The sequence below is a fragment of the Ursus americanus genome, chromosome 28 (genome assembly GCF_024610735.1).
Source record: "Ursus americanus isolate L20-20 chromosome 28, mUrsAme1.1.p, whole genome shotgun sequence".
Lineage (NCBI taxonomy): Eukaryota > Metazoa > Chordata > Mammalia > Carnivora > Ursidae > Ursus > Ursus americanus.
In genome coordinates this window covers 30,737,321-30,853,622 of record NC_142154.1, presented here as the reverse complement: position 1 = coordinate 30,853,622, position 116,302 = coordinate 30,737,321, and the positions used below count along the sequence as shown (strand labels likewise).

Here is a 116,302-nt window from a genome sequence, read left to right as displayed (position 1 = left end):
ATAAGGAAGCATAACCTGAGTGTCCCAACAGCTTGGGGAAAAGATGCCTGCTTTAGATAGGAAATGAGTTTGTATCCAAAAATCCTGCAGCTGGTTTGGAGCATTGTAAAGGTCACAGCTGCAAATATCAAAGAATGGGCTTAATGAAGAGTGATGGTGTTCTACATGCCTTTGAAGAATTAATTTTTACCTTTTTTTTTTTTTTACTAGCTTGCAATAGAGTAGGTTAATTATTGTACCGTCTGTTCATGTTAAATCATATTAGGACAAGTCAGTGCCTTACGATGGTCAAATGGTTGCCCACTAACCAATGGAAATAAACTGTTGTTTCAGCAAAATTGCTCCACAGATTCTAAATGCTATTTCTTTGGGACACTCAATTGTGTGTCCTTTAAGATAAATTCTATAAACAAGGGCCTAGTCATGAACAGATGCTGAGGAGAACAAATTGGATAGGCCAGTAAAGGTTTGGAGACAGATGTTCCCGGAATAGGAATCCTCCACTTGCTTTTATTTTAAACTGATACATAGAAATCAATATATCATAAAATGCATACATCTTACATGCTAAGTTTGATGTTTTGACAACTATACACCTGTGTGATAACAACCCAAAAGAAGATACAGAACATTACCATTAACCCAGACAGTTCTCTTGTGCATTTTTGAATAATCTCTGCTCCCATTTCTACTCCAATGACTATTTGCTAGTTTTTATTATTAAAGATTTATTTTGCCTGCTTTTGGACTTTATAGTGGAATAATATGTATTTTTTGCATCTCTTCTTTCACTTAAAATGCTTTTAAAGAGTCAACAATACTGTACGTTTTGGTAAATTATTCTTTATTGCTAAGTTGTAGTTCATTCTATAAATATACCACAATTTGTTTATCCATTCTCCTATTGATGGACTTTTAGGTAATTTCCAGCTTGGGGCAATTATAAATAAGGCTGCTATGTATATTCTTCTGTAAATTTTAAATTTTGTTTTGTGGATACATGTTTTCATTTCTCTTGGATAAATGCCCAAGAGTAGAAAATTACTGAGTGACATGGTAAGTGTATGTTTAACTTTTTAAGAAACTGCCTTCCTATTTTTCAAAGTGGTTTACCATTTTGTGTTCCCATCAGTGATATACGAGAGTTCTAGTTGCTCCATATCTTTGTCCACATTTACTGTTGTTAGTGTTTTTTTTTAATTAACCATTTTAGTCAGTATGAAATAACTCTGATTTTAATTTACATTACATTTCCCTTATAATTAATGATGTTGAGAACTTTTCATATGCTTACCTTACATTTGTATATCTTTCATGAAGTGTGATGATTTTTCTATGAATTCTGGATATGAGTCCTTTAATGGATCTATGTGCTGTGATTTTTGTGGTGTTTGGTTGTAGACAGTGGGTTATCTATTCACTTTCTTATTGGGATATTTTGATGAGCAGGAATTTTTATTTTGATAGAGTCTATCTGATCAATTTTTTCTTTTATAGTTTTACGACCTCCAGGTCACAAAGTACATATTTTCTTCTAGAAGTTTTACGGTTTGGGGTTTTACGTTGACGTGGATCACAGACGGTCTGTGATCCATCTCAGTGGTTTTAGGCTCTACATCTTTGGTTTGGAGTTTTACATTTAGGTACATGATCCATCTCAAATTAACTTTTATGTTCAAAATGAGGTTTATTTCAGCATGGATATCCAGTTTCAGCAGCATTTGTTTTAAAAGATTTTTCTTCACCCATTAGATTGACTTGGCATCTTGGTTGAAAATCAGCTGACTGTGTGGTTATTTCTAGACTCTATTCTTTAATCTGAAGAACTTCTTTCAGCATTTCTTGTAGTTTCTCTGGAGGTGAATTATCTCAGCTTTTATCTGTTATAGGATATTTTTATTTTATTTTTGTTTTTGAGTGGTATTTAATTGGAGGTGAGGTGGGGTTGTTGCCCCCCCCCCATAGAATTCTATGTTGACTTTTTCTTTCTTCTTTCAGTACTTTAAAGAAGTCATTTATTTATCCTCAGGTCTCACTTGTTTCTGGTCAGAAGTCGTCCTTCATTTTTATTTTTTTATCTGTGCATAATGTAGGTTCACTCCCCCACTGCCCTCATGCTTACATCATTACATCTGCTCTTTACCTTTGATCTTCAGCACAATGACTAGAGATGTATGGAGTTTACCTCATCTCTTGGATCTGTGTCCATGTTTTTCACTAATATTGGATATTTCTTGTCCATTATCTCTTCAAATATTTCTCTTGTTCCACACTCTCTCACCGCTCTTCTCCTGGGACTCCAGCCACACATATATTTGATGATTTGATATTATTCTACAGATCTCAGATAATCTTCCCCACATTCTTTTCTCTTACTGTTCTCAGTTTGGATAGTTTCCCTTTAGCTGTCCTCAAGTTCCCAATATGCTTTCCTGTTAACTCCATCTAATGAATTTTTTGTTTCTGTTATTGTATTTTTCTTTTTTTTTTAAATAAACTTTTCTTTTTAAAGTAAACTCTACATCCAATGTGGGGCTTGAACTCACGATCCTGAGATCAAGAGTCGCATGCTTCACTGACTGAGCCAGACAGGCGCCCCTGATATTGTATTTTTCATTTGTAGCATTTCATTATGTTTATATAGTTAACATGTGTCTGCTAAAATTTCCCATTTCTTTATGAATGTTGTCCACATTTCCACTAGATTTTTTTTTAGCATTTTCATCATAGCTATTTAAAAAAACCCTATTGATTCCAGTATTTGGCCTCCACCAGATTTTTTAGCATTTTAATCAGAGTTATTTTAAAGATCCTGATAATTCAGCATCTAGGTTTTCTCTAGTTCCCGCTTCTATTGAACATTTCCTCTGTTACCATGGATCTCATTTTCTTGCTTTTGCACATGCCTTTGATTTGATTGTATGCTGGACATTTTGCACAAAAAACAAGAGAAACTGAAGGAAATATTACTTACCTTCAAAATGAGGCATACCCCTTTTTCTTTCAACCAACTTGAGTAATGGCTCAGTTAACCTAGGTCTGGGCTTTATTGTGGCTTTAGTTTAATTCAGTTCACCATTAGCTTTAAATGTTTTGAAGGCAGAATCAGCACTTTCCCTTCAGTAAGTCCTGGGTTTGGGATATTTGCATGATTCCAGAGATCTGACTTAGCTTCATAGCCAAGTCATCAATCAATCTTTGGAAATGTGAGAGATCTCAATGCAGACAAACGGACTGTAGCTGCCAGGTTCTTTTGGTCACTGGCATGACTACAGGACAAAACCTGTAGCTGTCAGGTTCTTTTGGTCACCGGAATGGAGCATGAGGAGGTATTTCTCTCCGTTCCTGTATATGCCCTACCCTAGTCTTTTAAGGAGTAATGCCCACAGTGCATTGGGGATGGATCTCTCAGCTCTCCTGCTCCACTCTTAACTTTCAAGAATGCCTCTGATGGATTTCTCAGTGTTCTTCCTTTGCTCCCTCATTTTTAAAGCATATCTTGCACTTGGGAGAGGCTCCATTTACCTCAAAGGCAGGACTGATCTGTCTCAACTCTTCTTCTATTATCTCCCGGCTCCTACTTTTCATCTATTATCTCCCCATTCTTGGTTAAGATCCAAGAGATAAGATTGGTGGATGGGTTCAGGCTTTCTCTGTGGATTTGGGTCCTCTTGATGCTAATGTCATGCCTGTCTCTATGGGCCTGTTAAAATTTTGTTAAATTTCAGCTGGTTTCTCTTTATTCCCCTATGGTGGATACCTCTTCCCAGCATAGTTCAGCCAGGAATATGAGCAGCCATGGGTCTTTCTCTCCTATGAAGGACTTAGCACTTTCTGGAGGTTGGTTCATTTATGTTTATGTCCTTATCTTTCTGATGGGTTTTAAAAGATTTTTGATCTTCTAGCTAATCTGTCCTTTGCTTTGTTTGCTAGGATGGGAGCTATACCTCTTGTGATTTTCAACATCCAATCAGAAGTGAATTCCAGGAATGAGAATTTTCAAAGTGGTTTTATTTACATATTTTATTAACTAGTTATAAAATTAAAAATAAATGGATAATAAAAAGTCAAATTTTGGGGCACTTGGGTGGCTCAGTCGGTTAAGCGTCTGCCTTCAGCTCAGGTCATGATCCTGGAGTCCTGGGATTGAACGCCTCATTGGGCTCCCTCTGCCCTTCACCCTGCTCGTGCTCTGTCTCTCTTGCTCTCTTTCAAATAAATAAATAAAATCTTTTTTAAAAAGTCAAATTTTATTCAATGGTAAACAATGAAAAATAAGTCATCTTCCCATTCTATTTCCCATAGCCCTCTTTACTTCCTGTACAGAGACAAAAATTATTACCAGTTTCTTACAATTTCTTCTCAAAATTCTATTTACAAAATATGATTATCCCACCACCTTATTTTTTTAAGAAACAGGAGCATACTATATGTTTTACGCTTTACTTTTTTTCATGTAATTATTTCACCATCTTGAAATCTTTTACAGGCTATAATACGTGTTAGTATGGATGAACTTTGGTTTACATAAACAATCCCTGGTGATTTGAGTTGTTGCCAGTATTTTTTCTCACAATGCAACGTATATTCCTTTGCTCACATTCACTGTTGAGTATATCTGTAGTATCAGGAATGGGTATATTTAAAATGCTTCGTGAAGGCTCCTGGAGCTTCACATTATTTTATAGTGTTTAACTAGGTGTTGGCTGGCCCTTAGGAGTTGGTGGTATGGGTTTTGGGAGGACCAGTACCACAGAAGAGGCATAAGGTGCTGTGCTAGAGAGTTGCCTAGCAGGTGGCGTCAGAACAAAGCTGGCTGTTAGTCCCTGTCAGTGTAGCTTTCTTCCCTTCCTCCCTCCCTCCCATCCTCTTTTCTTTTCTCTTTGGGGGGTGTAACTCTTTCTTTATGTATATATTGGGGATGTTAAAAGTTACTGATGTGTAATTCCTCTCCTGCAACCTCAAGTCCTACCATGGGGGAGAAAAAGATGAAAATCATTTTGTCTGGAATGCCTTAACCAGCTGTAAGATTGAAATGATCCTGATAAGTAAAATTACATCCAAGGAGGATTTCTAAGGGAAATGAAGACTCATTAGTTATATAAGAATCAGTGTCTATGTGATTCTGGGATCTTCCTGTGAAGATGTTATGTTTTTTGAGGAATTTGTTCCTAATTACCTATCTAATTAAAGCACATTAAACTTAGTTATTGCAATTTGAGAAACCAACATGCTTTCTCATGAAAAAGGCCCATTCACAGAAAGTGCTCCATCTTTCTCCTAAGATCTGGGATCCAAGGAGAGATATATAAACATATGATAGTAACAACTTCTATTTATTTAAAACATAGGCCTAAAGAATGTCATGTAGTCCTCACAGGACCCCTTTCAGGGAGATTTTATACATTGGAAAGTGTGCTTATGAGCTTTCCACCAACATCTGCTTCCCTAAGACTCCCCATCTCAGTAACTGACTGTACTATACATCCATTTGCTTTCAATGTTAGAAACCTGATATCTATCCCTCCTTCTCTCATTCTCCATATCCAATTCTACAGCACAGGAAATTTGTTTTACCTCTTAACATCCTTGAGAATCCATTCACTCTAGTCCAAGCGAACTATTTCATTGTCTTTTGTTTGCAGTATCCTTCAGTCTCTCCTAGGTTATCAATTCTTGTCCCCCTCTTGATTCATTTTCCACTCATTAGCTAACATGAACTCTTTATTTTTTTTAAGTTTATCATTTTTTGAGTGTCTCTACACTCAATGTGGGGCTCAAACTCATGACCCCAAGATCAAGAGTCACATGCTCTTCTGAGCCAGCCAGATGCACCTAACATGAACTCTTTAAGTCTGACCATGTCACTCTTTGCTCAGAACTCTCTTAAGTGCCTTCCCAGTGCCCTTAGAATAAAATCCTTCACATGAGTTCTGTGGATCTGCACCACTAGTCTTTCCTACCTCTCCACCTCTTGCAACCAACTTCCTTCCCCTTCCTTCTTTTCAGCCACACTGGTCTTTTTGTGCTGCAGACTGGCCAAACTTCTTCCATCCTCAGGGCCTTTGCACAAACTCTTCCTTTGCCTTAGGATTCTCCCCAGGCCTGCCCACTTCCTCATCCCTGTTCCCCAAGCTAATGCCTTATCCCCTAGATTTCATTTAAAAAAATCTCTTACCCATGGAAACTTCTCTGTCCAAACAAGTCTATATTGGGTCTCCCTATTATTTGCTCTTTCTACTCCATATTTCTCCTTATTAGCATTTACCACTCTTCTAATTATACAGTTATGTAGTTCTTTTCATTTAATTTTATTTTCTCTAATTGGAATAGGTAATACATCCACTTGGTAAAAAATTCAAATTGTACACAGGTAAGAAGTCTCTTCTCTTCCCTGTCCCTCTAATACCCAGTTTTTCTCCTTACTAGTAACCACTTTTAGCATTTTGAATATCCTTCCAGAGATATTTTGAGTAGACAAGCAATTATGTACATAATATTCCTCTTCATTTTTTGCCTTCTATTAACACAGATACTATATACATTTTTTCTGCACTTTGTTTTTGTCAGTTAATAATGTATCTTGACAATTCTTCTATGTCAATATGTAAATAGTTGCCTCTTTTCGTGTACCAGATAATATGGGCTTACCATAAATTTTTAACCTCAATTATTAGGCATTGAGGTTGTTTTCAGGCTTTGGTTATTACAAACAATGCTGCATTGAATAACTTTGTATGTAATGTCATTTCCCGCAAATATACCTGTAGAATAAATTCCTAGAATTGAAATAAGGGAATTAAAGGTTATATGCATTTTAAATTTTAGTAGTTATTGCCAAACTGCTCTCACTGGAGGTTGTATCAATTCACATTCCCACTAGCACAGATGAAAAATGCATGTTTCCTCACAACTATATGTTAGTGAAATTTTTTTTCTTTGCCATGTAAGAGGTGGAAAGTATCTCTTGGAAACTTTAATTTGCATGTTTTTTTTCCTTGCAAAGTTATACTTTCATGTTTAACAGCCATTTGTATTTATTTAGTGTACTGTTTCTTCATAAATTTTGCTTATGTTATTAATGTCTGATTTCCTCTCTCTACTTTAAGGTTGGTGCTGTGGGTGCAGGGATCTTGTTAGTTTTGTTCATTACATACTAGAATGAATGAAGCTCCAGAAATGACTGGCTCATGTCATGCAGTAGTCAAGTTCACGACTCACGTTTGACTCCAAAGCCCATATGTATTTCCATGATCACTCACGGGAAAAACTAAACTTTTAACTCACCACACTAGGGGCAGATGGGTAATGTAAAGCGGCTTAAGTGTATCAGGAAGTGGATTGTGGCAAAATGGCGAAAACTATGTACAGTTGCAGCGGTTTTTCACATCTGTTTTACTGACATTTGGGAGTGGAAGCCCATTGTCAAATCTTTACATGCCCCGAGGCCGGGTTTCTGGCTTTCTTGTGAAATCTCCTGGTTTTTAAATATTTCCCATCAAAACAAGACTGCCCTCACACGCAGCCCACGGGCAGCAGATTTGCAAATTCTGGCGTAGAGAGTGGGAGTCTGGTGAGGCGAATACCCCAGACAGTGACAGCTAAGCAACGAGGAGGTTTTGGGAAAGTCGAGAACGGGGTTCTCTACCCTAGGGCTTGGGGGCCAGGACTACCGGAAGGACTGAAATAAACGCAAAGTGGCGGGAGGACTGGGCGGCCTTCCCAGCTGTGTCTGGCCATTCCAGCCGGCGCGGTCGCGAGTTTCTCCAGCAGCGCCCAAGACAACGTCGTGGGGGCGGTCAGGGGTTGCCCGGGAGGAAGAGAACTGCCTACGTATTCCTTCACCCGCCCATCTGCGTCAAACCGTCCGTGAAGCAGGATCCAACCTTTCCAGCTTTCCTGAAGACGCCCCCAAGTGAAGCGTTCGGCCCCAGGATCTCTTTAGTTCCCGTCTCAGGCCCCTCCCAGCTTCCTCAGTTCCACGACTTCCGTTTGCCTGGTCGTCTGGGAAACAGCCAACTTCCGGCCGCGAAGCGGTGGGCGGAGCCAAGATGGCTGAGGAGAGACTCGCGACGGTGAGCGCCGAGATTCTCCTACTGTCCCAGCTGCCCGGCGGGACAGGGCCGCCCCGGGCGGAGCAGAGAGGCTAGGCAGGCTTGTGGGCGGACTGTGTCCTACGCAGCTGGCCTTGGGGAAGTGCGGAGCCGGGTCTGGAGCCTCTCGGGGTGCGCGGGGCGACAGGGCCCCGCTCCTGGGAGGTGGTCCGCCTGGGCAAGGCTGACTTCTTTGCAGCGCGGGGCCTGTGCTGGGACTGTGGTCCCTCTTGGGGTGCGCTGGACGGAAAAGGGAGATTTTCATCAGAAACGGCTCTTTTGCTAGTCCCATCTTTTTTGTCTCGCGAGGTTTGGAAAGGAAGCACTACCGTCTGTGCAGAGACCGTTTGTGTTAATCCCCAGGATTAGGAATTGAATATGACAAAGCCTGGAAACTTTGAGCGTCACTGCCTTCTGCCGGTGGGTCGGGACCATGTTTTCTCTGTTGTAGTTTAGTTTAGGAAAGTGCTGTTTTGCGATTCAGCTGAAGCCTGAGTTAGGTATTAATTAAACTCCACAGAGCTGCCCGGATGAATTCGGGTTGACCCAGTGGTAGTTATTTGTAAAGTGTATATTTGTAATTAGATCTAATTTCTGCAAAGTTCTAAATGTGAAACCTTGTCTACTTTGTTTTACTGTTGGGTTTCAAAGCATATTCTGCTCATTTGTTAGAATGACTTCAGTTGTTTATTTGGAATGTATTGCCCTATGAAAAACGCCCTGGGAAACCTAGGAGACAAAATAGCGGTTTTTGGCTGTTTTACAGCTTAGTTTTGGCCGTTAAGGAGCAAGGCCAATGGTAATCTGTCAGGGGGGTTTGTTTTCTATTCTCTTTTCATATCCAGAGAAGTCAAATTATTTTTGGTGTAATCACACAACTCTGAATACAGGGAAGGAGACCCAAAGCAAAGACTTTTGTTAAGCTACAAGTTAAAAAAAAAAATTAAATAGCATGATTTGTGTTACTGGGTTTTAGATATTAGAAACACATCAAAGAAAATACTTCACCTACGTAAATTTAAGGTACACCGGTAACACAATGCTATAAATACTATAAATATTCTCTAGTGCTCATTGCAGGTAGAGATAGGTGTTCATAAATAAATGTGAACTTGATTTTTATGGTGGCAGAATTGTCCTGTACTTTTGAATCAAATAGTGTTTTAAAGAGAATGGCTGTTTTGTTTCAATATGACTTTAGCACTTGAGCCTGAAGTTAACTGATTATTTTCATTATTGTCAAGTTTATTGCTAACAGTGCTGTATTTGTAGTAATTTCATCTTTTCACTTTACCGCTACAGGGAGATTTGAATTTCTGCCCTTTTTGGAAGTGATCTGGTATATTGTAATAAAATTAAAAAGGCCCAACAGTCTCGTTCACTCAATCAACAGACTGGTATCCCACTGAAATAAAAGCAAAATATAAGCGTGTAGTACAAGGGTATTCATTGCAGTATTGTTTATAGTGGCAAAATGCTGGAAACAAGGTGAATACGCATTAATAGGGTAATAGATGACATCTGGTACTTCCATTCTGAGGATTATTATGTAGCCATTAAAAAGTGTTAGAACTATTTATGTTGATGTGGATGGTATTACATTTTTAAAAAGCTAGTTGTGGAGTGGAGTGTTAAGCAAAACTGAGTAGTCTTTAAAGATCTTACTGGCTTTATTCAGTGGTTTATGAATCAGGCAGCATTCATTCTACCAGCCAGGAGCTCTGAAGTGCTGTACAAAATGGAAGGCTTTCATAGGCAGAAAGGAGTGGGAACAGGGAAGTTATACTAGACAAAAAGGTTGCTTATTGCAAGGTCACTTTCCTTTAGGTGATGCCAGGTGTCTCTCGGGCATATTACCTCACTAATACTTATTGGGTGATTTTTTTTTTAATTGAGATTTTTTTTTTTAAAGGTTTTATTTATTTGAAACAGAGAGAGAGAGAAGTGCAGGCAGAGGGAGAGGGAGAAGCAGGCTCCCAGCTGAGCAGGGAGCCCAATTTGGGGCTCAATCCCAGGATCCTGGGATCATGACCTGAGCTGAAGGCAGACGCTTAACTGCTGGGTCCAGCCAGGTGCCCCCTGATTGGGTGATTTCTGATTGACTGGTTTAAGATTCTGTTCCTGGGAGAGGTAGAAAGTATAATTCATTCAGTCTTGGTTTGTTGACATGAGACTTACCATAAACAACACCATTTTGGGCCTTTTTTCCTTTTTTTCTTCTTTTAAGTAGGCTCCACACCCAGCCTGGAGCTCAACGTGGGGCTTGAACACGTGACCCTGAGATCAAGACCTGAGAAGAGATCAAGAGTTGGATGCTTAACTGAGCCACTGCGGCGCTCCCCTTTTTTGCTTTTTAATGAGTATATTGTGTGATCTTAATTTTGTGGCATAAAAGCACATAGATCGGTAGATATGGGTATATAGATGTGGAGGAGAGAAGAGTAAAAGACTTGAAACTGAGAGAATTTTGAACAAATGCATAAATAAAAATAAAGGCTTTGAGGCCAGGAGACATCCTACTAAAATGGAATAAACCTAGTCTAATGTGGGACACACAGAAATTCTAAACTACCAAGGGCTATTACCAGTTAGTTCCTTCAGAAAACTGGGGACTGATATTTATATTTTATTTAAGAATATATAAGAAATGATTTAGAGATCTTAAAAATAAAAGCAAATAATACTGCTTTCTATGATTTATACTTAGAAATTTTTTTGTAACTCCCTAATTCCCATTATTCAATGTATTTGTATATATACCTATTTTTCTTACTGTAAATTTAAACCTTGCAGAACGGAAAACAAAGATTACTATTGTATTGGCTCAGATATAGTCCTAGCACATATCAAATATTACATGAATATTTGTTAGATGAATAAATGATCACAGAACTACATAAAAATGAGGAAAGAACCAGAAGGACGTAATGAATTCTACATACATCCCAGCTATAAATGAGATCAAGTGGGCTAATAGAATCCTTTCTGTCTCAAAATGTTCTAAAAGACTTTTTGAAAAAGAGACTCTCTAAAAAATTATAATTTATTTTAATTCACCTTTATGCAGAAAGGTTGCTGACTCATGAAGATGCTTTTTGAGCCCTTAAGATTTTTATTTATCTATATTCTTAAGTAATCTCTATGCCCATGTGGGGCTGGAACTCAGAACCCCAAGATCAAGAGTTGCATGCTTTGCTGACTGAGCCAGCCAGGCAACCTAAGCCTTTAAGGTTCTTAATATGTTCCCCAAAGTTTAAGATTAAAGTACCCCAGTTAGGGATACTTGGGTGGCTCAGTTGGTTAAGCGTCTGACTCTTGATTTCGGCTCAAGTCATGATCTCAGGGTTGTGGGATCGAGCCCTGCCTTGGACATGGAGTCTGCTTGAGATTCTCTCTCCCTCTACCCCCACTCGTGTGTGTGCTCTCTATTTTTTTTCTTTAAAGGTTTTATTTATTTATTTGACAGAGAAAGCAAAAGAGCACAAGCAGTAGCGGGAGAGGGAGAAGCAGGCTGCTAAGCCACCCAGTCGCCCCCGTGCTCTCTCTAAATAAATAAAATCTTTAAAAAAAATCCCAGTTAGATAAAAAATAGAGTTCTTTAGCATTTTAAAAACAGCTTTGTTGAGGTATAATACACATACCATAAAATTCACCCATTTTAAGTGTACAGTTTGATCGATTTTAGTAAATTTATATACTTGCACAACTAGTAAAATACTGCCACAATCCACTTAACTCCATCACTCCAAAAAGTTCTCTTGGGTCCATTTGCAAGCAACTACTCTTTACTCCTAACCCCAGCTGCCACTGATCTGCTTTCTGTCTCCATAGCTTTGCCTTCTCTACAATTTCATGTAATCACACAATATGTAGTCTTATGTGTCTGAATTTCACTTAGCGTGTTTTTTAGGTTGATTTATATTGTACATAGAAGTACTTTGTTCCTTTTTATTTCTAAGCAGTGTTCCATTGTATGAGTATATACATTTTGTTAATCCACCAATTGATGGACATTAAGACTGTTTTCCTGTTTTTGGCTATTACGAATAATGTTGCTGTGAATCTTTGCATGGATATATTTTTATTTATCAGGGAGTGAAATTGCTGGGTTGTATGGTAAGTGTATGTTAATAAAAAAACAAAACTGCCAAACTTTTTTTTTTTTTTAGGATTTTATTTATTGATTTATTTTAGAGATAGAGTGAGTGGGAGGAGGAGCAGAGGGAGAGGGACAGGCAGACTCCGAGCTAAGCGTGGAGCCTGATAGGGGGCTCGATCTGGCGATCCTGACCTCAGGGCCCTGAAATCACGAACTGAGCAGAAATCAAGAGTTGGAAGCTTAACTGGCCGAGCCACCCAGGCACCCCATGCCAAACTTTTCTAAAGTGGCTATATACCATTTTACATTCCCACAAGCAGTCTGTGAGGGTTTCAGCTTTCCACATCCTTGCCTTGTTAGTTCTTCATATTGTCAGTCTTTTAATATTAATCTCATTCTAGTGTATGTATAGTGGTTATTGTGGTTTTAATTTATATTTATATATTTATATTTATATTTAATTTATATTTAATTTATATTTCCCCAATGGATAATGGTATTGGGTATCTTTTTATGTGCTTATTCATCCATTTCTCTTGGGTGAAGTATCTTTACAGATTTTTTACCCATTTTAAAATGGGTTGTTTTAGTGAGATTTCTGTATTTGTTAAGTCAAGATAATAAAATAGCTAATAGTACAAGTATGTATTCTGTTTTATTTTGAGGATTTTTTTTTGTTATGAAGTATATCTTAGCTCTAAAAGAATGAATAAAAGGTTATAGGCAAGTTTTAAAGAACAGTATAATGGAAACTTGTGTTTCTACTTCACAGGTTAAGAAATGGGTCATTAACAATAACTTTGAATCCTCCTAAATGTCTCTTCCCTTACTGCATTTTCCTCTCCCATCAGAAGTATATCTTTCATCAGTTTTATGTTAATTATTCTTTTGCTCTTACTTACAGTTTTGCCATATTTAATACCTCTAGATAACATATTGGTTTTAAGAAATTGTTTATTCATTTTTCAATGCTGTGTATTATCCCATTAAAGGAAAATACTATAATTAATTTACCCATTCTAATAGACAGAGATCTGAGTTCTGATTTCTCCAGCTTTAATGAGGTACAGTTGACAAAGCTATAAGATATTTAAAGTATACAGTGTGATCATTTGATACACATCGTGAAAGGATTCCCACCAAGTTACTAACAACACATCCATCACTGCACGTATATACCTTTTTTTTTTTCGTGAGAACATCTAAGTTCCACTGTTTTAGCAATTATTCAATACAGTGTTATCAACTAGAGTCACCTTAGGCCTTATTCATCTTACAGCTAAAAGTTTGTACCCTTTTACCAATGTCTTCCCATTTCCCCTACCTCCCACCCTGGCAATCATTTTTGTACTCTTTGAGCCTGTAAGTTCAACTTTATTTTTTCCTTCTGATTTTTAGTTTTTTTTTTTTTTTTAGTAAATTTTTAAAATTTACTTTAAATAAAAGTAAGCTCTATGCCCAACATGGGGCTTGAACTCATGACCTTGAGGTCAAGAGTCACATACTGTACTGACTGAACCAGCCAGGAGCCCCTTATTTTTAGTTATTGAAAATAATGTTATTGTGAGCAGGGCCAGGGTAAGGCAAGTGAGGTGCTTAAGGTGCAAAATGTAAGGAGTAAGAATGTCTCAAGCCTGTGAACATTCTTATATATGTCTCTTAATCTAAGAGTTTTTCCAGGGTATTCCTAGAAATGGATTGTTGATACATGGAGTAGGTATATCTTCAACTGCATTACTTATGGGAAACTCTGAGGTGGTTTTAGCAGTTCATGCTTCTACCATCAGTTCCTATTGCTTACATCCTTGATATTGTCATAGCTTTAAATTCTGTCAATATGGTTGATAGGAAATGAAGTCTTAATGTGATTTTAACTGACATTTACCTGATTATTAATGAGGTGGAGCAGCAGTGGTTGTCTCTTTTCCTTTTCTGTGCAATGCCTGGTTCATATGTTTTGCTTCTTTCTTTCTTTCTTTCTTTCTTTCTTTCTTTCTTTCTTTCTTTCTTTCTTTCTTAAGAATTTTTACTTATTTATTTGAGAGAGAGCATAGTGAGCAAGAGAACACAAGTAGGAGGGAGGGGCAGAGGGAGAGGGAGAAGCAGGTTCCCTGCTGAGGAAGGGGCCTGGTAGGGGGCCCATCCCAGGACATGACCTGAGCCTGAAGGCAGACGCTTAACTGACTAAGCCACCCAGGAGCCTCATGTTTTGCTTATTTTTCTATTTTGCTGTTTTTCTTACTGTTCTCTTTTTACTGTTTGTTTTGTAGTTAGTTATAGTTTCTTTCTTTTTTTTTTTTTTAAGATTTTATTTATTTATTTGACAGAGACAGCCAGCGAGAGAGGGAACACAAGCAGGGGGAGTGGGAGAGGAAGAAGCAGGCTCCCAGTGGAAGAGCCCGACATGGGGCTCGATCCCAGAACGCTGGGATCACGCCCTGAGCCGAAGGCAAACGCTTAAGACTGCGCCACTCAGGCACCCCTGTAGTTATAGTTTCTGGCTGTTAATCCTTTATCTTTTTTTTTTTTTTTTGGTTTTGTATTGCAAATATCTTCTCTTAGTTTTCTATCTTCACTTCCTTTTTGGGAACAGCAGTTCTTAATTTAATGTCGTTGAATATTTAGATATTTTCTCAATTGGTTTGTACTTTTATATCTTACTGAAGTAATCCTTCTCTATCCTATATTTTTTTCTAAAGGTTTTTAAATTTACCTTGTTCATTTTAGTCTTTGATCTATCTTAATTCATTTTCCTGATAAAATGCTTTTTTTTTTTTTAAAGATTATATTTATTTGTTTGACAGAGAGAGACAGCAAGAAAGGGAACACTATCAGGAAGAGGGGCAGAGGGAGAGGAAGAAGCAGGCTCCCTGCTGAGCTGGGAGCCCGATGTGGGGTTTGGTCCCAGGACCCCAGGATCATGATGTGAGCCGAAGGCAGATGCTTAATGACTGAGCCACCCAGGCACCCCAAAAAGCTTTTTCTCTTGAAGCCTGTTTTGTTTAATGTTAATATTGCTACCTTAGTTATCTTTTTGTTTCCTGGTTTATCTTTTTCCATCTTTTACTTTGCTTTTCTTTGCCTGTTTTAGATGTCTGTATATAAATAGCATAGATCTAGATTTTTAAAAAGATCCATCCTGATAATTTAACTGGAGAATTTCATTCCTTTCTCCTTCTTTTCTTGCTTTTTTTCCCCTGAGTTTCTCTTTTTTCTCTCTCTCCTCTTCTCATTTCATTACTTGTTATATACTCCATTCTTTAGTCTTCCTTTAGTGAGTACACAGTTTTCTTTTTATAATACATATTCAACTGAAAGTTCAAATTTAAAACTCAGTAATGGAAGGGATTATCAAATGTTTTATTACCCATTGTCTTCTGCCAGTTCATGCTACTGTTGTTCAGTTTTGTAGTTTTTATGTTTCTCAACACCACAAATTATACTTCTATTTGTTTTATTCAGTCAGTGAATATTTAGAATACTTCCATATTTTGCCAATTCCTTTGCTCATTTCACTCCTTCATTCTGGGGTTCTTTTCCTTTTTCCTAATGTATATCCTTTAAAAGTTTATTTAAACAAAACAATTTTTTAAAGATTTTTTTTTAAAAGTAATCTCTACACCCAACATGGGGCTTGGACTTAAAACCCTGAGATCAAGAGTTGTATGCTCTTCCGACTGAGCCAGCCAGGTGCCCTGAAAGTTAGTTTTGATAGATGTAAGAGTTTAGATCTGAGGTTGGCAAACTATTTTTGTAAAGGGCCAGTAATAAATATTTTGGGCTCTGTGGTCCTGTGTCTGTCGTAAGTAACTCAACCATGCAGTTGAAGTGTGGAAGCAACCATAGACAGTAAATAAACGTGTGTGTGTGACTATGTTCTGATAAAATTTTATTTTAGATACTTAAATTTGAATTTTATGTAATTTTCAGGTGTTACAAAATTTTAAAAAATGTAAAAACTTTTATGAAAAATGTAAAAACAGGGGTGCCTCGGTGGCTCAATCGGCTGAGCGTCTGACTCTTGGCTTTGGCTCAGGTCATGATCTCATGGTCCTGGGGTTGAGCCCTGCATCAGGCTCTCCACTCAGTGTGAAGTCTACCTGCCCCTGCTCGCACAAGTGCTCCCTCCCCTCTCCCAATAAATAAATAAATAAACTAACAAATAAATAAATAAATAAATAAAATCTTTTTAAAAAATGTAAAAAACATTCTTGTTGGCCATATAAAAATGGGCAGGATTTGTTTGACCTGCAGTCCATAGTTTGCTGACATTGTGTTAGATTAACTTTCATTTTACTTGGCACCTGAGACATGGGAGTGATTTTTCTTACAATGTCTTTATGGGTTATTATTTCCCATTTTTAATTGTTGAGAAGTCAGCTGTCAGTCTAAGTGTCCTTTCTGTATAGCTTATCTGGTGATACTTTTCTTCTTGGTTGCTTTTAAGAACTTATTGTCTCTGGTGCAGGTCCTTGTGATGTATGCTAGTATGGATTTATTTCCATTTAACCTGGTCAGGATTGGTTGAGCATTCGGAATCTAAAGATTAGTGTCTCTCATTACTTCTGGAAATTTTCAGCCATTATTTTTGCTTATATCTTACCATATCATATGTAACATAGGAAGTAGTTATAAGACAAATCCATTTGAAGATTTTCTGCAAAGTTACAGTATAAGATAGTATTTTTTATATTCAGTAATGTCCCTTAAAAAAAAAAAAACCAAACTCCCTTCTAGTGGTGCCTGGATGACTCAGTTGGTTAAGTGGCCAGCTCTTGATTTCAGCTTAGGTCATGATCTCAGGGTCCTGGGATCAAGCCCCACATCAGGCTCCGTGCTCAGCAGGGAATCTGCATGAGGATTCTCTCTTCGTCTCCATCTGTTCCTCCCCCTGCTCATACTCTCTCTCTCTCTAAATTAAATAAATAAATCTTAAAAAAAAAACCACTCCTGGAATTGAGTGCTAGGTAATTTCTGTATAGATGACCTCATAAACTTCTTTTTATCAAAGTTACTACTTTCTTGGTTTGGGTGCTAAGATGTATAGTATTAAGTATAATACTAATATGTAGTGTCTTAAGAGCTTTGTACATTTATTTGTGCACATTTTATGCATTATAATTATATATTACACAGGGTGTCTGGGTGGCTCAGTTGGTTAAGTGTCTGACTCTTGGTTTCCACTTGGGTCATGATCTTGGAGTCATGGTATCAACCCCCACGCAGGCTCCTCACTCTGTCTAGAGTCTGCTTGAGAGCCCCTCTCCTTCGCCCTCCCCCCACCCATGCCCCCCCCAAATAAATAAAATCTTAAAAAATATATATATAATTATATATTACACATAAGTATATATTGTAAATATGCATTATACATTATTAATAGTTTGGATAGCAAAAGTTGACTTGACATTTGCTTTTTAAACCATATTATATTAAAAAATGGTTTTTAATTTTTCTTTGTGCCTGTACATAGTTATGGATTAATCGCATGATTGGAGAGCTAGTGGTTATGGTTGTTTGAATGCCTTTTTAAGTTAGCAAGATTTATGGTGATGCTTTAACATAGACTAATTTCTTTTCAGAGGACTCCGTTTCCTGCTTCTGTTGAATCTCAGAAACCCCGGCTGAAAAAAGGTTGGTACGCAATTTCATTCTTTGTTCTATATGCATTAGAGCTTTTAAAAACGTGAGTTTTGGAGAAAAGCAATAATAGTCTAAATATTGCTCCATACCTAGCTTTTATTTTATGGCGTTGTTAGATATTTTGGGATTGATTTTGCCTGTAAATATGTTTAAATGGGGCTTTATTATTACGTAAGTGTGTATTTTCTACTTGCAGAAAAAACACTGTGAAGTTCCCATTGTACATATCAGGCCTCGCATAATCTCATATCTATGTTAAGTAAGTGCAAGGTTTTATGAAAATTGAGTCTGTGAGGACTAGGTAAGGGCATATACTATGAAAAGCTGCATTTAAAGGTCTGATAGAGCTATGTTCTATTTTATTTAGAGAAATAACTTATAAAGTCTTAGGAAGGCTTGCATCAGATTGTAGTTTACTACATTGGATATTCTTTTTTTTTTTTTTTTTTTAATAATGATTTTTTATTATATTATGTTAGTCACCATACAGTATACATTGGATATTCTGTCAGTGTCTAATAAACATGTCTGATTCCTAACAAACTTAACACCCTAACTTTTTATTTAGCAGAAGAGACCATCTATTTTATTATTTACCCATTTATTTATTATTTTCCAGATGAGGAAACCAAGGCTGAGGGGAAGGGGCATGACTTGCTCAGGGTCATGCATATGTCTGCATTATGAGTTATGGTTAATAGGCAATACATCCTTTTGCAGCATGTGTTTTCCTGTTGTCTGCTAAGATTTTTAAATTTCATTTTGCCAATAAATTGTTTAGCCTACTTGGGGCATTTCTGTTCCTCTTTGAAATTATAATACAAGTTGTTGGAAAATATGATTGCCTTCAGAATTTGTTTTCAAAGAGTTTTTCAGGAATACATCTTCATTGAAAGAGCATTACGTCTATAACGTAGATTATTTGTGAAGCTTAGGTGTTTCTTCTAGTATCTGACATAGTTGCTAATATTTCTTACATCATTTCTGGACATGAGAACCATCTTGCTGTGATGTCTGTCACTTCGTTTATTCGCCGGGGTGATTTGGCTAGTTAGGTGGGGCTAGTGGGTATTATGATTGTCGCTCCAGTGTTCTTTCCATGCTTCCTCCAGAGTCAAACTCCATGGTTGGACTGACTCTCAGTCTAGGAGAGCTGTAATTAGTATATACCAATCAAAAATTGGCACGTGCCCAATTCAGGCTAATGAGATACAAAGCTGATAGCTATGGGGCAAAGGGTCACATTTGACACGTTATGCTATAAGAAGTAACAGTGCTGTAGTGCCCTTTCCAATCCTTTCTTCCCACCTTCTGATTTGTGTGATTAAACTTTAGTTTTCCCTGTTCCTCAATCCCTCATACATGAGTACTTACCCATTTCCAGGACCAATGATAGGTATCGGGGGAAATATAAAGATTAATAGGGCATGGATTCTGCCCTCAGGAATTGACAGTCTTCAGGGCATATAAGATATAAGCAAATTATTGAAGTGTAGTATGTGCCTTCCAGTTTTTTCAACTCTTTTCATATGAAATGTCTAGAACTCTTTTGTCATTATTGCTGTGGTTTTCTGGTGAAATTCATTGTTCCCCTTGGAAGTATAGAGTTCAGGACTAAACAGAGTATTTCAGGTGTCAACAAGGCCAAGTGGAATGTCTGGAAGGTAAAAATCTCATCAGGATCTTTTATTTTTTTTAGTCCGGTGTAAAGTTGCATTGCCTTTTGGTGAACGATTTTACACATTTGCAGTACCACTATATTTTACAGTTCCAGCTGTATCATTCACGTAGAATACAATGACTACGATGTAGATGATACCTTTGGAGTTGTGCAAGGTAGTGACATAGGCACCTAAAATATCGAGGGTATAACCTCTTATCCTGCCCTTAATTTCTGGGTTCCACAGCCCAAGATTTTCTCTGTCAATATGGTGAATTACATTGATTGAATTTTTGGAATGTTGTACCAACCTTTGAATTCTGGGATAAACCCCACATGGTCATGATGTATTAACCTTTTTATATGTTACTAGATTCAATTTGCTAATTTTTGTTAAGGATTTTTGCTTCTGTTCATGAGGGTCTATAGTTATTATAGTTATTATTATTCTTTTTTTTTGCAATGCTTTTGTCTTTTTTTGGTATCAGGTTATGCTGGCCTTAAAATAAGTTGGGAGTTATTCCCTCTTCTCTTCCTGGAAGATTTTGTATAGAATTGGTATTATGTCTTTCTTAAATGTTTGTTAGAGTGTGACAGTGAAGCAGCGTAGGTCTGGATCTCTCTTTGTTGGAAGGCATTTGAGTACAAACTCAATTTCTTTAATAGATATGGGGCTATTCAGATGATACATATTTCCTTAGGGAGAGCTTTGGTAATGTTTTTCTTTCAAAGGAATTTGTCCATTTCATCTCAGTTATCAAATTTATTGACATGAAGGTCATGATACTCGTGTATTTTCCTTTTAATGTCTGTAGGATGTATAGTGATATTCCCTCTGTTCCTGATTTTGATGATTTATGTCTACTGTCGTTTTTTTTTTTCCTTGATCAGCCTGGCTAGAGGTTTATCCATTTTATTGATCTTTTCAGAGAACCCACTTTTGATGTTATTTTTTTTCTCTCTTTTCTGTTTCAATTTCATTGATTTCTGCTCGTATCTAGTATTGTGTTTAATTTGCAGTTTCATTTTTCTTTTTGCAGTCCTTAAGGTAGAAACTTAGATCTTTGGTTTGATATCTTTCTTCTTTTCTGTTATAAGCATTTAGTACTTTACATTGCCCGCTAAACACTGTTTAACTTGTTCATGTAAGTTTCAAATGTTATGTTTTAACTTTTATACAATGCTGAATATTTTAAAATTTCCTTTGTGTTCCCCTTTAACCCTTGTACAATTAAGAAAGGTATTGATTAATTTCCCCATCTATAGGAATTTTTCCAGATTTTTTTTTTTGTTATTGGTTTCTAGTTTAATTCTACTTACGGTTAGAGAACATACTTTATATGGTTTGTTTTATGGCCCAGAATGTGGTCTGTGTTGGTGAATATTCCATGTGCCTTAAAAAGAATATGTATTGTCCTGTTGGATGGAATAATCTATAAATGTCGGTTAGGTCAAGTTGTTTGATAATGTTGTTTATCTATGTACTTATTGATACAGATATTAATATCCTTACCAAGAAGATACTGATATCCTTAATGAGAGAAGAGTGTTGAAGTATGCACATGTAATTATGGGTTTGTCTGTTTCTACTTAAAGATCTATCAGTTTTTACTTTGTATCTTTTGAATATGTGTTGTTGGATGCATAGACATTTAGGATTGTTTGACTTCTTGATGAATTGACTCTTTTATCATTAGGTAATATCCCTCTTCTCTTCCTGATACTATTCCTTATTTGAAGTCAGCTTTGTCTGATGATAATAGAGCTGTTCCAGTTTTGCTTAGATTAGTGTTTGTATGATAATGTATAATTTACCTACAATCAAATTCACCCCTTTTTTAAAGTATAAAGTTCTGGGAGTTTTGACAAATGAAAATAGTCATGTAACCACCACTACCACCACAATCAAGATATAGAACAGCTTAATCAGCCTCAAAAATTCACCTTGACTTTGTAGTAAACCCAGTTGCTGGCAATCATTGATTTTTTTTCTTCCTATAGTTTTGTCTCTTTGAAAATATCATTTATTTATTTGTTTGTTTGTTTTTAAAGATTTTATTTATTTGCTTGAGAGCGTGTGAGCAAGAGTGAGTATAGAAGCAGGGGGATTGGCAGGCAGAGGGAGAGGGAGAACCAGGCTCCACAGGGAGCCGGATGCGGAGCTTGATCCCAGGACCCTGAGATCATGACCTGAGCCAAAAGCACTGCATGGAGCCCTGGGTGTTATACACAAACAATGAATCATGAACACTACATCAAAAACTAATGATGTACTGTATGGTGACTAACATATAATAAAATAAAAAGCAGCCACTTAACCAACTGAACCACCCAGGTGCTCCGAGAATATAATTTAAATGAAGCATAACATCATATAACCTTTTGAGTGGCTTTTTTCGCCTAGTGTAATGTTTTTGAGATTTATCCATGTTGTTGTGTGTTTGAGTTTCTTTTTATTGATGAGTAGTATTCATTTGTATCGGTATACTGCAGTTCATTCATCCATCCATTCACCAAAGGACATTTGGGTTTTTGGCTATTACAAATACAGCTGCTATGTAAACATTTGCCTAGAAGGTTTTGTGTGAACATATTTTTATTTCGTCTGTGAAGTGTCTTGGAATGGCATCACTGGATGGTATTGTGAGTATATGTTTAGTTTTATTGGAAATTGCCAAAGTGTTTTCCAAAGTAGTTAAACCATTTTATATTTCCTTCTACAAAGTATGAATGTTCCTTTTAACTCATAAATGATTTGGGAAATAGTCTCTCCTTTTTAATTTTCTGGAGAAGTTTGTGGAGAATTGAATAATTTCATCCTTAAGTATTTGTTGTAATGTTTCTGTGAAGCCATCTGGGCCTGGAGTTTTCTTTGTAGAAATGTTTTCAGAAACACATTCAATTTATTTAATAGAGATAAGGCTAAACAGGTTACTTAGTTCTTCTTTTTTTTTTTTTTTTTTTTAAAGATTTTTTTTTATTTATTTGACAGAGATAGAGACAGCCAGCGAGAGAGGGAACACAAGCAGGGGGAGTGGGAGAGGAAGAAGCAGGCTCATAGCGGAGGAGACTGATGTGGGGCTTGATCCCATAACGCCGGGATCACGCCCTGAGCCGAAGGCAGACGCTTAACCGCTGTGCCACCCAGGCGCCCCTACTTAGTTCTTCTTAATTGAGCTTTGGTACTTTATTTCTTTCAAGGAATCTTTTTAATTTCATCTAAATTGTCTAGTTTACTGGCCTGAAGTTCACAGTTTTTCTTAACAGATATTAAAAATACCATGAAAAATACCATGAAGCCTCTATAATTAAAACAGTATATTACTGGTACACGATTAGAAGATAAACCAGCGGAGGAGCGCCTGGGTGGCACAGTCGGTTGAGCAACCAACTCTTGATTTCAGCTCAGGTCCTGGTCTCAGGGTCGAGAGATCCAGTCCCATGTGGGTTCCATGCTCAGTGCAAGCCTGTGCTTGTCCTTCTCCCTCTGCCCCTCCATCTGCTTGCATGCACTCTCTCTCTCAAAGGAATAAATGAATTTTCTTTTTGAATAAATAAATCTTAAAAAAAAAAAAGTAAGTAAGAGAAGCTGTGGAAAAAAACCAGGAAGCCCAGAAATAGACTCAAGTACATTTGGCAATTTATTTATTTATTTTTTTAAAAAGATTTTCTTTATTTGAGAGAGAGAGAGAGAGAGAGAGCACAAGCAGGGGGAGTGGCAGAGGGAGAGAGGGAAGCAGGCTCCCAGCTGGAGCCCAACTCGGGACTCAGTCCTAGGACCCTGGGATCATGACCTGAGCCAAAGGCAGATGCTTAGCCGACTGAGCCACCCAGGTGACCCTACATTTGGGAGTTTAGTATATGATAAAGTATATGGTGTCTCAAATTACTGGAGCAAAGATGTATTTTTTAAATAAATGGTGCTGGGACAACTGAATAGCCATTTTGATAAAGAAAAAATTAGATGTATACTTCACACCATACACAAGAATAAACTCCAGATGGGTCAGAGATCTAATCTAAACGTAAAATACCTAACCATGCAAGTACTAAAAGAAGGTATTGCCAGAGGCAATACAAGATTGATAAATATTACCTCATAAAAATATTACCTCATAATTTCTTTTTTGCTTGGCAAAAGGCACAATAAGGAAAGACAAAGAGGAATAATATAGTGGGTGAATATATTTGCAACATATATCACATATAAGTGGCTAATATCCCTAATATATAAAGAACTCTTAAAAATTTGGGGTGGGGGGCGCCTGGGTGGCACAGTCATTAAGTGTCTGCCTTCGGCTCAGGGCGTGATCCTGGCATTCCGGGATCGAGCCCCACATCAGGCTCCTCCACTGGAAGCCTGCCTCTTCCTCTCCCACTCCCCCTGCTTGTGTTCTCTCTTGCTGGCTGTCTGTCTCTGTCAAATAAATAAATAAAAAAAACTCTTTAAAAAAAAAAATTGGGGGTGGGGGAAGAAAGACCAAAAACTCAATTGAAAAATGGATAAAACACAGTCACAATTTACACACATACACACACACACACACTGTAAGAATGACCTTTGGGCACATGAAAAATATGTTCAACCTGACTCAGAGTAAGAGAAATTAAAATTAAATCCATACTAAGGTACCATTTCTCACCTATTAGGATAGCTAAAATTATAAAGTGTGAGTACACATCCAGTTTGTGAGGCTGTGGGAAACAGGCACTGTCTTACATTGCTGGTGAGAGTCTCAATTGTTACGGCTATTATGGAAGGGAATTTGGCAATATCTAATAAAACTCTATGATCACATTTCTAGGACTTTACTCTGAAGATAATGTCTCTGACAATAAACAAAGACTTATTAACTCTTATTCTTTGCACCACTGTGATTGTAAAATATTGGAAACTTAAATGCCTGTAATGTGAAGAGTGTTCGAGTAAACTGTAGTCTAGCCACATAATATAGAGTACTATGCCGCTTTTAAAAATAATAAGATTAATGTGATTTGATATAGAGTGATTTCGAAGATAAATCATTTGTCTTAAAAAAACAGTACAAATGAGTAGTTGCCGTATGCTACATTTTTATAAGAAGGAAGGGGAAATAAAAAATATGCATGTGCTTATTTTCACAAAAAAGAAACACCAGAAGGATGTATCAGAAACAAATGAGATTGGCTGTCTACAGGGCCTTGTATGGAAATGCCGTGGAAATGATGTGGGGGGTATGACACTTCTTTAGGTATGTCTTTCTGTGTAGTTCCGACTTTTGGAATCATTTATTATTTCAATAAAAATTGGGAAAACAAAAGTCTTAAAAATAAAATGCTAGCAGAAGCAAATATACTATGGTTTATTAGAGTTAAGTTTTCTTACTGTTGGAGAAGGGAGTTACATAATATAGAAAGAGGAGAGGTGAGATTAAACCCTAATAGATTGGATTGGAATTGGAGGTATCAGTATTGAAGGCATGGCTTTTAATATAGATACAGAGTTACAGAATATGTTTTTTCCCCTGCTTCTGTCCACTGAGAAGGGTTAGCAGCAGTGACACCCTAGTAACCATGAGCATGGTTAGTGCCCAGATCTTAGTTTCTATGTAGTGTTCTCCAGTAAAAGGAACCAGGGTTCCTTAGAGAAATGCCTAATTCCTTGAGTAATGCTAGGAGAGTACAAGGTGAACCTGGGATATCTTGTGCCAGAAAGTAAAGAATGGCTTACAGAGTGATGGAAGTTTGTCATAAAGACACAGAAGTGGGTTTGAAGGGTTTTCTCTGGCCATTGGCCAGTTCTGGAGTGATTTAAGCCTCCAATGATATAGCAATGGATTATAACACATGGAATAAAATAAGAATACACCAGTGCATACTGATAGAAGTATACTAATAAGGAAAAGCTCTTTCTTATAAAATAGAATGATAACTAGTAAGGGTAGAATGAATGATAGAAAATTACCATTTGGCAACCATCATAGCAATAATTGATTCATGCAAGACTCCTCAATGGATGCTAAACGAGTAGGTAAAAGTTTGATGGGAAACAGGATATTTACATAAGCCTCTAAATATCTCTCCATAAGATAACATTTTAATTATAAAGTAGTAATAACTTCATAGTGGAAACATTTTCCAGACACTACCTCGACCAAGTGATATAAGTTAAATATCACGGTAATGGAGCAAATCAGTATCCTATGCTTCCTAAATCACTGTATGGTATTCTTGCCAAAATTAACACCTTCAATCTAATCTTGAAGAAATACTAGATGAGCCCAAATTGAGAGGTAGTCTACAAAATAACTAGCCTGCATTAAAAAGAAAAGTGTCAAGGTCATGGAAGGCAAAAATTAAAGAAGACTAAAGAGACATGACAGCTAACTGTAACATATAGTCCTAGATTTGATTTTAGAGCAGAAAAACATGTTTTTTTTTTTTTTAAGTTTATTTATTTTTAGTAATCTCTACACCCAGTGTGGGTTTTTGAACTCACAACCCTGAGCTCAGGAGTCACATGCTCTTCAACTGAGCCAGCCAGGTGCCCCCAGAAAAACATCTTTTAAAATATTTTAAAATTACAGGTGCCTGGGTGGCACAGTCAGTTAAGCACCCAACTCTTGGTTTCGGCTTAGGTCGTGATCTCAGGTTTGTCAGATCGAGCTTCGCGTAGGGCTTTGTGCTCAGTGCGGAGTCAGCTTAAGATTCTCTCCCCCTCTGCCCCTCCCCCCTGCTTTCTCTCTCTCAAAAGTAAATAAATAAATCTTAAAAAAAATATAGAGTTCAATGGTTTTGGTATATTACATTATTATTTTTTAAATTGTAGTAAAAAATATATAATCTAAAATTTAACCAATTTAAGCATACAATCCAGTGGCATTAGTTACATTTACAATGTTGTGCAACCATTGCCACTATCTATTTCCAAAACTTTTATCCCAAACAGAAACTCTGTACCCATTAAGCAATAATTTTCTGTTGTACCTTACCCCCTAGTCCCTAGTAACTTCTCTTCTCCTTTCTGTCTCTATGGAATTTGCCTATTCTAGATATTTGATATACTCAGAGTCATACAATATTTGTCTTTTTGTATCTGGCTTATTACATTTAGCATAATGTTTTAAAGGTTCATCTATGCTGCAACATGTACAGAATTCATTCTTTTTTAAGGCTGAATGATATTCCATTGTATGTGTATCTCACATTTTGTTTATGCATTCATCTGTTAATGGACACGTGTAGTTTCCAACTTCAGGCTGTGTGAGTAATGCTGCAGTGAACATTGGTGCACAAATTTCTGTTTGAGACGCTGCTTTCATTCCTTTTGTGTAGATCCAGGATTGGAATTGCTGGATCGTACGGTAATTCTATGTTTAGTTTTTTGAGGAAATGCCAAACTGTCTTCTACAGCAGCTGCATGTGCAAAGGCTCCAATTCCTCCACATCCTTGCCAACACTGTTATTTTCTGCTGCTGCTTTTTTTTAAAAAAAATAGCTGTCCTAGTAGGTGTGAAGTGGTATCTCATTGTGGTTGCCATTTACATTTCCGTAACGATGAAGGGTATTGGGCATCTCTTCTCGTGTTCTTATTGGCCGTTTGTATATGTTTTTTGTAGAACTGTCTATTCAAATGCTTTACCCATTTCTACATTGGGTTGTCTTTTTGTTGTTGAGGTTAGGCCTATTTTAATAGTGATCGATTCATGTCTTTTTTTTTTTTTTTTCCTTTAAGAGATGTATGCTTCAGTTATTTCAGGATTTTATTTAAAATTTTGATTCTAAGAACCTTATAGAGTACCATTTAGTTAAAAAAAAGCCAACATTCTTTTCTCTCTCTTTAGTCTGAAGAGAAAGATTTAAAGGAATTGAGAGTCTAGTCTTGATTTAATTTTGGAAGTAAAGTTTTGGCTAAGCATTACCCTCTTTTTCCTCTTGTCTTAAGTAACATGTAGAACTAGACTGATGAGTAAGTTGTTTATATTTAAAAATTTCCAAGGCAGCCTTGTATATGCAGGAGAAATATGCAGGTATGAATTGACATAATAACTTCTGAGTAGAAGTTTTTCAGTAAGTATTAGGAACTGTAAAAGTTCATATTATTTAACTTAGTACTTCCCGTTCTAAGAATCTATCCTAATAAAGTATCCTCAACACATAAATGATTTTTTTCTTAAGCAAAGATATTCATTACGGAATTATTAATAGTAGTTTATTGGAAACAATCTACATATTCAGCAGTAAAACAAGGCTAAGTGATCATTCATTCATGCAAGTAAATACTGCGTAGCTATTTAAAATAATGGTTATTTTTTAAAAGCAGGATTTAAAATTGTCTTCAGATATTTTTCTTAAAATGCACATATGAAAAGATTAGGAAGAAATATGGTAAATTGATAACCATGATTATCTGTGAGTAGTGTGAACATGTGAGGTTTTAATTTTTTGTTGTTGTTCCTTTCTATATATTTAAAACTTCTATAGTAGGATGTATTTTTCTAAGTTCATATATATATATATATATATTTTTTTTTTTTTTTTTTAAGTAAGCTCTGTACCCAACATGGGTCTTGAACTCATGATCCCAAGATCAAGAGTTGCATGCTCTACCAGCTGAGCGAGCCACGCACCCCCTAGATTTTATTTTTAAACTGCCTAAATATTTTAAATACATCAGGCATATATGAATCTATTCTTATCCTAAAAAGTTTGAACAAGTTCAAGAAAGCTAAAATACTCATTAAATCATCATCCAGTCCAGAGTTAATCCTTGTTACCAGTTAATGTGCTTTATTTAGACATTTATATGTATGTGTATATATGTATACAATATAAATATATAGTTTACTGCTGTGTAGGTGTTTTATATAAATGGTAACTGTCCTATTTTTTGCTAGGTTGGTATGTCTTGGAGGGCTTTCCATGTCACTAGGTCAAAATCACTTCATTATTTTTGAATATACTAGTCCATACTGTAGGTATATTATAGTTTCTTCTCCTTTTCGAAACATTTGTTTCTAATTTTTCACTTTTTGGTATATTGGACATCTGGAAAGAAAAGTATGCACATTTAAAATTTAATAACTCTTTTTTTTTTTTTTAGATTTTATTTTTATTTATTTGAAGAGATAGAGACAGCCAGCAAGAGAGGGAACACAAGCAGGGGGAGTGGGAGAGGAAGAAGCAGGCTCATAGCGGAGGAGCCTGATGTGGGGCTCGATCCCATAACGCCAGGACCACGCCCTGAGCCGAAGGCAGACGCTTAACAACTGCGCCACCCAGGCACCCCAAAATTTTAATAATTCTGCCAAGTTACTCTCCAAAATGGCCATTTATATTTTTACTATTAATATGGCATACCTACAGCATCTCTCTCTCTCTTTTTTTTTTTTTGTTGATGTCCACAAAATAATAGCAGTAAGCAGCGTGGAATACAGAATTGTAAGATGGGTCTGTTCATCTTCTTCAGACCTTGTTTTACATAAGTTGCTTTCAGAAGTAAATAACAGAAAATCCAAGTTAAAGTGGCTTAAATAATAAGGAATTTTTTCGGCTAATATAAGAAGAAGTCTAGAATTAGATTGGGCTCTAGGGTTGGTCAGGCAATTCAACGATACATGAAGCCCTAAGTTCTTTCTGCCTTTCCACTTTGCTATGCAGTGCCTGCTTTTTCCTGAATTAAAGCTGCCAGTAGCATTTGGCATCCATTTTTCCAATGCCAGAGATACGGTCTGGCTTCCGATGGTTCTCTTTTAAAAATAAGGAAGGCCCCCCCCCCCCCCCCCCCCGAACCTCTTAGGAATTCTCTTTTCATTGGATCATTCATAGGCCTGCCAGTCATGGGCAAGGGAGATAGGATTACCATTGATTAGTTTAATTTAATCAACTGATAGGGAGTGAATTTTGAGGAGTCAGGGTGATCATTGCTGGTTGCAGAGCACAGACAGAGAAGTAAGTGGTTTATGGATACACAAATGAGGATGCACAGGAGGCTGTCAGTCTGTCCTCCCTCTGGCACAGTGTTGTTTTCGGAATCACTAGCACTGAGCTTTCTTCTGTTTCTGTCATCATCTTCGTCGTCTGTTTTTCTCTTTGTGTTTATTCTGACTCTTTGCTTGTAGTGCTGCTCCTGATTACTTTTACTTTCCTTTGCCTTTTATGATAAAAACATTTTAAATAGTGTAAATATCTGAATCACACATTTTATATTGTACAGGTTTGTAAAAAGATTGACTCTGAAGAATAGAATATCAGAAAGTAGTTTGTTTTGTGTAAAAGCTGGTTTAATATTACTCAGTACTTTCTCTTGAATTCTGATGTCAAATTGGGCTTCCAGTTAAGGTGGTGCAGTAAACTCAAGTTTTGGTCACTCCTGCTCCAGATACAGAGCAATAATGAATAAAATGTGAGTAGAAAAAATACACACAGCCAATTTGAAGGAAATTGTCTTTAGGCAAATAGACTGTTAGAGAAGAAGGAAAGGATAATGATTTTATTTTAAAATTTTATTTTATTTATTTTTATTTTAAAATAAAATCAGAAAAATCAACATAAGTTCATCATAGAATTAGAAAACATAAGGGGGAATATAAAGAAAACAGGATAAATATCAACCTTAAGAATTAATGAACTTTTTTTTTTTTAAAGATTTTATTTATTTATTTGACAGAGAGAGAGACACCCAGCGAGAGAGGGAACACAAGCAGGGGGAGTGGGAGAGGAAGAAGCAGGCTCATAGCGGAGGAGACTGATGTGGGGCTCGATCCCAGGACTCTGGGATCATGCCCTGAGCCGAAGGCAGACGCTTAACGACTGAGCCACCCAGGCGCCCCAGAATTAATGAACTTTAATTGAGAAATTAAAAATTAATATTTTGAACAAAAAGCTTTCACATTTCACTGTGAAATCCTTAGGTGTCTTATTAACCTGTAGTTTAGATTTTCTCAACCTTGGCAGTATTGACATTTTGGGCATGATAATTCTTTATTATGGGAGATTAAGCTGTATGTTGTAGGGTGTTAATGGCATCCCTAGCCTCTACCTAGTGCAAGTTAGTAGCACCCAGTTGTGACAACCAAAGGTCTCCAGATATTGCCGTATGTCCCTGGGGTCCGAAATTGTTCCTGGTTGAGAACCACTGCTCTGGTGAAACAGTACGACACTTGAAGGTAGAAGGCAGGAAGCTGATATATTTAACATGAAGAATTCACACAGAAGTTGGATTAGCAAGCAGAAGGACTTCATCTGAACAAGGAGTAGTCGAGGGCATTTTGACTGAGTCTCTGAGTCTGGATTTGGATGCTGTCTCCCAACCACACCCCGCCCCTCGACCTGAGAGGCTCATAATCCTCGCTTGACTCTGGTCTTGAGGATGGTGAGTGCCAACTGTGGAAGGGGTAAATGACTTTCAATTTGGGATTTTTGTCCAAATATATCTCAACTTTTTCAAGAACAAGGAACTTCTTATTTGGAATTGTTTATCAGAATTACTTGGTGGTTCTGAGAAAATAATATCCTACACGGGGCTACTTAAGTCCTTTTATTTTTCCCTATGGTATGACCTCAGGTGACTTTCTTCTGGCTTTCAGTTGAGGACCCTATCCATCATTGAGGTGAGTGTATTGATTTACTTCATGGGTATATTTCCTTTCTTTAAGGAGTTTCCATTGGAGGCCTTTTCCATTTGGGGGTGGCTATAGCCCAGGATAAGTTTTATCTACAACCTGAGACAATATATTTACTTGTGAGAAAGTTGGTCTTAGCTTGAGGTTTGTTTTCAGAGTATTTTTTTTAATAGAAGAATTTCTTTTTATTATGGCAAAATACATGTCACATAAAATTTACCTCTTCAACCATTTTTAAATGTACAATTTAGTGGCATTAATTATATCCATTGTGTTGTACAACCATCACTACTATCTATTTCAAAACCTGTTTCATCACCCCGAACAGAAGCTGTGTACCTATTAAATAATAACTCTCCATTTGTTCCGCACCTCTAACCCCTGATAACCTCTGTTCTGCTTTGTTTCTCTGAATTTGCCTCTTCTAGTTATTTCATATAAGCAAAATCCTATAATATTTGCCTTTTCGTGTCTTGCTTATATTCCACTTAGCATAATGGTTTCAAGTTTCATCTGTGTTGTAGCATGTTGTACAGAATTCCGTTCCATTTTAAGACTGAATAATATTCTATTATATGTGTATACCACATTTTGTTTATCATTTTCTTTGTTGATGGACATTTGGGTTGCTTCCATAGAGTTTTTTTCTTTTTAATATATATTTTCTAAAAATTTTAGGTAGGCTCCTTGCCCAACGTGGGGCTTGAAATTAAGAATGACCCTGAGATTAAGAATGACATGTTCTACTGACTGAGCCAGCCAGGCACCCCTCCATGGAGTATTTTTAATGTGTCAGTAATTCTTTTTTTTTTTTTTTTAATTTATCTATTTATTTTAGAGCGGGGAGAGGGGCAGAGGAAGAGAGAATCCCAAGCAGACTCCCCACTGAGGCCAGAGTCCGATGTGGGGCTCGATCCCATGACCCTGAGATCAGATCCTAGTCAAAACCAAGATTCAGATGCCCAACCCACTGTGCCACCCAGGTGCCCCATAATGTGTCAGTATTAAAGACTTTAAAGGTTGTGGAGGTTGGGAATGTTACAGATATTCTGGAAATATGTCATTTTCTACAGACTAATCACTATATATATTTGGTTCCCAGTAATGATTTTATAGATATATGCTTTTGACTTCATTAATAACATTCCCCTTTCCTCTATTTCAGTTCTTGTGTATACAGAATTGTAGAGTTAGAAGGTAATGTGGTTGTTGTCTAATTCAGTTTACAATCCACGTGAAATTGCTCTCACAGCATCTTTGATAGACAGTTATCTCACTTCACTGTTTCTACTATAAGAGTGAATGACTTTATTGATTTGCTTTTTGAAGAGATAATCTTCATTGTCTCCATATCTTTAACTCTGTTTTCTTAGTCTATCGTAATCTGGCTTTTGCCCTACCACTCCACTGATTAAATTGAACTGAGCATTGGCATTTTTTTTTATTGTGGTAAAATACATAGAACATAAAATTTATCATTTTAACCATTTTTAAGTGTACAGTTTTGTGGCATTAAGTACATTCACATTGTTCTGTAACTGCCACCATCATCCATCTCCAAACTGAAACTTTGTACCCATTAAACAATAACGCCCCATTACTCCCTTCCCCCAGCACCTGGCAGTTATCATTCTACTTTTTTTCCTTTTTTTTCCAGTTTTATTGAGGTATAATTGACATATAATATCGTATTAACATTAGGTATACAACATGGCGATTTGATAGATATGTATATTGCAAAATGATTACTGCAGTAAGTTAACATCTGTCTCATATAATTACAAAATTTCTCAGTGTGTGTGTGTGATAAGTTTTAAGATCTCTTCTTTTAGCAACTTTCAGATATATGGTTACAGTATTGTTCACTTTAGTCACCATCCTGTACATTACATCCCAGAACTTATTGATCTTATAACTGGAAGTTTATACCTTTTGACTCCCTTCATGTGTTTGCCCACCCTCCACCCCCACCTCTGGCAACACCAGTCTGTTTTCTATGAGTTCAATTTTTTTTCTTTTAGTTTCCACATATCAGTGAGATCATACAGTGTTTGTCTTTCTCTATGGCTTTATTTGACTTATAATGTCCTCAAGGTCCATCCAATGTCATGAATGGCAGAATTTCCTTCCTTCTTTATGGACGAATAATATTCCTCTGTGTGTGTGTGTGTATCACATTTTCTTTATCCAACACTATTCTACTTTCTATCTCTAGGAATTTGATTAGTCCAGGTATATGTCATATAAGTGGAATCATATAGTATTTGTCCTTTGTGTCTGGCTTATTATATTTAGCAATAATATCTTCAGGGTTCATCCGTGATGTACATGTGTTGGAATTTAATTCCTCTTTAAGGCTGAATAATATTCCAGTGTATGTACATACCACATTTTGTTTATCCATTCAGTCAGTGATTGACATTTGAGTTGATTCACCTTCTGGCTATTGTCAGTAACGCTGCTATGAACATTGGTGTACAAGTGTCTGTTTGAGTCCCTGCTTGCTTTTTCATTTTTTTTCAAGAGTTCAGCTTTTTATTGAACATGTTATAAAAGAGGTTTAGTCAGATAGACCACAGCGCATGTTATCGGACTCCTCAGGTTCTTCTTTCTGTGCTTCACTTTCTTCTCCTTACCTGAGGCTGCAGTGGGGAAGGGGGCAGGTGTACCACCCTTCACTACAGATGAGGCTCCCCTGTGGACGATGGCCAGAGCCTTTGCACACGAGCCTGGTCAGAGAGGTTTGGCATTTACTTCGGCTGTGTTAACGAGAGCGTTGATCTTAACCTCTGTAACTGTCCCTTGTCATTGTACAGGAGGAGGGCCCAGGAGACGCAGGTGAAAGTGTTGGACTGGCAGCTGCTGGGCTGTCGGCAGGATGAAGTGAGGGCTTTACCCCAACATGGCCTTAGTTTCCTTGGAAGGACTAAGTACTTTAGCAGCAAATGCAGAAACAGGCTCCCTGCTTTCATTCCTTTTGGGTATATACTCAGCAGTGGAATTGCTGGATCACATGGTAATTCTGTTTGATTTTCTTGAGGAACAATGACTTTTAATTTAAATGGAAGTGCTAGTAAGATCTACAAATCTTAAGTGCCCAACTCTCTCTCTCTCTTTTTTTTGAGAGAGAGAGAGAGAGAGAGAGAATGCGTACATGGGGGGGGGCAGAGGGAGAGGAAAAGAGAGAATCTCAAGCAGACTCCACACCCAGCACGGAGGCCGACTCAGGGCTCGATCTCACAACCCTGAGATCATGACCTGAGCTGAAACCAAGAGTCGGATGCTTAAGAGACTGAACCACCCAGGTGCCCCTTAAGTGCCCAATTCTTGAATTTTGACAAACATATATACTCATGTAATCATTACTCAGAACGAGTTAAACATCTTTATCACCCAGAAATTTTCCTCATGCCCCTTTCCAGTCAGTCCTCCCTTTAATTGTGGGAGTCACTCTGATTTCTGTCCTTAGAAATTAATTTTGTCTGTGCTTGAAGTTCATTCAGGGGGAATCATAATATGTACTATTTAGCTTTAGGTATCTTTTCCTCAATATAACGTTTTTGAGATTCATCCATGTTGCTATAATGTATCGGTAGTTTTTTTTTATTTTTTAAAAGTACTGTCTAATGTTCTGTTGTATGACTTAATATACCATAGTTAATCCATTCTCCTATTGATGAACATTTGTGTTGTTTCCAGTTTTTGACTGTTCTGTAAAAGCTTCTATGAACATTCATTTACGTATCTTTTTATGTGTGATGGCATTTGTTTTAATTTCTCAACAGTAAGTACCTAGGGAATGGAATTGCTGGTCATATATAAAGTGTATGTTTTAACTTTATAAGAGATTGCCACAGTGGTTGTGTAATTGTATACCCCCCACCAGCAATTATGAGATTTCTGGTTGCTATAAATTGCTTGGTACTGTCAGTCTTTCTCATATTAGACATGCTAGTAAATATGTTGTAGTATCTTATTGTGACTTTAATTTGCATTATCTTTATGACTGGTGATGTTGAACACTTTTTCATATACTTACTGGTCATTTTTTTTTTTTTTGTAAAGGAAATATTCAAGGCTTTTGCCTATTTTTAAACTGGATTGTCTGTTTTCTTGTTACTGATTTATAAGAATTCAGTATTGGGGGTACAAGTTCTTATTCTGTTATGTGTATTGTGATTCCCCCTACCCGACTGATTCTTACCTATTCATTTTCTTTTTTTTTTTAATGTTTTTTTATTATGTTATGTTAGTTAGCATACAGTACATCCCTGGTTTTTGATGTAAAGTTCGATGATTCATTAGTTGCGTATAACACCCAATGCACCATGCAATACGTGCCCTCCTTACTACCCATCACCAGCCTATCCCATTCCCCCACCTCCCTCCCCTCTGAAGCCCTCAGTTTGTTTCTCAGAGTCCATAGTCTTTCATGCTTCATTTCCCCTTCTGATTACCCCCCCTTTCTTTATCCCTTTCTTCCCCTACCGATCTTCCTAGTTCTTATGTTCCATAGATGAGAGAAACCATATGATAATTGTCTTTCTCTGCTTGACTTATTTCACTTAGCATTATCTCCTCCAGTGCCGTCCATGTTGCAGCAAATGTTGAGAAATCGTTCTTTCTGATAGCTGAGTAATATTCCATTGTACATATGGATCACATCTTCTTAATCCAGTCATCTGTTGAAGGGCATCTCGGCTCCTTCCACGATTTAGCTATTGTGGCCAATGCTGCTATGAACATTGGGGTGCATATGGCCCTTCTCTTCACAATGTCTGTATCTTTGGGGTAAATACCCAGTAGTGCAATGGCTGGATCATAGGGTAGCTCAATTTTTAACTTTTTAAGGGACCTCCACACTGTTTTCCAGAGTGGCTGTACCAACTTGCATTCCCACCAACAATGTAGGAGGGATTCCCTTTCTCCACATCCTCTCCAGCAATTGTTGTTTCTTGCCTTGTCAATTTTTGCCATTCTAACTGGCGTAAGGTGGTATCTTAGTGTGGTTTTGATTTGGATTTCCCTGATGGCTAATGATTTTGAACATTTTTTCATGTGTCTGTTAGCCATTTGTATGTCATCATTGCAAAAGTGTCTGTTCATATCTTCTGCCCATTTTATGATTTGTTTATTTGTTTCTTACGTATTGAGTTTGAGAAGTTCTTTGTAGATCTTGGATACCAGTCTTTTATCTGTAGCATCATTTGCAAATATCTTCTCCCATTCCGTGGGTTGCCTCTTAGTTTTTTTGACTGTTTCCTTGGCTGTGCAGAGGCTTTTTATCTTGATGTAGTCCCACAAGTTCATTTTATCTTTTGTTTCTCTTGCCTTTGGAGATGTGTCATGAAAAAGGTTGCTTTGGCCGATGTCGTAGATTACCTATTCATTTTCTTAATGCGTTTTTTGATGATTTTATTTTTTAGAAGTTTTAATTTTGATGAGGCTGATTTATAAGTTTTTTTCTTTTATGATTAATGCCTTTTGTGTCTTGTCTAGAGAATATTACCCTTAGTCGCAGAATGAGTTGTGTGCCTCCTCCTCTTCTGTACTGGTATTGTAGAAATTAATTCTTTTGGTGGAGGAGGTATTTACCTTGATTCTTTACACTTCTTTAAAAATCGGTACATAGCAAATATAAAGAAAAGTGCATAAATCATAATTGTATATATAGCTCAATAAATTTTCACAAGGTGAACGTATCCATATATCTATCTTGATTAAAATATAGTACATCATCAGCATCCCAGAGGCTCCCTCGTGCCCCCTGCCAGTTATTAACTACTCCTCCCAAAGGTGCTTACTTACATCTAACTTATATTATGTAGATCAGTTTTGCTGCACTTTTGAACTTAATATAAACAGAATCATTTAGTATGTACTTAAAAAAATATCTTTTGTGTCTTTTTCACTATTGTATAGTATTCTATGAGGCTGTGCCCTAGTTTATTCAGCTTACTCTTTATCTAGTTTGTTTTTAAGATTTTCTTTATTTATGAGAGAGAGTGAGAGAGTGCACCAGCGGGGGAGGGGCAGAGGGAGAGGGAGTAGAAGCAGACTCCCTTCTGAGCACGGAGCCCGATGCAGGGCTTGATCCCAGGACCCTGGGATCATGACCTGAGCTGAAGGCAGATGCTTGACTGCCACCCAGGTGCCCCTATTCAGTTTACTCTTGATGAACATTTGGGATACTTTCATTTTAAGGTGTTATGCATAATGCCACCATGAAGTTACTCAGGTACAGGAATGTACCTAGCAGTAGGATTCCCTGGTCACCGGGAAGGGTAGATTTAAGTTCAGTAGATATAAGCATACAGTTTCCAAATATGTGTAATCCCTTTTGTGTGCATGTACACATGTGCGTTTGCCCCCATGCTTGTATAGGTAGAGAAATTCCTTAAAAGTAGGGGCGCCTGGGTGGCACAGCGGTTGAGCGTCTGCCTTCGGCTCAGGGCATGATCCCGGCGTTATGGGATTGAGCCCCACATCAGGCTCCTCCGCTATGAGCCTGCTTCTTCCTCTCCCACTCCCCCTGCTTGTGTTCCCTCTCTCGCTGGCTGTCTCTATCTCTGTCAAATAAATAAATAAAATCTTTAAAAAAAAAAAAGAAATTCCTTAAAAATAAAAAGGCCTGTTCTGCTTTTCTTATCATAGAAAAACTTTTAAATCTTATTTAATTTTGTGTTGCTAAGTATATCTAGTTGACAACACAAATACATTTTAAAATTGGAAAGTCTTTTATGATTGGACAGAAACTTGGTGTAGTTTTAATCCGGAGAGATTTGGGTTATAGCCCTGCCTCATTCATTAATTAGGTGGTGAATGTGAGCAAATCACTTAGCCTCTGGAGTCTTAATTCCCTCATCTGCAATGTTGGAATAGTCCATGAGTTAGTTATAGGACTCGCTAGCCTCATGGGAACTTTCAGTGGACTAATAGGGGAGGAAAACACTTTGATGTAGATATATATAAAATATATATAAATAAATTATTCTGTCTGCTTATGGAATATATCTAATTCATATAAATAAGTATAAAAATAAAACATTTATAAATAATGTGGGAGAATACATACACACACCTGCACCCCTTAAAAGGGTAAATGTAATTGTTAAATTTTGATTTGAGGAAGTAAAATAGGATATGTAGTAAAACCATAATTGATCTTTTTTTTTTTTTTTAATAAAAGATTTTATTTATTTATTTGACAGAGATAGAGACAGCAAGCGAGAAAGGGAACACAAGCAGGGGGAGAGGGAGAGGAAGAAGCAGGCTCATAGCGGAGGAGCCTGATCTGGGGCTCGATCCCACAATGCCGGGATCACGCCCTGAGCCGAAGGCAGACGCTTAACCGCTGTGCCACCCAGGCGCCCCTATAATTGATCTTTTTATATGACTTTTTCTTTCTTCCTCATCTCTTTTAAGCTCACAAGAAGTGACCAAGTTGTATAGCAAACAGTTTAAGAATAATAACTTTTTAAAATCCAGCTTCTAGCATTTATCCTAGGGTGAGTACTGACTTGGTCCAGTCTCCTCCTCCATCATCATTTATGGACAGAGTTGATGCTTCTGCTGATCCTGGGCCTGTTTGCCCTCAGATCCATTCCGCACCCTTGCTTTAGTTGCTGTGTTTTGTGAAGAGCTGACCCTTGTAGGCTTCTTTCCTTACCAGGCCCCTGTGTCAGCAGTTGCTGTCTGGGTTAGCAAGTGGGAGGAACTGGAAGGAGATTGGAGGGCATGAGGAAGAAGAACCCATGGTTTTCCTCTCTTTCTCTCTGCTTGGAGAAGTTGGAGGAGGGGGGTGGTCTCTGGAAGCATCTCTTCTGTTGCTTCTGCCAGTCGGGCCATCTTGTTTTTAGTTTCTTCCTGGTAACTTCAGCCTTGGATACTGGTAGCAACACATTTCCTCCCCTTTTCCTTCCAGGTGGCAGCAGCGTTTTGCTCCCGTGCTAACCTCTAATTTGTCTCACGTTCCCTGTTGGGCCTCTCATTTCTTTCATCACCTGTTCACTGCATTGAAATCCCTCTGTTTTAAATTCTCAAGTGGTTTCCATGTTCCCTTGTTAGACCCTGACTGATACAGAGCCCAGATTGATAGTAATAAAAATATCTTACATTTACATTCGTTTCAAGATTCATTCTCTTTTTTAAAATTCCAGTACAGTTAACATACAGTGTTATATTAGTTTCAGGTGTACAATACAGTGATTCAGCACTTCCATATATTACCCAGTGCTCATCAAGATAAGTGTACTCTTAATCCCTTTATCTGCTTCCCCCATCCCTCCAACCTCTGGTACCATAGATTACCATAGGTGGCTTGTCTTTTTCCCCCCCTTTGTTTGTTTGTTTCTTAAATTCCTCATTTGCGTGAAATCATAAGGTATTTGTCTTCCTCTGACTGACTTATTTCACTTAGCATTATACTTTTTAGATCCATCCATGTTGTTGCAAATGGCAAGATTTCATACTTTTTAATGGCTGAGTAATATTCCACCACACACACACACACACACACACACACACACACACACACACCCCATGTCTTCTTTATCCATCCAGCTATCCATGGACACTTGGGCTGCTTCCATAATTTGGCTCTTTTTAATACTGCGATAAACATAGGGGTGCATGTATCTTTTTGAATTAGTGTTTCTGTATTTTGGGGGCAAATAGCCAGTAGTGGAATTAGGAGATTATATGTATTTCTATTTTTAACTTTTTGAGGAATCTCCATACTGTCTTCCACAGTGGCTGCACTAGTTTGCATTCCTACCAACAGCTCACAAGCGTTCCTTTTTTCCCCACATCCTCACCAACACTCGTTGCTTCTTATGTTGTTGATTCGGACGGTGTGAGCTGATAGCTCACTGTGGTTTTGATGTGTGTTTCCCTGATGCTGAGTGGGGTTCAGCATCTTTCCGTGTATCTCTTAGCCATCTGTCTTCTTTGGACAAATGTCTGTTCATGTCTTCTGCCCATTTTTTAATTGGATTATTTTTGGGATGTTGAGTTGTTCAAGGTCTTTATGTATTTTGGATACTAACCCCTTACCAGGTGTGTCGTTTACAAATATCTTCTCCCATTCAGTAGGTCGTCTTGTCTTTTAGTTTTGTTGGTTTCCTTTGCTGTCCAGAAGCTTTTATTTTGATGTCATCCCAATAGTTGATTTTTACTTTTGTTTCCCTTGCCTCAGGAGATTTGTCATATCTTTCAGTGTCCCAAATAATATATCGAGGTAGAAGAGTGTTATAGATCCTATTATAACATGAGGAAATTAGCACTTATTGAATGGCCACTTTCAGATTTTTCATAATTTTCCACTGAAAATTATTATTATTTTTAAAATATTTTATTTATTTGAGAGAGAGAGAGAGATCACAAGCAGTGGGGAGGGGTAGAGGGAGAAGCAGACTCCCCGCTGAGCAGGGAGCCCCATGCGGGGCTCTAGGACCCTGGGATCATGACCTGAGCCAAAGGCAGATGCTTAATGGACTGAGCCAGAGCGAGGCGCCCTCCACTGAAAATTATTGAGGGAAAAACGGAGTCCCAGAGAAGTTAAATATTTTGCTGTAGGTCCCAAGAAGGCTGGTATTGAATCAGGATGGGAATTCTACATATAAAAATCATGTGCTATGTGTCTGCTCACCCCAGAAGAGATCCTTTACCAAAGAAGGCTTCACTTATAATGTACTTACAAAAGTGCTAGTCATTTTAGAAAATTTTTCAACTGAAAATTCAAAGCACAATAATTTTCTGCTCAGCCTTAATATGTCCGGGATGCTATTCCCTAGCATTAATAATCAAAGGGACACTACATCAAAAACTAATGATGTACTGTGTGGTGACTAACATACTAAAAAATTTAGCACGTTCAAGCAAAAAAAAAAAATTTGAGTTAGGACCATTACTAAGAGAATTTGGCACCTAGGGCAAACTACAAGGGAGAAGAATTCTTGCAGCTGTCATGTTTATTTGGTTATATAATTGTTCCATGTAGAAGTCTGGTGCACCCTTAGAGGGGGAAACAAAGAGGAGAGATGTCATAAAAGAGTAGAATGGGGTCAGGAGAAGAGAAGGGCCAAGGGAGTATGGTTGCCAGGTTGCCAGCCTTCCACCCATACTGCCTTGGTGATGGTGGAGGGGCCACGTGGGAACTGGAGATATGAACGTGGTATTTGTACGACAGCTGAAAGGCATCACCTTGTCTTCATTTCATCAGCTGGCCACCTGATGTCTGTGGCTATAGAGGCTCTTGAAGTGTAGCATCAGAGATGACCACCTTTCTCTGCTGTAAAATAGAGGAGGCTCCACTTTGCCTTTACTGTGCCTATCTTTTTTAGAGGATCTTTCATGTAGGTAATTCTCATAATACTTGTGAAAGCATGTAAGAACCAGTACCCCTGTTTGTAGGGAACTGGAGTGAGCAATGATTTGGAATGCAAGAAATTCAGTTTACACATTTACAGGTAAATTCTAACTATAGACTCAAGATTTATAGACTCTTTCTAAGGCATCCAGAATTCCCTCATCTTTGAAAAATAACTAAAAATACATATACTAAAAACAACCGCAACAACAGCTAACACTTCTAGGACTTATTATGTGCCAGAAACTGAACCTCTTTATATATGTATTGTCATTCAGTCCTCCCAGCTCTCAGGGTATTTTATTCCTTGACCCTCCTATTTAAAAGTGTAACCCCTTACCCTGTACTCCTTGTCCCTTTTCTCTGCTTTTTCTCCATAGAAAAATATCACTCATATATAACTTATTTTATTATCATCTCTCCCTTCTGCTAGCACTCTCTGACTCCCCCGCGAACCCTGTCCCCACCGATTTAAGTCAGGAGGTCACTTTTCACTTTTGTATCCTCAGTGCCTGGAACAGTACCTGGCACATGGTAGGTGCTCAGTGAATATTTGTCGAATGAATGAATGAGTCTCTATTTTATAGATGAGTTAACTGTACATTTCCCAAGATCGTACAGTAATAGGACAGTTATGGGGCACTGAAATGATTTCTGAAATCTTTGATGAAGCTAGAATTCTCTTAGCTTTTAGACAAACTATGTCTCCAGGAGTGTGAAATGACCTTTAAGGCTTTGGATTTGATGATGCCTTCCCTTCTTCTAATCCCTAGGTCTTCCTTTCATGAGCCTCTAGGCTCTTAAGCTGCCTTGCAAATTGAATATTTTTTTCTCCATTTTTCATCCAGGAAACAGAAAAAATTACTCATCTTTTATTGTGAGATTTTAATAGTAGCAAAACTCAGATTTGCATTTTATGAATTTTGTCTATAGCCCAAAGTTGTAGAAGCAGTGATACTTAGTGATATTTTAAACTCAAAGGTTTCAGTGTCTCCTTTTACTCTTTACCTTCAGAGGGTAGGTGACGGAGTGGTAGGCCGTACAAATGAGCCTTGGCCCAAGATTATTCCGTAAGCCACTAATCTCAGAGCTACACTTACAGTGTGTTTCTTTACCCACCTTACGTGCATGCGCGTGTGCGCACACACCCCTTCACCCCCACCCACCTCTTAGTGATTTGTGTGGCCTTTAATAAGAAATATCATTCTGGAGGTGGTGAGGCAGAACATGAGTGGCTGAGATCTGATGACTGATGGGGCTTGAGGAAAGAGAAGGAAGGAAACAAAAGTCATCAAAGAACCTCAAGTAGGCCCTTGCTGACTAGAAGAAGGGTGGTCCCGCTCAGAGTATGGGTTATTGGAAGATGAAGAGTCAATTGCTTAACATTTCACCTTTTTTTTCCTTCCTTCTGGCAAAGAAAACCATATCTATACTTTCATAATTTTATCTTATAAATTCCATTGATATTCCCTGTTCTGGCTCCACTGACTCTGGGTCACAGTAAGCTTTTTTCCCTTCCTGTGCTTTTATGGACCTATAAATCTTAGGTTTTCTGTTGATGTGTCTCCTAAGGTTATGGAACAAATGATTACAGATAATCAGAAATCATTCCCATCTTGTTTCCTGCTGTATGCTTTCTTTTACATTTTTAAAAGGGAATATTTCAATATGTTTTAAAGTGCATAAAAAAATAACGAACCTCCATGTACTCACTGGCCAGATTTAATAAATAAAAACATTTAGTCACATATCCTTTAGAGATTTTTACTTTTTTTGAGAAATTAAAGCATTAAAGAGCTAAGTCTCCCCCCCTTTTTTAAGAGGGGGGGTCGTGAGTGGGTGGAGGGGCAGAGGGAGAGACTCTTAAGCAGGTTCCACACCTAGTGCGGAGCCCGATGTGGGACTCGATCCCATGACCTGAGATCATGACCTGAGCCAAAATCAAGAGTTGGACGCTTAACTGACTGAGCCACACAGGTGCCCCTGAAATCTCCTTTTTAACTTTCCTCCCTCCTTCTTCCTCACCACTGTTCTGAGATTGGTGTGAACTCTTTTTTTTTCACAGAAAAGTAATTTCTTAATGAATTTTTACCCATATTTTTAAACTTTTGAATTCAAAGGGATAGTAATTCATTTTATGGTTTATCATAAATTGTTTTCAGTGACTCCGATAGATTTTTGTCATTGTTGCCTTCTCATTCCTGGGCAGCAGTAAATGTTTTTTACCTTGCTATTGCTAGGACTGTGTTGAACTAGTTTTGGTCCTCTGATCTATCCGATGGGACATTAACTGTGTTATGTATTTTTCGTTGTTAATATTCCTGAAATACCTTTGAGAGAGCCGTCTTTTTCACCTTCAGTAACCAGGGAGAAAGAAAGAAGAGACAAAGCATGGTTCTGTTTTTTTTTTCAGGCCAAGTTATGATCTGAGAAACTGGCATGATAAGCCACAAAAACTGAGGAGAAGCGTATATTCAATGTGTAATAGTAGGACAAGTATCTCTTAATTTAAAAATCTATACACTTTTGATGCATGATGTCCTTGTGGGCAGCCAGAAGAGTGGAAGCAGTGTGCTTGCAGTTACATGTGAGCACAGTGCTTAAGGAGAAAATCTAATAACGACTCTGTTTGTTTTGTCCAAATACCCTGCCCAGCTCAAGAGTTTCCGATTTTGGAGAAGCAGAACTGGTTGATACATCTCCACTATATCCGGAAGGATTATGAAGCATGCAAGGTGAGCGGTTGTAAGGATAGAGACCATGAGAGTTGGGCTTTGTTAGGCAACTAGAGTGTGTCACACAGATTTGTGGCAGTTTAAATCCCACTGATAACGTATGAGTTTCTGCTTCCCCACACTTTGTGCATTGGTTAGCTTTTGCTATGATAATGCTGCTTAACAACCTCAAAATTTCAGTGGCTTCCGACAGCAGACATGTAATTATTGCCTGCTGGGCCTTCAGACGGGCTGTGGCTTGGCTGGGTCTGACTGCAGGCTGGGGTCAGGTTCAGGTGTGTTCCATGTGTCTTCTCATTTCAAGACCAGGGTGAAGGAGCGGTCACTGTCTGGGACTCGTTGGTGTCTTGGTGGATGGCAAATGTTCAACACAGCATAGTATTTAACGTTTTGATCTCAGGATACGTAAAAAAAAAAAAGAAATTTCATTGAGGATTATAATTCTCTTATTATGGTGAACTTGATCATTTGTATATTTCAAAAACTATTTGTATTTCCTTTTTCTCTAAACTGTATCTTTGATACACACTTGCTGGCAGACAGTAGTATTAACATGCAAGATATATCCTTCATATTGTCTTTTTGGCATTTGGAACTTTGTATGCTTCTAAGGTTGTGGTCTTAAATTTTGACCTGTGGCATTTGTGCCTATGGCAACACAGAACTAGCAATGTTTAGTACCAGCATGAATCTTAAAAGGTTTCTTTCTTTCCTTCTGTGATATTATCCTTTTCTTGTTTCCCTTTTCCTTTTTTGACAACTTTTTCTGTTTCCTATTTTTGGCTTCTCTTCCTCCTCTATTTCTTAAGAGTTGGGGATGTTCCTAGGCCCCTTTCTCTGCGCATTTCATACATTTCCTCCTGGTCTTCAGACCAATGTGATACCTACTGATGCTTCACAGGCATTTCACGTTCAGCTTTTTTTTTTTTTTTTTAAGATTTTATTTATTTATTTGACAGAGAGAGACACCCAGCGAGAGAGGGAACACACGCAGGGGGAGTGGGAGAGGAAGAAGCAGGCTCCCAGCAGAGAAGCCTGATATGGGGCTCGATCCCAGAACGCCGGGATCACGCCCTGAGCCGAAGGCAGACGCTCAACGACTGCGCCACCCAGGCGCCCCTCGTTCAGCTTTTCTGTAGCTGAACTTATCTGCTTTCCTCCAAACGTGTTCCTTCCCTTGTACCCTGTCGCAGGGATAGCTACCATCATTCACCCATCTGACTGTGTCAGAATCCCCTGACCGATTTTACCTGATATATTGTAGATAATCATTACGTTCTGGAGATCCTTGTCTACTATCTCTTGAAATTGTCCACTTTCTTCTCTCTCTCGGCCTTAGTTAATTCCCATCATTTTTGTTAAAATTACTGTAAGAATTCTTACACCAATCTTGCCTCCTTTCCATCTATTTTCAGCAGTGCTCCAAAAATGGCTTTTCTGTAAAGCAAGTAGAATCGGGTTACTTCCTGCTTAAAACTTACCAAGATTCTCCCATTGCTCTCAACTTTTTTAGCATGGCATTTGAAGCCTTTTTCTCCCTGACTCTCTTAGCCACCTCAGCTTCTCCTCCAACCCCTGCCAACACAGGATTTTAAAACTGTTGACTCCAGAAAGCCTTCCTTGATTCTCTAAGTTAGACTCAGGTGCTTGTTCTCTGAACATCTCATCCTGAGCTTAGCCTGTCACAGGAGGAAGGTAGAGCCTGTATTTTGCTATCAGAGAACCCCTAGCATCTACAGTGATGGCTGGAAATGTTTTCGTATTTTCCTTAGCTTGCCGAGATTCTAGAGAAGGGTTGGCAGACTTTTTCTGTAAGGAGCCAGATGGTAAATATTTTGGGCTTTGTAGGCCACAGTCTCTGTTTCATATTCTTCATCTTCTCTTTTTTTTTATAACCCTTTAAAAATATGCAGACTACTCTTAGCTTGAGAGCTTTACAAAAACAGACTGTGTGGCTCATAATTTGCCTGTGGGCTATAGTTTGCCGACCCTGTTCTATAATAAGTAACCCCAAAAGAGAGGAGATTTTTTAAAAATTCCAGATGAACATTATTAGTAATTATTGTATTCTATAGATTTCTTACATATGCTCCTGCCCATGTCTACCTTTTCTTTTCTTTAATTTTTAATTTAAATTCAATTTAGTTAACATGTACTGTATTATTAGTTTCAGGGGTAGAATTTAGTGATTCATCAGTTGCATATAACACTCAGTGCTCATTACATCAAGTGCCCTCCTTAATGCCCATCACCCAGTTACCCCATCCCCCCACTCAGCTCCCCTCCAGCAACCCTCAGTTTGTTTCCTGCAGTTAAGAGTCTTCTATGGTTTGCCTCCCTCTCCGTTTTCATCTTAATTTATTTTTTTAAGATTTTATTTATTTATTTGAGAGAGAGCACGAGCAATGGGGAGGGGCAGAGAGAGAGGGAGAGCAGACTCCCCACTGAGCAGGAAGCCTGACGTGGGGCTTGATCCCAGGACCCCCTGGGATCATGACCTGAGCTGAAGGCAGACACCCAACTGACTGAGCCACCCAGACACCTCATCTGTTTTGCACATATAAGTGAAATCATATGGTATTTTGTCTTTCTCTGACTGACTTGTTTCGCTTAGCATAATACCCTGTGGTTCCATCCACATCATTGCAGATGGCAAGAGTCCATTCTTTTTGATGACCGAGTACTATTCCATTGTCTATATATACACCACATCTTCTTTATTCATTCATCTGTCAGTAGATATCTGGGCTCTTTCCATAGTTTGGCTCTTGTGGACATTATTGCTGTAAACATTGGGGTGCAGGTGCCCCTTTGGATCACAACGTTTGTGTCCCTTGGGTAAATACCTAGTAGTGCAATTGCTGGGTCATAGGGTAGCTCTATTTTTAACTTTTTGAGGAACCTCCGTATTGTCTCCCACAGTGGCTGCATCAGTTTGCATTACCAACAGTGTAAGAGGGTTCCCCTTTCTCTGCATCCTCACCAACACCTGTTGTTTCCCGAGTTGTTAATTTTAGCCATTCTGACTGGTGTGAGGTGGTATTGCACTGTGGTTTGGATTTGTATTGCCGAGTGATGTGGAGCATTTTTTCATGTGTCTGTTGACCATTTGGATGTCTTCTTTGGAGAAATGTCTGTTCATGTCTTCTGCCCGTTTCTTGACTGGATTTTTTGTGTTTTGGGTGTTGAGTTTGATAAGTTCTTTGTAGATTTTGGATACTAGCCCTTTACCTGGTATGTTATTTGCAAATATCTTCTCCCATTCCATAGGTTGCCTGTTTGTTTTGTCGTCTGTTTCATTTGCTGCGCAAAAACTTTTTTGTCCTGCTGAAGTCCCAATAGTTCATTTTTGCTTTTGTTTCCCTTGCCTTTGGAGACATGTCTAGCAAGAAGTTGCTGTGGCCAAGGTCAAAGAGGTGGTTGCCTGTGTTCTCCTCTAAGATTTTGATGGATTCCTGTCTCACGGCCCATGTCTACCTTTTCTTAAAAATACTTCAAGACACTGAACTACTGTATTTTTCTTCCTCTTTCAGGCTGTTATCAAAGAGCAACTTCAGGAGACTCAGGGCTTATGTGAATATGCTATCTATGTCCAAGGTAAGACATGTGTTTCTTCTCTTCTTGGTAGAGAAAGGCATACTTTGCCTAGGTTCTGAAAGAAGTGCAAACTACCTATGAAACACTTTAAATTCAAATGTTCTACAAAGGTCTTATTCAGTATTATGTTGTTTGAAACGAAACATAATTCTTGTGTGGGATTTGACCTCAGAAGTGACTGGTTCTGTTAAAAAAAATTTTGCTGCTCTCCTTCCCCCCCATTCTGTAGTGTCTGGCTAGTGTTTTCAGAGTGGATGTTAGGGTCCCTGCTTCAAGTCCAGAAGGGGCTTCCAGAAGGGCTTCTTGTAGTCAGCTAAAAGAGATGAGGAAAGGCTTGAGAATTTTTTATAAGGGTGTTAGGATGAAAGGAAGAAGCCTAGAGGTGTAGAGGGTAAAGCAGAGAATAGATGGAATTTACCAGAAACCAAATGTAAGAACCGGTGACTGAAATTTTACTCTTTAGCATCTTTAGTTTTTCTAGGAACTTTTCTTTTGATTCTTTGGCGTAGATGAATGGTTTTGTTTACCACACATTGGATCGGTAGCCTTCAGATTAACGTACAATTTTCTGAAGTAATTGGTAAGATATTGATATCTCTAGGACGTAATGGTAAAAAAAAAAAAAAAAAGCTCTTTTATTCCCAGTATTACAAGTTCTGGACTCTCAGTGCCTCATAATACTTAAACGTGTAACTTCTTCTGAAAATTTAAGCCTGGGAAGAATTAATGATTTGGATTGGTTGTTATACTGGAAACCAAGTCCGAAATATTCGTGCATTTGAGGCCAGAATCTCCTTGATTGCCCTTTTGCCCTGTCTGGGTATACTCTGGAAACCGCTAGATGGAAGTCTGAGTTATCATGATAAATAGAGTGTTTGATGGGGAAGCCCAGGAATGTCCTTATCATGAGGAAGTTGTGGGATAATTTGCAAGGCACCTGGTTATCTGCATGGTGGATGCCGGGATTAGAGTAGGTAGGTTTGAGAGAGCTTATTAAAAAAAGTTTTAAATTGTCAACAACTTTGCTACTTGTTTCAGCCTACCTGAGGTCATATCTGATTGTGTCAAAGATACAATTATCCAAAGGGTTTCTTTGGTATGGTTTCTTAACTCCCTCTTCTCCAGTTTTTCTGATAACAGACACTGTTCTCCCCAGAATATGATGATTTTTACTGTGTTTTCCGTCTCTTGGCAGCATTAATATTTCGCCTGGAAGGAAATATCCAAGAATCCCTAGAACTCTTTCAGACGTGCGCTATTCTCAGCCCTCAGTGTGCAGATAACCTCAAGCAGGTGGCGAGATCTCTGTGAGTATCTGCGGCCTGCAAGCCCCGGGGTACCCACAGAGAACACTGTAGAAGGCGTTTTTCTCAGGCAAAGGCTGCTTCTGGCAGCCTGATCCGCCTGATACATAGAGGGAGAGTTGCCCAACAGGGATACTGGGATCCACTTTGAAGAGTGGATTGATTTTGAAATTTGAAAAAATGAGTTAACGATGAGAATTTCAAACATTGTATAGTGTAGCGTGATGGGGGAAACCCGATACTGTTTATCGTATAAATAGCGACATCTTGTTCCCTTAGTCCCCTAATCTTGCTGGCAACCTGTAGAAATTTTTTCATCTGCTGTTCCGACATGTAGTGTAATAAATACTTGACATAGTTCGTATTAGTAAGTGTTTGTCGAGTGGAGGCCCAGACAGCTCCTGGGTGCAAACAACCTCCGCTCTTTATAAGCTGTTAGGTACACTGACAGTTTTTCTACTCCGGAGCCATAGTGTCCCATGGGGTTCCAGCCCCACCTTCTTACCTCCTGTCATTCATACCTGCACTGTCGTTGCATAGAGGCCCGGACTGCCCGTGCCTCTCTTTAGAATTGTGATCCAGTGTCAAGGCAGGAGATTTAGTCTTGGAAGGGAAGGGGTTGTCCCTTAAGTAGATGGTGATGATGAATGCTGGCAGCCCTTGCTTAACTGGTATATATATTTTAGCTCGTTTCTTTTTTGTTCTACATTTGTGGTATGTTGCAGAAAATAAATTACAGAAGACTTTCACTAAAATTGGTGTAGAGTGAGTCCAAGACCCTGGGACAGCGATCAGTGCAGCCCCTACCAAAAAAGCCTCTGTTATTGATAAGCCAGCCTCGTTGGCCAAAACAGCACAGACAGCTAATAGGGAAGAGGCTTCCAGAATTCTCTCCTGGACAGAATATTAGTCAAATGAGGGACTAGTGGAGTTAGTCCTGTAAAAGCTTTGAGTTAATAATTACAGAAAATGTATCTCTTCCCCAGATTTCTTTTGGGAAAACATAAAGCTGCCATTGAAGTATATAACGAAGCAGCTAAACTGAACCAGAAAGATTGGGTAAGTAGAGAACTTGAAGTTCTTTGTTATTAGTGACATGCTAATGGTTCCATTTGTCGTATGGCTGTCTTTTGTTATGGATACTGAATACCTACATGCCCAAAATATCTTTATTTTTTTTTATTATTATTATTTTTTAATGTTTTTTTTTTATTACATTATGTTAGTCACCATACAGTACAGCCCTGGTTTCTGATGCAAAGTTCGATGATTCTTAGTTACGTATAACACCCAGTGCACCATGCAATATGTGCCCCCTTTACTACCCATCACCAGTCTATCCCATTCCCCCACCCCCCTCCCCTCTGAAGCCCTCAGTTTGTTTCTCAGAGTCCATAGTCTCCCATGCTTCACTCCCCCTTCTGATTACCCCCCTTTCTTTATCCCTTTCTTCCCCTACCGATCATCCTAGTTCTTACGTTCCATAGATGAGAGAAATCATATGATAATTGTCTTTCTCTGCTTGACTTATTTCACTTAGCATTATCTCTTCCAGTGCCGTCCATGTTGTAGCAAATGTTGAGAACTCATTCTTTCTGATAGTTGAGTAATATTCCATTGTATATATGGACCACAGCTTCTTAATCCAGTCATCTGTTGAAGGGCATCTCGGTTCCTTCCACGATTTAGCTATTGTGGACTATGCTGCTATGAACATTGGGGTGCATATGGCCCTTCTCTTCACTACGTCTGTATCTTTAGGGTAAACACCCAGCATTGCAATGGCTGGGTCATAGGGTAGCTCAATTTTTAACTATTTAAGGGACCTCCACACTGTTTTCCAGAGTGGCTGCACCAACCTGCATTCCCACCAACAATGTAGGAGGGATCCCCTTTCTCCACATCCTCTCCAGCAATTGCTGTTTCCTGCCTTGTTGATTTTTGCCATTCTTTTTTTTTTTTTTAAGATTTTTTATTATATTATATTAGTCACCATACAGTACATCCGTGGTTTCCAATGTAAAGTTCGATGATTCATTAGTTGCGTATAACACCCAATGCACCATGCAATACGTGCCCTCCTTACTACCCATCACCCATCTATCCCATTCCCCCACCCACCTCCCCTCTGAGGCCCTCAGTTTGTTTCTCATAGTCCATAGTCTCTCATGTTTCATTCCCCCTTCTGATTACCCCCCTTTCTTTATCCCTTTCTTCCCCTACCGATCATCCTAGTTCTTATGTTCCATAGATGAGAGAAATCATATATTTGTCTTTCTCTGCCTGACTTATTTCACTTAGCATTATCTCCTCCAGTGCCGTCCATGTTGCAGCAAATGTTGAGAATTCATTCTTTCTGATGGCTGAGTAATATTCCATTGTACATATGGACCACAACTTCTTAATCCAGTCATCTGTTGAAGGGCATCTCGGCTCCTTCCACGATTTAGCTATTGTGGCCAATGCTTCTATGAACATTGGGGTGCATATGGCCCTTCTCTTCACTACGTCTATATCTTTGGGGGTAAACACCCAGTAGTGCAATGGCTGGGTCATAGGGTAGCTCAATTTTTAACTTTTTAAGGGACCTCCACACTGTTTTCCAGAGTGGCTGTACCAACTTGCATTCCCACCAACAATGTAGGAGGGATTCCCTTTCTCCACATCCTCTCCAACAATTGGTGTTTCTTGCCTTGTCTATTTTTGCCATTCTAACTGGCGTAAGGTGGTATCTCAGTGTGGTTTTGATTTGAATTTCCCTGATGGCTAATGATTTTGAACATTTTTTCATGTGTCTGTTAGCCATTTGTATGTCATCATTGCAAAAGTGTCTGTTCATATCTTCTGCCCATTTTATGATTCGTTTATTTGTTTCCCGCTTACTGAGTTTGAGAAGTTCTTTGTAGATCCTGGATACCAGTCTTTTATCTGTAGCATCATTTGCAAATATCTTCTCCCATTCCGTGGGCTGCCTCTTAGTTTTTTTTGATTGTTTCCTTGGCTGTGCAGAAGCTTTTTATTTTGATGAAGTCCCACATGTTCATTTTATCTTTTGTTTCTCTTGCCTTTGGAGATGTGTCATGAAAAAGGTTGCTCTGGCCGATGTCATAGAGGTTGTTGCCTATGTTGTCCTCCAGGATTTTGATGGATTCCTGTCTCACATTGAGGTCTTCCATCCATTTGGAGTTTATCTTTGTGTATGGTGTGAGAGAGTCGTCAAGTTTCATTCTTTTGCATGTAGCTGTCCAATTTTCCCAGCACCATTTATTGAAGAGACTGTCTTTTTTCCACCGGATGTTTTTTCCTGCTTTATCAAAGATTAGTTGCCCAAAGAGCCGACGGTCCATTTCTGGGTTCTCTATTCTGTTCCATTGGTCTGTGTGTCTGTTTTTGTGCCAGTACCATGCTATCTTTGTGATCACAGCTTTGTAGTACAGCTCGAAAACCGGCATTGTGATGCCCCCAGCTTTGTTTTTCCTTTTCAACAGTTCCTTGGAGATTCGGGGCCTTTTCTGGTTCCACACAAATTTAAGGATTATTTGTTCCAGTTCTTTGAAAAATGTCCTTGGTATTTTGATCAGGATAGCATTGAAAGTGTAGATTGCTCTGGGTAGCATGGACATTTTAACTATGTTAATTCTTCCGATCCATGAACATGGAATATCTTTCCATCTTTTTGTGTCTTCCTCAATGTCTTTCAAGAGTGATTTATAGTTTCTAGAATATAGATCCTTTACGTCTCTGGTTAATTCCAAGGTAACGTATGGTTTTTGGTGCTATTGTAAATGGGATGGATTCCCTAATTTCTCTTTCTTCAGTCTCATTGTTCGTGTATAGAAATGCAACTGATTTTTTTTTTTTTTTAAGATTTTATTTATTTATTCGACAGAGATAGAGACAGCCAGCGAGAGAGGGAACACAAGCAGGGGGAGTGGGAGAGGAAGAAGCAGGCTCATAGCAGAGGAGCCTGATGTGGGGCTCGATCCCGGAACGCCGGGATCATGCCCTGAGCCGAAGGCAGACGCTTAACCGCTGTGCCACCCAGGCGCCCCAGAAATGCAACTGATTTCTGAGCATTGATTTTGTATCCCGCCACATTACTGAATTGCTCTATAACTTCTAATAGTTTGGGAGTGGAATTCTTTTGGGTTTTCCATATAGAGTATCATGTCATCTGCGAAGAGAGACAGTTTGACAACTTCTTTGCCGATTGGGATACCTTTTATCCCTTTTTGTTGTCTGATTGCTGTTGCAAGGACTTCTAGTACTATGTTGAATAATAGTGGCGAGAGTGGGCATCCTTGTCGTGTTCCTGATCTTAAGGGAAAGGCTTCCAGCTTTTCCCCATTGAGAATGATATTTGCTGTAGGCTTTTCATAGATGGCTTTTATGAGATTGAGAAATGTACCCTCTATTCCTACACTCTGAAGGGTTTTAATCAGAAAAGGATGCTGTATTTTGCTTTTTCTGCATCTATTGAGAGAATCATATGATTTCTGAATTTTTGTTTCTGAATAAAATCTAAGACACTGATAGATTTGCGAATGTTGTACCACCCCTGCATCCCAGGGATGAATCCCACTTGGTCTTGATGGATAATCCTTTTAATGTACAGTTGGATTCTATTTGCCAGGATCTTGTTGAGGATTTTGGCATCCATATTCATTAGGGAAATCGGTCTGTAATTCTCTTTTTTGTTGGGGTCTTAGCCTGGTTTGGGGAGCAAGGTAATATTGGCCTCATAGAATAAGTTTGGTAGCTTTCCTTCTGTTTCTGTTTTTTGAAATAGCTTTAGGAGAATAGGTATTATTTCTTCTTTGAATGTTTGGTAGAATTCCCCAGGAAAACCATCCAGGTCTGGAGTTTTATTTTTTGGAAGATTGTTTATCACTGACTCAGTCTCTTCATAATTAATTGGCCTGTTTAAAAAATCAATTTCTTCCTGTTTCAGTCTTGGTAGTTTATGGGTTTCCGGGAAGGTCTCCCATCTCTTCCAGATTGTTTAATTTATTGGCATATAGATGTTGATAAAAGTTTCTAATAATCCTTCCAATTTCATTGGTGTTGGTTGTGACCTCTCCTTTTTCATTCATAATTTTATTAATTTGGGTCCTTTCTCTATTCTTTTGGATAAGTCTTGCCAGAGGTCTGTCAATGTTATTAATTCTCTCAAAGAACCAGCTTCTAGCTCTGTTGATCTGCTCTACTGTACTCCTGGTTTCTAATTCGTTGATTTCTGCTCTAATTTTGGTCAACTGCTTCCTCGTGCTTGGATTAGGCCTGTCCCTCTGTTGCTGTTCCAGCTTCTTGAGGTGAGAATATAAAAACTGCATTTTAGATTTTTCTATTCTTTTGAGTGAGGCTTGGATGGCTATGTATTTCCCCCTTAGGACTGCCTTTGCAGTATCCCATAGGTTTTGGACCGTTGTGTTTTCATTCTTGTTGGTCTCCATAAATTGTTTAATTTGATTTTTGATTTCCTGGTTTATTGAATCATTCTTGAGCAGGATGGTTCTTAGTCTCCAAGTGTTTGAGTTTCTTCCAAATTTTTCCTTGTGGTTGAGTTCCACTTTCAAAGTGTTGTGGTCTGAGAATATGCAGGGAATAATTTCAGTCTTTTGGTATCGGTTGAGACGTGTTTTGTGTCCCAGAACATGGTCTATTCTTGAGAATGTTCCATGGGCATTAGAATAGAATGAGTATTCTTTGGTTCTGGGGTGTAGTGTTCTATATATATCTATGAGGTCCAACTCGTCGAGTATGGCATTCAAAGCCTTTGATTCTTTGCTTAGTTTTTGCAAGGGTGTTCTGTTTATTTCTGATAGTGGGGTGTTGAGGTCCCCTACTATTAATGTATTTTTATCTATATGTCTCTTTATTCTGGTTAAGAGTTGGCTTGTGTATCTTGCTGCTCCCCTGTTGGGGGCATATATATTTATAATTGTCATATCCACTTGTTGGATACATCCTTTAAGAATAATATAGTGCCCTTCTGTGTCTCTAACTATAGTCTTTAGTTTAAAATCCAATCTATCTAATATGAGAATTGCTACCCCAGCTTTCTTTTGAGGTCCATTGGCATGAAAGATGGTACTCCATCCCTTTACTTTCAGTCTGAATGTATCTTTGGGTTCAAAATGAGTCTCTTGTAGACAGCAAATGGATGGGTCATGTCTTTTTATCCAATCTGCAACCCTGTGGCGTTTATGGGAGCATTTAAGCCATTCACATTGAGACTGATTATTGAGAGATATGATTTTAATGATGTCATGTTGCCAGTAAAGTCTTTGTTTGTATGGGTTGTGACTTTCTGTTCTGTATCACTCTTGGGGCCTTCTTACCTTTATAGAACCCCCCCGTAATATCTCCTGTAGGGCTGGTTTCGTGGTTACGAAATTGGTTAATGACTGGCGATTCTGAAAGGTCTTTATCTCTCCATCAATTCTGAATGACAGCCTTGCTGGATAAAGGATCTTTGGCTGCATGTTTTTCTCTGAAAGAACTTTGAAAATGCCCCCCCAGCCCCTTCTCTCATTCCAGGTCTGTGTAGACAGGTCTGACGTAATTCTGATACCTTTGCCTTGGTACGTGAGAAATTTCTTTGCCCTGGCCGCTTTCAGTACTGTATCCTTGGATCTAATATTTGCGAATTGCACTATGACATGACGTGGTGTAGGTTTGTCATGGTTGAGCTTGGGAGGGGTCCTCTCTGCCTCTTGGACACGAATGTTTGTTTCCCTCACTAGATTAGGGAAGTTTTCAGCTACAATTTGTTCAAATATCTCTTCTAGACCTCTGTTTTTCTCCACCCCCTCGGGGATGCCGATGATTCTGACATTGGATCGTTTCATTGAGTCAGTAATCTCCCGTAACCTACATTCGTGGGTGTGGATTTTTTTAAGTCAAGCTTCTATTTTAGCTTTTTCTTCTACTAACCCATCCTCCAATTCGCTGATACGTTCTTCTGCCTCATTTACCCTGGCTGTCAGAGCCTCTAGTTTTCACTGCATTTGGCTCATAGAATTTTTAATTTCTGCCAGATTCGCTCTCATTTCCGCCCTTAGAGATACTATATTCTCATTAACATTTTTGTTAATACTTTTTTCAAGTCTGCACATCATCCTGACCACTGTTACTCTGAATTCCATTTCTGATAATTTGGTTACATCCATATCCATTAGTTCTGTGGCAGAGGCCACAGACTCATTGTCTTTTCTTTGCTGGGGGGGAACTTCTCCTTCTAGTCATTCTGATGAGGAGAGGTTGTGGGGTTGTCCAGAGCCCAAATTATTGACCAGGACCCAGGCCGTGCACCCTTGTTCTATAGGGATCTTAGGGATGTGGGCTTCTTGATTTTTCAGCCTGCCTTCTGGGGGAGGGGCCTGCTGCGCCGATACTCAGGCAACCCTGTTTGGGTAGAGTCTCGGCGTCCCCTCCGAGGGGGGATGGGGATGGGCACGCTGTGAGCCGGTATTTCCAGGCTTTTGTTCTCTGGCGGCTTTCCCTGGCGGTTTGCTGTGCCTCTTCTGAGAGTCAGAGCAGCAGTGGCCGAATTTCAGCCTCTGTCACAGAACAGAGGGATTGCGGCCCGTTCTCTACTAATGTTCTGGCCACTTTAACTCTGTTTCTGTTGGTGCTGCTCAACCCTGCAGCGTCCGGGATGTGCGCCCCACACCCGGCGTCCCAGCCCTCACTTCCAGGGCCGGCGCGTCTCTGTCCTTTGTGTTTCTAACGCCGCCAGCCGCCCCCGTGCGCTCCCAGAGCTCCCGGTCTCAGTCTGGATCCAGTGAGCGCACCGGGATTCCGGGGTTCCGCGAGATGCCTGGTGGCGCGCGCACCCGGCTCACGGTCTCAGTCTGCTGTTTCGCGGGTGCCGTCTGCGAGTCCGCCCGCTCCCCCGTGCAGGTGGCTACCGCTTCCCGGCGCCCGGAACGCGGCGGCTCCCTCCCCCTTCTGTTTATCTTCCGATATCTGTGCGCGGTTTCATGGCTCCCCGCTTCGTACCTCAATACTCAGCGCTGGAGATGTTCATTTGTAGAGATCTAGATGCATCTTCCTGCGTCTCAGGTTGGTTCCGTGGTTGTTTAGGCTGGTCTGGTACCTATCCAGCTCGACTCGGGGGACCGGCTGAAAAAGGAGTCCCCTACTCCTCCACCATCTTAACCCCTCCCTCCCAAAATATCTTTATTTTATCTTCACTTGATTGATGATTTAACTAAGCATAAGATCAAAAGTCGTGTTGCCTCATAACTTAGCAGACATTGCTGCCTGGTTTTCTGGCAGTCTCTTAACAGTCTGATTCTTGTTGATAACTCCACTTTTTTCTCTAGAAGCTTTGTGGAGTTTCTCTTTATCATTGGAGTTCTGAAATATCAATCATAGTTGTCTAGAAGTGTTTCTTTTCTTTTTTCCCCCTCATCTGTGGACCCTCAGTTGGCTTTTCTGTGAGAATCCTTGCCCTATTTTGGGTCAGGGAAATTTTGTTTGAGTCATTCTTTGATTTTTTTTTTTCTTCTCCTCCATTATCTCTTTGTTATCAGTTAGGGATTATAACTGCAATAAGAATTTTGACTAAACTTTGGCTTTACCAATTAGGGGTTTATTTTTCTCATGAAACAAATCCAGGTGAGTAGTTGCCAGCATTGACTTGGTGATCCAAGGACGTCAAGGCTGAGGCTTTTCTTCAGGGTCACAAGGCGTCTGCTGCAGCTCTAAGATCACATCATCATTCCAGGCAGGGAGAAAAAGGAAACAACAAAGAGAAAAAGACATAGCCTGTATTAGGAAAGTATAGCTTTCCCAGAAATCCCCAACAGACTGCCACTTGTGTGACATCAACCTCCCCCCCTTTAAGGAAGGCCAGGAAGAGTAGTTTTTACGTTGGACACATTGACACTATAACGTTAGGTCTGCTGGGAAGGACAACAAGGAGGGTGGCTATTAACCAGCGGCATCTGCCACTCTGTTTTCCATTGTATTAAACGTGTTCTGTACTTGTTCCCTGTGGCTCTGACGTTGCATCTCACGTATTCCCCCTCCTTGTCTTTTTGGTGTACATTCAGGGACATAGCCTCTCCATGTCTCTGACTCTTGAAGTTTTGTTCTGCCTTCCAGAATTACCTTTGCCTTCCTCTGTAAAGGGCCTAGTGAATATTTTAAGCTTTGTGGCTTCATATAGTCCCTATTGCAGCTACTTTAAAGTTCTAGTGTGAAAGTTTTGTAGGCAATGTGTAACAAGTGGTCGTGGCTGTGTTCCAGTAAAACTTTATTTACAAGAAAAGCAGAGGATGAATTTGGCCCACGGGCCAGGATTTGTAGACCTCAGCAGACTGGCTCCAGTGACGTATATTCCGTCTCGGCGGCCTCCAGATTGCGTTGTTGGTCCCCGAGTCCACATCACCTAGTCAAGTCCCAGGTTCCTAGGAGAAGGAATCTGGTCGGCACACACACACGCACGCACGCACGCACACACACACACACTTCCTTCGGGGTGGAGCAGGGGCTGTGGACAGTCTCTTCTGAGAGGAGGGCAGGGGGCAGCTCTTAGAGAAGAAAGGCCTGGGGCTGGGTATGTAACCCCAAGACCCAGGAAGATCACTGTTCAGTCTGCTTTTCTCTCTTATAATTTGAGTTTTTTACATATTATTTTTACATATTAACCCATTTTGTAGAATTAAATGTATTTAAGTGTGAAATCTAGGAGCAACTACCTGTAGTGCCATGTCAAATGCACGCTTTGCCGGGCAGTGACTGTTTAGATGCCTGTCGTTTCAGTCACATAGTAACCGTGGGGTTGACACCTGTGCTGTCTCACTTCCTTTTATGTGCAGGAGATCTGTCACAACCTGGGAGTCTGCTACATTTACCTGAAGCAGTTCAGTAAGGTACCGTGTGGGAATGGCGGTGGCGGTTGGGCGCCGGCTGGGGAGCCCCCTGAGGGGCCACTTGTTGCAGGGGCGCCATCGCTCGTGGTGTAGGGTTCTTGAGAAGTGCTTATGGGGATTCTGGCAGCAAAAATTGAAAGTGCCAGACATTTATCCCCATATTTATTCTCATTTTTCATCCATCTGCTTTTTTTCTGTTTTTTTTTTTTCTTTTTCTTTTCTGATTTTAGCAAGAAAATGACGAACTCTAGAAATATTATGAGGGAATGGCAGTCGAGTTGCTTCTCTCCCCTCTTCTCTCCCGTCCTCGGTGTCATTTTCTAGTATAGAAACAAATGTTCAGTAAAACTTAAATATCAAAAAGTGAACCCTTCGGTCTTGAAAGTGTAATCACGACTGTGTGAGCTGTCTTATGGTCTGATGGCAACTGATTATAGTTTTTAAGGTTACTGGAAATGAATTTAAGTTTTAAGTGGATTTGATTTCTGACAGTTACCGTTTTTAATGTTATTTTCCATGTAAGAACTTACATTTTTAGTGGGTCTCCTTAGGTTTCCTGGGCAGATCTATAGTGTTTTATGCTTGCTTAGGAGAGTTTTCTCCTCAGAGAATATTCCACGCAAGTGCATTTCTATTCATAGGATTATTCTGAGCCAAGGGAGAGGTGGGATTGGTCTTTGGCCAGAGCTGTACTGAGGAGAATTATATTTAGATTTTACTGTAAAGCTAACAAACAGAACAAATATAATACTTGACATTGATGTAAATACTTGAGTCAATGAATGACTTAAAGCCCTTTTGATCATCGATTAGGATAAAGCTCTTCTAGAGCAAGGAGTTTGTTCTGTTAGCGCTGGTATCCTTAGTACCTAGAACAATAGGTACTCAATGGATACGTGCGGAGTGAATAAACGAGAACAGTCCATTCATTCTTTATCAAAATATTGGTGAGGAAAATGAGGTCCACCCCAGGGAAGGTTGTGCGGTTGGTCAGCGGTGCAGCTGGGATCGAGTCCAGGGCAATGCTGTATTCTGTACTATGACACTCCTTTGAATTATGAAGTATGAGTCATGGGTATGAATATCAAGAAGCAGAAGACACTCAGAAAGGTTAATCATCTTGTATAAAAAACTCTCCCATGTGGCTCCAGAGGCAGACACCTCACGTTGCAGCTCTCCTGTCAGCAAGCAGTTTCGGTGTGTTTTAGTGTTTTTGGGTGGTGGGGGCTGTTTGCTGAGATGTCCTGCTCCTGCCTGAGCACCGTGGGAGTTCTGTCTTTACGAAAGCTACACCAAGCCATTGTCCTTTCATGGTAGTGATGTGGTTCTCTTTACTCCATCAATCTTGTTAGGCACAAGACCAGCTGCACAACGCACTCCATCTTAACAGGCATGATTTGACTTATATAATGCTGGGGAAGATCCATTTGCTGGAGGGAGACCTGGACAAGGCCATTGAAATCTACAAGAAAGCAGTGGAGTAAGTATGTCTGTTTTCTTGAAGGCGATGAGAAAATAAATGGGAAAGACATAGGAACCCCTAAGCTTAAGGCTGATTACGGATTACCGTGACGATTACTAGTTGTGTGAGTTAGAGTAAAGCTCAAGCTAAGGTTAGAAGCTCCCAGTGGCTGGCTTCCATAAGGAAGACCGTGTTTCTCACCTATCAGTATGGCTGGAGGAAGGAGCGGATAGATTTTGGAGTCAGCTGGTAGACTGCCATTGTGGTTTTAAACTTTACAGCAGATCTTGTTTCCAGAGACATTGGGGCCAGAAATCTTCTGATTCTTTAATAAACGTGTGGCCTTTATTAGCCTGAGACCAATATCTTGTTTTTTTAAAACGTCATTAGGGTAGGCCAAACACCTGTTGATAATGGAACTGACTGGCTTTCCCGGGATGGTGTTCCATGTTTCTTCTCTAGGGACACATACTAAAGTTGTCTTTTTTGTGTAGGGTCTTGTTTGTTTTAAGTGGGATAGCTGTAGCAAAATGTCTCATTGTTACTTAACAGGATGTGTGGCCACAGTGTAATTAGTCTGATAATTAGTCTCTGAAATAAACTTAGATTTTTGTTAATTACCTTTGTCTTTTACCACATCTGTCACTTTTCTGGTTATACTAGTCACAACGCTTTTCTGAATTTTCTTCAACCACATTTTGTGTCTAAAAGGACTTAAAAATCCCTTGGTTTGAGGCACGTGGGTGGCTCAGTCGGTTAACTCATGATTTCTGCTCAGGTCATGATCTCAGGATTGTGAGATCAAGTCTCTTGTTGGGCTCCGCACTCGGTGGGGAGTCTGCTTGAGAGTCTCTGTCCCTCTACTAACCCTCCCCACTTCATGCTCCCCCCCCCCCCGCTAAAATAAATAAATAAATCTTTAAAAAAAATCCCTTCATTTGTTAAGCTACAAAAGACTTGTCAGCAAGCGGCTAAGTTTATAGGGACAAGTGGGAAGGAGCCCATGTAGCATATTTTAAGCTTCTGTGGTGCTGGGTGGAAGCCTTGATCCCTGACTTCTGCCTTTTAAAGTTGTCACTTTGAGATTAGCTCACAGAAATCTGGAGGGTCACATCCTTCCAGGGGCTCATCAAGGACTTAAGTCAATAAAATTCCCAAGGGAAAAAGGGGACAGTGAGCATTTGGAACCTCACTGAGAATGGAGACCATTGTTTATGACCCATTGCTTTGGAGATGGTAGTCATGATTTGGTGGGGGCCCAGGGGGATGCCACCAGAATCAGGGAAGTCACGTGATTGGTTTATGAGAGGGAGGTGATCAAAGTGGATATTTACGGTTGAACTGAGTAAGCTCTGTTTGGCCAGCTCAGGCTTCCCCTGCCTGGGGCTTTGGTCCCTCTGGTTCTGGTCTCCCCATAGGTAACCAGTGCCCCACTCATTCCTTAGAAGCGGGAGACGCTGTTCCTTGCCTTTTGGCATTTTCACTGATGAAACTGCCGATGACCCTACAGACAGAACATCTCAGTTCAGTGTTGCTTGGGTTTTGTGACAAAGGCAAGGATCAGTGAGGGACTGGGAAAGCAGATAATCTTTTACTTAAGTCAGTGTTTACTCCCCAAAGCCAATGGCTTTTTCCTTGAGCCCGTATGTGTCTTCCTTCTTTTTTTAGTTTGGCTATTTAGTATGGCTTTTTGTTTAATGTGGAGAGCAGAGCATGAGGGCCGCTGGGATCCTAAACAGGAAACTCTGCTGGCATTGTCTGTACAGTGAGACCAGAAAAACAAAACAAAACCACCCCACAAACCTACGCGAGGGAACTGGCCACAACTGTGTGTTTTAGATGGACTTGATTTATGGAGTGTCCATCTTTAATTGTCTCTGTATAATCAGGACAGTCACACAGAATATTCCGTAGGTGGTTCTTAGGACTTTGGCCCTAAGGAAGGGTCCTGACAAAGGAGTCTGGATTGTAAGTCCCATTTCCTTTGTGCTGAGCAATCCAACCTGTAGCCAGGGTTGAGAAGACCAACTTTTGAAGGAAATTCCCAAATCACCTTCAGGAATTCTCACGGGTGTCTCCAGGGGCTGCACGAGGGCGGGCCCGCAGGCAGGGGTCTCAGTGTCTCACACACATCTTGTTTCCCTCTGAGCGCTCTGTGCGGGGCTCTGTGTTGCAGGTTCTCGCCAGAAAACACGGAACTTCTCACAACTTTAGGACTACTCTACTTACAGGTAATGAGCATTGTCCTCACTCAGGCACTGAGGTTGGCAATGCTTTTGGGTTTGTATGGAGTATGGCGTCCCTGCACTTTGATTTTACTCTATCACATTCTACTAAAGGTCACAGGAAGCAGGTGCACCTTACTTTCTGCATTCGATATTCTTTGTCTGCCAAAGGAATGAATTTTCTGCATTCGAATCAGGCATATAAGTCTGTTCGAGGCTACTGCAGTTCTCGTTCTTACCCATTTAAGGAAAGGGCAGATACGGGAGATAATTGGTGGGGGCTGGCTTCGTGTTGCTGCGGGAGAAGCTGTGAGGCAGGTGGGCACGGGCAGGCCTGGGGTGGAGGCCGTTTCTGTAGCTACCTCTTCCCAGCCCGGTCCTACGGGAAAGAGAAGGCAGAGCCAGAGCGTGGTCTAGAATACGAAGTCTCCTTTCCGCTCCACGTCTCCCCGCGTGTGAATGGCTTTCTTTTAGTGCCTCCACTTCTCTCTACCAGCCTGCGGGCCCCCTGAGGCTCTCTCCCTGTCCTACCCCCCGACAAACTCATTTCCTGCTCAGCTGGTCCACCAGCTCCGCCTCTAGGGTGGCCTTTCTGTCTCTTGTTTTTCTTGAAAAGGAATCAGGAGCTTAACCCTGGGCCTTCCTGGGCTTTGGCTTGGAGGCTGGCCCCTGGGCAGGATGCTCACCAGCCCATTTCCTGCCAAGGAGGCCTGAGTGGGAACCGCAGAGTGTGCCAGAGGCGGGTCGGGCAAACAGATACTTGGACCTTCAGGGGACAAATCAACAAATATGGGGATTTTTAGTGTTCTTTTTTTTATCTCGTATCTGTAGCTCTTTTTTTGTCGGGACAACCAGAAAGCCCGGGTGTTTCTGTTCACGGTGTGGTTGGCCAGACTCCTTAACTGCTGTCTCCCCCTGATGTAATTCTCTGGTTTGCTTTTTCTCCAAGCTCGGCATTTACCAGAAGGCATTTGAACACCTTGGAAATGCACTGACTTATGACCCTACCAACTACAAGGTATCGTAGGCTGTCAAATCCCAGAGCCTTCACACAGACGCTCCCACCGCTGCCTGAGGTGACCTGGCCCTAGAAAGCACTGTGGATACCTAAGAAATTACATTTTTCTTAGAAAAATTATAAACACACATGGCCCTTCTTATAACGTATTGTAAAGTGCTAGCGTTCTGCTTCTTATTTTCTACAAGTGCACATCTGCTGTCACAGGCCTGTCACACAGTGACATTGTCGCGCCGGTGAAGGTCCGTGTGTTACTCTGGAAATGAACAAAGCCTCTACAACTACTGTCCGAAGAGATTCTGGTGAAGTGACTGCTGGGTTCTTAATGAATTTGCGAGGACAACTCTTGTCCAGATAGGACTTTGGGGCTGAGATCGTGGAGTGGATGAATGTCATGGAGGGAGAGGCAGCAAAACAGGCTTTGACGAAGGGTGCGGGCCTGGTCCTGTCGCTTCTGTCACGGGAGGCGTGTTAGGCTGATTCCGCCAGCTCCCGCCTGGGCGCCCTTCCTCGGAGAAATGAGAGGGCTGGACTGCGGAGGCCTCAAGCCTGGGTGGTGCCAGAAGGAGCTGGACCTTAAGTGGCCAAAGACAGCAGTTTCTGGGTTATCTGGAGCACTTGGGGTACCAAGTAGGGCCATGGGGGAACAGATACAAGGCTGTTTTTTTACTGAAAGGGCCTTGACTCTGAAAAATTGACTTCCTGGACTAGAAGTAGGAAACAAATGAGCCAGGGGAAGTCACTGACATTGTATCTTTTCTTTTTCTGTACTGTGCCAGAGAAAGCCACAGCGGGCGTGGGGACATTCCTCCCGAGCGTTTGTTCCGAGAGCTCGAATATATTTTCTGTGGCCCGGAAGAAGCGTGTATGTCCTGTCCGTGCCGACGGGCCTGCTGAGTGCACAGAATGGCCGCTTCACTGCGACAGCCTTCGGGGAATGGCTTAGTTACCAGTTTTTCATGTCCTGTGTTTTCAGGCCATCTTGGCAGCAGGCAGCATGATGCAGACCCACGGGGACTTTGATGTTGCCCTCACCAAGTACAGAGTTGTAGCTTGTGCCGTTCCAGAAAGTCCTCCGCTCTGGAATAACATTGGAATGTGTTTCTTCGGCAAGAAGAAATACGTGGCAGTGAGCGTCTCCTTATCTTCCTTGTTTGTGTTCACACACGCAGTTCCTGGGGCTGCCAGGCTTGCCCCAGCCACTCATCGAGTGCCCCCTCTCCCCTGCAGGCTATCAGCTGCCTGAAGCGAGCCAACTACTTGGCTCCCTTCGATTGGAAGATTCTGTATAATTTGGGCCTTGTCCACCTGACCATGCAGCAGTACGCGTCGGCTTTCCATTTCCTCAGCGCAGCCATCAACCTCCAGCCGAAGATGGGGGAGCTCTACATGCTTTTGGCTGGTAAGAGACGTTGGTGGGGAGAGCCCCTCTGTAGTCTGTGATGACGGAAAATGATCTAGAATCATATGAGGCCAGGGTTTAAATGTGCCGTAGAAGCCATTGCCTCGCAGATCCCCCAGGAACCTCGGTGAGTGTCCTGGAGCTTGCAAAAGAAGACAGGATATCTGGTTGCTTCTAGCTTGGGGGTGTTTCACTCAGAGACCAACAGGTTAAATCAAGATCGTCCCTAGTTCATCTTTTACCAGTTGTTTTCCCTGACTTGACAATTTATTTACAAATGTATAGAGAGAGGGAGAAAAAAAAAGAAAGAGTCCAACTAAGTTCCAGATACCATTGAGTGTTAAGAGCTTGGGCTTTAGAAGTGTCCTCCCTCCACTACGTACTGGGTAGATCTCAGAGTAGAGAGGGAGGATTACGTAATTAAATACCAATGAGTATTAGCTACTGGTTTTGTTGTCATGACATAATTGGTCTATTATTAATGTGTTACTATAACATGAAAGTACTAACTAATATTCTTTCTGGGGGATATTTCTCCACATGCCAGACTTACTAAGTGTAAGCCCGAAAGCACTTTCCATATTCTCACGGACAGTGTGGTCTCCAGGTGGGCTTTTTAAAATCATTATTGTGGGGTTCTTATTTCTAAGAGGAAGGCTGCAAAAGCAAATTGAATGGTGGTTCGCTGGGGGCTGCCCCAATACGAAGCAAGCTCGTTCTGATGGGGACGCAGGAACGGGGACACCTGGGCCTCCTCTGAGGCATGAGCGGCATTTCTGACTTCACAAAGTGGAGGTGGCCTTCACACTGCATTTTGAACACTTAACTGGAGTTCGCCGGCATAGCGTGGCCGAGGAGCAGGCAAAGGCCTGCAGCCCGGACCGGCAGCCGCGGGTGGAGAGCAGTGGGGGGTGGTCAGGAGAGATGGTCTGGGATGGCACGAGTGGAATCAAGAACTCTGGTCTTTATTCTAGAGGCCGAGGTTTTCCAGCTGTATTCCTAGATCTCTTTCATGTCCGGTGGAAGTGAACGCATGACTGGTGGGCAGGTGGAGTGGGCCTGGCTTCCAGACAGCTCTGTTTTGCTTGGTTTTATAGAACAGGCTTCCAGAAAATCCTGATTGAAAAGGAGACCGTGTTCTGTTGCTAAACAAGTGAAGGATCATGGTTATGGGTAATGGAGAACCGCTGAGGGTTCTTAAGTCAGTGGTGCGATTTGTTTGTAAGTCAGGGCGACCCCTGGCAGCTTTGTGGCAGGTGGATGGAGGCAGGTGGGGACATTGCTGTGGGGATAAAAGCAAGCAAGCCTGAAACAACTTGCACCTGAACGACAGCAGTGTCAGAAAAGAGAGCACAAGAAGCAGGATTCGCGGCTGACCGTGGGGAGGGGCCGCGGGAGCCGATGACAGGGGCATCGAGGCCGAGCGACTGTCTCCGTAGCTCCAGGAGCTGAGAGGGCAGAGGAGGACTTCAGTTTGGGGACTGGATGAACGGTGGTCTTGAAACATTCCTTCTGTGTTCTACGCTGGACTCTCCAGCCGCGGGGCCCCCTTTCTTTGTTGCAGTGGCTCTGACCAATCTGGAAGATCCCGAGAACGCCAAGAGAGCCTACGCAGAAGCCGTGCGCCTGGACAAGTAAGCCGCTCTGTTGGGAGTGGCGGTGGGGCGGGCTGGACTCCCCAAAACCACCAGATGGCGCCACAGCCCCACTGTTGCTTTCCGAGGCCTACCTGTGGAAAGGATGTGGGCCCTCAGCTCCCGTGCGTGGCTCCCGTGCGTGGCTCAGCTGGAACGGACACGGGCCCTTCAGCCCGGGGTTTAGCAGTCAGGAGGCCAGAGGAGGGGCTGGCAGCGGGCTTGGGTTGCCGACAGCCACGGGCTGGCTGGAACAGCAGATGGGACTCGCTTCGTTTAAGATAAACTTAATTCTCCTGGGATGAATTCCACGGCGTCTGCCGGGAGGCAGGCTAGGGATCCCCTTCGCGAGCCTGCCCCGACGGCCCCGTCGAGGGCTGGGATGTCAGACTTGCCCCCACGAGCTCCTGCTTGGCTTGACCTCTGCTTCTCCAGAGGTCCGCAGAGCATGTGCTCTCACCTTGCTGGAGAACGGAGAAGTTTCTGTTTAACCAGTTTTTGGTTTTTGTGCACTGAGAAGGATTTCTGAAGGAGCGCGGGTTGCAAAGCCCACGCCCCACAGAATCCGTTTGCCGCAGGTGTAACCCGTTAGTCAACCTGAACTACGCTGTGCTGCTGTACAACCAGGGCGAGAGGAAGGGCGCCCTGGCCCAGTACCAGGAGATGGAGAGGAAGGTCAGCCTGCTCAAGGACAGCAGCTCTCTGGAATTCGACTCGGAGGTGTGTCTTTTATTAGGTCCCGGGAGGCTGTCCGGGGACTTTTGAGTCAAGCCCAAATAATCCAGATACAAAGTATTCTAAAGGTTCGTGCCTGTTTTGGCTTTGATGTTCCTGGCAGCAGGAAATCTTCGGTTAGTAACAGCCTAAGGAAAATCTTTCCTAGAAGAAAACAGGGGAAAGTCAGGCTGACTTACGTTATTGATATAATACAACTGAGTTGAGGTCTCTTTGCAGCTTCCTCCCGCTTCTCCTCACGTGGGGAAGGCCGGAGGGTAGCCCTGTAACGCACCACACTTGAATCGTGGGGTTCTGAGATCCTGTGTGCGTGCCCTTGCCGTCCACGAAGGGGACTCTGTCTTCTCTGCTGTTGGAGAATGATTTCCTTGCAGTAAATACTAACTCTCTCACATACCAGTACCGGCAGACATGATTTTGGCTAAACTCCCAGGTGGAAGGCCTGGGAAGAAGTGGGTAGGTTTGTCTCTGCCAGTGACATCTGTGACTCTTTTTTTCTTCCCATGTGGGCACAAGATGGTAGAGATGGCCCAGAAACTGGGAGCTGCCCTCCAGGTCGGGGAGGCACTGGTCTGGACGAAACCAGTTAAAGATACCAAGTCAAAGCACCGGACCACTTCAACCAGCAAAGCTGCCGGTTTCCAGCAGCCTCTGGGCTCTAATCAAGCCCTGGGACAGGCGATGTCTTCCGCGGCCGCACACAGGAAGCTCCCCTCAGGTAGGGGGCTACACACAGCTCCACGGAGTCGTCGGTACACGCGCACGCGCCCCAGAGAGGTGACGGCTTTAAGTGAGGCTTACACTTTTCCCACTCAGAACACATCGAAGTAGTGTTTCCTGGAAGGGGAAACAAGCCATATGTTGGCCTAAGCGGCACTTGCTTTCTTAAGGCACGTTGTGCAGGAGGGAACAGCTACTGGCAGGCGTAGGTGAGTGGTTAAAGCGCGGGGGCCTTACCTGTTCGGGTTTAGCGATCCACGACAGTGCCTTCTGTTACGATAAAGCAGGGAGAATTAAAGCAAGGCTGCCTAAGTCAGCATGGGGCAGGTAATCGAGGATTTTTTTCAGTGAGTCACTGAAGGCAAACTGGACTGTTGCTTTAAGTCTAACTTCATAGCTGCAAAAACAGGCCACAGTCCCACTGATCCTAGAAGATGCGAGGTTTCTTTTTGAAATCTGACACTAAAAATAATGATTTCTTCCAGCATCGTGGAACTGAGAACTCACACTGTTTGTTCTGTTACCAGGTGCAGGGACGTCCCAGCTCACAAAGCCGCCATCTCTGCTTCCGGAGCCGGAGCCCACCGCGGAAGCACATCCGGCCGAAGCCTCGGCACAAATAAGAGAAAATAGGAGTAGGATGACCCCAGAGTAGGGGTGTCTTTGGTGAGGATGTAGCAGATTAGGAAAGGTCATGTGACAAGGAGGCCAGCGTGTTCCTTGGGAACCAAGGGACACAGGATGTGTTACGATCGCAAGGAGCTGCGGCCGATGCGGCCTCCCGCTAGCCCGTCAGCCCGGACAGGAGAGGCCCCGACAGGCCCTTTAAGCTTAAGTGCGAGGCTCGTGGCTCTGGTCTGTAGCTCCAGGAACCAGTCGGGCACATGATGCTGTTTGCTTCTGAAATGACTTTCACCTCCTGGATGACTGACCCCTTCCTCTGTGGAAGGAAAGTCTGCACGACCTCTGCTCCGGAGTCCTGCTACGATGAAGCCTTGGCTTAGCGGAGGCGACCCGCAGGCTGTGGGGCTTGTCAGCCCCGAAGGCAAACACAAATCTTGGATTAGTAATCCAGCTCTAACAGTCTACATTTAAGGGCGAAAATGATGAAAAAAACCTCTCTAAATTGAGGCCCAGCCTGTTGGATATTCCGGCTGCATCTGTCCAAGGGAATCCAGAACGAGTCCTGTATCTTGTTCTTGAGACGTGAGAGCGTCCGTAGAGCCAGATCATGTCAGTATGATGAGAGGTGGGGGTGAAGGGCTGGGCTGGTATCAGCACCAAGGATGAAAAGGAAAACCAAAAGAGCTGTTTAATTTTATGTGAAACAATCAGTGATGCCCGTGGCCAGATGCTCTCAGTACGTCACCTATATGTCCTTTTTAGAATGAAGATTATGTGTCGTCATCCCTTTGGGGAAGGTTTTACTTAGGTGTAAAAAGAAGAGATCACAATAAAACCTTTTTAAAAGAACCTGTGACGCGGTCTTCTCTTAGCTGCTTCCCAAACGAGTCTGGAACTAGAGAAGGCACCTCAAGGCCAGGTTCGGGCTTAGGGCCAGCAGAGCGTCCGCGTGAGGGCCAGTCCCCACTTTGCACCTGATGCGCCCTATCATCACCAGAACTTGAAGGTGAGCACAGCACACCTATCGCCACACCAAACTAAGGAGGTTTTTGTATCATGACTGGCTCTGTTTTGACACTGAGGCGGCAGCTAAGTGACAAAACTGTGGTTCTCGCGTCTCAGACACGGCAGCGTAGCGGCAGCAGCTCCCTTGCCCCGCGGCAGGTGTGGCAGACCCGGGGTCTACACCCTGAGCGGCGGAGAAAGCTCTCCTCTCTCTCGGCGTGGAGTCTGGCGTGCCTGTGACACAGAGATAGTAAGGGTATAAACTCAGAGGAGCAGAGGGGGCTCAGATCAACGGGAGCCGGGGGCTGGAGGGAGCAGGCGAGAACAGACCGTCGCGTGGGCACGTGCCGCTGGGGAGACGCACACGAACCAGAGAAGAGGACCATCGGGGGGGTGCGGGGGGAGGGTTGTGGCATCTAGCTTTAGACAGGTTTGTCTTTGAGACATTCAGATGGTGAGAGTAGACACCTGAACAGCCAGATTTCAGGTGTGAAATCTGGCTTGCAGGTAAAAATGCAGGAGTAACTTGATTTGGGTGATCGCTGAAACGATTTGAAAGGAGATTTGAAAGATCACAGATTTGAAAGGAGTCCCCAGACGAAAGCTAGGAACAAGACAATGGGGGGACCGAAAACAGGAAACCAGTATTTAAAGGGAGAAGCAGAAGAGCCCATGAAGGAGACAGAAGCAAGTGACAGTGATAGAAGAGACAGACCCAGGAGAGGCGTGTTCGGGGAGGCCAGGGAAGGACAGGTTCAGGAAGGGATCGGTCTCCCTGAGCCCTCCCAACAGAGTGACACTATTACCCCCTCTCTGTAAAGGAGGAAGTGGAGGTTGGGAGAGGTAAAACGAGTTTTCCAAGGAAAACGGCAGATCAGGATTTGAACCCAGGTCTGGATGCAGAGCTCCTGCTCTTAACTGTTATCCGTGTATTCATAACATACCTTTTTCTTAATTTTTTTTTGACATCTCTAAGCTACGTGATTCATCACAGTTTTTTCAAATTGTCACAGATCTCCAAAAAATTTTCCAGTGCATTTACTGAAAAAAATCCACATATAAGCAGGCCTGTGCAGTCCAAGCCCACGTTGTTCGGGGCTCGGCTGTCCTAGGTCACACCTGCCCAGTCTCTGGGGCATGTGGATTTGCAGCTTCCCATGCACTCTGGTGAGAAAGGAGCTCTTCTAATGTCTAATATGGGAGTGGCTCATGTCATCACAGTGTTTCACAGTATTAGGAAAATGAGGCAAAGTACATGATCACAGACACAGACGTGGTTTTAGATGTCTTGAGCGGAGGCGGGAAATCGCAAGTATAAACTAGTATATGGGAAAAGTGCCCTTTCTACAGAGTAATATTAGTACAAAACTGCATTCCAAAGACAGTAAAGCTTTGGAATGTATGATTATAATCATTTTGTTTTTGAGAAGGAGCAGGGAGGGGCAAAGGGAGAGAGAGAATCTTAGCAGGTTCCACACCCAGCATGGAGCCCAATGGGGCTCGATCTCAATGCTGAGATATGACCTGAGCCCAAATCAAGATCGGATGCTTAACCAGTTGAGCCACCCAGGTGCCCCTATGATCATTTTGTTTTTAAGGAGGAATCATTATTGTCTGATAATGGCAGAGTAGCTCATGTTGGACCAATCCTCGAAAGATAACAAATATAAGTAAGGAGCTAAATATAAAACACTATGTAGGTTTAATTTTTTAAAAATGCTATGACTGTTCCAAGAAAAAACTGTGAGGTTTACATGTATAGCTGTAAGGGAGGGGGTACATCGAACTTGAGGATTGGAAGGTTTAATTTTTTTTAGATGTATTTACTTGACAGAGGGGGGTTGGGGCAGAATCTTCAAGCAGACTCCCCACTGAGTGCAGAGCCCGACACGGGACTCGATCCCACAACCCATGAGATCATGACTTGAGCTGAAACCAATAGTGGGGGCACTCAACCGACTGAACCACCCAGGCGCCCCTACGATTTTATTTTTTAAAGTAATCTCTACACCCAACACGGGGCTCAAACTCCCGACCCTGAGATCAAGAGTTGCACACTCTTCCGACCGAGCCAGCCAGGCGCCTCTGGAAATCAAAATTCGAAAAAATATTCAGTCAGTACCCTCCTCCCCTAAAGGGCAGGACGGAAAGAACCAAGGAACCAAAAAGAAAAAGATGGGACAAAGACAAAATAAATAGCAAGATGTTAAATGTGAGTCCAATCATATTCATAATTACATTAAAACGTAATTAGACTTAAAAAAGTAACTGGACTGTACTCTCCAAATAAAAAGTAGAGAAAGGATAAACAAATCTGCCATGGAAAGCAAAAGGATGGAACAAACACCATTCAAGCTACAGGCCTGAGTCTGGAGAGCTCTATTAATGTCAGATAAAGTAGACCTCAAAACAAGGAGCCTTGCTGGAAATAGAGGGACATTTCATAATAATAAAAAGTTCAATTCAGTAGAAAACACATAACAAATACGTATGCACCTAACAGCATGACTTCTAAATACGTGAAGTAAAAGTCGATGGAATTAAATCCACAATCTTGGTTGGATGTTAGCACTCCCTTTTCAGCAATTGTTAGAACTGGACAGTGAGTGTAACAGCACAAATAAACCACCTCGACTTAACTGGCATGTACAGAACACTACGAGCTGTAACTGCAGACTGTACATTCTCTGCAAGTGCTCCTAGGACGTTCAGCAGGACAGACCATGTACTGGGCCATACAATAGGTCTCAGAGTGAAAAGACTGAAATTTACACAATATGTTCTCTGACCACAATGAAATTCTATTAGAAATTAATTAACAATTGTGTGTCTTCTTTGGAGAAGTGTCTGTTCATTTCTTCTGCCCATTTCTTGACTGGATTATTTGTTTTTTGGATGTTGAGTTTGAGAAGTTCTTTACAGATCTTGAATCCCAGCCCTTTATCCATAATGTCATTTGCAAATATCTTCTCCCAAAACAAATAATCCAGTCAAGAAATGGGCAGAAGACATGAACAGACACTTCTCCAAAGAAGACATAAAAATGGCTAACAGACACATGAAAAAATGTTCAACATCATTAGCCATCAGGGAAATACAAATCAAAACCACAATGAGATACCACCTTACACCAGTCAGAATGGTAAAAATTAACAAAACAGGAAATAACAAATGTTGGCGAGGATGTGGAGAAAGGGGAACCCTCTTACACTGTCGATGGGAATGCAAGCTGGTACAGCCACTCTGGAAAACAGTATGGAGGTTCCTCAAGATGTTAAGAATAGAGCTACCCTACGACCCAGCAACTGCACTACTAGGTATTTACCCCAAAGATACAGACGTAGTGAAAAGAAGGGGCACATGCACCCCAATGTTCATAGCAGCAATGTCCACAATAGCCAAATTATGGAAGGAGCTGAGATGCCCTTCAACAGATGAATGGATAAAGAAGAGGTGGTTCATATATACAATGGAATATTAGCCATCCGAAAGGACAAATATCCACCACGTGCATCGACATGGATGGGACTGGAGGAGATCATGCTAAGTGAAATAAGTCAAGCAGAGAAAGACAATTATCATATGGTTTCACTCATATGTGGAACATAAGGAATAGCGTGGAGGAAAACAGGGGAAGGGAGGGAAAACTGGGAAGAAATCACAGAGGGAGACAAACCGTGAGAGACTCTGGACTCTGGGAACCAAACTGAGGGTTACAGAAGGGAGGGGGTGGGGGGATGGGGTAACCGGGTGATGGGTATTAAGGAGCGCACGTGTGGTGACAAGCACTGGGTGTTATACGCAACTAATGAATCATTGAACACTACATCAAAAACTAATGATGTATTATATGTTGGCTAATTGAACATAATAAAAAAATTAATAGCAAGATATGTAGAAAACCCCTAAGTATTTGGAAACTAAACACACACTTGTAGTAACTCATAAGTCAAGAAAGAGATCAAAAGAGAAAATATTTTGAATAATGAAAACAAATCACAATTTGTAGGACGCAGCTAAAAGTAGTGCTTATAGGAAACTTCTAGCTGTAAATGCTTCTATTAGAACAGAAGAAAGGCAGAAAACCAGTGATAGAGGTTTCTACCTTAAGCTGGAAAAAGAAGAGCAAAATAAACCCTAAATCACTACAGAGCAGACAAATATTAAAGATCTAAAAAGCCAGAAGTTCTATTAAAAAAAAAAAAAAGACAAATCCCCAGCTAAACTGATGAAGGAAAAAGGAGGAGACAAACCAGGACAGAAGATATCAGGAATGAAGAAGGGGCCAGCACTACAGATCCTACGGAAGTGAGAAGGATCAAGGAACATTATGAACCATCTATAACAATAAGATGGACAACCTGGGACGCAGCAGACATCTTTGAGAAAGAACATACTGAACTTGAAATGAAATATAAAGCCTTAATATTAAAAGTCCTATCAAAGAAATTGAATTTGTAAATCAAAACCTACCTGAAGCAAACTCCTGGCCCAGATGATTCAGCTGGCAAATTTTATTAAATCCAACTTTACAAAAATTTTTTGAAAATAGGAACAAAAGCTTCCCAACTTGTTTTTATGAGGCCAGCATAACCCCGATATCCAAACTGGACAAACACATTACAGAATAAGGAAATGATGCCCGTTATTCTGCATGAACATGGGTACAAAAGTCCTTAACAATGTATTAGCAAAATAATATTAGCACATAAAATCTGGCAGTATATGAAAGGTTACTATATATATCATGACCGAGTTGGGGTTATCCCAGGATAATTTTAAATTTAATTAACTCTCGGTGTACTATTTGAAAATCAAAGTACTTTCATGTGTTAACAAAATAAATGAGAAAAGTCCCATGATTTCAGTAGCATACAGAAAAAGCAATTTTTAAAAAGCCATCTTTATAAAACCCTGGCAAATCAGGAATAAGAGGTAACAGCAACTTGACAAAAGGCATTTATGGAAAAAGGTGCAGTGAATATCACATTTAGTATGAAAACACTCAACACCCTGCCCCTAAGATCAGGACCAAGGCAAGGACGTCCACTTTTATCACTTTTGTTCAACGTTATACTAGAAGTTCTAGTCAGTGCTACAAAGGCAAGAAGTAAAAAGGTGTAGCAGAGAGAAAACTTCACAAAGGACACGGTCGCTGATGTAGAAAACCTGCGGAATCCCAGAGTAAAGGAAGGCACCACGAGGGATAACTGGGTCTGGCAAGGTCAGTGCACAAAAGATCAATGCTACTGTTATACGCCACCAAGGAAGAGTTTGAAAATGAAATTCCAAAAATCCATTTACAAGACTGTCAAGCACTACTGACGTGAAGTACCTAGGAGTGAACTTACACCTGTTAGCACCTGTACCCTGAAAACTACAGAGCATCGCCGTGAAAAAGACCGGGAGAGAAAGCTAGGCCGTGTTCACACGCTGGAAAACTAACTCTCGTTGACGGAGAAATTCTTTCCAAATAGGTCTACGGATTCCTATCACAAGCCCAACGAGTTCTGGGGTAGAAAGTGACAAGGGTTCTAAAATGTGAGGAAGATAAAGGACTTAGCACGTCCAAGGTGATCTTGAACCAAGTCGAAGGACTTACACTCACGACCTCACTGCAAAGCTTGGCCGGAATAGCAACTACGCGGTACTGGCATCAGGACAGACAGATCAATAAACAGACCTACGCTTACACAGTCATTTTCGATAAAGGCATGAAAGCAATGCAGCGGGAGAAGGAAAGTCCGTGTCAGAACCACCGGGTAGCTGTGTAGAAAAAAGGGAGTCTGATCCCAACCTAACACCAGCCACAAAAAGCCACTCAAAATGGAGTATAGACCGAAGTGTAAAACCTAAAATTGTAACATTCCTAGAAGAAAATAATGAGACTAAGGCACGACAGGAACAGTTCAGGGCTTCAAAAGAGTAACCAGGAAGAAAATGAGTATCTGTCTACAGGCTGCAATATATAAAGAACTCCCACAAATCAATAATAAAACTAACCACCCAAACAACAGTATATACAAAAGGACCCAACTGGAAAAAAAAAAAAAAAAGAGTAGGCAGATTTGGACACTTCACAGATACATGAATGGCTGATAAACATGTAAAAAAAAAATGCTCACTACTCATCATCAGGGAGACGCAAAATGAGACTATGGTATAAATACCACCACGTACCCTTCGGAATGGCTACAATCAAATACGGACACCTCCGAATCTTGGTGCCAATGGAGAAGCCACCAGAACTGTCACACAGCATTGCTGGGAGTAAAATGGTTCAGGCACTTTGGAGTGACGGGAACATTCTGTATCTGGCTAGGCATTTGGGTTAGACAGGCATATGCATTTGTCAAAACTACCAAGTGGTACACTTGACATCTGTGTAGGTCCACGGTAGGAAAATTTTTGCCTACAAGACCCCAGAGTGAAATGTTAAGTTATCATTGTGGTAGCTTTTCAAGGTTTTAAAAGAGTCCTAAAGAGACCCAGAAGATTGCCTGTTCAGTTCGGTACTGGTAACTGACAATGACTAAGCTTTTAAATACGTGCCATGTACTGCGCTAAATATTTTGCACAGCAGTCTCCTCGATCATCAAGAACCCTAAGGGGAGGGACCACCCCGCACCACGTTTTACGGATGAACGAAGTGAGGCTCCATACAGGTAGTACGGCCCTTCATACAATACCTGCCACCTCAACACCCTGCACAGAATGAGGCCCCCCCCCCCCGACTAGCCAGAATAATGCAAACTCAGTCTGCATGATGGAGAGGACGATTTTTGGCCAAATTCTAGTCTCCACAGTGTTTGGTGCGCCGGCGCTTTGCCCTGGGTGTTAAACCATTTCAAGCGAATGTAAGAGTGAGTGCAGGAACATTTGTAGGGAGGCTCATCTCTCACTTTTCTAGTCGGGCGGATGTTCCCACGGGGAAGCCTTTGTAAAATACAGTTCCGAGCTCGGGGGAGAGGCCTGCGGCCACGTGTGCGCTTTCTCCGGTCGGCTCACTTCCACGAAGCCTGTCCCAGGTGCTAGAGTCCCCGCTTCCCAGCAAAGCTTAGCTGCCTTCTCGAAAGCGTGGGACGTTTGGAGGGGCCGTGCACATTCCCAACTCCGTGCAGCTCTGCAAGGAGGAATTCTTGCCCTAAGAGCCTGACGCGTTTTGATACTTTGGTGTTAACCACCGAACTGATTTGGTGACTACAGATACTTCAGGACCCATCTTTTGAAAAACGCTGCTCTACGATATGTGCTGATTTACTGACATCACCACGCGGATGGGAGAACGTGTATGTACTAACAGAGGGCAGAGCAGACGGCGCCGGGACAAAGAAAACGTCCTGCGGGAAACACCCCAGTACTCTCAAAGTCTTGGGTTTACAACGGAAGTTGAGGAGTTACTCTAATTCTTCTTGGGAACACAGAACTCTCTTCTCACTTAGGCCTTTCTGATACAAACAGGCTAGAAGCTCGGTGCTTATTTTAACGGAGCTTGGACACAGAGACTGATGAGGCAGCAGCCAGAAATTTCCTTAATAAGCTACTTGCTTTGAATTTCAAGCTCTAGGCTTAAATTCTCTTTGAAGGAGTGATCAAGCCTTTCCTTCTTACCCGTAGCGGGGAGGGGGAGGTCATACATGCAGAACCTGAGGTAGCTGTGAGGTTCCAGAAGCACCTCTGAGCCAGGTGGGAACTGCCCCCGAACTGGGCGGGCCTGCCGGCAGCTGCCACATTTACACTGCTCTCCGAACAACTGAGAAGGCCCACCGCCCTCTCTCAGACTGCTGTTGGGTGGCTTGGCGACTTGATACTACTGTCTTCTGTCGCCTTAAACCACCAGATGACAGCCCTATCGCCTGGGCTCAGTGCGAGGGACCCAGCGGTGGGGAAGACAAGAGAAACCCCTCAAGAGCAGAGTTAACATCGAACTCATATCCTCGTCAAGATCAGAATGAACAATACTGTATGTGGTTCCGCGGTGGTGCTGGGAGACACGAAATCAACCACACGTGGACTTCGGGTTCCTGAAATGTAAATTGTTTTAATATATTTAAAAGCACACAGAAGTCTCCTTGACTTATAAAAAAATAAATACATACATGACAGATTTATTCATGATCCTGGGGCTCTGAAGAGGTAAAACTTTCTAATGGATGTGCTGTGTCAGAGCAGAACAAACATGATCTGTTACGCACGCAGAAGCATATTCCAGTTGTAAATGCAAACTCCTTCAAGGATCAGAATGAACAAAGATCCGTCTTGCGCGGTGGAAAGCGTGCGCAGAGCCAGCGGACGAGGCTGGGTCCCGGCTCGGTGGGCTCTGACCAGCCAGCCTGCGACCCCAGGTGCCAGGGCAGGGGGCGGAGCCCGGCAGCCCCCAAGGCCGCCCCGCAGGCCAACCAGGCTTCTGAACGCACGCAGAGCCAAGGCCTCCCCCAAAGGCTGCACGAGGCTGTGACCGTGACGCACAGGAGCGATCGTTTTGTCCTGACCTGTGGCTCTGTCTTAAGTTTGAGAGCAGAAGACTCAGAAGGTGTGCTCGCTATTTTCACTGTAACACTGAGTGGAAATCGTGACCCTGCCCAGGAGCGCGGGGCTGAGAGAGAACACGAGACGCTGGCGCTGGGCTTCACTGGAGATGGGAGTACGGCCGCGCGAGCGTGCGCTCCCGCACCGGGCAACGGGGACGTGCTCTCTCCGGCGGACGTGCTCTCCAGAGCCAGCCTGGCCTACACTACTGGACAACGCTGCATAAATGGGGACATGGGCATCAAGTTTTACCCCTGTAACACACAACATAAAAGAAAAATCCAGTCTCGTTAGTAGATAGCTAAATTCTGATTAAAACCTGAAATGTTTTTGCGTAATCATCAATAGGCTGGAATGTATCTGATACGGTTGAATCTGTTGTTTCTTTGGCTATCTTTCAGTTAGATCTAGAAACTGTTTTGACACCCCTCCATCTTTTTTTCCTGTAGTTCTTAAATTGGGTAGCTCTCCTTCAGAAAAATTACCCACAGCCACCTTCCTAGGAGTGAGGACGGGCTTCTGAATAGAAGAGGCCTTCGGCGGAAATGGCATCTCCAAGGCCCACTGTTCGAATGGGATCTTTACACACCAGTACTGGTGTGAAGTGGAAGGATATCCCCTCCCTGTGCCACTCCGCCACTGGCTCGTTGGGGTTTATTACGATCCTCGAGCCCGCCTCCGAATGGGAAGTTGTGAACTCGCGGGGTGCCCGCAGGGACACTCGGCTGGCGTCTATGGTTTCTGTTGCGCAGGCCTGCGTCCCGGCCACGCGGGCTCCCGCGGCCACGGCGGCCAGCTGGTTGGCCCAGTGTCCGTCCACAGTTGCCAGGATGTGGTAGACCAGCGTGTGGAAATGGATCCTGGTGAGGTCCGAGGCTCTGCTTTTACTCCGCCCATGTTCCTTCAAGATCCAGAAGAGGATGTCACTGACCATGCCCACGTCGGGGACGCCATTCCAGGAAGAGAGAGAGGAGTGGGGTCCCGATGCCGCCTGGCTGAGGAACAGCAGCTCCTGCTCGTTCAGCCCCAGGGACGTCACCGCAGGAAAGACCTGCTAACGGAAACACAAAGGACGTCTCTTTCTGATGGACACCCAGCTCCTAAGAGGCCCGAGGACACAGCCCGTGACTACGGTCAGGGAAGGCAGGACGGTGTCTTTCTTCCTTCCCTGGAGACTCCCCGCCCTGGAAGCACGTGCCGGGGAAGTGACGGTCACAGGTCACTGCTTCCGCCATGACACCTCTAACCGCACCTTCATTATCACTTGGGATAATCCCAGAAAGTGGCAGTGACACTGCTGTGGACTCGGTCTTCTGTTTTATTCACTCAAAGGGCAGAGGGGCACCTGCTTCCTATTTCTGTCCATGTGCGCGCCTGAGGCTTTGCACGCCTTCTGGTGGGACGGGGCTCTCGGTCCCCGGACGCCAGCAGGCGCCGTGCCGGGGAAGCAAAGGCCCTGGCAACATGCAGGGCCACGTGGTCCCGTGGACACAATACCAAGAAACGGGGAGGAAGTTTCCTGTTAGAGCTAAGCTCTGTAAGCAGGTGTGGGCTCGGGAAGGCCGTATTTAGTCACACGGTGTGCAAAGGGCACGACGGGAGCCGCTGAGCCGTCTCAGTCTTGAGGGGAGCCACTCTGTCGACCTCACTCTGACTTGGCTCTTCTCCCCTCGGAGCCAGAGAACCGCACACGGGGAATGTGTGAGGGAGAGGTGCCCCCGGAGGGAGGGAGTGTGGAACGGGTGTGTGCATGCGCGCGTGTGTTTGTTATTTGAAACCAGCGGCCCGCACCTTTGCTCATGGGACAGCACCTCCGCTTACGGCACGTGCTGTAAGGCCCGGAGCGGGCGGCCTTGTTTTATCCTGTTCTTACCGTAACCCGCTCAGAGCGGGAGGAATCGCCTCCATTTACCAGATAAAGGGACTGAGGCTCAGAAAGGTTAAACAGATACACAGAAAATAAAATAAACACGGCTTTTTTAAAAAGTGGAAAGCTGACCTTAGAAGAGAAATGCAAATTAAAACCTCTGTTGAGAAACACCAAGTGCAAACCCCACTGTCAACCGCGGACTATGGGTGGTGACTGCCTGTGTGAGTGTGGGACCAGGCGCTCACGGCGGCGACACTGAGGGCGACACTGCGGTCGGCGGGACACCGGCAGTGGGGAAGGCGGTGGCTGTGTGTGGCAGGTACCTGGGAACTCGCCACATGCTACTCACCTTTGCTACAAACTTGAAACTGCCCTAAAAAGTAAAGTCTATTCAAACAACCCACAATTATTCTCAACTATTTTTCACCCATCAGATTGGTCAAAGAATGCGCGTCTCTAATCCCGTTCTGGTGGCAGGTACGAGGAAATGAGCGCTTGTGAAGAGCTCTCGTGCAGGTGAACGGGCCCAGCTCTCGCGAGGGCATCTTGGCAGCACTCAACTTACAAAGGCCTTTCCTGCTCCACCTGGCACCGTGCTCCTGCGAACTCATCACACACGTACCGGCTCACAGGGAAATGAAAGTCATGGACAAAGTTCTCCGCTGCACCTCCGTCTGGGACAGCAAAGGCCAGAAACCAAGATGCCCAAAAAGACGGTGCAGGGGTCTTAACCCGGACCCCCGTGCAGGGTGAAGAACCTGGGGGCCCCGCACGTTCCCTTTCATCACCTGGCTGTGAAAAGATAGCATGCTCCCCAGTGATGACAGAGAAAAGGCCTCCAAAATCCAATCAGTGAGAAAAAGCACCGTGCAGAACAGTCCATATTCAGTACACTGTGCTGTCTTTGGGGGTAAAAGAGACCAGACCTTAAGGATGTACTCCCACATCTGCTTCTGTTTGTACAGTGACTCTGGAGTAAGGATGAAACCAAGAAGATTCCTAACGGCGGGTACAGGTGGTGGGAGGGAGACTTCACTGTGTATCTTAGTATTATTGGGGTTTGAACCAGATGAATATATTACCCATTAAAAAGGTTAAATAATAATACAATAAAAGGTTACATAACTTGCTTAAGTGCATAAAGCTAGAAAGTGGCAAAGCTGGCATTCCAACCCCGGCTTCCAAAGCCTGTGCTGTGAAGCACGTGCTCCTGGGTCTGCTCACCGCTGCCATCCAGGGGCAGGAGTCCAACACCTGGCTGCCCGGTGGTGAGGGAGTGAAGCTCCCCCAAAGTTCCTCTCCTCTGAGCTTCCGGAAGTTCAACTGAAAGCAGCTAAGCTGGGCCTTCCGTTTTCTCCTTTGGGTGCGACCACAAAAACCATTCATGTCCAACTTCTCCATTCCAGGAGAAACGGGACGCTGCCGTATTTCTAACCCAGTAGGAGATCCTGTTCCAGAACGGCCCTGGCTCCTTATCTGGATCTCCGTGGACCCAGGTCTGAGTGATAGATCACCCACACCTCAGTGAGCCGGCCCCTGAGCCCCAAGAGCTGGCCCCACTGGACAAGGGTGCTTCTCTGCGAGGCCCCCCGGGCTGAGGGCCCCAGAAGGCCGCACATGCCGCCCCCGTGGTTACCTGATGCACGATGCTCCTCATGAGCTCCTTGTTGGTCATGCTGGCCAGCTCGAGGTGAACTGGAATGCCAGTGGGGAGGTCGGAAATGGAGGTCACGACCTGCCAGGAGAAGAGCGCAGTGGTGCCATTAGAAACAGAGCTCACACGAGAGGGAAGAACGGGTCAAGGCCAAGAGGCGGTGCCTTCGGTCACTGCCTTTTTTGCATCATGACGAAAGCTCTAAGCCCTGGGGTCACCACAGCCTCCAGACGAGGGACGCTCTTGTGGACATGGAGGCGCCGGGGTCACAGACCCTGGGGACCAAGAAGCACCCCTGTGCGCTCGGGGGGCAGCCTATTCCTGGGGGCCTACCCCGAGGAACCGCAGCACAGCGGATGTGAAGAAACACGACACACGACACAGAGCACGCAGACCACACACACGGCGGCTGGAGCCACACGCAGCGTAGCGCGGGGTGCAGAGGCTCAGGCAAGAGGAAGCTCCACCCTGTCCTGCTCACGCCTGCGCCCGGGGGAGTACCGGGACCGAGGACCAGGCAGCACGAGCTGCAGACGCCAAGAGCGGTGGGAACCTGAGGACAACCGCTAGCCGAGGTCAGCGAGAGTCCGTGACGGTGCTATTACCTCCAAGAGCCTCTTCCTCTGGAGCTCCTTGCTCTGTCCCTCCATCATGTGCAATCCCGAGAGGACCACCAGGTCTGGCTGAAACTCCTCCAGGCTAGACACAAACACTTCCAGCATATTCATGGCCCCGTTGGAGAGGTCGTGGGAGAAGATGAATCGGTTGGCATGGGGAGCTTTTAACTGGCCCCACTCCTCCCCTAGAAAAGCCCAGTCAACACAATGGGAAGAAAAGGAAGAGGCTTTAAGTCTCCTAGCTGTGGGGGCTGGAGGGGGCCTCACTGGAGCCCCGGCTCTGGGCAGGCTGGCTTCCGGCCGAGGGGAGCCCAGCTACGATGGCCTAGCCAAGCACGGCGCTGCATCCAGGAGGATGGTGGTCAGTAAAGAGACAAATCAACCAGACCCCAACCCCAGCCCAACAAAACAACAAACACAGCATGGGCGCTCTATGCCTTTGTCAACGGGCTGCCAATGAGTCCCAGGAGAGCTCTACTGCTGGCTGAGCTCTCACATACAGGATGCCTGTGTTCCTTCCCGGTTACAGAGCACAACCTCCAAATACCAGCATCCAGTGCACACCGTGCACGTCCCTCCATACGGACACGCTACCTTTCTCGAAGCACTTCCCACCTCACAGCCGGGCCCCGAGCACCTTTCATGCAGCTGGGACCCACGGAGGCTGGAATTCCACGAGTTAAGCTGACTGCAGCCCCACCTCCCCGCTGCCCACTCGTGCTTCCCCGGCATTTGATCCAGAAACTACCAGCGTCTGGCTGCTCCAGCCTCCTCTGAGCGAGCTGCTTTGGAATAACGCCTGCTCGAGACCAAGTTCAAGTGCTACTTCCTCCCGAGGTGGCTGCTGCTGAGGTGCATTTTCCCTGCTTCGAGCACCCACAGGTTTCCCTTCACGTGGTTTGGGGAATATCGTTTTGCTCTGAGCTATGTCTTCTACGGTTCTGAAAAAGGATTCAAGCTTACGCCATTACTAAACTTTTCACGCACGTGCGCCACATCTCCCCAGACAGACCGCCAGTTCTTCGACGGGAACACTGTCCGTCTCCGATGCTCAAAGTACCCGGCACAGGCCCGCAGGGAGGGCCCGCTCAGCATCTCCCCAACTGAGCCGGTCCGAGGGAGGCTACGCCCACCCTTGGCTGGGTCTTCTGGTGGGGGGAGCAGGTGGGGATCTCCACCCACAGGACTGGCTCTCCCCACAGGCCCTGCGTCAGAATCTCCTGGGGAGCTGAGTTTTCAACGTGCAGGCGGTGAGGCCCACCGAAGGAGATCCTGATGAGCACGTGGGTGGAGAACTACCCGCGCAGACCCCACAGCGGCCAAGCATTTGAGAGGCGTGTGCTGTGGCCGGGAGTCCTAAAGCAGGGCAGGTGGCAGAGGCCTCCCCCGGTTCTCCTGATGAAGCCTCACCACACTCTTTCTTCTCCCGAGGCTTGGCAGCAAATCTTGAAACTCAGTCAGCGCAAGGGCCACCTGGGCTCTGCAACTGCTTAGATGACTCCCCCTGCCCCCCAGCCAGCATGGAGGTGCTTCCGGAGACCGAGGGGCAAGGATTTAGGATCCGGGTTTATACGGCTTTCCCTCCAAGTAAAGAATCCATGTCATTTACAAAATTAGAGTTCATACACTGAAAGCTAGTTTTTCACTGGTTTCTATCATAGTTACTGGACATTCCCTCAGAAAGCTTTTCCCCAAGGCAGACAAACCACAGCAGAGGGTTTCCTCATACTGCAGGCTGACTTGCTAACTGCCGCCAGCAAACTGTCCTTCCTACAACAGGCCTCTCTGAACAGAAGCCTTGCCTCTCCATGGGGAGTGTGCGTGCGTGCGCCGGGCTTACTCTGGACCAAGGATCACGACTGCCAGAGCCCACCTTTCCTCTACCGTGAGTTCACTTTACTGAATCCAGTCCTCTGAAAAACATTTTATATGTGGGTCATTTACATAAAAATCTATGAAAGCAGAAAAAGACATTTCCTATTTACTAAACCCCAACACCATGGTTATGTTGGTTACAATGCCACATTCCTTTAATTCCTGGTCCATGTCTTATCATTTGTCCAAAGAAAACACCCAATAATGGTCCACACCGCTGAGTGCAACACTCCGACCCTGTTTTATCTCCAAAGACCCAAAGTGAGGGCGGCCCCCCCTGCGAAGCCTTTCCCAACTCTGCCAACCCCAGCAGACTCGGCTGCTTCTTCCCCTGGGCCACTGTTGGTACCTCTTAAGGACGGGGCACATGATTTTGTAATCATCTGCTCAAGAGCCCATGCCCTGCAGTGAGCTGTGAGCTGAGCACAGGGCCCGCGCCTTCTGTCACCAGCTGGTCCTGCCTCACACCGTCCCCGCATGCAGCGTGTGAACAAATGAATGAGCAAAGAACAAGCGAATGAGAGGAAAGACTGAGGACTTCGATGGCCTGTGACAACAAAGAATATGGGTATGACTCCAAATCCAACATCTTCCCCACCGACAAGACTCCGCGCAAGGGGAGAAATCCACATCAGAGTCCTCCCGAGGGCAGGACCTGGGACTGCCCCTCCCGGAGCGAAGCTGCTGAGAAGCGCCTGACTTCCGCAGGAGAGCCACGCGGCATTCCAAGTAAATGAATCTCCTCAGGGAGAAAGTGAGAGAGGCAAAATAAATAGGCCTCTGCAAGGCAAAGACAAGGAGGGACGTGGAGAGCTGCTCCCTGGCTGTTCCCACGGGACACAGGACATGGAGCGAGCGGCCTGAGAAGCGAACCGACTGGAACGCAGACAGGGAGAGCCTGGAACCTCAAAAACCCCGTTCTCACAGAGCTCGGAAAGTGTTTCTCCGAGCAGTCCCTCCTCTCCATTTACCGTCCTGCCCTTCGGCCACTAGGTCAGCAAAACCCGTGTGTGACTCAGTGGGTCCCCAGCCCAAAGCCTGAAAGCAAGCTTCCCTGGGCCAGTCTGGCAGGGGAAAAGGAAGAAACCATCAGTGACGAATCCTCTATGGGAATTTATTCATCTATGTTTGAGAGAAGCTGGGGATGGATTTCTGTGAAGACAAGTGATCTGAGGGCTTCTGCCACCAGACTAGGTTCCCTCCAGGGGTCAGTGAAAATGTAACTTCACGTAAAATTTCATGGGAGGCCTTGCTTTGTACTAACAAAAATAGGCATAAAAAAGAAAAACTAAAGTGTGGGGTTTATAAAACCAAGGATGGAGACAGTCTCCTTTCAAGACAAGCTGTGCCGTCTGCTTACCTCCACACGAGGCACAGCTGTCAAATCCGACAGCAAAACCAGGTTGAAGAGAGCAGTCTCTCCGCCCTGCAGTCACCAGGGAAGACGATAGAAACCAGAACCAGGAAGGTCCCCAGGTCATGAGGTGAGCGCCGGCAGGGTGCAGGGAGAGGAATCTGGAACTGGCGGCAGCAGCACCTCCAAGGCACATCTTTAGCTCTCCTAGACCCTTCCAGTCAACGGTCCTGTTCATGCCTTTCACTGAAGGAGCTCACGGTGCTTCTGAACCCTTACCACAATCTTCAAGCAGTAAGAACTATCATCGTGAGTTTCTGAGAAACTCAAAACTTGCGTATCATTAAATGTGAACTGCCTACTGCAACGTTCTGTCCATATGTTCAGACCAAGCGCTTCCGAACTTCCTGATTCCAATAAGCACCCAAACGAGAACCAGAGACAGACAATTCTTTTTTTCCGCACAGAGAAAAACGTAGCTTTCAAGAAGCGCTCTAGTTCCTATCGCACACTAATTACTCTAGTAGGTGAGGTTCCCTTCATCGACTTGGAAGCAGTTCACCGAAGCCTATTAAAGTGGAGCTTTAAGGGACCAATTAGTCTGTTGAGATGCTGGAGGCTTTAACTTGAGTTAATAATGTGTTGAGTCAGAAATTCAAGAGTCTGAGTTCTGAGCAGAGGAAAGAGACCACAGCAAATATGCAGAATTAAATAAACAGAGTCAAAATATGTTTAGGCAGTTAGGATTCTCTAGGAATCAGAACTGTAGTCTCTGAGACACACAATCCGCTGGGAGACGCCGGAGGGGCTGGATTTGGACTGATGAACCCTGGCACGCTGTATAATGGGAAATAATGTGAGTGTCGCTACGTACAAACACTTCCACACCCAACGGAAAATAAAATGCTTCAAAGGAAGTTTGCCAGAGGCCTGGAATCAATCCCAACCAGCTTGGAACAGTTGGCCAGAAAAGCCCGGGGCAGAATCCAGCACAGCGCTGAACAGATGTTTACCTGCCCTTCTCTTTCCTTAGTAATACAGAAAAACTTTGTATGTGTGTGTTTAACACATTTTCATTTTTACTCAAGATGCCGGTTTTCCTAGAGCCTAATTTCTCTTGGGTTCAGATCAGTTCTGTCTGTAGATCCTGGAATTTTCTTCACTGTTCTAATACTCTCTACTCTTGAGACCATGGCCAGTATCAGCTCAGCAGAAGTGAGAGGAAATCTTCAGTAAGGCAAGAAAGGGTCCTGCCAACTCACAAAGATCAGCTGCGACCAGTCACACCCCAATCTGACAACACGGTCCCCTGTCCGGTCTCACACCGTTACTTACTCATTGCTCTTACCTGCTTGATATTCTAAAATTAGGTGGAACTCATCCACTTCCTGCAATGACTGTGGAGGAACAAATACGTTATCGTCAAGAAGTTCATGCAGCTTTGGACCAACTGGACCGCAAAGAAGAACCTGGAGACAAGATATAGGAAATCTATCAGGAGACCTGTCCCTTTCCCCATAGAACCTATACAGTAACCGAAAAGGTACATCCACGCCACTTCTATGCATTTCAACAAAAAACTGACACCCCAATCTAATTTTAAAGGCTTTTGGTCTGGAGGTCTGTAGCAGAGGGGCTATTAGCAGGGCTTGGGCCTCTGGAGGGAATGGCCACCAGAAATGCGGGGCTGACAAAAACCCGAGTCATACCTGTTAGATACCTACGTAGCTGTGGGATCTCATACACTCTTCAAGTGACTGAATATTTGTGTCTTCCGCCAAATTCCAATGTTGAAGCCTAACTGCCAGTGTGACAGTATTTGGAAATAGTGCTTTTAGGAGGTAATTAAGGTCAAATGAGGTCATATGGGTGGGGCCCTAATCCAGGAGGACTGGTGGCCTCATAAGAAAGGGAAAAGGGAGAGAGAGAGAGAGAGAGAGATCTCTTTCCAAATATACCCACTGAAGATAAGGCCACGTGAGGACACACCAGAAGGTGGCTGCAAGCCAGGAAAGAAGCCCTCACCAGAAACTGGACCCTGTTGGAACCCTGACCTTGAACTTCCCGGGCTCAGAACTGTGACAGAATAAACTTGTGTTGCTGAAGCTGCCCAGCTCATGGCATTTCGTTATTGCGGCTGTCGAAGCAAACGAAGACACATCCCGCCCCCACTTTCTTTACTCACTCATCCTACGTAGGCAAACAGTTACGGCCCGTTGTCTGCTCGGAGCTGCCAGATGAAAACAATTCTGCTTGAATTTTACACAGTATAGAAAAGAGCCTCAGGGTCACAATATGCCGCCCCCCCAATCACAGGCCCTAATTTGTGGGATCAAGCTCCCTACTGTACTTGGCTGTTATGTGAGCTGGAGAGCCTTCCAGAGATGGGAATTAAAGAGCACCTCGATTCAGCAAATTGGAGGGGAGGTGCTCTGAAACTTTCCCTAAACCTTTTCTTCAATTCCAACCCGGGCCTCTCCCTGGCTTTTCCTTCTAGAAGTCATCTCACATCTACTGCTGTTCCTCAGTTCCAACCAGCTGCTGCCCCTGCCACCCCAGCTCCGGACCCCACTCACAGCCAGGCCAACGTGCTCCACGCCACAAACAGTGAGGGCTCGGACAGGGACACGAAGGAACGTCCTCAGAGACAGTCAACACCACTTCGGATTTAATATGCCCCACCCAGAAACTTCAAAAGGCATTCTACTTGCTAATTAACTGCGTGTCTGTACAGCTCCCGCTTTACTTCTTTTCTCTAATTCCTGGCCAGAACTTCAGCCTCCAAGATGAGAGACCACGGGCCAAATTTACTCTCCTGCCCCAAACAGCAACAGAGACAGACAAGGTATATGAAACAATGGTTTTTACAACATTTGGACACAACAACAAAGGACAGTGATCCCTAACAGGAAAAAAAAAACCGAACTGAGTTAAGACCTACAAATGCCGCAAATTACGGTAAAGGAGTCCCCAGATACACAAAATATGAAAGAGTTCATCGTCAGTAGACCCAGACTATAAGAAATGTTAAAGGAAATCCTTCAGGTAGAAGTTAAATGATACCAGATGGAAATAAAGATCTAAACAAAGGAATGGGGGCACCAGAAACGGTAACTCTGGGTAAGTACATAGGATCTTTCTCTTATTATTTAAATCTCTTTAAAAGATAATCAACTGTTTAAAGAGCAATATTAACAACCCAGGATGAGGTTTATGACACACACACAGAAGTAAACCGTATGACAACAATGCTATAAAGACCAGAGAAGACAAATGGAAGCACCTACTTACTATCAAGTCCTTAGATCATACAGGAGATATGGTATCACTGACACCAGATCGTGATGGCTAAAAACGTGCACTACGGATCTTAAAGCAACCACTAATAACAAAGAGTTATAGCTAATAAGCCAGAAGATAATATGAAAGCACAGAAAGTCAAAAGAGTGCAGAAAAAGAGGAAAAAGGGAAGATAAAGAGGTGGGACAAACAGAAAACAAAGAGCAAGATGTCAGACTTAGACCTAATCTAATCTATTAACAGACACATCCAGTACAAATGGCCTAAACAGCCCAATTAAAGGAGACTGTCAAAGTGAATTAAAAAGCAAGCCCCAAATATATGCTGCCTACAAGATATGCATTATTTCTTAATTATGAAATCTAAGTCACCATTTTATTTACTTTGAAACAAACTAGTATGTTGTTGTTTTTATCTGGACATATTATTACTACTATCATTTTAATTTATTTTTTATTGAAGTAAAGCTGACATACAACGTTACATTAGTTAAGTGCACGATACAGTGATGCAACAAGTCTATGTTATGCTGTGCTCACCACTAGGGTAGCTACCCCTGCCTCCACACGACACTGGAACAATACCACTGACTAGCATAGCATTCCCTATGCTGCACCCTTCATCCCCATGACTTTTTCATTCCATAACTGGACACCTGTACCTCCCACTCCCCTTCATCCATTTTGCCCATCCTCCCACTGCCCTAAAAATGCATTTTAAATATAAAGACACCAATAGGTTAAAACGGAAAAATGGAAAAAGATGTCACACTGACACTAATCAAAAGAAAGCTACAATGGCAATTTTAATCAAAACAGATTTCAGAGTAAAGAAGATTATGAAATGATTTTCTTTATCTCTGGCAATGATAAAGAGGTCAAGTCATGGAAAGGATATAACAATCATAAATGGTTAGGTATGCACTTAATGACAGGGCCTAAAAACACATGAAGCACAAAGTTACAGAACTGTAAGGGAAATAGGTAGGTCCACAACTATAGATGAGGACGTTAATACTTGCCTATCAATAACTGATAAATCAAATGGACACAAAATCAGTAAGAAAACAGAAGACCTAAACAACACTACCAACCAACTTGGCCTGACATTTACAGAACATTCCATCTAGGGGCGCCTGGGTGGCACAGCGGTTAAGCGTCTGCCTTCGGCTCAGGGCGTGATCCCGGTGATCTGGGATCGAGCCCCACATCAGGCTCTTCTGCTATGAGCCTGCTTCTTCCTCTCCCACTCCCCCTGCTTGTGTTCCCTCTCTCGCTGGCTGTCTCTATCTCTGTCAAATAAATAAATAAAAAATCTTTAAAAAAAAAAAAAAAAAAAAAAAGAACATTCCATCTAACACCATCACACTATACGTGCTTTTCAAGTGCACAAAGAACTTTACTAAGATTAGAAGTGCCTGGGTGCCTCAGTTGGTTAAGTGTCTGCCTTTGGCTCAGGTCATGATCTCAGGGTCCTGGGACTGGGCTCTCTGCTCGGCAGGGAGTCTGCTTCTCCCTCTCCCTCTGCACACCCCCCCATTCTCCATGGCATGCATGCGCTTGCTCTCTCTCTCAAATACATAAATAAAAATCAAAAAAAAAAAAAAAGAACTTTACTAAGATATACCATATTCTAGGTCATAAAAAAAAGTCTCAATAAATTTAACAGGCATCAGAGAAGCATATTCTCTGACCACGATGTAATTAAAATAGAAATCATTAGCAGAAAGGTATCTGGAAACACCCCCAAGTATTTAGAAATGAGTTCACACACTTATAAATAGTTCATGGAAGGGCTATCAAACAGCCCATCTCAAGAAATCACAGGGTTATTAGCACTTTGAATTGAATGAAAAGAAAACTACAAGGTATAAACATCTGTGGGATGCCTCTATGGAGGTACTTAAGGGGAAATTTATAGCACTAAACACCTGTATCAGAAAATAAAGTCTCAAATCAATGACCTCAGCTTCTACCTTAAACTAGAAAAAGAGCAAGTTAAACAACATGAACAAAACTAATGAAATACAAAAGAGAAAAACAATAGAGAAAAATCAATGAAACCTAAAGCTAATTATTTATTGCAAAGATCAGCAAAATTGGTAAAACTCTAAGCAAACTGATGGGGGGGGCGGAGATCACAGGGGAAGTTGCAGAGATGAAAGATCACGAGCCCACCTCCTCCCACAGACACGCCGAGCTGCAGCAACATATGGAGCGACTCTCTCTGAGAACCACCTGAAGACCAGCAAAACACCTCTTCCACACCGAAGACGGGAAGAGAAAGACATACTGGGAAGGGCAGAGGGCACAGAGTCTGGCTGGGAACCAAACCCCCGGCGTCCTGACCCACAAGTGGGAGGGATATCACAGGTGTGGAGGCCCTCCCTGAGGGGTTCAAAACCTACACCGGGCAGCCCCTGCCCTAGAGATCTGCACTGGCAAGAGGAGCCTCTATGATGTCTGGCTTTGAAAATCTCCTGATAGAGTTCAATTTAATTAATGGTCATAGAGATGTTCACTGAACTTGGGAATGGATGAACTCAGTGCAAACTTCAACAAACAGACAGAAAATATAAAGAAGAGCTAATCAGAGCTGAGCAATAATTGCAATGAAAAATACACCAGAGGGAATCGACAGCAGATTGGAGGATGCAGAAGAATGGATCAGTGCTCTGGAAGGCAGGTAGTAGAAACCATCCAAACTGAACCGCAAAAGAAAGAAGAACGAAAAAAATGAGGACAGATTAAGGGACATCTGGGACAGTGTCAAGAGAAATAACATTAGCATTATAGGGGTCTCAGACAAAGGGACAGAAAACTTATTTGAAGACGTAACACTGAAAACTTCTCCAGCCTGGGGGAGGAAACAGACAGCCAGGTCCAGGAAGCACAGAAACCCCCAACAAGATGAAGCCAAGGAGTTCCCCACCAATACACATAATAATTAAAACGTCAAAAATTAAAGAGAAAAATCTTTAAAAAGCAGCAGGAGAAAACAACTAGTTATGCACAAAGGAACACCTATAAGACTACTGGCTGATTTTTCAGCAGAAACTTTGCAGGCCAGAAAGGAGTCATATGATACACTCAAAGTGGTGAAAGGAAAACACCTATGACCAGAGATACCAAGGATATGGTACCCTGCAGAACTGCCATTCAGAAATGGAGCGATAAAGAGTTTCCCAGACAAACAACAGTTGAAAGGAGTTCACTACCACTAAACTGACCTTATAAGAAATGTTAAAAGACTTCTTTAAACAGAAATGAAGAGGCCATAACTAGAAGAAAATTATGAAAGAAACAATCTCACTGGTAAAAGCAAACATACAGTAAGGCGGTAGATCAGTCACTTACAAAGTTGGTGTGAAGGTTAACAGACAAGAGTAAAATCAACTAAATCTATAAAAACTAGTTAAGAGACACATAAAAATTTTTAAAATGTAAAATATGATGCCAAATAAATAAAACATGGGGGAGGGGGAGTAAAAATATAGTGCTTTTAAAATGCGTCCAACCATCAACTTAAAATAGACTGACTACTATATACGTGGGATGTTCCATACGAACCTCATGAACCGCAAACCGAAACCTACAACAGATACACAAAAAATAAAGCAATCCAAGCACAACACTAAAGAAAGCCATCAAATCACAAGAGAGCAAAAGAACAGAGAAGAACTACAAAAACAACCAGAAAACAACTAACAAAATGGCAATAAACACATACCTATCAATAATTACTTCAAATATAAATGCACTAAATGCTCCCATCAGAAGACACAAGGTGACTGAATGGATGAAAACACCAGAACCATCAATACGCTGCCTACAAGAGACTCACTTCAGCCCTAAAGATAAATACAAACTGAAAGTGAAGGGATGGAAAAAGATATTCCATGCATATGGAAACAAAAAAAGCTGGAGTAGCAATATTAAATGAGATAAAATAGACTTTAAAACGAAGACTATCATGAGACAAAGAAGGGCATTACATAATGATAAAGGGGCCAATCCCACAAGAGGATTTAACAATTATAAATACCTATGCACCCAACATAGGAGACCTAAATATATAAAGCAAATATTAACAGACATAAAGGGAGAAATTGACAGTAATACAATAACAGTAAAGGATTTTAACACCCCACTTACATCAACGGATAGATGACCCCAACCAAAAATCATAAGGAAAGTGGCTTTGAATGACAAATTAGACCAGGTGGACTTAACACATATATACAGAACATTCCACCTATAAATAGCAGAATACACATTCTTTTCAAGTGCATATGGAACATTCTCCAGGATAATTCATATGTTAGGCCACAAAACAAGTCTCAATCAATTTAAGAAGACCAAAATCACATCAAGCATCTTTTCAGACTACAACGGTATGATAACTGGAAATCCATTCCAAGAAAAAAAGTGGAAAAAAACAACCACTGTGGAGGCAAAACAACATGCTACTAAACAACCAATGAGTCAACAAAGAAATCAAAGAGGAAATTAAAAAAAATACCTTGAGATGAATGAAAATGGAAACACAGTATTTTAAAATCTTTGAGGCACAGCAAAAGCAGTTCTAAGAAGGAAGTTTACAGCAATACAGCCTACATCAAGAAATAAGAAAAACTCAAATAAACAATTAAACATTGACCTAAAGGAACTAGAAAAAGGATAATAAACAAATCCCAAAGCAGAAGGAAGGAAATGATACCAAAGAGCAGAGCAGAAATAAATGAATAGAGACTAAAAGAACAACAGAAAAGACCAGTAAAACTAAGGATTAGTTCTCTGAAAAGGGAGAAGTGATAGACTTTTAACCAGAGTTATCAAGAAAAAAAGAGGGGACTCAAATCAATAAAACCAGAAATGAAAGAGAAGTGTCACAGCTGACACCACAGAAATACAAAGGATTATGAGACTACTATGAAAAATTATGTGCCAACAAATTAGAAGAAACGGACAAATTCCTGGAAACTATCTTCCAAGAGTGAAACAGGAAGAAACAGAAAGCCTGAACAGACCAATTACTAGTAATGAAATTAAATCAGTAATCAAAATACTTCCAACAAACAAAAGTCCAGGATCAGAGGACTTCACAGGTGAATTCTACCAAACATTTAAAGAACAGTTGTAATCTCTTTCTCAAACTATTAAAAAAAAGAGAGAGAGAGAAAGAAAGGAACATGTCCAAAGTAATTCTACCAGGCCAAAGACACTGATACCAAAACCAAAGACACTATAAAAACAGAAAATTATAGACCAATATCACTGATGAACAGATGCAAAAATCCTCAACAATATATTAACAAACTGCATTTCAAATACATTAAAAAGATCATTCAGACTAGCCTCAGCAATCAGACAACAAAAAGAAATAAAAGGCATCCAAACTGGCAAGGAAGAAGTCAAAGTGAGGTTTGCTGGAGGAAGGGAGGCAGGGGGATGGGCTAAACGGGTGATGGGTATTTGGAGGGCACTTGTGAGGAGCACTGGGTTTTGTATGTAAGTGATGACTCATAGAATTCTACTGAAACTAATATTACACTACATGTTAACTAACTGGAATTTAAATAAAAACTTAAAGAAAAAGAAGCACAACTAAGAATGATGGATAAAACAAAAATGAAAAAAAAAACAACAATAACAATAAAATTTCAAATGTGCATGTTCTGGCAAGATAGCTAGAAATCCTGACTCTAGAAAATGAAGAATCTAGACATTAAAAACAACCATTCACCACAACCAAGTGGGATTTATTCCAGGGATGCAAGAATGGTTTAATTTCTGCAAACCAATCAACATGATACACATTAACAAAATGAAGGATAAAAATCGTATGATCATCAACAGATGCAAAAAAAAGCATTTGACAAAATTAATATAAAAACTTTCAACAAAGTGGGTATAGAGGAAACATAAGTCTCCATAATTAATGCCATCGTATATGACAAGCCCACAGCTAACATCATACTCAGTGGATCAGGAACAAGACAAAATCAGGAACAAGGCAAGGATGCATTTCTCACAACTTTTATTCAATACAGTACTGGAAGTCCTAGCCACAGCAGTCAGAGAAGAAAAAGAAATAGAAGGCATCTAGACTGTCAATGAAGAACTAAAACAGTCATTACTTGCAGATGACATAATACTATATACAGAAACCACCAGGGACTCCACCAAAAAACTGTGGCATCTAATAAATGAATTCAGTAAAGTCACAGTACACAAATAAAATAAATATACAAAAATCCATTGCATTCTATACGGCAGCAAACTAGCAGAAAGAGAAATTAAGAAAAAAAATCCCATTTACAATTGCATTAAAAAGAATAAAATGTCGGGATGGCTGGGTGGCTCAGCTGATGATCCCAAGGTCCTGAGATCGAGTCCTGCATCGAGCTCCCTGTTCACAGGGGAGCCTGCGTCTTCCTCCGCCTGCTGCTCCTCCTGCTTGTGCTCTCTCTCTCTCTGACGTATAAATAAATAAAATGTTAAAAAAAAAAAAGTGAATCATTAAAATGTCTAGGAATCAGTTTAACCAAGGTGAAGGACCTGTGCTCTGAAAACTGTAAGACACTGATGAAAGAAACCAAAGAAGACACAAATAAATGCAAAGATATACCATGCTCATGGATTGGAAAAATTAATATCGTTAAAATGTCCATATTACCCAAAGCAATCCACAGATTCAATGCAATCCCTATCGAAATACCAATACCATGTTCTCACAGAACTAGAACAAATAATACTAAAATTTATATGGAACCAGAAAAGACCCTGAATAGCTAAAGCAATCTTGAGAAAGAAGAACAAAGCTGGAGGCTCACGCTCCCAGATTTCAGGCTACACTAAACAATACTATAGTAATTGAAACAGTATGGTATTGGCATAAAAAAGATCAATAGAACAAAACAGAGAGCCCAGAAATAAACCCATGCTTACATGGTCAATTAATCTATGAAAAAGGAGGCAAGAATACACAATGGGGAGAAGACAGTTTCTTCAATAAATTAGTTGAGAAAACTGGACATCTACATGCAAAAGAATGGACCTGGGCCAATTTCTTATATCATATCCAAAAGTAAACTCAAAATGGATTACATTTAGGTCTTCTAAATCTAAGTTCTGAAACCATAAAACTCCCAAAAGAAAACAGACAGTAAACTCTTGGGCATCAGTCTTAGCAGTACTTTTTTGGATTTGCCTCCTCAGTCAAGGGTAACAAAAGCAAAAATAAACAACTGAGACTCCATCACTCTAAAAAGTTTTGCATAGCAAAGGAAATCATCAACAGAATGAAAAGACAACCTAATGAATGGGAGATAACTGCAAATGATGTATCTGATAAAGGGTTAATATCCAAAATACATAAGAAACTCATACACCTCACACCAAAAAAACAATCTGACTTAAAAAATGGGCAGAGGACTGAAAGAGACATTTTTCCAAAGAAAATATACAGATGCCCAATGGACACACGAAAAGATGCTCAACATCACTTATCATCAGGGAAATGCAACACAAATCAAAACCACAGTGAGATCACCTCATGCCTTTCAGAGCGGCCAGGATCAAAAAGACAAGAAACAACAAGTGTTGACGAGTTTATAATGAACCATTGTGCACCACTGACAGGACTGTAACAATTTGGGGCAGCCACTGTGGAAAACAGTACAGAGGTTCCTAAAAAAAAAAAAAAATAGAAATAACATATGATCCAGCAAACCTACTTCTGGGTATTTACCCAAAGAAAATGAAAATACTAATTCTAAAAGATACAGTACAGTTATGGGATGCCTGGGTGGCTCAGTTGGTTAAACATCCAACTTTTGGTTTCAGTTCAGGTCTTGATCTCAGGGTCATGAGTTCAAGCCCTGTGTTGGGCTCCATGCTGGGCATGAAGCCTCCTTACAAAAAAAAAAAAGATGTATGTACCCCTATGTTCACTGCAGCATTATTTACAATAGCCAAGATATGGAAGCAATCTAAATATCCATTGACAGATGAATGGTTAAAGAAGATTCGGTGTATATCTACAATGGAATATTACTCAGCCATAAAAAAGAATAAAACCTTGCCGTCTGCGACAACATGGATGGGCCTAAAGGATATTATGCTAAGTGAATTTGATTTTACTTCTATGTGGAATCTAAAAAGCAGGACATATGAACAAACAAAACAAAATTCCTAAATACAGAGAACGAACTCATAGCTGCCAGAGGGAGTGGTGGTAGGGGGATGGGCAAAATGGATAAAGGGAATTAAAGGGTACAAACTTCCAGTAAAAAATAAGTCATGGGGACGGAAAGCACAGGAATATAGTAGAAAATATTATAATATCTTTGTATGGTGAAAGATGATAACTATACTTATCATGGCCATCATTTTATAATGTACGTAAATGTCAAATCGCTATGTTGTACATCTGAAAGTAATATAATATTCTGTCAACTGTACTTCAATTAAAAAAAAAAGATGAACTTCCCAGAAAAAAATTACCAAGATCAAGAACAAGAGAGATAATATCACTACGGATTCTACAGATCTTAAAAGGATAAGAGAATATTACAATTAATTTTATGCCAATAAATCCAACAATTTAGATGACATGGACAAACTCCCTGAAAGATAAAACTATCAAAGCCCACTCAAGAAATACAAAATCTGAATTTCTCCGTATCTATTAAAGAAATCAAATTTGTTGTTAAAAACCTTCCCACATCAAAAACTCCAGGCCTAGAGGGTTTTGCTGGTGAATTCTACAAACATTTAAGGAAGGTATCCTACCAATTCTACATAAAATCTTTTTAAAAAATAATGAAATATTTCCCAACTCATTCTATAAGGTCAGTATTACCCTGATACCAAAACCAGGCAGACATACAAGGAAAATACAGACCTCATGGAAACTGACGCAAATTTTTAAAGCAAAATTTTGTAAACTGAATCCATCAACACATAAAAAGGAAAATATATCCGAACCAGGTGTGTTTTATCCTAAGGATGCAAGGTTGGTTGAACATTTGAAAACCAATGTAATTACCACATACCAGACTGAAAAACAAAAACCATTCAGCCATCTCAATAGATGCAGAAACAGTATTTGACAAAATCCAGTATCTATTCCTAATTCTTGGCTAAATAACATAAATACATTTTCTAAAGGCACTCTTTACCCCTGCAATCTGGCTTCTATTCCACCATCCCACCAAATCTGCCTTTGCTATATTTATATTCACCAGGGTCTACTACTTTTTTTTTTTTTAAAGATTTTCTTTATTTATGTGACAGAGAGACAGCCAGCGAGAGAGGGAACACAGCAGGGGAGTGGGAGAGGAAGAAGCAGGCTCCCAGCTGAGGAGCCTGACGTGGGGCTTGATCCCAGAACGCCGGGATCACGCCCTGGGCCGAAGGCAGACGCTTAATGACTGTGCTACCCAGGCGCCCCCACCAGGGTCTACTTCTGAGACACAATATAGCATGGCCATTAAGAGTGTGGATTCTGGAGCTATACTACTTGGGTTCAAATCCCAGCTCTATCCCTAACTGGGTGTCTGACCTTGACCAGTTATAACTTCTCCCTGTCTCATTTTTCCTATCTACAAAATGAGGATAATAAGACTTCTGTTATAGGACATTATGAAATTAAATGAATTCATACAGTGCCTGACATATAGTAAGATAGTTCTTACTATATAATAGTTAAGTGTTAACTATTATTTTTATTATTACCTTTGGAAAATACTTAGTCCTTAATCTCTGGTTGATCTCAGACAATCACTTTGTTGAGAAGCCTTTCAGCATGTTAAACTAAATCCAAGAGAGTAGTATAGGGTGGTGAGGTCATGACAGAGCCGGAGCTTGAATCCTGGCTCAGTCAATTCCAGGCTAGGTATCCTGGGGCACATCACTTAACCTTTCTGGACCTCTTTTCTCATGTTCAAAGGGGTCATAATACCTTACTTCTTCAGATTGTTGTGAGGACTGTGTAGATAGCCCTTTTCTTTCCTCAATCTCCTACCAAAACCAGACTTAACTCTACCAGGATGTCTTCCAACTAGACTGGTCCTAGGTCCAGCTTTTCCAGAAACCAAGAGCAAATGCTGGCCTCTGAAGAAGTCAATATTGAAAGGTCAATCCTGTATTCACCCAGAACTTCTTGGGTGTTGTCCTCTCAGAGGCCAGAATTACTTCTCAGGGTCATGAGGATGGCCTTTTGGGGACCAGGATTCTGATGGGAAGAACCTGGGCTCTAATGAGCTTATAACTGATCTTCTCTTCTATCCGTCAACTGGTGGTATTTCTGAAAGTCAGTCCTGGAATTTCTAATCTCTATTTGGGAGTGAATTACTACGTATAAAGACAGTGGCTGCAAAAAATCTGTATTTTCCACCCTTATGTTTCATGAGAACTTTCTCGTTAAAATGCCACTGTTCACACGTTAACAGGCTCTCCACATCTAGGCACATCCATCTCTTGGAGTACAGTGTGGCTCTACATGCGCTTTCTCCCCTCGAACAGCTGATCCTCTATCTGTATTTCTGGGTGTATCTCTGGGGTTTTGATTCTGCACCCCTGACCCATGTTTCTATTTTCAGGCTGGTTCCCCCAAACTTGAGGCCTATTCATGGTTCCCCCCTCTGTCATTGGTAGCCACATCTATTCTGCACTTCTCAAGTTTACTCTGGAATCATCTTTGTCAAGTCTATCTTCTTTGTCCTCACACACGGTCTAGCACCAAGCGATTCCACCTATTTCATTTTTTTGAGAGAGAGCGAGTGCACGTGCACATGCATGGTGGGAGTGCGGCAGAGGGAGAGAATCTCAAGCAGGCTCCATGCCCAGCATGGAGTCCAACATGGGGCTTGATCCCGCAACCATGAGCTCATGACCTGAGCGGAAGTCCAGAGTTGGATGCTCAACTGACTGAGCCGCCCAGGCGCCCTTCAAGTGATTCCATTCTAGTAGGCTTTAGATACATCTGCTTCTCCCCTCTGGCTGCGCTAATCCAAACCTTAAACATTTTACAGTAGGACGAGTGCAATAACCTCCTTGCTGGCCTCCCCCTTCAGACCTATTCAGCTCATAGCAGAGAACCTTCTTACTCACATGTTATTTTGAACGTAGCAGTAATTTTTAACACTGTTTAAACCAAATGGTTTAAGACTTGAAGAACCCCCCCCGCCCCCCCGCCCTCCACCTAGAGGCCTTCACTTCCCAACGCTCTGGATCCAGGCTCATCAATACAACCAACTATGTTTTCTCTCATCGCCACGTGCTTCCCAGTCCTAGGTACTGATTCCACAGGCCACATCCTCTTAACCGTCACGTAACACAGTATTTAAGAATGTGGGTGCTAGGGTCCTAGGTTAGAATAGTTCCATTTCTGATTAGCTATGACCCTCTTTACGCCTCAAGCTTCATGTGGAAAGCAAGACAATTACAGTACCAACCACAGCACCAACCGGCCTCAGCTGTGGCCAGGACGAACTGAGCTCATCTACGTAAAGCACTGTCCCGCACACAGTAAGCACTGAGGAAGCAAGAGCTATTACAACTGTCCCACTACTACTATATTGCCTCCTAACAACAGACCTAGGGTCTGGCACACACGAGGTGGTCCATGAGTATTTATTCTTGCTCCCAAAATTATTCAAACACTAGTGAAAGATAGGTTTTAATCTGGAAATTTGACCTACCTTTAAATCTGAGTTGGCTGCAAATTTCTGTCCAATTAAAGCTGCATTCCCTCCTACATAGTGCTGTAAGATAGTTCAAAGTTATTAGACAGTAAAGCAAACCATGTTACCTAAGCTTAGTAATTTTTTAATTTACTGAATTTATAGTCCTTTTTTTTTTCCAAAAAAATTTCAGGCTGCGTTACAACAATGACACACAGACGAAGTTTTAATAAAATCATTAATCTAGGTTAACAGACAATGAATTATAAGCAAAGGTGAAAAAAACCAAATATGCTAACCATGAAAATTAGTATAACTGCCTTAACTGTAGATCTAATCTGGCCTTGAGCTTCCAGGAAGCCAGAAGAGATAAAGGAAACATGAAAAATGTGGACAGATCTTATCTTCTGCGCCACAGTCCTACTAAAATGAGTGTATGGTTGTGTTTCTCTACTAAAAATCATTCAATAGATACTACAATGAACTGAACTCCCACTCATAAGTGAGGCACACAGGCCTTTCCCTATCTGCCCCCCACCCCCTGCTCTTTTCTACCCTCCACGCCTGCACTTCCCTCCCATGCCACGCCTGCAGCTCTCTGAGCCTGTCTTCTTCTGTTTTTGGGCTCTTCAGCACATGCTGTTCCTCTCTTTCAGATGCCTGGCCCTTCTCATGCACTGGGAAATCCCCGCTTCCTTCTCAAGAATCAGCTGCACTCACTCCTCTACCATGCCTGCGTCCCTTTCCCCACTGCCACCTCAGCCTCCACAGCCACCCCCCCAGACAGGATTACACATCCCTTGCTACCTCTATACTGGAACCCGCTAGAGCCCTGGTCCACCTGGACTACTGTCATCTGGGTACACGACTAGTTCCATCAGGGCAGGGCTGGCTGTCTTCCTACAGTAAGTGCTCAGTGAATGTTTGTTGCTAAATTTCGAGAAAGATGTGTTAGAAAATACAAAGGCTTTCCTGGGAGCGAGCTAAGTGCAATGGGTCCTAATGTAGAACGGTGTCCCCTCCACACTGCCTCTTTCAGCTGCAGACCTGGTGCTGGAGAGGCAGACAACTCAAGGCTGGGATTCCGTGCTGCTGACTAAGGATGGAGTCATGTGCTTCGGACACCTGACAGGCAGGAGATAAGGCTGATGCTCCATTACGAAAACTGAGAAGCCTAACCCGTACTCTTGCCCGAATGGACCGCCACCATCTCGCCTTCTAGGCCTCGGCCACATGCAAGGCACAGACTAAATTCAATTCTAGGTTCTAGACACCGCTTTCATCCTAAGCTTTGTACTGACCAACCTCCAGGTTCAGGTAAACAGTAACTGCTTCCTGTAGGTCAATTTAAAGCTTTTTGTGATATAGAGGCTAAAATTTGGTCTTTTCACATGTTAGCATGAATTTTTATTTGACTATGATGGCCAGAAGAACGTACTAAAAATCTTGGGGGGAAAATACTAAGATTCTATGAAGTGGATTTTAGGTTTTTTATGTAATAGTTTTTAACTACTATTTTATCAATCTGCTTCTAGTTTAAGGGAGTTTGAAAAGACACCAAGTGAAGTGTCGCCCTCATGGAAAATAGGGAGAGCATTTCAGGTCTCATAATTTTAAGAAATAACTTGGACAATCAAAAAGCTAGGTGAAGTGTTTATAGAAAAACTTTTTATTTTTTTGCATTATAAAACAAAAGGCAGGATCAAGGCAGAAGAGAATAGAAATTGAATTAATGGTTCAAATACTATGATCATAAAGACTTTTAGCAGCAGACTTGTCACCATGTTAGAACTATTGAGATTCTTTCCTAAGAGATCAGAATCTCACTAGTGAGCTCGGCTGTAAAAATGACTGCAGCTGACATTTTAACAGCTTGCTGTCTGCTTTACAAACTCAGCCGGGTAACGCCCGTGCCCACTTCTAATGTTCAAATGGGAAGCTTCAAAAGCAAAAAGAACTTCAAAACCTTAAAAGTTCTCAAAATAAAAGTGGCCATAAAGAATGGCCTGTGAAAGGTACCAATTAAAAATGGCATTAAGAGCTCCCCAGCAAGAACCACATCCAGACTAGGGTGACTAGCCAAGGGAAGCTTTTAGGTGAGTAGGGAGAACTGGGGGGGGGGGGGGGGTGGAGAGACGCTGAAATAAACAATTAAAATTCAGTCTCAAGAGGCATGGCGGCATGTATAGCAGCAAGTATGCTAGGGTGAGGGCCTAGGTTCTCCAGCCAGCACTGCCTCTTACTCTATGTGAACCTCAAGAAAATATCTGGACCGTGTGGGCCCCAAGGCTTTGTTTATGACCACATGGGCCTCAGGAGCCCTAGGCCTGACAGGTTCTACCCAGTAAACCAGGGGTTCTCAAAACAAGGTCCTCAGAACAAGAGCATCAATGTATTCCCTTCTAGAAGGGAAATAAATTCTCGAGTCCTACCCTACATCTGCTGAATCAGAAACTCTGGGAGCAGGGCCCAGGAATCTGTTTCAATAACTGCCCCCCACCCCAAGTGACTTTGTGTTTTAGGTCTGAGAACCACTGATCTAGACCAGCGCTTCTCAACCAATGTGATTTTGCTGCCCTCCTCTCCCCAGCCCTGAAAACAACTGACCACGTCTGGAGACATTTTTAACTGTCACAACGAGGGAAGGAGGGGAGTGCTACTGTCTGTCATCCAGTGGGCAGGTGCGAGAGATGCTGCTGACCATCTCGCCATGCGCAGGACAGCTGCTACGACAAGAATTATCCAACCCAAAGCATCAGTAATGCTGAGGTAAGGAAGCTGGCTCTGGGCCACCAGAGCAGAGGGGAGGACCCAGGACTCCCTTACCCATGCAAAAGCTACGAGTGCTTTGTGTGTTTGGCCTTACTCTCCTGCTCAGGAAGGACTCAGCCATGCTATGATTATTCCATGTTATCAGCCACAAGCAATATCCAAACAAGAGTAGGCATCTTTCCTACCTTCACCTTGGGTAATATGAAAAAAAGAACAATTTGATGGATGAACTAGAACCAAAATTTTAGTACCTATGCTTCATAAATGTTGGCTGAATTGAATGGACTAGAAACAGAGTTAATGGAAGTTCAGATACACAGTTTGACAGAAAGGGAAAACACTGCACAACTGGATTCCCAACAATCACCCTCCAGAGAGCCTAGAGGAAAAGCTGCTTGGTTGCTTCTAGGAATCTTACAGAAAGATACCTTTCCCCACCTTATCTTGATTTATTGCTGGTGAACCAAACAGACCTGCGCTCCTGGGAGCTCTGATGCAATCTGGGCAACGTCACGGAAAGCCTCCTTATCGCTAAAGAAGCGCTCAGCTGCGGCTCCCTTCCCCATGAAGTGAACGAAAGCTTCTTCCAGATCATTCCTTGAATGCAGAATGGTGTGATCTTTCCCATTCCCAGGACTCCGGCCAAGCGCCTGCAAGAGCTTCACCCCTGAGAGCACTACATCCACACAGGCATTGACTCTGGAAGGAAGGAGGGAAGAGTCAGCGTGAAAGAAGGAAGCAGAAGCACCGGGGCAGCCAGTGTGAACAACAGAGAAATGTTTCCACAAACTGTGTTCAAACAGAAAAACCGAGGAAGTGGATCTGAAATCTGAACTGGGAAATAAATAGCATATGGCGGGAAGAAGGTTCCTTTATCTGGACATACGTCTTAGGATCAGAACACAGGACTCTTTCCAACAGGATGGCAAACTTAGTTTTTTCCTTAAAGATTTATTTATTTGTGTGAGAGAGAGAGAGATGCTGAGCAGGGAGCCCGATGTGGGACTCGATCCCAGGACTCTGGGATCATGACCCGAGCTGAAGGCAGACGCTTAACCAACTGAGCCAGCCAGGCGATCGCAGGATGGCAAACTTTTACGCTAGCTACAAAGAGAAAACAGGTGCTCAGCATTTCAGAACAAAGCTATCACGATAACACAAATACAGCATTTCTGAGAAAATGCTGGCAGAGCCACACTGGCTGGATTCCTCCTGGCTTTGTGACTTGGGCAAGTCACTTTAATTTCCGGTTCTCAGTTTCCTCATTTATAAAATGGTGTAATACGGGTGTTTGACTCATAGAGCTGTTTTGAAGATTAAGTTAATATATGCTTAGGAACACTGCTTAGTGCAAAGTAAGCAAAATATAAGTTTTGGTCAAAAGCCAAGTATCAGATACCTTACCCCCAAAGACACATTAGGATGGTGGTAAGATACACTAAATACCTAATGTCTAAATACTCCTAGCTGAAACTCTTCAAGAGTTAAGTGGTGCCTTAAACACTGAGGCACATCTGCAGTCTGGTAACATTCATCACTTGCCAGGTATTCACTGGACCAATCCATGACCTTTAAAGGGCTTGTAAGAAACCAATGCTGCACCACCTGGTTGGCTCTGGAATCAAATTATAAAGCACTATGGTTGTCTGGCACGGCCTCCATGGTGTGCACAGAAAAGTCCTGGTTTATATTTTTAATGTTACTTTGCTAAAAGCCATCCCTTAAAAGAGAAGGGTCGAATAATTTGGGTACCTAGAGGAGGACTTCCTGCCCCCTACCCCACAGTCACCTTTATTCCTGCCTCTGCCTACTGGGGATATCATTCTTGCCAGTGGGGCTAGATGACCACACAGGCAGCTCGAAGCCTGTGAGATGGCCAAGGCTCACAGCAGGCCAACAAATAGCTCCTGGTGATAAGGACAGCTGGGCTTCCAGGGTAATTCTGAGCAGCTTGAAAGCAGAAAGTATACTCATCAATAAAGAAGGCCCAAAGGACTGGATTCTAGTGTAGAATATAGCTACAATGCTTCCCTTTTAGTCTCTTAAAAAAAAAAAAAAATCTCTTGGAAGTGCCTGGGTGGCTCAGTCGTTAAGTACCTGCCTTCGGCTCAGGTCATGATCCCAGTGTTCTGGGACTGAGCCCCGCATCAGGCCCCCTGCTTAGCGGGAAGCCTGCTTCTCCCTCTCCCACTCCCCCTGCTTGTGTTCCCTCTCTCACTGCCTCGCTCTCTGTCAAATAAATAAAAAAATCTTAAAAAAAAAAAAAATCTCTTGATCTGGAAATTAACACACGAATTTATTAATGGTGGTAGACTCTAAGAATGAGACTGGGCAAGGGAGAGGAATTTTATTTTTCACTAGATGTATTTCTGATTTTCAAAAGCATGTATTACTTTTGTAATTAAAAAACAATACAATTTTTTTTAAAGATTTTATTTATTTATTTGACAGACAGCCAGCCAGCGAGAGAGGGAACACAAGTAGGGGGAGTGGGAGAGGAAAAAGCAGGCTCTTAGTGGAGGAGCCTGATGTGGGGCTCGATCTCCGAACGCTGGGATCACGTCCTGAGCCGAAGGCAGACACTTAACCACTGCGCTACCCAGGCACCCCCCCCCCCAAAATACAATTTTTAAAAGGTTCGTATGGAGGCTAGATATCACTCAAGCATGGTTTACAAGAGCAAGGAAGAGACACATCTCTCCTAGTGACACAAATTGACTGCACCCACATCATAAGGATTCTTTAATTTTTCCTCTATGGATCCCGTGCTTTTAAAAAGATTTTTGCCCCCCCAAACAGCATTTAAATACTCAAATTTTCTTATTCTTTTAAAACGAAGATACATATACACTCTGGTCAATTGGAAAGGCATAATCTAAGAGTTACTATGCTTTTCTGTGCATAAAACACATCGACATTCACATGGCAGGTGCTTCATGATGTTTAGAATACATTCCTTTCACGGCCCTACTGATCATAAACCAAGCATACCTTTTAAACTGGTCTCAATTCCACCTCATACAGGGTGTTCTTTATTTCTACTGGATGTAATATTAGCTGTCTAAAGGGCAGACTCGTAATAGGAATACTCTCCCTGGCCCTCAGATTCAAGTAGGCTCCCGAGTTTCAGACAGCTCAAGTTTGGATAGTGAGAGACACTATTTCCACCCAACAGCCCTATCTAGAAAATGTTTTCCCATGGATTTGGGTCCTGAGTCTGGAGAGCAGAAGTTCAGACACTGAGGGATGCCCACCCACATCTGAAAATAGCAGCTTGCCACAAACACATCGCCTTCATCTCCAGTGATATGGTGAGACCCTGAACAGGGGCTGATTCTTTAAAGAGGAGAATGGAGGAAGTTTGTAGAAGTTACAAAACAAGACAAAACCAAAACACCCCCATAACCAAAAGGAACAACGTTCAACATATTTTGCAACACAAGACAAAACGCAACAGAATTTTGAGTTAAAAATATGTAACTACCATAGGAACATTTTCCACCCCTCCCTTCATCATGTCATGAATACTAAGGGAAAAAAAATCTTACAAAGGAAAAAATTTTATTCAGTAGCTTTTAATAATAAAAAGATCACTGAACATCTACGTGCCAGATACCACACTAAGAACCTCTCCATGTGCTTTCTAGTTACACTTTAACCAGAGCAAGACTCTTCCTCTGCTCTTACCTCAATTCAGTAGCATCCGAAAATGTAATCAAGCACATTACCTACGGTGCTTTATTCTCAGGGGAATTAAAGGGAGGAAGGGAGCAAAAGAACCAGAAGACAAAATTATGCTCACTTGACTTTAGGCAGAATTTCACAGTTGAGTAAGAATTGTATAAAAGATTATAATGTGAGTTTAGAGAAAACGAAGACACAGATGAAATAACTGAAAATAAAGAAAGGCGACACACGCTGAATGTCCAAACAAGAGGAAGGGCTGGAAGGGTAGGGGAGCCTGGGCTTCCAGGCCTACTGCCAGAGGCTCTTGGGGGGGGTGGGGGGAGGGGGCACAGTTCCCCTTCTAGACTGCAAGTTCTTTAAAGGCAAGGATGGTGGTTCTCATCACCTCCCTTCTATTTCACTATCTGTAAAATGTTTCCTTAGGTTCTTCCTAGCTTTTGAATACTATACCTAAGATACTGCAACAGGTAATCATAATCACCATAAGATGCAGAATTACAGAGGGGCACCTGGGTGGCTCAGTCATTAAGCATCTGCCTTTGGCTCAGGTCATGATCCCGGGGTCCTGGGATCTAGCCCTGCATTGGGCTCCCTCCTTGGCAGGAAGCCTGTTTCTTCCTCTCCCACTCCCCCTGCTTGTGTTCCCTCTCTTGCTGTGTCTCTGTCAAATAAATAAAATCTTAAAAAAAAAAAAAAAGAAGAAGATGCAGAACTACAGAGAAGAGAAATCCAAAGGGGAAGGGGAAACGGACCCTGGGCTGAACTCTGGATGGCGCTCTGGGCAGAGAAAGAAGCCTGGTATTTATGAAGCAATGAATATAAGGCAGGCATTTTCAGACAGACCACACCAATTTGCAAAACGTGGTAAGACAGGGAAGTAGTCACTCTGCTTTCAGCTGAGAAAAGTTGAAACTGGGGGTTGACTACCATTCCAAAGGCCACAACTGGAAGAGCCTAAATTGCAACCCAGATTTCTCTGATACTGAAGCCCTCCCTGAGAGCACGCAGAAGCGAAGATGTAGATGAAGGGATTAACTGTGTGTCCGGATACGATAAGAATGTTGATCTAGTTAGAATGGAGAGTTAAACAGAGGAGTAGAGTAAGGTAGGTTTCAAAGGTGAGGGTGAAGCCAGGTATTGGGGAACGAACATTAGGTTCTTCATTCACCCGATGGGTCTTCCGCACCAAAGTCCGATTTTAAAGCAGGCCGGTGGCACATCTTAGAAAGATGTGGTAGCGCGCTCCTATCCTTTACTTCTCCGGGTCCTTTCCACCAGCCCCTTACACACTGGTGCCTCCCACAATTCCACCCTTGCCATTCACCTTCCTTTCTTGTTCTCTTCTGGTGTGATCGCATACACTCTCTGACCTCGACCTAACTACTGGCATCTTCGAAGCCTGCAAGCCTGCTCCTCAATATCTACTAAACTTCAGCCTGTCGGCGGCTGGCTCCGCTTCATTTGAAATCCCACAAGCAAGTACGCTGCCCCTCCTCTGAAATCCAACCCGCTATCTTCCAACACAAACGTGTTCCTTTTTCTCAATCTCCCTTACCGCAACACTGTGGCATGAACACAGGAGCAGGCTTACCTTGTGCCTCTGGTACTTGACAGCTGTGTAATCTTGGGCCAATCAATACTTCTAAGCTTTGGTTTATCTGTAAAAACTGGATGACGATATTTGTATCTACCTACTTAAGGTTGTTAGCAGATACCCGATGCTAAAAACTTGCCATTTTGGACTGCCTTTCTTTACCACATTCAACCTATGAGCAACTCGCACGGCTGATGAAAAAAGGCTCTTTTCTCCCTTCACCCAGACCCTGAAATCGCCTCTTAACTACGGTCAGGATCTCAAGACTTTCCTCCTTATGAACTCATACTAAATTGTATATTGCGAGAGAGTGTAAGTGGATACGTGTGTGTGTCCTCCTAGGAAGGTAAACCACAACACCCCGTGCCCCCAAATGAGCTTCCGGTACACACCCTGGTATGAAGGGCCCTTCTCAGCATCATTAACTGACATCTCTCTGCCAGAAGTTCCTTGCCCTCAAAACAGGGCTAACTTGCTGTTTCTCAACTACGTGTTTCACATTTGGTTCACTCTGCCTAGGTGGACTTATTCCCTCACCCCTGGGTGAAGAAATTCCATCTCTTCTCCAGGGCCTACCCCATGCCAAGTCACTACAGCAGAATATATTTCCCAAGATGAACACAAGATGCTCTATCCCACATGTTCTGTTTACAATGTGACACTGACACCCTTCCCATCAAAGCGTGTTCTGAGTCCCATCCACTTGAAACCAGCTGCACCTGGGACCTGGGACTGCGGTAGAAGTGATGCTATGTGCTATTAAGATTAGGTCATAAAAGGCATTAAGGCTTCTGCCTGGTCATCAGGACATTCTGTCTTCTTACCCTGCTGCGAGAGAGCTACGGAGCTGTAGTGGACAACCACGATCAACCTTTAATATGATCCCAGTCCCAGGCACCATCTGACTGAAACTGCATGAGACGTCAAGTCAGAACTGCCTAGCACAGACTAATCAAGCCTCAGAATCATAAGAGATAATAAAATGACCATGTTTCAAGCTGCCAAGTTTTGGGGTGATTTGTGATGTAGCACTAAATGGAACATCACCTTCTCAGATAGAGATTTTTCCAGAACCTCATCCTGGGAAGAATTAGTAATCCTTTGGGACACAAGGCTACCTTTTTTTTTTAAACCACGAGTTTTGCAAAAGCACTTTTCATAATTGTTATCCACAGCACTGTGTGCCCCTGTCCCCCATCAATTCATATGTTGAAGCCCTAACCACAAACATGACTGTTTTTGGACACAGGGACTATTTAAAGAGATAATTAAGGTTAAATGAGTCCATCATCCAAGAGGACTAAGGTCCATATAGTAAGAGGAAGAGACACCAGGAGTGTGCATGCACAGAGAAAAGTCCATATGGGTACGTGGCGAAAAGGTGGCCATCTGCAAGTCAGGATCTTGATCTGAGACTATCAGCCTCTAGAACCATGAGAAAATTCCTGCTGTTTAAGCCACCCAGCCTGTGGTATTCTGTCATGTCAGCCTGAACACTAATAACGAATATATCTGTTTTTAACAAATGAGGCCGGGACCTTGCTTCACCCATTTCTGCATCCTCAGAACTTAGCACAGACCTGACACATACCATGTAGTTGCTGATATTTGCTGAATGTGCATAAAGCCAGGGAGGACACTTAAGAAACTGAGAAGGAGGGGTGCCTGGGTGGCTCAGTCCATAAAGCATCTGACTCCTGATTTCAGCTCAGGTCATGATCTCAGGATTGTGAGATCAAGCCCCATACTGGGCTCTGCACTCAGCGTGGAGTCTGCTTGAGATTCTCTTTCAGCTTCTGCGCACCGCCCCCCCACTTGTGTCTCTGCACATTCTCTCAAAATAAATAAAATCTTAAAAAAAAAAAGAAAGAAACAAAACTGATAAGGAAGTGGGTGAAAGGGCCTGAACTTGAAAGAAGAGGTAAAAGGAGTTATATCTGAAGAAAAGATATGCTGATTAAAAAAAAAGTACTATGGTGTGCCTGGCCGGCTCAGTACATGAAGCATGCAACTCTTGATCTCAGGGTCAAGTTTGAGCCCCACACTGGGTGTAGAGATTACTTAAAATAAATATTAAACAAAATACTAACATTTGCCTGCTCTTTACAGAAGACACCATGCAAGACTACACAATTATTTCGTTTAATCTTCAGGGTAACTTTGCTCTACCTTACCCTTAGCCCCCTCACAAAAACTAGCAGAGTACTTTGTAGAAGGTCTGCTTTTGTATGGTGCTTCGGAGGTGATGGCAAGATATTTAAGTCGAACTGTGACAGGGTTTAAAGTTAGTGTGAAGGGAACAATGAGGAAAACAAAGAAAGGAGGCACTGTGAGTTGGGAGAACCGTAAATATGCAACATCACTGAAATCAGGGGAAGAAGAGTTGCAAAGAAAAGGGCATGTTTAGGGCGTGGAAGACTGCAGGGAATCGACAACGAAGACTAAGAAAAGGGCAGCTCAATTGAAAATTAACAAGTCACCAGAGAGCTTTGAGAAAGTAGTTTCAGTAGAGTGGTGGTCTCCCAGACTACGGTGTTAAGAAAGGAGAAACAAGGGAGAAAAGTCGGTAGCTAAAGGTAGTGACCACACCACTCACTCACGAAGTTCAGAAGAGGGTGAGTGTCCTCAAACTGGTAAGACCAAGTGTCTTTGACAGCAAAAAGGCAGTCGCCAAAAGAGCCGAAACAGGAATGAAGGAGACTGGCACATGAGGGTGTCAGGCTGCGCGGGATTTGCAAAAGGCTATTAGGCTGGTCCCACCGAGATGAGAGAAGGGCGCAGAGACCCGGCAAGAGGAAAAAGCAGTCTGCTAAGTCCTAGCAGCAGTGACAAACAGGGCTGGTCCCAGATATCCGACGCTTCTCGCCAAGGAGGCAGCGTGGACACCAGCGCCGAGGAGCCTCCTGGGCGACGTCTAGGAACCCGTTTCCGAGCGGCTCTACCTCCCAGCTCCCCAGCCGCCCGAGCTCCGCCAAGGCGGCCCTCGGAGGCCCGGAGCATCCGCACCTCCTGGAGAGACCCAGAGACGCAGGCCCCGCAGGCACTCACCCCACGGCCACGCGGCGCCAACGCCGGGCGGGCCGTACGATGAGCGCGTCCCAGGCGGCCGCCAAGCGGCCCTCAGGGGAGCTGGGTCCCGCGGGCGCGGGCGCCAGCTGCAGCGAGCTCCACAGCGAGCGAAGCGCCGAGCCGGGCAGCTGCGGCTCCAGCAGGAGGACACAGCCCACCGCCAGCGCCAGGAAGCCGGCGTACGCAGAGCCGCGCCATAGCGCCATGGGGACTGACGCGCCGCACCGCCGGCCCGCTCCTTTCCCGGCCCGCGCCTCTTCCGTCTCGGCGCGCGCAGACGTCGACACGCTCCACGTCACGCCTGCGCGCCGCAGCCCCCGAGGGGAGGGCTGGGGGCGGGGCTCTGCGCCGCTGCCGGGGAGCCAAAGCTGGCGCTGGGGGGCGCGGTTGCACGGCCCTGGAGGAGGTGGGACAAAGGCTAGAAGGCGGAGCCGGGCGCGGGCGCTGGGACTCCAGCCGCACCCCTCTAGCCGTACGACAGAACAGGCGGATTATGAAGAAGCGGGCCAGTCTCATGCTAATCTTTGAGCCGGTCAATGGCCGCATTAGGGTAGCGCCTACAGTGCTCGGGGGGGGGGGCACCAATCACACTCCCCCTCTTTTAATTCGTCCCTCCGCGAGTGTGTCCATCCTCCACCGCTGGCTTAACTCTAACTCTTTCTCCCCGGGGGAATTAGCTCAGCTTGCAGCCGCGGCGCAGCGAGCCCCTGGGGGCACGCGAGGCGGAGGGATTCCGCTCGCTTTCGGGTGGCCGAGGCCTTGGGCCGCTCGAGGCCTATGACAAGACGGGAGAGCCCACAGTGATCCTCCTCGTGGGACGACCAGAGTCAAACCTTCATATAACCCTCGTGGGGGCGCTGTTCCCTTTAACAGTATCAGAAAAACGCGCAAAAGCACACAATCTTGTGTTATGGAGATGATGGACTTGGGTTAAGAAACACTGGTTTCTCCTCTTTTCTGTTGGTGATAGGGCTTTCAGCCTGGGAAAGTTCGGTCTTCCTCGTTGTGACCCTTCTGTGTAGAGCCTGCATTAAGAGCAGTGAAGCTTGTCTTGTTGCCAGCTCCTTCTCAGCATCCACCATGTACCGCCTGGTCTTCTTCCCCGCCTGTTCCTTTTTTATTTTATTTTATTTTATTTTATTTTATTTTATTTTATTTTATTTTATTTTATTTTATTTTATTTTATTTTTTTATTTTATTTTTTTATTTTATTTTATTTTATTTTATTTTATTTTATTTTATTTTATTATTTTTTTAGTTCTGCTGGCTCCTGACCTTGGCTTTGTCCCGATTTTCCACTGCCCCTGACCTTTGGACTTGGCAATGAAACTTTATTTCCCTAGCTTTGGTCTTGAGCAATAGCGTTCATCACCCCCCTCCTCCCCTCCAGCCCCAAATCGTACACTTCTCCATCCTGGCCATCTACCTTCCGCTAGCTCGTCCCACCCAGCCTACCTGATTATAGCCGCCTTTTCAAAGGAGATGTTCACACAGGAAGATATTTGGGCTGCCACGTGAAAGAAAGAAGCGAAGAAACCAATGAGATTTGTGTGGAGCCATGAAACTGTCTTCTCTAGAGTTGCCTTTCCCTTCTCTCTCCTCGGGTAGACATGTCAAATCAGTTCCTAGAGAAACTGCTCTCTCTCATGGCCCCCAGTGGGCATGTTTCCCTACCACCCGGAGAGGACCAAACCAGCACCTATCTCAAAAGCAGGGAATTCACTGACAATTTGGACCAAGAGCTAGGAGTCTGTAGCTAGTTTTGTTTATTTGTTTTTTGTTTTTTTTCCCGGACCTACAAGGTCACATAGACTTAATGGGCAGATAGAGTTAGTTAAATATATTTCCAAGGTGAAGTTTTGGAGGAGCTCAGGAAGCTGAACTATGGGAGGTCTATGGAGCAGACAGGCCTAGAGAAACGGGGGAATGCTCCACACCAGAGTGATGTGGAGAGAAAGCTGCCTGGGCCTTCCCTTCTGGCTCCCAAGATAGCTGCTGAACTGCCAGCACTTTCTTTGAACCTACTTCTGCTTCTTTCTAGGCTTGCCAGAACTCCCCTGCCACTCCCTCAGTTTTATTAAGAGATAATTGACATATCAATTGACATATCAGTTATAACACTGTGTAAGTTGAAGGTGCCCAACATAATGATTTGATACATGTATATATCGTGCCACAATTACCACAGTAAGTTTAGTTAACATCACTACCTCTCCTCGTGACAGATTTCTTTCTCGTGATAAGAATATTTAAGATCTACTCTCAGCAACTTTAAAATATATGGTACTAGAACTTTTGATTTAGCCACAGAGACAAAACAGCAGCAGCTGGAACAAGATGGAAGTTTATGTCTCATGTAAAAGTCCAAATGGGGTGCTGGTACTGTAGCAGCAAGCATAGCCCCATCTGCTCCTTATCGAGGCTGCTCCGGGGCACTTGCTGGTTGGTGGCTCAGTGTAGCCTTGTGTTGTGGGTGGTGGCAGGGCTGGACAAAGGGCCCAGAGTCTGGACCTCAATTCCAACTGAGAACAGCAGGAGCTGTAGGAAAAATATCAGCTACACTTGCCAGTCGTGGCAGAATCTGGTGTGACTTCTGGTCACATACACAACCCCAGGGGTCTTAATTACTTCTCAGTCCTCATCAGGGACTCAGGGGCAAGCAGTCAGCTCTTTGGGTATTACAGTCCCTCTTGAAATATCTCCTCAATGAAAAATAGTCATTTCAGATTCTGGTCATTATCTATTTAGACAGTCTGGAATACGTTGCAAGCTAACTGTTTTTCTAGAGGTCAGGTTTCTGGGGGCAATTATACAAAAGAGCCTTGAGTGGGCAGCCGTGGCTCCATTCCCTAGGCTGAACAAAGAGAATAGTTCTGGGCAGACCTCAAGACACCCCTTCCCCCACTCAAATTGCTTCCAGACATGGCCTTTGCTTTTGATTCTCTCTCCTAGGACCTTGAAATGAGAGAAAAGAGCAATTTGTTTCCAGAAAATTCAGAGGCAAATGGAGGCTCCAGGTGTCCATCCAAGACCCTGACTTGGAAGGCCAAGTTGCAGATCCCATATTTATATAAGAATTAGCGGAGTCCTATCAGTTCCCAAATTAGCCTGAGGTTTTGGCTTTGACATAAACACAAGTCAACACCCCTCCTGTGATCTGAAGGGTTTTAAGGAGCAAGTTTGTTCCCACACTGGAACAGAAACTAAAGCGGTACCAAACACTCCTTATGTAAGCCAGGCTAACCCACTTTTCCACAGTTCCAGGCCTCTGGGGTTTCATCCAAGCTGCTCTCCGAAGTCTACACTGTCAAGGCCTTTGCTGATGCCAGGGACACAGCCCACCAAGGCCAGCACCCAAAGGCCAGAGTCAGTGCACAGCTCGGAAGGTTATAGAAAACTCTAAGGAGGGGCACATGGGTGGCTCAGTCGGTTAAGCCTCCAACTCTTCAACTCTTGGTTTCTGCTCAGATCATGATCTCAGGATCCTGGGATCAGGGAACCTCCCCCCCCACCCGCCCCCGTCCCTCAGCGGGGAGTCTGCTTCTCTGCCTCTCTCTCCCTCTCCCTCTGCCCCTCCCCAAGCTTGAGCTTGCTCTCTGTCAAATAAATAAATCTTTTTTTTTTTTTAAAGAAAACTCTAAGGAGACAAAAGAGAAGGAACAAAGGATCCTAGTATTTGAAAAGAGAAAGTTTTATGTCTACAGCCACAGCCCTGGGCAATCAGACACCCCCCTTCCTCACTTGCCATCAGGGAGGACACTAGAAGAGCTAGGAGGATGGATTGCTGAACACAGATTGGGGCAGAGAACTTCTTAGTTTTTGAGGATGTAACAATGTGGTGGCTGTGGATTTCCACTTTGGGATTAACTGCTTTGGACCAGGAGGAAGTGCAGAGCGTGGGAAAGTGGAAGGGGCAGAGCTGTCTGGGCTTTCTATGTGGCAGGGGCCTATGAGCTTCATAGGGCAAATGAGCAAGGGGGCAGGGTGAAGCATAGGCCTGTCCCACAGTGCTTTCTTGGATGTCCCACACTCCTGGAACAAAGCTCTCACACTGGCTGCTGTGGGCCTTTCCCACCCACGGGCCCGCTGGCTTGGTGCTTCTCCGCAGGCCGTGTGAGCCAGCTCTGTGGAAGGTCCTGCAGCATGGGACAGCCATCGGATTTGGGTTCTGTCGTATTTACAGTCTATATTTGGAAGGCAATGGAAAGTTTGCTTTCTAACTGTATTTCCTTCTTGAATCAAGAACCCTAACAATTCTAGAACCACTTAGCCCAAGAGTTGTTTTCCAAAAGTAAATAAAGGAAAAAATAAAAGGAAGCAATAAACATTCGACTGGTATGGCACGCCTGGGCTGCTCTGGAGTGGCCAGGGGCCCGGGCTTTTTCCATCTTTTGCTCTGCCGTCTGTAGGGTGACAGCATAGAGGAGAGGGCATGCCAGGATAAAATCGGGGTTCTGGAAGAAAGGAGAGCTGGTGAATA

General features: G+C 42.5%; 2 protein-coding genes across 5 annotated transcripts; one reads left to right on the top strand and one right to left on the bottom strand.

Moving 5' to 3' along the window:
- Nucleotides 1-8,004: 8,004 nt before the first annotated feature.
- BBS4 (Bardet-Biedl syndrome 4) lies at nucleotides 8,005-69,656 on the top strand. 3 transcript variants are annotated; one of them, XM_045795260.2, is made up of 16 exons: nucleotides 8,005-8,075; nucleotides 17,775-17,826; nucleotides 44,123-44,202; nucleotides 47,736-47,799; nucleotides 48,995-49,106; nucleotides 50,090-50,162; nucleotides 58,934-58,987; nucleotides 60,340-60,467; nucleotides 62,626-62,680; nucleotides 63,624-63,692; nucleotides 64,669-64,821; nucleotides 64,923-65,094; nucleotides 66,659-66,728; nucleotides 67,307-67,448; nucleotides 67,980-68,181; nucleotides 68,711-69,656. In XM_045795260.2, the coding sequence occupies exons 1-16, from the start codon at nucleotides 8,052-8,054 to the stop codon at nucleotides 68,836-68,838; spliced, it is 1,578 nt and encodes a 525-aa protein (XP_045651216.1). In that variant the 5' UTR covers nucleotides 8,005-8,051; the 3' UTR covers nucleotides 68,839-69,656. The 3 variants fall into 3 exon arrangements, with proteins under 3 accessions (XP_045651216.1, XP_045651215.1, XP_087712927.1); XM_045795259.2 differs by lacking the exon at nucleotides 8,005-8,075 and adding an exon at nucleotides 8,082-8,513; XM_087856801.1 differs by lacking the exon at nucleotides 8,005-8,075 and adding an exon at nucleotides 10,460-12,209.
- An 8,177-nt stretch (nucleotides 69,657-77,833) lies between these two features.
- ADPGK (ADP dependent glucokinase) lies at nucleotides 77,834-112,101 on the bottom strand. 2 transcript variants are annotated; one of them, XM_045795262.2, is made up of 7 exons: nucleotides 111,802-112,101; nucleotides 103,946-104,171; nucleotides 100,719-100,781; nucleotides 87,060-87,180; nucleotides 82,471-82,667; nucleotides 81,848-81,946; nucleotides 77,834-79,395 (listed from the first exon to the last, which is right to left on the bottom strand). In XM_045795262.2, exons 1-7 carry the CDS (start codon nucleotides 112,026-112,028, stop codon nucleotides 78,841-78,843), a joined length of 1,488 nt encoding a protein of 495 aa, XP_045651218.1. In that variant the 5' UTR covers nucleotides 112,029-112,101; the 3' UTR covers nucleotides 77,834-78,840. The 2 variants fall into 2 exon arrangements, with proteins under 2 accessions (XP_045651218.1, XP_045651219.1); XM_045795263.2 differs by having other exon boundaries at nucleotides 77,834-79,392.
- Between the last annotated feature and the right edge of the window lie 4,201 nt (nucleotides 112,102-116,302).

Excerpts from the sequence above, each read along its gene's own strand:
- BBS4 (XM_045795259.2), top strand. The coding sequence starts at position 8,472 with ATGACAAAGCCTGGAAACTTTGAGCGTCACTGCCTTCTGCCG. Across the intron at positions 47,800-48,994 it reads ATATGCTATCTATGTCCAAG|CATTAATATTTCGCCTGGAA; the intron begins GTAAGACATGTG and ends GTCTCTTGGCAG. Across the intron at positions 58,988-60,339 it reads ACCTGAAGCAGTTCAGTAAG|GCACAAGACCAGCTGCACAA; the intron begins GTACCGTGTGGG and ends CAATCTTGTTAG.
- ADPGK (XM_045795262.2), bottom strand. The coding sequence starts at position 112,028 with ATGGCGCTATGGCGCGGCTCTGCGTACGCCGGCTTCCTGGCGCTGGCG. Across the intron at positions 104,172-111,801 it reads TGGCGCCGCGTGGCCGTGGG|AGTCAATGCCTGTGTGGATG; the intron begins GTGAGTGCCTGC and ends CCTTCCTTCCAG. Across the intron at positions 87,181-100,718 it reads CAGCCAACTCAGATTTAAAG|GTTCTTCTTTGCGGTCCAGT; the intron begins GTAGGTCAAATT and ends TCTTGTCTCCAG.